Source organism: Schistocerca serialis, chromosome 8 (genome assembly GCF_023864345.2).
Source record: "Schistocerca serialis cubense isolate TAMUIC-IGC-003099 chromosome 8, iqSchSeri2.2, whole genome shotgun sequence".
NCBI lineage: Eukaryota > Metazoa > Arthropoda > Insecta > Orthoptera > Acrididae > Schistocerca > Schistocerca serialis.
In genome coordinates, this window is record NC_064645.1 from 547,298,042 (window position 1) to 547,442,220 (window position 144,179).

A 144,179-nucleotide genomic window follows, 5' to 3' on the forward strand; every position below is an offset into this window, starting at 1 on the left:
AAATCGAACCAAAATAGTCTGTAACTCGTAAGCTATACTTAATAAACAGTAATAATAAGGAACAGGATAAGATGCAATTGTGGGAAATACATACTGCCTATAGTGCAAGTTTAAATTTGTTGAATGTCATTATATCACTGTACGATAAGTCTTAATATCCGGAGAGTTTTGACTGTAAACCAGGGGCTGAAACAACGGTGTGCTCTCACGCCAGTTATTCTTGATGTATACATCAACAAAGTTTTTGAAGAATGGTACTCTAAAAATCCCAGAAGGACTGGTCTGGGAAAGAACAAAATTATTAATGAAATTTTATTTGTAGTAGACCATGTTTTCCTAGCAGAAATTCACAATACTTTTTACAAGAGCGTGTTATTAAATTAAATAACGTTTTAGAAAATTATCAAATGATTACACCCATACGTATTACGTGTGTACATATCTTACACATCTCCTCGTAAACCACAGACCCGATTTGAACCCAACTTGGTACTCACATTACTTACCTACAAACAACTACGATTGGGATGATAACGTGGAGAGGGAACGGGGGGAGGAGGAGAGAGAGAGAGAGAGTTGGAGAACGAGTAGGTGGACACAAATATGGGGAAGGAGAAGATGGTTGCAGAGTGGGGAGGCGGAAATGAACAGAGAAAGGGAACAAGAGGAGATTGACAGAGAGAGGGGAAAGGAGTAGATGGATCGAGGAAGGAAAGAGGAGAAAATCGACAGAGAGGGGAGGAGGTGACGAACAGAGAGAGGGGTAATAATTGGGATAAATACCTATCTGGGAAACGCCGGTAACTAATCTAGCCTGCAAATGAAGCGAAAGTAATGGCAATGGAAGAAAAACACGGAAGAAGAGCAAAAATAGTAATAAACAATAAGTTAACAGGATAGGTAAATTCGTTTAAATTTCTCAGGGCAGATATATCAATATGAATTCAAAGGTGGTTCAAAATATACAGACATATAATGCTATAAATAGACGTGTGACGAGATACAGTACCTTGGTTCAACAATGACGAAAGAGATAACACTAAGACTGTAAAACGTGGTGGCTAAGCCTGCACTTACGTATGGCAGAGAAAAATAGATTTTAAGAAACGGAGACGAAAAATAATTAGAGCAGCTGAGATTAGATTTCTGGGGGCACTTCTTGGACTAATATTAAGAGAGAGAGAGTGCGAAGTGAAGACATAAGGGGGAAACTAGACCTCATAACAGCAATGCCAGTAGAAATTAGGCACTATAGAAAAAGAAGTTACGACCATGTAAAAAGGATACCACCTGATCCCATTTCACGGCCAGCATTGAAATTCTTAAGGGGACATTGCATGTGATATTCGTTGAAATTTGACATTTTCTGTTTTCTACTCCATAATGTACTTTGGACTTTCCTGGACATTTTGGTACATAGTACATTAAAATCAGGCAATTGTGAGACCTTCAAATAATATTTTGAATGTTGACGCGTGACTGTCATATTTCACGGCTATGCATATACTGACATAGTCGAGCAGTCATATCTTAGGAAGTACAGAGTCTAGAAGTCTGTGAATTGCTTTGTTTTGTTCCTACTGCTACTCTCAGAAGTTAGCATTACGAATAAACAAATCAGTCCTTTGTTTCTGATACTAGTTTTCGTTGAAATTAGTGTGATTATCGGCTATTTTTGTAGTAAGATAACTTCTATTGTGGGTAACAAATATGTGAGACCTGCATTTTCTTCTGAAGTACTTGAAAACACGTGCGCTAGCAGTGAAGGAAACCATGTCATGCTTTGTGTCCACCTCCACCAAACACTTGGTGTAAATATAGGCAAGCTAAATTTTCTGACACCCTTCTTGAAATTACATGTAAACATTCTCTTCCTTTGGCAGTAATGGAGGCAATCAAACCTATTTACAGAGATTTGTCAAATCCTGAGCTATTAAAGAAGTGTTTACATGGGGAGACCTAGAATGTGAATGAGTTCTTCAATAATGTTGTGTGGTGCCGTCTGACTAAAAATGTATTTGTTGGCCTTATGGCTCTAAAGTTAGCAGTGTCTGTTGCTGCAATAACTTTTAATGGTGGGAACTATGAAATGCTTAAGATTCTCAGGAAGTTAGGGTTAAGATTTGGACAGAAGACAGCTAAAGGAGTGCGGGAACTGGATGAGCTTCGTGTACGTGAAGGATAGTTAGCTGCTCAGCAAACGACAAAAGAAACAAGAAAGAAAAGGAGGAGGCAATCACTGGGCTGTTGTGACACTGAAGAATACACAGACCATGGGCTACGACCATTCTAGTGTATAAAAGACGCAGAAGTGCATGTCTGTATAAGAATTTGTAATAAAAATGTTTTAAACCTCAATATCTCTGAACTACATTTCTTGCAATAAATGACCCGTTCTCTAAACAAAGTACAGATGGTAGAAACATGAAATTTTCACAGCATGCCAAGTGTGAGATTCAACACATATGGAACAAGAATAATTAAAATATCCTGAGTTTTTCGTTTTTATGTTCATTTATTTACAAAATTCTGTCAAAAAATTGACTGTTAAAAAGAAAAAGAAAAAAGAAAAAAGATAACGTGTCCAGGAATTCAATTTTAGTAATATTTCTAGTTCAGTGTAACTAGAAAGATGCATTCCATAATAAAGGAAAATTGTAAGTTGGTGTCTTAAAATGTTTCCGAGATAATGGGTTACAAAATTCGATAATTTAATATTGGTGGCATAGGACATACAGTGTCCCCTTAATGTCTCTCGTATGGCTCACACTGGGGGTTGTCATATAGTTTGATATCAACATGGGTAAACAAGCTGCGTCCATGTTACTTTATGTTAACCTGTTTCTGCTTATTTAACTAGATATACGAGACAAGTTCCCCAGCGACAGATCCGAGGGAGATGGCGCAGTGGTTGGCACATATGCATTCGGGAGGACGACGGTTCAGACTTGCGTTCGACCATGCAGAAGTATGTTTTACCTGACTCGCTCCAGGCAAATGCCAGCATGCTACCATTGAAAGGGCACAAACGTTTTCCTTTCCCATCCCAGCTTGGGCTGCGTCTCTTATGACCCTGATATCGACGTGACGTTAAACGCTATCCTACCCTACCCTACCCTTCCCTTCCTTTCTTCCTTCTCAATGATGGAGGACGTATCGGCGACCGTAGCTGTAGAAATCTACAGTTTTTCCGTTCAGGAAACGTTCGTCCTCGTGAACCACCTCGTCGTTATTTTGGAAATGGTTTTTTAATCCATATTAGGAAGACAAGAAGGAGGAGGAAAAATTTGTTAGACCAGAGAAGTTGCACGTGTGACTGTTTCCAGTGCAGAAAGAACTGGGACGTCGTAGTGGTAAAACCGCTTCGTCCCACCTGTAACCTCGTAAGGGATTTCGCTATTACGTTCCCGTAAAGGTTTCCCTCTCACGAGCATAATCTGTTCGCCGTATTCCATGGAAGTCTCAAAATGTGCACAGCATCACCTTGCCCGATGTTGATTGAGTCCTCCCCTATTTCGGCGCTGGTGAATCCCCATTTTTCCACTGCTTCCTTTGCTCTTTGGTCTCGAAGCTATATTAACACAACCAGCGCTCATACATGTTGATTAGGTTCGCAAAGAAGTCATAAGAATTGTCCTGACACATTGTTCAACATTTTCGCTGCTCGTTCCGTTCGGCGGGCCTTTCAACAGCTCTGAGTAAAGTTGCGTTCTACCAGAACTACGGTTCGGTAGTTCTGGCACGCTACATAAATGACGTAGTAAATGATAGCATTATCGGTAGTACTGATAGCACTGGCACAGAAAGAAACAAAAATGTGTAAGAGAAACTGGGAGCTGGTGAAACGTCCCCTTTGAACAATTACACATGACTGTGCTTAAACTGACACACAATATTTTTAGCGCAACGCAATCTGACTTTCAGAAATCCCTACAAAAGAATGGCCCTGACTAACATTAACCTATACGTTTCACAAATCACTTACCTCACAAAAATCTTCGTTACTCGAACTACTGCAATACAGCGAGCGCCACTACTGCCAGCTAAATAAAAGATTCAAACTACTGAAGGCACTAACTACCGATAGGCATAGTTAGCAAATGAAAGATATTGATAGAGAACAAACAATGTATTTACCTTAATAGTGTTCAAAAGTCATAATATATATAGCAGTTCATGACATCGATTCTTACAAATGCACTGTTTCTGATGGACACACGTCCAGATCATCCGCTCTCAAAATTCCAACATCTCTCTCCCCACATCCACCACTGCTGGCGGCTCACCTCCAACTGCGCAACGCTACGCGCTGCTAACATCCAGCTGCCCAACGCTACAATGACAGACAACAATGCAAACTAGCCACAGACTGCACACAGCACAGCCAGTGATTTTCATACAGAGCGCTACGTGGCGTTACCAATAAAAAAACCTAAACAGCCTACTTACACTGGTCTCTTTGCTTTTTTGTTTGTTTTGCACATATTTGTTATTCAGACGTCAAAGCTCCTAGGAAGTAAACCTTTTGGAACTGATAATAGATAAATGTCGTTTATAGGAGACTATTCTGCTTCACAAGGTACATTTGTATAATCTGAAAGCCTGAAAGCTACTACTATAGATCTGAAAGTAATTCAAGCATATCGATGGGGTGCGTTTACGAAGTTCTATTGGGGCACATTTACGCACTATTTTGCCATCTATCTGATGTCACAGTAAGGAAATGTTAAAACAGCAGCTGGAAACGCAATGTGGAAAAAATGAAGGCACAGGATATTAACAGATAGAAATTGTTAAAAAGGTATTTGAACCTAATAAATCTAAAGCAGCCAGTATTAATTCTATGAGGGCAAGGAAGAAAGGAAGACGGGGTTTAACTTCCTATCTACATCGAGGTCATTAGAGACGGAGCACAAGCTCGGATTGTGTCAAGGATGGACAAGGAAATCGGCCGTACCCTTTCAAAGGAACCCTCCGGGCATTTGCCTGGAGCGATTTATGGGGCAGTCACGGAAAACTTAAATCGGGACGGGGTTGAACCGTCGTCTTCCCGAATGCGAGGCCAGTATGCTAACCAATGAGTCACATCGCTCGGTGGCAAGATCTGATAAGGGCAAGAAACTGCTAAAAGCTGAAACAAGGAAAAATATGGACAAGGCCTATTTCTGACGTCGTCATTGGTCTTCTGCACAAGGGCAGGTTTTCACATGGTAACTCTTCACGGTTTCCTGGCTTCTGCCATCCTCTTCAGGGACGCGTAATTTACGCATCATGTTTGTCTCCTCCTTACGTCTGTTAGCAAGTACACCCGTCTCAACGAATGTTCTTCTTCCTTTCTTTTATAACCTGCAGCAGTCTGATGAAGAGAATGAAAACTGCATTTGTATGTACTGCCTGAAATGACACAATATTCAAAAAGAAATCAAGAATGGACCCAGTGTCTAAGATATAAAAGGTGGACTCACGACAGCTGTGCGTAAATTACTACTCGGGCAATGATGATGAATAGGCCTTTAATTAACATTCAAACGCCTATGTAGGCCATATTATACGAAGAGGCGGAAGTTTGCCAAGCAATTGGTTTGCTGCCAGCAAAATTTTTGTATTTCACCTTTTTAATTGCTGTAACTAGGCCTGTAATATAGTTTACTCGCGTAAAACGTATTTTGAAGCTTTCAGTACTGTGTTTTGTTTCCACATTAGTGTGATCTATTGTATGCGTGAACGTGCACCAAAAGGTGCTTTAACCTGCCTCGACTTGAGCCTGTACAAAATTATTTTCCACTCTCGAATGAAACGTTTAATTGTAAGTAAATATATCGAGTTATACTTCAATAACCACTTTATAAGACTAAATAATTTCAAACATGATAAATCAAATCAAAAGATTGGAATAACTTCTAAAAGAAATCTACGTAAATGTGCCCCAGTTTCCCCTCATAACAAGCAGAATAATTTCGTTCTGGTATTAACAGCAGAAACAAAATATTTAGAAATTCCTTAAACCACTAATTGGTAAAAATTAGAAGAAAAAAGGTAAATGAACTGAAACAAGTAACTTCTGGTTTCTACAAATGAATCATTCTCTCATACTGAGAAAATTGCACCTACTGTTTTTTTTTCCTGAAAGGGAAGCATGTGACAGTAGCGTGGGATTCGAAAGAGATAGTCGAAACTGCGGAAACCCAGCCGGAATTCCTTTGATTGGTATCAGAAAGTATAACTTCAGGAACATACTGAGAAAGGAAACGTCAAACTAGTGAAGCTCTAAATTAGACAAAGCTGAGACGATCCTTGAGAGAAACGTTGAAACAGTTCCTGGAAAAAGTATTGGACAAATATTAGTGAGATGCAAATATGTAATGAATCGAAAATGGGAAGCCTTAATCAGATAGTTATTTGTTTTTTATTTCTATTTATTACTCTTTGGGTTCACCAATACAGCCAGTCCAAACATACAAGCTTGTATTTACTTGGAAGTCATTCATCCATCTTTTCTCATTTGAAGTCGTCTAACTTTTATGCAATTTTTGAGGAATATAAAACATAAAGTACATTAATATGGTTAATAACATGTAATAAAATCCCGTTGAAAATAAAGATCTTTATCTCTACAGGTAAAAGAACATCTTCTGACTGACTGACTCGTCATCGCCAAAACCTGTCAGGATATTAATTTGAAATCTTATACCATAGGCGTCGTTTAAGAGGGATTTTTCTCCGTCAGAAACAAAGAAATACGTGTTTCAACTTTTTTTTTTTTTAAATTTAGCCACTATTGGAGTGAAATAGTGGGTAAAATTCTTTTTTAAATAAATCATCATTTAAAAACTATTGAAGTATTTTTAAAGTGACATCTATGAAAACTGTTATTTGTCTTCTCGCTTACAAAAAAATATAAGTGTTTTAGCGTTCTTGGAAATTCAAACGATAAGGGGGAGAAATTGAGTATGAAACGTTTTATGGACACGTATCATTATGGAAGCATTTTAAAGCGTGATGTATGACAATTTGAAATTGGTTTCTCAGTTAGGAACAAAAAATTACATGTTTTTGGAAATTCAACCCATAAGGGGGTGAAATACATTCTGACTGATTCACTCACTCATCGTCTAGCCTGAACTGCTAATATTGAAATAGGAATTTTGGAGAGAGTGTTGATCTTGTACTGTAGACATCCTTTAGTGAGAGACTATTCAAAATCCCCCCCCCCCCCCCCCAATGCAGTGAATTAGGGGATGAAAGATTTTTCGAAAATATATCGGTATTAAGGCAGTGTTGAAGCTAGGACTACGAAAATTGGTTTTTGACTTCTCGGTTGGAAACAAACAAATACGTATCTCAGTGTTTCTAAAAATTTCACCCTTAAGGGGTTAAAATATGGGACGAATGTTTCTATGGAAGTATTTCAGTACGAAAGCATTTCTGAAACTAAAAAAAAAATGTATTTTGCTTCTCTCTTTCAATGTCTGTTTGAAATTCAACCCCTGAGTGGGTGAAATAAGGCATGACACTTATTATGAAAATATTTCGTTACATTAAAACATTTTAAAAGTCAAATCTACCGATAATTGTATTTGACTTTTACCCTTGGTATTAGTACGTTTGCTTCTATAAGTCCTTTTTCGTATATTGATATTCATGACATGCTCTGCAGATTAAAGTAATGACAGATGTAATGTCGTGGCTTAAACCATTTTAACCCTTATCCGTGAAGATGGTCCATGACTGAAACCGGTCGATATTTTGGTTTAAAATAAAAGCATCTGATGGTCAAATATGCATCTCATGCATTACTTGACGGCTGTTGATAGTTACCTTCCAAAAATGTTTACCTCAAGTTAAGACGCTGACACAGCCAAAGGACTAATACCGAAAATTTGCAGCTACACCTAAAATTCATGGAGTGCCAAAAATACACAAAGAAGACTATGCATTTGGGCCGGTAATAAATGAGATCAATTCGCCTATGTACAACTTGGCAAAGTATTTAACCTGAAAATTAAGACCGCCAGTTATCAAAACGGATTCTTAAGTGAAGAGCTTGATGCACTCTTACGATGAGGAAGGTGTGGCCTTCATGTACAGCTTCGGTCTAAACTCCCGATTCATAAATGTGCCAGTAGACGAAACTGTCCGCTTCCTGCAGGAACATGACCCGCCAGACATATACCACTCAGTGCAGCTACGTCCATCATCGACTTACTTGTAACCGCAGCAAAAGTACTACAAGAGGACAGGCGGTGTAACAATGGGTTCTCCGTTGCCCCTGTTACACATATTCATGGATGCCTTTTAACCCATTGCATTTAGTACGACTCTATTACGCCTACGTTGATGATTCATATACATGGACAACACGTTCGCTACTTGGCCGCATGGTGAGTCTCAGCTACAAAGAATCCACGAATAACTGGACAAATATATTTAGTTCATTCTCGAAGTGCAGCAACATGATGCAATTCCATTACTAGGCGTTAAGACGTACAGTACACTGGATGACAAACTAACTCGCAGAGTATACGGGAAGCGATTCCCACCCAACACAGAAAACTCAGATATCAGCTCATTCACCATTCACGCACAGCGTCTAAGTGATGCTCGCGACATAACACGAGACTTTAAAAGTCTGGAAACAACGTGCTAATGGATATAGACCCAAACGAAAGCATAGCCCAAACAATAAAAGAATGACATAGAGGTGGTTATTATAAACACCAACCAGAAATGCACTTACTTTGTGTGAAGAGTGTCATTGGCCAAAATGATAAATATCCTCATCGTTTAGGTATCCAACAGCCTTCTACAGCATCCATAAGATCCAGAGGATGTTGAGCTCCTCTGAAGACGAGATAAACTCTCCATCCACTGAGCCTTGTACAAAGCGGACAGTGAGTGTTATGAAGTATACACTGGCGAAATCACTAAGCCAGTAGCAAGAGGTAACCGAGAATATGAGTGTTACTTTCGACTCGGGCACCACAACAAATCAACAGTGGTCGAACGGTAGATATAAGTCAGATGATAAATTTCAGAGAAACTTGAGCTACTTCTTTACACAGTTTCCTCTCTAAGACATTTCTCATACCGTTGTACCAACTTTCCAATACTCTCATAAAGGAAGGAAGCCACTTGTCTCTCCCGCCAATTCCCTACAGTGGCCTGCAGCTCGTTTTCTGTGCAAAAATGTATCCCCATAGCAAGCGTTTGATGTGAGAAAAGAGGTGAAAATCACAGGGAGTCCAGTCTCGGATGTGTGGTGGGTGTTCAAATATTTCCCATCGAAACTGCTGTATAAGCATCTTCGTTGCACCAGCTGTGTGTGGCCAAGGATTGTCCTAAAGAGGGAAACGCATGACAGTCACGTTATGATGGGATACTCTCTTGTTCTATGCATATTTATGTGCTCTCTGTGCCCTCAGAAGTGAAAAGTGCGACGTGACATGGTCTACAGGTATGTATGTATGTATGTATGTATTGAACTGGGGACCTAGAAACGATGGAGAGACTTCGTCCCCGCCGTAGCCCTCAGCGGTACAGAACCCCACAACAGACTACAGCAGTCCACTCACCCCACCGTCGCCCACATCGAACCCAGGGTTATTGTGCGGTTCGGCCCCCAGTGGAGCCCCCCGGGACCATCTCATTCCAGACGAATGTAACCCCAATGTTTGCGTGGTACAGTAATTATGGTGTACGCGTACGTGGAGACAGTGTTTGCCCAGAAATCGCCGATATAGTGTAACTATAAGGGGAACCAGCCCGCATTCGCCGAGGCAGATGGAAAACCGCCTTAAAAACCATCCACAGGCTGGCCGGCACACCGGACCTCGACACTAATCCGCCGGGCGGATTCCTGCTGGGGACCGTCCCGCCTTCCTGCTCGGGAAGCAGTGCGTTAGACCGTTCGGCTACGACTACAGGTATACTACAGACACCGCAAAACACGTCTTCACGAAGATTTGCCAGATATTAATGTTTCAATTTCGCTGCCGATCAGAGCTCGGAAAATAAATAGCCCTTTTACAATATGACGCGGCATGATATCCAGCACACTTTTATGACCTTTAATGCATTGTTCGGTGCACTGCCCTAGAGCCCAAGTAGTACGAGAAACATGTACTTACGTTGTGAGGATGTATATAGGAAATTGCACCATACTGACGTCCTCAAACAGAAAGTGCAATATTTGAGCACACAACACAGAAAATTGTTGGAAAATATGAGAAGTTTCACTAGTTGTGGTGATTGCAATTAGGATACAACGGGCAAGTCAAATAGCACGATAATTTTTTAAGTAAACTTTTTAATGTGACAACAGCATTGCACACAACAGTAGTTTTCCGCTACCTTCATGCACTTGGTCCATCTCTTGACGAGCTTCTTAATTCCGTTCTGGCATCGTGCAAAGTAACGGGTACACAAGTTTCACAACCTCTTAATATTATAAAAATTGCGATTCCCCCAACGCTCCTTCGTAAACTCAAAATGGTACTAACCCCTATAGCTATGGGTACTCAAGCAGTTCGAAACCAAGATTGTTTCCCAGCAGCATTACAGCCAGCGTTATACTGAAGAAAAGTAATACCTTTTGAAAATGCTTTTGAAAATGTTCTCCTGATCTCGCAGTAGCTCAGTAGCTCACAATATCAATTAATAGTCTGTGTTTGGCCATTAGGAATGTAATGATTTAGAAGTGCACCTCTACTTTCCCAAAACACACCTTTCCTACAGACTCTTGTCCATAATTTTTTTTTCTCTTAGGAAGTTTCCACAATATATTCCGTCGCCAACACCGAGGTTCGTAGTGTTGGTCCAACGTCTCATTTACAGTTACTATGATACTTAAAATGTCTACTCCTTCCTCTTAGAAACGCCTTAAAAGTGTTTTCAACGTTTCCAAATATTGCTGTTCGTGTTTGCCTGTCAGTTGACGTGGTACCTAACGAATATAAACTTACACGTCGTATAGAGATTCGTGGACGACTGCAAACCCTGAAACGTTTCTAATGTTCAAACCATGTGTCATCAATTACGGTACGACGATCATCACGAAATATTTGCATAGCAGTCGCAATGTTCCTATCCACCTACACGAACTGACTGCGTTGACGGTAAATACACATCTGCCTTCAATGCGATTTGTCCACTCGTTCAGATAGGTACCGCATCACTGCAGCAGTATTTCGCAAAACTCCGCAGAGTAATTCCTATGGAGTACAGAAAACGAATCACTTCACTCATTTTCTTCCTTGGTGCACACGGAGATTGGAGGACACACAAAAAATGCTGTGAAATGCCAACGACCAGTGTGGCGAGGCACATGATTGTTGAGTAATTGCTCGATGGAGCAGGGAAAAATTATATTTATTTACTGACGCATACTACATCTACATCTACATCCATACTCCGCAAGCCACCTGATGGTGTGTGGCGGAGGGTACCTTGAGTACCTCTATCGGTTCTCCCTTCTATTCCAGTCTCGTATTGTTCGTGGAAAGAAGGATTCTCGGTATGCCTCTGTGTGGGCTCTAATCTCTGTGATTTTATCCTCATGGTCTCTTCGCGAGATATACGTAGGAGGGAGCAATATACTGCTTGACTCCTCGGTGAAGGTATGTTCTCGAAACTTCAAAAAAAGCCCATACCTAGCTACTGAGCGTCTCTCCTGCAGAGTCTTCCACTAGAGTTTATCTGTCATCTCCGTAACGCTTTCGCGATTACTAAATGATCCTGTAACGAAGCGCGCTGCTCTCCGTTGGATCCTCTCTCTCTCTTCTATCAACCCTATCTGGCACGGATCCCACACTGCTGAGCAGTATTCAAGCAGTGGGCGAACAAGCGTACTGTAACCTACTTCCTTTTGTATTCGGAATGCATTTCCCTGGGATTCTTCCAATGAATTTGTCTGGCATCTGCTTTACCGATGATCAACTTTATATGATCATTCCATTTTAAATCACTCCTAATGCCTACTCCCAGATAATTTATGGAGTTAACTGCTTCCAGTTGCTGACCTGCTATATTGTAGCTAAATGATAAGGGATCTTTATTTCTATGTATTCGCAGCACATTACACTTGTCTACATTGAGATTCAATTGCCATTCCCTGCACCATGCGTCAATTCGCTACAGATCCTCCTGCATTTCAGTGCAATTTTCCATTGTTACAACCTCTCGATATACCACAGCATCATCTGCAAAAAGTCTCAGTGAACTTCCGATCTCATCCACAAGGTCATTTATGTATATTGTGAATAGCAACGGTCCTGCGGCACACCTGAAATCACTCTTACTTCGGAAGACTTCTCTCCATTGAGAATGACATACTGCGTTCTGTTATTTAGGAACTGTTCAATCCTATCACACAATTGGTCTGATAGTCCTTATGCTCTTACTTTGTTCATTAAACGACTGTGGGGAACTGTATCGAACGCCTTGCGGAAGTCAAGAAACACGGCATCTACCTGGGAACCCGTGTCTATGGCCCTCTGAGTCTCGTGGACGAATAGCGCTAGCTGGGTTTCACACGATCGTCTTTTTCGAAACCCATGCTTATTCCTACAGAGTAGATCCAGAATAGTCATTATACTCGAACATAATACGTGTTCCAAAGTTCTACAACGGATAGACGTTAGAGATATAGGTCTGTAGTTCTGCACATCTGTTCGACGTCCCTTCTTGAAAACGGGGATGACCTGTGCCCTTTTCCAATCCTTTGGAACGCTACGCTCTTCTAGAGACCGACGGTACTCCGCTGCAAGAAGGGGGGGAGGGGGGGGGGGGGCAAGTTCCTTCGCGTACTCTGTGTAAAATCGAACTGGTATCCAATCAGGTCCAGCGGCCTTTCCTCTTTTGAGCGATTTTAATTGTTTCTCTATCCCTCTGTCGTCTATTTCGATATCTGCCATTTTGTCATCTGTGCGACAATCTAGAGAAGGAACTACAGTGCAGTCTTCCTCAGTGAAACAGCTTTGGAAAAAGTCATTTAGTATTCCGGCCTTTAGTCTGTCATCCTCTGTTTCAGTACCATTTTGGTCACAGAGTGTCTGGACATTTTGTTTTGATCCACCTACCGCTTTGACATAAGACCAAAATTTCTTAGGATTTTCTGCCAAGTCAGTGCATAGAACTTTACTTTCGAATTCATTGAACGCCTCTCGCATAGCCCTCCTCACACTACATTTCGCTTCGCGTAATTTTTGTTTGTTTGTTGTCTCGTACCTTTATGGTGAGGTTAAGACATGTCGTTGTTGGGTCATTGCTATAAACGTTTGGAGCAGAAAAAATTGTATTTACTTATTGATGTGCACCCGTATCTTTATGGTAAATAGGGAAACCAGTGGTTGGAAGTTATCATGAAGATCGAATGTATATAATAGTGACGAAAAATATGGGACAGTACTGACAGGAGTTGACAGACCAAGCGGAGGAATAAATGATAAGGATTTTTACGCAGACACATAACATTTCTTCCGCAGTCGTTCTGTTAGATCTGATTACCAAGATAGGACTATATAAACTATTGTTCGAGAGGTCTTGAACCATGCAGAATGGCAGACAACAGCGTTACAGACAGATTATGAATCATCAACTCTAAAATATCTTTATATGAAGTGATATAGTAAATACAACTTATTTTACCGCCGGAACACCTGAAGTAAATATAAAAATATGCTTAGCATGGGCGAAATATCTGCCGCGAATGGGCAATCTTTCATGTTCTCGTCTCGTAAGCGGCAAGGAGAGGTAGCACAGACTTAACCAAGAATAAATATTTCCCAGCGTGGAAACCATTTCACTTTCAGACTTAAAGCTGGACAGTCTAATCATTCCCAAAACCAAGGTGAAGTTAAAAATTTTACATTCATAAAGGGATTTAGCAGATATGATGTGTGAATGAATAAAGGTTGTGCAAAACAGGTGCAAATAAATGATTAATGCAGGACACTTATGCTGTGTGCAATTTCGAGGCAGATCTTTTCCTCACTTGTGAACAAATGAACTATACGTAGTTCGTCCTAAGCCACTGTTCCTGCCCCCCCCCCCCCCCCCCCACTCTCCCATTCAATTAAAAGTAGCATTCGAAACTCAAAATTCTTTCTGCATTAAGTTTGTTGGTGAACAACATGTAAAAACTGCTCTAAGAGCTAAACATTGCATGCTATAAAATTTCTTAGGTCACCAAATTTAATCGGCAGGCTGTATTGAATCGTCTCGATAACTACTTAGCATCGCTACGGCTACACATATGGTGGTGGCATCGATATCTGTTAGTGTCAACAATCTCTCCGTGAGTGCTGAAGTGGAGCCATACAAATTAAGGTCGTGCTGCAATCAATATTTACATATTTGCAACTTCGATAGTAATTTGGTTGTGTACATAAGCTACTTACAACACAACTCTCGTTTAATTCATTTACTAGATCCAATTCGTTAAAGAAAGTGCGTATATCTTATGCCGTGGTCGGACGAAATAGAAAGAGTTGTGTACTAACGAAAAACCAGTAAGGAATTCACCAAGTGTATAATCCCCTAGTAAAGGACGAGACGTATTGTTCTCGGTAACTGAAGCTACTTAGGGGAATTAAGCGTTGTGTTCACTGAACCTTCTTTACAAATCAACTTTAAAGTAAATTAAATTCCAGTTGCTGTAGTAGACGAAGGGTGACAACAGCGTAAATTTCAAAGAACGATGGGACGATAAGACGATTATTCTTCCTTTCGTATTTCAGCACCTGAAAAAGTAGTACAAACTATTCAAAATCCCCACTAAATGCAAGATTTTTTAACAGCGCTTCTCGGCGGCTAATCTTAATATAATATACTTCTTTTTCTCTCGCACAAACAGTGTCTGGTACAATATCTCTTAATATAATAAGGAAGTCCGTACACCGAGCGTACATAATACAGCGATTAATCTCGGCTGCTGCTTTTATTGTAGGAGGAAGGCGCTGGAAATAATGGACTAAGTCTGCCCTTTCCGAACTTCCGCCCGCTCTCCTTTCATAGAGACCAAAGTCTTAAATCAAATTTCCATTATACTCTCTGAAAAGTCCTTTGTTACTCCGATCTGAAATATTTATCTACCTTAATATCCCGCCGCACTCGCTCCTCTCCTCGCTTAAAGGGAATGAGTCGAGAGGACCCCACGCCCTGCGCTGAACTTCGCGGCAGCCCCTGGGAGCACACAATCAAATTGCCTGCTACGGAGTATCTCGCGCTGACACCGCTGCTGTAATTTCGTCCGCAGAACTATTAGAGTCGGTACACTGTTTACGGCACTCTATATTGCAGCCGTTGTTTGCTTACCAGTGATTAATCTGTGCACATAATAATAACCTCAGCGAGGAACGCAACGTATGAACGTATGCAATTAGCTTTAGTATGTGTATCGTTTGTAATTTAGGATGTCGACCGTCTAGTAACTGATTTATGTGGGCACACATCAACTAAGGCACAAATCTGTAAAGGCAAATAACTACTGCTGTAGTAATATTAACGAATTTAAATAAACGATGCTGAAATTGCAGACTTTTAGAAATCCTGTTTCCACACGTTCGTTGATACAAAGGAAAGGTTAACTGAGTCATGACCCCCTTAAAAAAATTTATTATAATCATTCATATTTTTGTATATTTATTTCCATTCTTCGTAACCAGTTTATGGAAAATAACAATGATCATCATCTTTTTCCTCTTCAGGTATTAGGCCTTTTGTCCTGTTTCGCCTCGTAGTTGTCACACCATCTCTTTAAGGGACGTCCAACGTTCCTCTTGCCGCTTGGGTTATATTGTATTGACGTTTCACTTATTCTGTCATTAGACATACGGTGGTCTTTCTACTTCAGTCGATATTTTTAATTATATTTGGTTTAAATATTTGGTTCAACATTTAGTTCTTATCTAATGTCGGTATTTCTTTCATGGTCCAACAATGAATATACCGTTACAAAGCGGAGAAACTTCATCTCTGATGATTCGGCTCATTGCAGCTGATCAGATGTTAGGGTCTAACATCCGCTACCATACAGCAGCAATGTAACGCTGTTACTTTGTAGAGTTTAATTAATGCTTCTTTCCGTACGTTATGTTTTATGTATGTTGTATAGTTCCATAGAAATATCTAAATCCGGCCAGTTTTAGCTCTAAATCATCTGACTTGGGAAATTTAAAAATCACAACGTAAATATTTAAATTATCTTACTTGTTCAGTTATTTGTCTATCTATAGCAACTTTGGCTCTTATGGGTTCCAATCCCTCAATTGCCATCACTTTTGTTGCATCTGTTTAGTCTCACTCTGTACTTAGAGGCAATTTGTCTCAATTTGTGTACAGAAATTAGAACCTCTTCTTCAGATTCTCTTATTATAATTTGATTATCATCAAATTGAAATTATCACTTCTTAATGTGCCACTTAATAAAATCAACCATTTACGAATGATACCGTCAATGTAAACATTAAAAATGGCGGGGGACAATGGGCAGTATTGTCTGAGTCATTGACTGATATCAGCAATTCTCCCATTCCTAAGAGTATGGATGCTTAGTTTATTATTTTTTGTATTTTACCTCTAACATATGTGTGTGTCGGCTATTGGTACTTGTGTACATAGTTCCGCGTAGTCAGCGTATACACAACTTTCCCAATAGAGCGCGCCCTGCTAAGCACAACAGCGCAGGCGCAGCACTCATCCGTCTCCGCACTACGAGATGGCGCTGTCTTAGAGACGGACCAAATCCTCCTTCCGCCGATCCGCGTATTAATATGTAATGCAGCCAATGAGATTGCTGCTTACTTAGAACTTTTCTCCTCGCAGATCACACTTGCACAGTGATACCTGAACGCGCGAGGTATTATAACGAGTGTACAGACCTCCGATTAGTCTGCATTAGTCTGCATTTGTCTGCGCCAGTCAGTACCAGTCTGCATTAGTCTGTACCAGTCTATTGTAAAGTTTCAGTCTGCGCCTAATAAGATTATAATATTCCTGTACATAGCCATGAAGAGAAATGCATAGACACTGTGTCAAGTATCAGATATATGTGAGAAAAAGATTAACGTACCAAGGCCAAAACAACTTCAGATTGTCAATTGTAAACAGCATCCAGAATCAAGTTAAGTAATTTCTATGCTTTTTATTATTTTAATAAATATGTGTGAAAATTAAGCAAGTTCTGTTTAAAGTTGGTCACCGTCAATTTGCTACTCTAAGTGTGCAAGTGGAATTTCTATCATCCGACCTAATGGCAGAAGATAAACACACCACGATAAGACCACGAGACATATTGCTGACACTCGCCTACTTCGTTAGAGCGACAAGTCAAATAATCTGATGGTGTGTCTACCAAAGGTCTTACAGTACACACACCACAGTACTAATCCCTTGTTTATAGTTTTGGCACATATTTGGTAGCAGGAATTTAGTAGACTTATTCCTCGGTAATTTGCGCGTTGTGATTTATCGTCTTTCTTATAAACAGGTCAATCTAAAGTGTCATTTGAAACGTCTGGCACATGTCCCCTCAACCAACAAACATTCATAAAATTTAAGATTCTTTGCTTTCGTTGATGAGATTCACATTTAACCTGCTCCATTTTTATATTATCAGTGACAGGTGACTTTTTGTTTTGTTTTCTTTGGTCACATTTTCTAGCTCTTTCATTATTATGAAACATACAGAGCCTCAGGTACTCTTGTTTATTTTTGGTTCCTCTTCATTATCTGTCCACAGACATTTGAAGTATTTTCCCCATTCTTTTTCCGATATTACCTTTAATTCTGAAGTATCTCACTCTCGTTTTTCAAATGCTTTATTATCTTGTGTGCTTTGTTTTGTCTTTCATGAATATCATATTAAATGTCACTTCAATATCGCTTCCAACTTTCCCATTTAATGTTTCCTGTTTCTTTGTTTACTAATGCAGATTTACTTTAATGATCCTCTCTGTGATTCACAGTATTAGGTGATAACAGAGTTTTAAGACAGCCCTCTCTTTGTCTTTTATTAACTTGTCAATATGGTCGTTCAAACTCGTTAGTTCCCTTTTAGAGTATTTCTTACTGGTTTTGTTTGACATTCCTCATTTAGTCTCTTTTGTTATAATAGTCTGACACAAAGTTGTTGGCGTAGGTGCACTTTGTAAATCCTTATATCTGACTTGGATTTCACAGGTCTTTTCAAAAAATTTTATTTCACTTCAGACTAAGAAGTAATCTGATGCTACATCAAATCGTTTGTAATCTCATGTGTCTTTTATTCTACCCATGACTTTTTATTTGCAAGAATATAGTCTTCTATTGACACTGTACCTCGATCTGCCTATGTAAATTTATGAATATAACGATGTTTAAAAAAGGTGTTTGTTATTTGTAATTCATTGTTTGTGACAAACGGTATTAGCTTCTTTTCCTTTTTAGTCAGTGTATTTTCACTCTTTTGCTACTATATAGTTAATGGGTAGTTAATGGATCTCTTTCCCACTCGGGTGTTTAATTCTTCCATGAGAAGTATGTGATTACTTTTATTTATTTTTCAATACTGTCCCGTAATACGTCATAAATTTCACGGAATTTTGAGTTGTTCCTTCTTCTGACGCACACAAAGACAATATGGAGACATATCCTCTCTCGACTTCTGCTTATAAATTTGTAGAAATGTGTTCTGTTCTTTGACGCTTTTCGCATACAGATAGTGACTCTATCAGCTGTTCTTTGTTCCTGCTATACTACGCAGTAGATCATGGCATCTTTATAAATTCGGTCATTCGCCGTAATTTCTCTTCTGTTTCAATTATGGCAGCAATATTGCCGTTAGCATTGCTTAGTTCTTCTTCCAGTTCTGTTTCTTTCTGTCACACCTCTAACGTTCGATGTTGCTACCTTAAGCGTTTCTGATAAGTTATTACCCCTCCCCCCCCTCTCCTCTCTTTCTCCCCCCCCCCCTCTCTCTCTCTCTCTCTCTCTCTCTCTCTCTCTCTCCCTACGACTATGATGCGGCTGCCACATTTAAGCTTCCGTTCCAGCTGATTTTGTTTCAAACTTTATCTGTGCTAGACAGATGACAGATTGCCTTCTCTACGGTTTCGAGATCTGTCGTCCCGTAGTTCTAGTTTTCGGTCCATCCCGGATATTTTATTTCCCCAGTGTCCGCCATATCTATCAGAACTCTTTATCCGCCACTTGGGGGGGGGGGGGGGCGCCCGTGGGAGCCTCTCCAACTCCAAACAGGAGAATAATGGCTCATGGAAATCAAGGATTTTGATAATGGCAAGGATTTTTACGTCTGAAGTGTTCGCCTGGATGCATGGATACAACTGCTGCCTGGCTGCCTGCAGGACACTTTTCAGCCAGCTAAAGGAGCTTATCCTTCGCAGTCCTAAGCCTAGATTTTATTAATGAAATGGTCTTATTGATCGTTAATGCGCCGTTATGCAGCAAAATAAGATTAAAATAAGCAAATTTAAAAAATTGGTGTGATCTACCAAAATTTTAGAACAAATTTATTTTGAATACTATTTATGTTAAAAAATAAATGAAATAGGTGCAGTCCTCAGGAAACTCAATACTTAAGACCGAAATATTATGAAACCAGTGCCAGTGGAAAGTGAAAGTATAGATGTTGCCGAAAGCAGTCCCAGCACTACATCGAAGAACATAAATAGCTGTATTTTTCGATGGAATGAACAATAACTTTCTCTATAGTGTAGGATACATTAGCATATTGCATCATGTTCTAAACACATTCCCACCCAAAATAACTAAAAACAGATATTACCTTAATTTCTCGAACATGTACTGACTCTGCTGTAAACAGCCTTTTTCTTAAAATAATGCTGACACCTACGGCGAACATGCAGAAACGAAAGCAAGTGATACATCGATAGTGCATAGTGTAAATTATATGCTACAATCTGTCATAGAAAGTTTTTTTTATTCTCTGAGCTAAAAAAAAATAATAATAATAAAATTCGGATATAACGTATACACATGCACGCTTCAGAAGGACAGATATCCACAGCTAAGCATACGTGCTGCCAAAAGAAATTCTACTTGTTCGTGCGTTCAAGATGATCAGTAATAAAAGACAGAAAACTACTGAAACAAACAACATACCCCTTCCCATAGCCAAACTCTGCAAGATCTGTGTTCACAATCGTTGTACTAATTGAAATACTGATTGTTATGACCGCTTTCTTCGATAGTGTAAATTAAGACGTTCTCAAGTTAGTCAAGCTACGAGAGTTTGTCGCTATTAGAGCCCTTAATTCCGTGACACAGATTTCTCAACTCTTGGGCAAGTACTTTCCAAACAAAATATTCCTCTGAAGTTTTTTGGACTTCTGGCAGGGCGATGCGCTAAGCACTGAAACTTCAGAAACGTTGTAGCCTGAATGCTGGGCGGCTCTAATGTTTGCGATGATGTTCGTTTTTGACTGGTAAGTGTCGACAAAAGCTTCTTGTTTAATTTTCTTTTGTTTATTCAAATTTTTTGCCTGGCTGTTTTTGGGCACATACAACACCCTCATTTGCACTGTAGCGAGAAGGAAGTGCTTCTCTGGACGGTATCACTAACCTAGTGTCTTGCTGCTTCGGTAAATCCCTCGTCGCACAGTTGTAGCGCCCAGTCGCCAGGTTCCATGTAGGTGGTGATCCTGCTGAAGTGGAGTGTTTAGGGATGCCAGTTGTTAACTGTTAACAACGTTTGTACTTAATTGTTTTAATACAGAAATTTCTTTGTTACACATGTCACAGAATCATTGTCTGCAATATGGCGGCTCTGGACTACGCCGTTATTCGACCCTTTACACACATTAACACAGTTTTCTGACTTTACAAAATGAGATACAGTGTCCTTATAACTAATAACTTCACTTTATATCTTATTTAACGTCTGAAATATTCACTCGCGACCGTTCTTTTACAGCCGCCCCGGTTACTCGACCGTGCGTTTTGAGTGACTCCTCGCGACTAACTCTCCCTGTCTTCCCGAAGGACGAGAGAGACCACTCCACCTTCCTCTCTCAGCCAATAAGGACACTTCTCTCGTTCCCTATATATATATCCAAACCTTCAGCCAATGGGCGTTCAGATCGCTGTTGCTAGGCCGATCTGACGTCACGTTTGCGGATATTGTGACGGAAGTTTGTCTCGGAACACTGTCTCAGATTGTAAGATCCTACTCCCAAATAGTCGGATCTTGTCCCTACTAAGGTTGCACAACGTTGCCTCCTATGGTTTCATCACTAATGCTCTTGCTGACGCTTAATTGTTAAATGTACATGTAGCCTGGCTGCTACTGAGCATTCCCGATCGCATAAATGTGCGTGATACTTGGCTTAAACACGTGATGGGAATGCATATATGCATTACACACAACGCCATAAACCTTCGGGTAGATCATATACAGGCTGTATCATAGTTAATCGCGTAACCTCATACAGTACACGATACCAGAAGCAAAAATAGTCTCGGACCATATGCGAGATAACTGAGACTTTGTGGTTACCAGCCACTGTTGACGTGATTCTCCGTAAACGCAGCATCCCAGGCTGTGGTGTGGCCCCCGTTTCATTTTCGATACGTTGTGTAAACAGAATGGATATGACAGCACAGCCACTCACGTCAGTCCTTTGTGGAGCGTCAGTTGTGTCGTACGAGAGTAGGTGGTAACATGGATCATTTCAGTAATGACGAGGTGGTGGATATGCATTTCATGTATAGTAGGGCTAAAGGCAATGCACGGGGCGCTGCACGCTTTACCAAAAAGCATGCCCTGCCCGAAGTCCCCCGAGACCCGAACGTTTACAAGCGTGCATCAGTGCCTCCCTACAAACTGCGGCCTTTGTACACGCTTGAACAAGTGGTGCTGGAAACAGTCGAACACTGTCCAAGAATCTTAACAGTGAAACATGCCAAATAAATTCCTGGAATGACCCACAGCAGTGTTTGAAGAATAATGCAACACAGTGGAATGTACCGTACAACCTCCAACGAGTGCAATGTCTAAGTGAGACGGACTTTGGTCCTAGACTGATGTTCTGTCTGCGGATGCATGAACAAGCTGTAAGCAACCCTATGTTTGAGAAAAACATTTCATTTACAGATGACGCAGGGTTCATGCGTGACGGTGTGTTTAATGATCAAGATGGCATTCAGTACTATTTATTTCCGATAACCGGTTCAAAAAATGGCTCTGAGCACTATGGGACTTAACATCTGTGGTCATTAGTCCCCTAGAACTTACAACACTTAAACCTAACTAACCTAAGGACATGACACACATTCATGCCCGAGACAGGATTCGAACCTGCGACCGTAGTGGTCGCGTGGTTCGAGTGAACCGCTCGGCCACCAGCGGCCGGCCCGATAACCGGTTGAATAGTGCAGACTCTCAGTTTCTGATCTGTAAAGTGATCAATTTACATATATTACATGGGCAATCAATATTTATATTTGCCATTACGAATGAGGAAACTCTACCTTTCCATACCTTTTCAATGTGGTTGTTATACGTCCTGTTCCATTATAACTGTATTGCAAATGCCGAATGTACACTGTTACGCAGTTCAACATATAACAGGCATCAGTAGAACATTATGTGTGGACATTCCTAGTTACACAAAGTGCTTTTTGACTGTATTGCTTTTTAGCTGCGACAAACCTGTTTTTATTTTTAACAACCCCTTGTGGAATGTGGGACGTATAAAGTAAACATGGCATGTGTGGTACAGTCATAATGTAACAGGACATCTAAACAACAACTTCTTTAAAGATATGAAAAGGAAGAATTTTCAGCCCGCATCTCGTGGTCGTGCGGTAGCGTTCTCGCTTCCCACGCCCGGGTTCCCGGGTTCGATTCCCGGCGGGGTCAGGGATTTTCTCTGCCTCGTGATGGCTGGGTGTTGTGTGCTGTCCTTAGGTTAGTTAGGTTTAAGTAGTTCTAAGTTCTAGGGGACTTATGACCACAGCAGTTGAGTCCCATAGTGCTCAGAGCCATTTGACCATTTTTTTTTTGAAGAATTTTCATTTCCTCATTTGTAATGGCAAATATAAATGTTGATTGTCCATGTACTCTATGTTAATGGATCGCTGTATACACATCAGAAGATGACAGTCTTAACACAGGAATAAATAGTACTGAATGCCATTTCGGCTACTAACTTTTATTCAAAGCAATTACATATCACTTTTTCTTATCTCCAATTACGAGAAACTTCAGTTTCATTATCACAATTCTAGCGTTTGGAGTCATCTAGGCTCAAGTCCATGCATTCTGCATGTGTCTCCAAGTGCGTGATTTTCTCGTTGAATATGTGGCTGCGGGTAATGGGTGATCGTCCTATTGGGCCGTACATGTTACTAAACAAAGTTAGTGGACGGAATTACCTTCTGTTTCTGTGGCATAATCTAGCAGCATTTCTTGGGGAATTTCCCTTAGAGCAACGTCAGATGATGTGGTACATTCATGACGGAGCTCCGGGAAATTTTTCTGCTATGGTGCGACGACATCTAACGCGCCCATTTTGCCAAAGATGGATTGGGCGAGGATGATCCACACCGCAGGGTCCATAGTCACCAGATATGTACACCAGGGAATTTTGTTCAAAATCGTTCAAATGGCTTTGAGCACTATGGGACTTAACTGCTGAGGTCATCAGTCCCCTATAGCTTACAACTACTTAAACCTAACTAACCTAAGGACATCACACACATCCATGCCCGAGGCAGGATTCGAACCTGCGATCGTAGCGGTCGCGTGGTTCCAGACTGTAGCGCCTAGAACCGCTAGGTCACTACGGCAGGCTGGAATTTTGTGTTTGGAGTCACCACTCCGATTAACACGGTTGAAGAACTGGAGCAGTGACTTGTGAATACTTGTCAAAGCTCTCAATATGATCCAGGCGTGCATCTGGGAACAAGGACGGCCCTTTTAACACCTGTTTTAACTATGAGTACAGTCATGTAATTGATTTTGTGTTTATTCAGAACACTTGCTCATCTACCACAGTGTCTCTAATACCGTTTCTTAATGTTGTGCAGTATTAACTTTTCTTAACTGGGATGACATTTACACAGAAACAAGTGTGTGGTGGCTCGTATCTATAAATTCGCAATTATCTCGCAAACGGTTTACTGAGACTTCTTTTGCTTCTAGTGCCGTGTAATTTCAATGGTATGTATTGATGGGGTTATGTATGATATACACCATATATAGCCAAGGGTATTAAAATTACTCACCTACGTAATCCTTTAAAATAACTTCTTACGCATAACTTCTTAAGTGAAACTTCCCAGCAGATTAAAACTGTGTACCGGGCTGAGACTCGAAGTCGGAGCCTTTGCCTTTCGCCGGCAGGTGCTCTGGCGACTGAGCTGCCCAAGCACGACTTACGACCTCTCCTCACAGCTTCATTTCCGTCAGTACCTCGCCTTCTACCATCCAAACTGAAGCTGTGAGGAAGGGTCGTTAGTCGTGCTTGGGTAGCTCATCTGTAGAACACACCCACCAAAGGCAAACGTTGTGAATTCGAGTCTCGGTCAGGCACACGGTTTTAATCTACCAGGAAGTTTCATATCATCCCATACTCCGCTGCAGAGTGACAGTTTCATTCCGAGAATTTATTAGATGTTGGTATAAGAAACAGCATGTAACAAATTGTTCGGGTGTGCATGTTACGGCCCGTATGTAGCTTAGTTAACATTGTGCTGTGAAGGCGTCCATCACTGCAAATACACTGCCTAGCAAAAAAACGTGAAGCACCCAGAAGACGTGATCGGATGGCAATGTAATTTCGTACACGTACATACAATAGTCGGCAATATAAATGATTAAAGTTGTAACACTCTGTTACAGGTAGGTTGGCCACAAGAGTGCACCAGTGTTGTTCGCCTTTAATGTTTTTGCCAGGGCTAGTATGGTATACAAGGGGCGTGAACAACATCAGATTTGAAATAGATCTACTGCGAGTTTGTTATTTGCATTTCTGGAATTTGTACATACTCTGGATGTCTCAAACGCTAAGCGACAGTTCTGAATTTATTATCAATCGCGCGCAGTCTTTGGTCAGAGTAGCTGTGTCGCTGGAAGCTGCTTGGCAGCGAGGAGCGCGGGATTTCTATCGTGGCAATATAGAAGTTAAGCTAAGTGCATCTGCAAATAAAATGATTTGTATCTGAATATTGTGAAAAGAGGAGAGACATTCGATTAGTGATTTACAATGAAATGAGATATAATGAGATTAGAAAGCATATGAAGAGGAATGAAGGTAACATTTTTTATTTAGTTGCATTGCAGTCGTGCATAGTTTGGAACCATTGTTGAATGAGACATCCGTATCATGGAACTGGAGATTCTTCATTAAAGATTAATTTTCACAGAAAGAAATTGTTGATGCTTATTAATTATTTGGCTGACATTTGTAAGAGTAAGATTTTGATATCATTGTTGTCCTTTGTCAATATTAGGGAGTGTTGCAACATGAATTTCATACAAGTAATAATACAGGGTGTCCATAAAGGCCCTTTAAAACTTCAAAATATCATTACAGCGGCAGTTGTTGAAATATTTTAACAATTTTTCTTTTATTTTAATCACTGTTTACTTAAGTTTTTATATACAATAAAACTTTGTGTTTCAGATACTCTGTTGTTGGAAGGAATTGAACCTCTACAAAATGGCAACTCCTCAAGAGAAGACACAATGTGTGTCCCGGCTAATTGAGACATATTCGGATGTTCAGACTCAACGAAACTTCAAAACGAAGTATGGAAGAGATCCACCATCACGCCCTTCAGTCCGTGCATGGCACAAAACATTTATGGAGACAGTGATGGATAAAGGGAGGAGCGGGCGACCAAGAACATCCGAGGAAAACATCGATCGCGTTTTAAACGTCTTCACTCGTTCACCTACGAAGTCAATCTGCACTGCTGCCAGACAGTTGCATCTACCACATTCAACTGTGCATAAGGTCCTCCACAAGAACTTACGGTTGTACGCTTACAAAGTGCAACTGTTACAGACACTTGAGCCAAATGAAAAGGCAAAAGGGACAGAGTTGCACTCAACATGCTGGAACGCCTTTCGGAGGATGAAGCATACCTCAAGCGAGTTTGTTTCAGTGACGAGGCAACTTGTCATGTTTCTGGAACATTAAACAGACGCAATGTAAGAATTTGGGGATCTGAACACCCGCATGTGACTAGAAAGCTTCATCGGGATAGTCCAAAAGTGAATGTGTGGTGTGGAATCATGTGCAACCGAATAATTGGTCCATTTTTCTTCAACGAGTCACCAATTACTGCAGATGTTTACCTCGACCTCCTGATCGAATATGTAGCACCACAATTGATTGACTTAAACCAGCTATCATTTTCCAGCATGATGGTGCACCACCACATTGCGGACTGCATGTTCGTCGGTTCCTCAATGAAACATTTCCAGGCAGATGGATTGCGAGGGATGGCCCAATTCCTTGGCCACAGCCAGATATCACTCCCTTGGACTTTTTTTATAGGGGTATGTAAAAGACATCGTGTATCAGACACAGATACGGGACATTGCTGACTTGAAGCAAAGGATTCGTAATGCCATTGCCACCATTGATGACGCTATGCTACAGCGAACACGACAAGAAATCGAGTACCGTCTTGATGTGCTTCGTGCAACTAAAGGCGCCCATATAGAGATCTATTAAACACTGTCAAACAAACTTTTGTAAACACTGATTACAGCAAAAGAAATGATGTTAAAATAGTTCAACAACTGCCGTTATAATAAAAATTTTGAAGTTTTAAAGGGACTTTATGGACACACTGTATATCAGATAATTTAAAAACACTGTGTTAAGGAAATATTTCGCCTAAGAACATTTTCCACATCCTCGATCAAAGTCATTTTTATTTAAAGAGTGTCTCACTCAGTGATGTGTTTAAAATAGTTTACTTGTTGTCTGGAGCATTGCTAAGCTCTCAGCAACTGTAGTTAGAGATTTGCAGCTGGTGCACAGAGCACCACGTTTCCAAGCAATGACATTACGAGGAAAGATATTTTCATTTCAGGATCAGATTGCTACGAAAATTGTCAACGCACCGGGACCATTTCATGGGTAGCGTTATTAGGCAGATGATTAACGGACAGGGACCACTTTGTTTTATTAAAGAGATTAATAGGAAAGTTCAGGATTTAATCAACTTTCCCATTTTTGGAAAACTAATAATACAGGGGCAAATTCATGTTGTATTCTCTCAGGCACATATGTTTGATTTCTCTCGCAGCTGGAAATGCACAAAGCCACCCAAAGCTAAACAACTGCAAAGTTACAACCAACTAACCACGCCAGTACGAGTTCAAAAAAACGTAAATAATTTTTAAAGGAAAATTCCAGATGTTAAGAGGTCAGTAAGAAGCGAACGAAGATGCCTCGAAGTCGTTTGAAGACAGCGTCTCCAGCACCTGAAAGTGTGTGAAAGGGGGCGCGTTGTGAGTCTCCACACGGTCAGCTGGTCGAAACGTGCAACAGCCAGATTGTGTGTTATCCAGATCTGTCAGTGGCCAGAAGTTGGACTGCATGGTAATGTGAGGCCGACAGACTCATCGTTAGGGTTCCTATCGACCTGATCTGATCACTATAGGTAAAGGGTCGCTGTGTTGTGTACCAAGAACATTCTGTGCAGTCCTGCCCTATTGTTCAGAGACTAGCAGCAGGTGGTGTCTACCGTTAACACTACATCACAGTTGGCTGAGTCTGGAGTGGTACCGTGTACAGGAAGATAGACTGCTGATAAAAAGAGTCGCATTGTGTTCAACGATGACTCGCATTTCTGACCTACCCCAGATGACCATCCTCGGTTAGTATGGCGCCGATCTGGCGAGAGTCCCCACTTTTTTAATACATGTGACTTCACTTCAGTCAACGGCCTTGCCGCAGTTGGTAATACCGGTTCCAGTCCGATCACCGAAGTTAAGCGCTGTCGGGCTGGGCTAGCTCTTGGATGGGTGACCATCCAGTCTGTCGAGCACTGTTGGCAAGTGGGGTGCACTCAGCCCTTGTGAGACGAACTGAGGAGCTACTTGATTGAGAAGTAGCGGCTCCGGTCTCGGAAACTGAAATACGGCCGGGAGAGCGGTGTGCTGACCTTATGCTCCTCCATATCCGCATCCAGTGACGGCTGTGGGCTGAGGACGACAAGGAGGCCGATCGGTACCGTTGGGCCTTCATGGCCTATTCGGGAGGAGTTTAGTTTAGTTTAATGACTTCAGGTCACAGTTGGTAGTGACTGAGGGAGTTTTGCCGGAGAAACGTTACGTCACGGACATCCTGAGTCTTCTTGTGTTGCCTTTCATGTGACAGTATTTTGGTGCAATTTTTAGCAGGACCATGCTCGTCCGAGCATGGAAACCGTGTCTATGAACTATATGGGCGATGCTGAGGTATCCCTTTGGCCAGCAGGGTCCCCAGATCTGTCCTCCACAGAACATTTGTGAGACCAGCTCGGACGTCAAATTTGCTCCATTGTCACTATCAAAAAATGGCTCTAAGCACTATTGGACTTAGCAACTGGGGTCATCAATCCCCTAGACTTAGAACTACTTAAACCTAACTAACCTAAGGGCATCACACACATCCATGCCCGAGGCAGGATCCGAATCTACGACCGTAGCCGCAGCGCGGTTCCGGACTGGAGCACCTAGAACCGCTCGGCCACGGCGGCCAGCAGTGCCACTATTCCAGGATTTGAAACATCAGCTCCAAACATCGGGGGCCAACTAGCCTCAGGAAAGGATACAACGGCCCTTCCCCACCGAATCAGTGAATGCGCATGGCTAAAGAGGATGCGACGCCGTTGTGATCATTGGGCACATACTGCCAAGTTCTTTCTAAATGTGATTTTGTAATCATTGAAGTAATATTACATGGCCTCTATATCCGTGAAGTTTCATTTTGTTTCCTTCTCCCCTACTGCGTGCCTCACATTTTTGTTTATCAGTGTATGTAAGCACAAACAACTATGACATCGCGTGAAAAGTAGGTAACGTCTTGAGAGGGCCTGAATAAATTATACAAATACTGGTGTGACGACTGGCAAGGAATATGTTTCAACCAACATCCGCTCTCGCCACCGATCAACATGAGGAAATGATGTGAGATGGTTGATAGTGCTTACTAATATGCAGCAGTGGATACCAAGGTGTGTTCATCGCACGCTGTTTAGTGTGCTACATACGGTTCTATAACAATCACAATCTGATTATGTTGTAACAGTTTATTTCCAGTACCAAAATACCGGAAATTAGAAGAAAGAGGTTAATATAACAGAACACATGACTCATTTTAATACTACCCGCAATGGTAGCAGGTGTACCCAAAGCTGATCCGGAACAAATTTGGAATAAATAAAATCAAATCAACAATGTTGTTTTTTGTGGGTACTTACGTGACAAAAATGAACTTCACCACAGACAAATTACTAATTTATTATTATTATTATTATTATGTTAAAATACTGTATGTATTTTATTGCTACTATTATTAGAGAATTTATCATCTGTGGCATGTTGTGATGGTTCAGATGCATCCGTTTCTTTTTAATCGCACTGAAGTATTAACCCAAGTTTAAAAATGGAATAATGTATTAAAACGTTTGCTGAATGTGGCGAGAAGAGAGGAAAGTAAAAATTTGGAAATTTGTGATAAGATCTTATGGGACCAAACAGCTGAGGTCATCGGTCCCTAAGCTTACGCACTACTTAATCTAACTTTAACTAACCCTGAGGACAACACACAAACCCATGCCAGAGGGAGGACTCGAACCTCCGACGGGGGTAGCCGGCCAGACCGTGACAAGACGACTTAAACCGCGCGGCTACCTAACCCGCGCGGTGAGGAAAGTACGAAAAAAAAAATCTTTTCACTAATAATTTCGTGAAAATCTGCTTCATAACCTTGTCAAAGAGATTCTGAGAAACTACGCAACATCGAGCTCCCGAGGAAAGTAGTAGCCTGATAACTGACTCAAAGCCGGTGGTGGAGCCACAAAACAATCACTTATCGGCACGGAATCCACAACTAGGAAATGCAGTGCCCAAAACACGAAGAGTGATATGTAATGCATTCCTTAGTCTTGGCTTTATATTCAATCCTGATTAACGCCTTTATAATTTTTGCGTCAAACCAGGTCCATAGCAGTTAATATTAACTGATTTATTTAAAAAGGAAGTTTTCACACGATTATTACGTGGCGTAGTGATTGCATCGTTCTTGACAGTATATATGCTGTTTGTTTTCCGTAGTTCATCGTTTTCTTTAAAGCAGGATGAAGTGAAAGATTTTTTTTTTGTTTCAATTGATTACTATGTGCACTTTTTTATCGGTAACTGCTACGTGAAGCTGTTTATTTTTAGCTTAAATAATGAGTACTCTCTAGAACTGAATCAAGCCCGGAGCAGCGGAACATACACTACACAGCCAGATTTGTATCGTAGGTTCCCAGTTTGATTTTCTTCTGCTGGAAAATAAGTATTTACAATAGGTCTTTATTTTAGACCTGAAGTAGTGCTGCTTCACACAAGATAAACTAGTTTTTGCTATATGCTCGGCTCCATCTTTCATATAATAAAAGAATCATCACAATGTTAAAATTCGGGGCAATGGGAAGTAACATTCTTAACATTTTTTTTTGGGTGGAGGGGGGGGGAGGGGAATCACTGTGATCATGAATAATTTAGAAGTCTACAAAGTCCTGTCGGGGTGGCCGAGCGGTTCTAGGCGCTACAGTCTGGAACCGCGCGACCGCTACGGTCGCAGGTTCGAATCCTGCCTCGGGCATGGATGTGTGTGATGTCCCTAGGGTTAGTTAGGTTTAAGTAGTTCTAAGTTCTAGGGGACTGATGACCTCAGAAGTTAGGTCCCATAGCGCTCAGAGCCATTTTTTTTTCTGCGTACAAAGTAACAGAAAACTTTAGAGAGGCAGTAAGCACCAATCTCTTACCCCTTCGCCTTCACTCCATCCCCTGGATCTATTGCTGTCTCCGGGTGTGAATCTATCAAAAATCGTCAGGAAACTTTGCTTACGTCCATCTCTGGTGAGTTGTTTTATCACAGTTGATAAACCAAGACCTACAAAATAGAATAATAAGGGCTAATCACAATTTTGCATTGTTCCTCAGTACAACCACCAACATTTTGTGATATAATAAACCATTCACTAGAATGAAAATAATATGCGGTGTGAGTAAGGACACCTATGATAGTGAATGTATCCACACAAATATAAAACTAAGGCTGCAGACTACAGTCAGTAGTTCTGAATGTTTACACGTGCGTGAATGTTCAACAGTGAATTATAAATTCGATAGACTACAGACATGAATTTCTACAAAAGTAGTAAGTGCAAAACTAACAACAACGTGGCTGCAAACTGTGAACGGAAATTTTCGTCCGAAATAACAAAGTGAAACTTTGGCTTTTGTGAACTTATTTACAGAATGAGCAATGACACTTAGCACAATATATAACCCCCCAATGTTTGTAGAAAGGTGTATTGACAACTTGCATCTTATAAATTTACAAAGAGTATTCATGGATGGAAGAGAAACACAGAAAATTATTGTAAAAATGAATTCATTAAATTCAGCGGGATAAGTAAGTAGAACTAAGAAACCAAAGGTCCGCAGCTCGTGGTCGTGCGGTAGCGTTCTCGCTTCCCACGCCCGGGTTCCCGGGTTCGATTACCGGCGGGGTCAGGGATTTTCTCTGCCTCGTGATGACTGGCTGTTGTGTGCTGTCCTTAGGTTAGTTAGGTTTAACTAGTTCTAAGTTCTATTGGACTGATGACCATAGATGTTAAGTCCCATAGTGCTCAGAGCCATGAAACCAAAAGTGGCAAAAAAATAAATATTCAAGATGGAGGGCAATAGAGAGCGTACTAGAAACGCAAGCAAGAGCAAAGTAAGAAGCATAATTGAGGTTGAAATATGATCCATAATGATAAAAATGGAAGTTAAAAAGAAATTTATCGGAAGTAACTTAACGTAATCGCATTTTTTCTTTAAATAATACTTATGAGTTTAATAATGGAATATATCACGTGTTATAAAGCAGTGAAAACTGTCTGTAATCAATCCCAAATTAGGGATATTAAATATATGCTAGAAGAATGCAAAATAATACGCTGGCAGGTACGCTATAATGAAGCTCACTCTACGATGTGGTGATGTCAGTTTTAATGCTACGGGAATGCTACTAGTTAGATACCATTAAATAGTCCTATGGAAGAAGGACGCGAGTGGTTCGAACAATTCAAAGACGCTGTGATCTGCTAACTTGAAGATGTACACCATTTTTCAGCTCTAGTAAGGAAATATCATTCGACGTTCATTTAGTTTTGTAAAGGGAAATCAGCTAGTTTCTGTTTCTTGTCACGTGTGAAACAGACAATATCTGTGTTCGAAGTAATTTGTCAGTGTATTTGTTATCTGATCTTTCTACATTATCATACCCCTTTTCCATGTTTTTTAGCAAGAATCTTATTTTTGTGATATCTTTGCAATATCTTGATTCATGTTTTCGTGTCACTTAGCTGGTCCAAACCGGGAACATGCCTCGTTGAGCTTCACATTTTACGCCGGTTTTGTTGGGTACGACGAAGCTACAGTGTCCTCTTTGTGACGTTAATGTAACAGGCAACACGAAACCAGCTAAGCGCAAAATTCGTGCAACGCGCACATTTATTCAGTTTTAATTACGTGCGTAATCCGACTTCCGGTATTTATTTTGCATCCGAGTAAAATCACGTGTGTCGGACAAAATCGCCTCAAACCTGGCTCCAAAACTAGACATAAAATTTAATCGTGTTTCTCGTGCTGATTTTGTCAAGACTCTTAATATGTGCCGTGTTTTATAGTGTATTGTCGTACATTGTATGCCACGAAGAACGTGTTTTGTGTTACAGCATCATTCGTAATCAACATCTGTGGTTTATACAACTTTAGCAGTAGTATCCTCCTGCAAAGAATCTTTCACCTCTGGAATCAGTGTATATTAATGCGAATAAACGTACAATTCTGCGAAGTTTCGAAAGCTGCTATTGTTGTTTTCGGACTCTTGCAGACGTAATTTTCGAGAATCTTCGTAAGTTACCAGTATTTTGCAAACCTATGTCGTAATTAATTGGCGTTTACCATTTACAGTTACTGTAAATAATTAACATATTATGCCACATTAGTTTAGCCTTCTAATGGGAGTGTACGTTGTCTGCGTTCATGTTAACTTAACCCTATGTGGAATTTCTCAGTGACCATAAACCGAAAAACGTTTCAGAGTAACATTAAATTTGGTGCAAAGTTTATGTTGTAATAGATATCTCGTTCTGGCCGTAAATCAATTCAGTTGTAAAAGGCTACTGTAAACACTTGTAGCATATCAGACGCGAAAGTTAAAAAACAATCAATAAACTTAGTTTAAAGTTACCAGTATTTAATACGTGAAAAGCACCAATTTTCTTTTGTTCTACAATATTGCTTGTACTGTGTTAACCGGTTTTCGGCTTACAAGGCCATCTTCAGACATTTACTGAGTATTGTTACCAAAGAAGTTACAATGTTTGCAAACAACATTGAAAGAGAAGTAACACGTCTAGACTCAAGCAGAAACATACAGTAAGTAAAATCTTTGACAGTGTGATGGTAATGCGATGAAAAAGTAAAAAATTGAACAGTAAATAAATAAAAATGGAGTAGACAGGAAAAACTTTAACACAAAATAGGAACAGCATGCCTACATAAGTTCCTATTAATAAACAAAACTAATAAAATAAAATAAAATTAGTACTTGACAACGCTACATCAGGAGGTTTTAGACATGGAGGTGATACACAAACCAATTAAAAGAAGAAACAATTGTCAACAGACTACAGAATACATAAGGAACTTCAGCAATATCAATAATATAAACAGGAATAAATAAATGCAGGAAAATGGAGGAGTTTGAGGGAACATACAGTAAATGCAGTGAGAGTCTGGTGGTACTGATTTTTAACATCAACGTTATATTCAAACCAGTGGCAATGTAAAACAAACAATCCTGTTGGCAGAACATCCGCAGCTGAGCATTATAGCAGAAGCTGAAAATACCGCTTCAGTTGTAAACTACTTTATTTCCACACGACCGGTTTCGGACTGTTATAAGCCCATCCTCAGGTGTCGTAGCTGTGCTGTGATCCCCGAGCGCCGCATGTACCAGGCGCGGTGTGCTGCCTATGAGCACAGAAAACTGAAGCGGTATTTTCAACCTCGGCTATGTAACAGTTTGCATTAAATAAATGAACAAAGTAAAATATGAACAATATTTGATGAGACAACTAGAAGAGGTGTTAAACATGGACAGTAATACGAGTACCAATTAAAACAAAGCCTTAACTACTGAAACTGCAGTCTATATGGAATACATAGACAGCTTTGATAAAACAAAAGAACTTAATGAATACAGGAAAATGGGAATATATAGGAACAGACAGTGTGGAAAGTAATGAACAAAAGAGATGATTATATAAAGTTTAGGAGATGGAAATATTGAGCTGTGTCTGATATTTGTTTAGTGTTCTATAAAATATTGCACCATGTACAATGCAGCCCACTTTGTATGCTGTTCTGAGGCTCGGGGTGATTTAGTTGCTGCTCATAAGCAGTTGGAAACAGCCCTGATTATCGTCAAGCGACTGGAAGCTGCTGCGAACGGGTACACTGAAAGGGCTACCAGAAGTCGTATGCCAGAGATACCAAAGGTATGATAAGTACTATCTTCCCTGCGGATCCTTAAGGTGAATGCCGAGATGGTTCCTTCGAAACGGCAAAGCCTCTTTCCTTCCCCACCCTTCCTTAATCCAAGATTCTGCTCCGCTTCCAATGACTTCGCTGTTGATAGGATGTTAAGCACTCTTTCTGCTCCTCCTCCCAAGAAGTACAGCACCTATCACTACTCGTCCACTTGACTGTGAGCGGAGTAGCAGACAGGTGTAGGCGTCCTATAGAGGGACCAGGGAGAACTCATGTCTTTATATCCATCCCACTAACAAACAAGTCTGAAATGTTGTTTTCTACTGAAACCGAAACTAAGCCAGTGAGACTCACTTCACCTGTTTGTAAACTCTGTGCCCTGTGTCAAGTGGAGGCAAAAAAGTGTAAGGGTCTATTAATCATCGGCAGTTCAAACGTATGGTGAATAATGGTACCCATTAGGAAACAGCAGCAGTGGAGAAGATCAGCCTTGCTCACACAGAGTTTCAACGAAGTTCACCATCTGCAGCATTGTCTCCAGAACTGATCGAGACCCACTGATTCTGAGTCTAGTGGAAAGATTGAATCAGAGACTTGGAAGGTTCTGTGACTAGATAGTCTGCGTCTTTTTGGACTTACGCCATAGAATTGAGAATTGGTCAGCTGTGCACTAGAAATCATTATCTGCTATCTAGACAGCTGATTGTGTGTGGGATTCGCATAAGCGTTTCTTACATTAGGCTACTCTCCATCCAGATAATGATAGTTGTAGGAGAACCGGAAGTATCGGTATAAGATCCAAAGAAATGCCCCCCCCCCCCCCCCCTATAGGCGAGAGTATTAAAATCCCAGTGGTTACCTGCCGAAGAATTCACAACAAAGTTACAGCTTTTGAAGCACTCCTAAAACGCAGAGAAGCACATGTAATAGTAAATACAGAAAGCTGGTTAACACTTGATGTTGACAGTAGTAAGTTTTCTGGAGCAAATTTAAAAACATATCGACAGAATACACTAATGGAAAATGGAAGTGGTACATTTGTCGCTCTATATAAGAAATTCAAATCCACAGGGATAGAAACTGCAGCTTCATGCGAGAGTTCCTGAGCAAGACTCGGTGTCAGGGACGGACATCTGTTACTGGATCCTTTTATAACCTGCCATAATTACTCCTGACGCAACCAAAAACTTTAGAGGAAACATCAGTTCGCTTGTAAGTAAGTCCACCAGTCATAGCGTAATCATCGGAAGAGACTTCAATTACACAACAATCTATTGGGATGATTACAGGTTCGTCAGTGGTGGATGTGACAATACTGTCCGTAAAACATTGCTAACTGGCTCCTTTAAAAATTACCTAGGAGAGAGAGTAGGAAACACCGCTGTTGATGGAAACATATTAGGTATAAAGGCAACAAACACACCTGACCTTCTGACGATGTTCACAGGGAAACGTATCGATGACCATGAGGTAGTGATAAGAACAATGATTATAGAAGCAGGAAGGTCAGATAAACTAGTAGAAGGATTTATATGGTAAGATAACTAGATAAAGAAGCATGAGTGTCATGTCACAATGAGGAACTTCAAAATTCTAGCTCAGGACAGGAGCATGTAGAGGAAATATGGCTCAAGTTTAGAACAGTTGACCACCCACCTGATAGATATTTCTTCAGTAGAATAGTGTATGATGGAAGTGGCCATCCATGGGAGACACTCGTTGTAAAGAAACTTCTAAAGAAACAGAGAGTACTGCATAATGGGTGTAAAACAAGGCATAAGGCTGTAAATAGAGAGATGCTAACTGAAACATGTTTGGCTCTCAAGAGGGCACCGTGTGAAGCCTTCAGTGACTACCGTAGCAGAATATTGTCTAAACCTAAAAGAAACCTAAAAGAAATCCACTCGTGCATAAAGACTGCGAGTGACACCAAAGTCAGTGTTCGGTCACCCGCGGAAGAGACAAGAACTGAAACTGAGGGTTTAAAGCAAAATCAGTTTTGAAATTTTCGTGTATAAGGGAAAACCCAGGAGCAATGCCACAATTTAATCCCCTTACCACAGAAAAGATGAGTGAACAGGTACTAGTCTCAGTGGTGTCAAGAAACAGGAAAACATGCGGAATTAAAATAAAGCTGTGCACCACACAAGCGGCTTGTTGTGAAATTGCGTGCTTATGGAATACCGTCTCAGTTATGTGACTGGATTCGTGATTTCCTGTCAGAGATGTTACAGTTCGTAGTTATCTAGTAAAACCGAAGTGATTTCTGGCGTTTCCCAAGGTAGTGTTACAGGCCCTTTGCTGTTCCTTATCTTTATAAACGATTTGGGAGACAATCTGACCAGCTGTCTTAGGTTGTTTGCAGATGATGCTGTCTTTTATCGACTAGTAAAGTCATCAGAAGATCAAAACAAATAGCATAACGATTTAGAAAAGGTATCTGTATGGTGGAAAAGTTGGCAATTGACCCTAAATATCGAAAACTCTGAAGTCACCCACATGAGTGTTATAAGGAATCCGTTAAACTTCGGTTACACGACAAATCAGTCAAATCTAAAGGCCATAAATTCAACTAAATATATAGAAATTACCATTACGAACATTGCAGGGAACATACAGAAAATGTTGTGGGAAAGGCTAACCAAAGACTGCGTTTTCTTGGCAGGACACTAAGAAAATGTAACAGGTCTGCTAAAGAGACTGCCTACACTACGCTTGTCGATTCTTTTTTAGAATACTGCTGTGCGGAGTAGGACCCTTACCAGATAGGATTGACGGACTACATCGAGAAAGTTCAAAGAAGGGCAGCCCGTTTAGCATTATTGCCAAATAGGGGAGAGAGTGTAACTGAAATGACACAGGATTTGGGGTTGACATCATTAAGACAAAGGCGTTTTTCATTGCGGCAGAACCTTCTAACGAAATTTCAATCACCAGTTTTCTCATCCCAATGAGCATATCAGAGCTACATCTACATCTACATTTATACTCCGCAAGCCACCCAACGGTGTGTGGCGGAGGGCACTTTACGTGCCACTGTCATTACCTCCCTTTCCTGTTCCAGTCGCGTATGGTTCGCGGGTAGAACGACTGTCTGAAAGCCTCCGTGCGCGCTCTAATCTCTCTAATTTTACATTCGTGATTTCCTCGGGAGGTACAAGTAGGTGGAAGCAATATATTCGATACCTCATCCAGAAACGCATCCTCTCGAAACCTGGCGAGCAAGCTACACCGCGATGCAGAGCGCCTCTCTTGCAGAGTCTGCCACTTGAGTTTGTTAAACACCTCCGTAACGCTATCACGGTTACCAAATAACCCTGTGACGAAACGCGCCGCTCTTCTTTGGATCTTCTCTATCTCCTCCGTCAACCCGATCTGGTACGGATCCCACACTGATGAGCAATACTCAAGTATAGGTCGAACGAGTGTTTTGTAAGCCACCTCCTTTGTTGATGGACTACATTTTCTAAGGACTCTCCCAATGAATCCCAACCTGGTACCCGCCTTACCAACAATTAATTTTATATAATCATTCCACTTCAAATCGTTCCGCACGCATACTGCCAGATATTTTACAGAAGTAACTGCTACCAGTGTTTGTCCCGCTATCATATAATCATGCAATAACGGATCCTTCTTTCTATGTATTTGCAATACATTACATTTGTCTATGTTAAGGGTCAGTTGCCACTCCCTGCACCAAGTGCCTATCCGCTGCAGATCTTCCTGCATTTCGCTACAATTTTCTAATGCTGCAACTTCTCTGTATACTACAGCATCATCCGCCAAAAGCCGCATGGAACTTCCGACACTATCTCGCACGGAAAGATATAGGTGTTCGTTTTTTCCGCGCGCTGTACGAGATTGGAATAACGGATAATTATGGTGAAGATGGTTCGATGAACCCACTGCAGGAACTTGAATAATTTTCAGAGTATCCATGTGGATGTAGACGAAATAAAGCTCCTTGGCCCGATGGAATACTATTCAGATTACATACTGAATTTGAGCTCAGTTAGCTCCTCTTTTAGCTGTAATCTACACTACTGGATTTAACATTGCTACACCACGAAGATGACGTGCTACAGAAGCGAAATTTAACCGACAGGAAGAAGGTACTGCAATACGCAAATGATTAGCTTTTCAGAGCACTCACACAAGGTTGGCGCCGGTGGCGAAGCCTACAACGTGCTAACATAAGGAACGTTTCCAACTGATTTCTCATACACAAACAGCAGTTGACCGGCGTTGCCTGGTGAAACGTTGTTGTGATGCCTCGTGTAAGGAGGAGAAATGCGTACCATCACGGTTCCGACTTTGATAAAGGTCGGATTGTAGCCTATCGCGATTGCGGTTCATCGTATCGCGACATTGCTGCTCGCGTTGGTCGGGATCCAACGACTGTTAGCAGATTATGGAATCGGTGCGTTCAGGTGGGTAATATGGAACGTCGTGCTGGATCCCAACGGCCTCGTATCACTAGCAGTCGAGATGACAGGCATCTTATCCCATGGCTGTAACGGGTCGTGCAGCCACGTCTCGATCCCTTAGTCAACAGATGGGGACGTTTGCAAGACAACAACCATCTGCACGAACAGTTCGAGAACGTTTGCAACAGCATGGACTGTCAGCTCGGAGACCATGACTGCGGTTACCCTTGACGCTGCATCACAGACAGGAGCGCCTGCGATGCTGTACTCAACGATGAACCTTGGTGCACGAATGGCAAAACGTCATTTTTTCGGATGAATCCAGGTTCTGTTTACTGCATCATGATGGTCGCATCCGTGTTTGGCGACATCGCGGTGAACGCGCACTGGAAGCGTGTGTTCGTCATCGCCATACCGACGTATCACCAGGCGTGATGGTATGGGGTGCCTATGGTTACACGTCTCGGTCACCTCTTGTTCACATTGACGGCACTTTGAACAGTGGACGTTACATTTCAGATGTGTTATGAACCGTGGCTCTACCCTTCATTCGATCCCTGCGAAACCCCACATTTCAGCAGGATAATGCACGGCCGCATGTTGCAGGTCCTGTACGGCCCTTTCTGGATACAGGAAATGCTCGACTGCTGCCCTGGACAGCACATTCTCCAGATCTCTCACCAATTGAAAACGTCTGGTAAACGGTGGCCGAGCAACTGGCTCGTCACAATACGCCAGTCACTACTCTTGATGAACTGTGGTATCGTGTTGAAGCTGCATAGGGAGCTGTACCTGTACATGCCATCCAAGCTCTATTTGACTCAATGCCCAGGCGTATCGAGGCCGTTATTACGGCCAGAGGTGGTTGTTCTGGGTGCTGATTTCTCAGGATCTATGCACCCAAATTCCGTGAAAATGTAAGCACATGTCAGTTCTAGTATAATATATTTGTCCAATGAATATACGTTAATATTTCTTCTTGGTGTAACAATTTTAGTGGCCAGTAGTGTATATGCTTCAGATACCTACGGCAAATCGACGTTAGTGATATGGGCCTATAATTCAGCCGATTGCTGCTATTTCATTGCTCGTGTATCGGTGTGACTTGTCAACCTCCCATTCTTTGGGTACGGATATTTCTGCGAGTGAAAGGTTGTATATCATTGCTAAGTATGGAGTTATAGTATCAGCATACTGTGAAAGGAACCTGACTGGTATACAGTCTTGTCCGGAGGTCTTGTCTTTCTTAAGTGCTTTTAAGCTGCTTCGCTACAGAGAGGATATCTACTTCTAAGTTACTCATGTTGGCGTTTGTTGTTTGTTCACGTTCTGGATTATTTACTTCATCTTCTTTTGCAACTCTGCTTTAGTGATACTGTCATCATAGAATCATCATTGTTATCGTGCGGAGAAGGTATTGATTGTGTTGTGGCGTAACAAGACAGCCACGCCACTCTGAAGTAGCCGAAAGGCACGCGCTAAGCTCACGCAGATGGACGTGAGGTCTGAAACAGGATACGTAATAAATGCTATAAAGAAAAGTACGTAGCTTCTGGAATACTTAACTTTAATCCAGCTTTTGTATACATCGTTCTTGATGAGACATGCTTCATACGATAACTATCAATTGCTATGGCGCCTTGCTAGGTCGTAGCCATTTACTTAGCTGAAATGAGCGAGGCTTCGTCAGTGTGCATCGCTAGCTACGTCGTCCGTACAACTGGGGCGAGTGCTAGTACGTCTCTCTAGACCTGCCGTGTGGTGGCGCTCGGTATGCTATCACTGAAAATGGCGACACGCGGGTCCGACATGTACTAATGGACCGCGGCCGATTTAAAGCTACCACCTAGCAAGTGTGGTGTCTGGCGGTGACACCACAGATTGCGTCTTGCCAGTGGTGTGCTTTACATAACCTCTTTGGGTTTTATGCCATACTTGGAGACAGATTTTCATTATGGAAACTATCAAAGGCATCTCGTCTTGAAGTTCGCATAAAATTTTGTGCTTCGGTACCGCTTCGCAAATCTTAATGATTTTGCGCTCTTTTAATTTTTGCCTACTTTTTCGTTGATTGTGCAATAGTGTTCTGACCTGTTTTGGCTACCATGGGGGATCAATATCCTATGTTATTAATTTATTTGGTATATATCTCTCATTTGCCGTCGATGTCGTTTCTTTGAATTTAAAGTACATCTTGTCTACACTTACAGTTAGACTGGAAGGAGTGGAGAATGTCTTTTATAAAGGTGTCAAGCGAATTTTCATCTGCTTTTCTAAATAGATGTATTATGCGTTTATTTTTGGTGGGTTTCACTCTAGCTACAACAACCTTGTGGTCACTAATCCCTGTATCTGTTATGATGCTCCTTATTTGGTCGGAATTGTTTGTTGCTTAGGGGTCCAGATTGTTTTCGCAACCATTTACAATTCGTGTGAGTTCCTGAACTAGTCGTTCTAAATAATTTTCTGAGAAGGCGTTCAGCACGGTTTCGGACGACGTTTTATATCTACCGGCGGCTTTAAACACACATGTTTGCCAAAAAACCGAGGGTAGATTAAAGTCACCATCAACTAAAACTGTATGAGTGGAGTACCTATTTGAAATGACTCTTAAATTTTCTTCTGTTCAGCAACTATATCATATGAGTCTGCAGTCGATAAAAGGGACACATTATTAATTAATTCATCGACATCTCTTGGTACTAAACTAACGATTGAGAGGCAAAATATATAATAAATACTTCGTAAGTTATGTAGAAAAACGTTGTACACTACTGGCCATTAAAATTGCTAAACCAAGAAGAATGCAGATGGTAAACGGGTATTCATTGGACAAACACATTATACTAGAACTGACATGTGATTACATTTTCACGCAATTTCGGTGCATAGATTCTGAGAAATTAGTATCCAGAACAACCACCTCTGGCCGTAATAACGGCCTCGATACGCCTGGGCAGTGAGTCAAACAGAGCTTGGATGGCGTGTACAGGTACAGCTACCCATGCAGCTTCAACACGATACCACATTTCATCAAGAGTAGTGACTGGCATATTGTGACGAGCCAGTTGCTCGGCCACCATTGACCAGACGTTTTCAATTGGTGAGAGATCTGGAGAATGTGCTAGCCAGGGCAGCAGTCGAACATTTTCTGTATCCAGAAAGGCCCGTACAGGACCTGCAACATACGGCCGTGCATTATCCTGCTGAAATGTAGGGTTTCGCAGGGATCGAAAGAAGGGTAGAGCCACGGGTCGTAACACATCTGAAATGTAACGTCCACTGTTCAAAGTGTCGTCAATGCGAACAAGAGGTGACCGAGACGTGTAACCAATGGCACCCCATACCATCACGCCTGGTGATACGTCGGTATGGCGATGACGAACACACGCTTCCAATGTGCGTTGACCGCGATGTCGCCAAACACGGATGCGACCATCATGATGCTGTAAACAGAACCTGGATTCATCCGAAAAAGTGACGTTTGTCATTCGTGCACCCAGATTCGTCGTTGAGTACAGCATCGCAGGCGCTCCTGTCTGTGATGCAGCGTCAAGGGTAACCGCAGCCATGGTCTCCGAGCTGATAGTCCATCCTGCTACAAACGTCGTCGAACTGTTCGTGCAGATGGTTGTTGTCTTGCAAACGTCCCCATCTGTTGACTCAGGAATCGAGACGTGGCTGCACGATCCGTTACAGCCATGCGAATAAAATGCCTATCATCTCGACTACTAGTGATACGAGGACGTTGGGATCCAGCACGGCGTTCTGTATTACCCTCCTGAACGCACCGATTCCATAATCTGCTAACAGTCATTGGATCTCGATCAACGCGAGCAGCAATGTCGCGATACGATGAACCGCAATCGCGATAGGCTACAGTCCAACCTTTATCAAAGTCGGAAACGTGATGGTAAGCATTTCTCCATCTTACACGAGGCATCACAACAACGTTTCACCAGGCAACGCCGATGAACTGCTGTTTGTGTATGAGAAATCAGTTGGAAACTTTCCTCATGTCAGCACGTTGTAGGTGTCGCCACCGGCGCTAACCTTGTGTGATTGCTCTGAAAAGCTAATCATTTGCATATCACAGCATCTTCTTCCTGTCGGTTAAATTTCGCTTCTGTAGCACGTCATCTTCGTGGTGTAGTAATTTTAATGGCCAGTAGTGTACACAACGTTAGCAGACGATCTTCCGTTTTACCACTTGCAGCTGTAGTGCTCTCCGTCTATCAATACCAACTTTCAGAACAGTGAATGTCTTGAATTTTTATATTGGACAGTGGCGCAATTGTATTTCGGACTGGGAGCCGAACTGTCTTTCACAGGCAACGCCTGAGGAAACAATTAACCGTTCGAACATCAGTGACATCTTGGACCTGGTATTCTGTTCGGATTTGGTGCTCCATTGTTAGATCACTTATAGCACTCCATCGGTGGAGTGCTATAAGTGATCTACAAAAATTTCAGTTCGGCCAGAATCCAGCACGCAGGTTTTAGCAGGCGAGTCAGTCAGTCTACATGGAATCATTTCATGAGTTACGTGAATAGGGTAACATACAGATAGAATAGAACAGCGGCTGTTAAGTGTGTTTTTAGTCTGCCACAGCCGCGCCAACCGCTGTGAATAAATTTGCGGTGCACTAGCGCACGGTGCGCGTTAAAAGTCAGGTGGGGCGTGGCGGGAGATAAATTTGGAGACGTTGGCGGCCTCGTGGGCTTTGCTTGCGAGCCCGGCCGGATATGTTTGAAGAAGACAAAGTGCCGAACGAGAGCAGTAAATTCCGGAACAATGGCCCAGGCTTGCATAAAGCCTGGCCGCCTCGGCACACCACAGCCGCCGCCGCCCCCGCCGCCCAGGTTTCCGGCGATACCAGCCACCACCGCCTCCACCACCCACAACTCCCCACCGCCCCGTGTCTCACAGACGTGACAGGCCTGCAGCCGTGACCGGCCTGTCTCCCCAAGAAACTCAACGGGGCCTGCCTCCTGCTCTCTGTTACCACATTCTTCACTTACCTCGTGTGGCGCTCGAACGTTTTAGCATTCGCTGCACAAATCCTGCGAGTTCCAGGCCTTAACCTCGCCTTCTGATGATTTGGCTTTCATCGATAAGGCACTAACAAGACAGCAACCTCTCTAACAGCCAGTTCTTAGTCTGTGTCCTATATCAACCTGTTTTTAATCTGTATCGGAGTCATGAAATCATGCGTTACAGAACAGAGTAGTGCTGGGCAGAAATTTTATTTGAACTCATTCGCATTGGTACAGGTGAACTCAGGTCATGCCAGAGACAGAGGTGGAAACGGTAAGCGAACCAGGACGTGGCAAGACAATCAGGACGTCGACACATTACGGCACTGTCTGACGTGTGAGAATACGCATCCAGTAGAAAAGAGACAGCGACAGAAAACCAAAAAAAGCAGGACAAGCACTTTCGTTAGCTCATAAGACATGTTGCAGGAAAGAGCATTTAGTAAGGAAATGACACAGCAATTAACAGCCTGTTAAGAGAATATAGCAGAATGAGCACATGCGAGTCTTGCATCATAACTTCACTCCAGCTCCCTTTAAGGGAACCACACCGCGGTTCAGGTCAAAAAACATCGATTTTCTGTTTTCATCATATTTAGATAGATTAAGGTTTTGTTTAAGTATTCTGAAAAGGATTTTGCTGAAAAAAAATTTTTTCGGACATTTAAAGAGCTTTTTCCTACCACGTGTGTTTATGTGCCACGCCCACTTTTCTGTCACCCACTTTTCTGCATATATTTTAGATCTTTATATCCCCTACATTGCACGTTAGGGATTTTTTTTTACTCCCAAGTGTGTTGGATATTCTTGGAATGCAACGGTCGGTATTCCTTTGTTTCTGCTGTTTGTAAAAAAACACGCTTTCAAACACGCGGTTAGTTTTGTTCAAGTGTGACTGCGAGTAGTTGTTATACTTCGTTTGCAGTGCTTGTTTACGTGTGTTTTGTTGTGTTTATTGAAGATGACGAAACGTAAACGCATTTTCAAGAAACGACAATTTAGAGGAAACAAGTTTAGAAAGCTTTCTGTACGAGAGGTTATGTCATGGATGGTGTCCATCAGGAGAAAATTCGTGGTGCAAGTACAACTGGGCCCAGGCAACTGGAGAATGTTATTCTCACCAGCATTCTCTTCCTGCTGCTGTTATTACAGCAATTAAACCTATTTTCAGAGACTTGGCTGCGCGGGATTAGACTAGCGGTCTCAGGCGGTGCAGTCATAGACTGTGCGGCTGGTCCCGGCGGAGGTTCGAGTCCTCCCTCAGGCATGGGTGTGTGTGTTTGTCCTTAAGATAATTTAGGTTAAGTAGTGTGTAAGCTTAGGGACTGATGACTTTAGCAGTTAATCCTCATAAGATTTCACACACATTTGAACATTTCAGAGGGTTGGCTCATCCTGACCTTCTAAAGAAATGTCTGCATGGGCAGACACAGAACCCAAATGTATGTTTCAGCACAAGCGCCCTCTTAAACTGTATTTGTAAGCATGCATAGAATGAAACTAGGAGTTCATGATGCTGTTATTACATTCAGTTGTGGTAATATTGTAAAGTGTTGGGCATTGAAAAAGCTGGGAATCAACCCTGGCGAAAATATGATTACTGGGCTGCAACATTGCGATAAAATGAGGATAGCCGATGCAGACAGGTCTGTATCTAATATCGCCAAGAAAGCGAGACAAACATCTAAAAAGTTGAAAAATAAGCTGGAAGACCTGCTAGAGGCCAAAGAAGGGCCATCATATGCAGCAGGACAGTTTTAATTAACTGCAAGTAACAAATTTCAAAAGGTTTTTCTTTAAAGTCAATTTCCCGCAAACTAAAATTTTCAGTACATATGCTCCATTATATCAGAAACTATCATAGATAAATAAATGAAATTTTTAGAGACTCTGCATAACACAAAAATCCACCTGTGGTAGTACATTCATAAATACTCCCCCATTAGGAAGTTCACAAAAAATATTTTCTGCAGAAAAAACTTACTATTTTTTGTTAATAAAATTAAAAAAGTGTTTCTTAAAAACTATAATATGAATAAAGTAGGTTTTAGTACAGTTGATTCTATTAGCATCATGTAACATACGGTAAAAATATTAAGGTCCTGAATCAAATAGTTTTTCAGAAATGGGTCAGATACTTGCCAAAATTAACGTGGGTTAGATAGGCAGAGTGTGGTACCCTTAAACACCCCAGTCTCCAGTTCTCGTCATGAGTTTATTATTAGGATTGATGGCGTTCACTGTAATAGCATTTGAATCCATGATTACGATACTATAGTGAATATATGTCCTAGATGCTCCAGCGCAGTGTGAACTACCTGAAGATGTACTCGAGATGATGACCTTCACCCGCTGAACTTCATGCTGATCCCCGCCAATCGTCTAATGATGAAGTAAATGACTGTCTTCCAACAACATAACATCGCAGGGTGCTGCCGGCACTGAACTTCAACGCTGAAGCCAACAGCAGTTCCTCTTGTGGCCCACACTCCTGTACAACACTCGGCGTGTCCAGGTGCTGAAACCTACCAGGGGTAGGGAGGAGAGGAGATCAACCGACCGCACGATTACACCAGTTACATCGTGTATAGGTCATTAAGGGTCATCATAGTATTCGGTATGGGACCTAGGACACTCGAGCAGTCAGCCCGAGACCACCTCGCGATGGGGCAATGGGCGCGCCTGATTGCCGGCAACCCGCAATGCTAACGAGGTCAGTAAACGTCGCCTGGGCTTGCAGCCGCTGGGCTGACTCGTCGGACGTCACCCAGACTCCAACACGCAGCTGAATGAGCAACAACGAAGGATGGTGCAGAAGAACGACTTGTAAACTAAAATTAAAGCAATAACAGCCCTCGTTCGCAAAAATGATTTGTGACATAGGTTTCGGCAACTACTAAGAGTGACTTCATCAGAAGTAAAACATTCAAACTGGCATGTCACGTATCAAATAAATATCAAGCGATAAGATGTGTGAGCAGCCCATAGTGGCTTGCCTTCTGTGTTTTCTATTTTAAAATTTTATGAGTAAAACTTTATCGCTTGATATTTATTTTGTACGTGACATTCTAGTTTGAATTTTTGCTTCTAATGAAAGCACTCTTAGTAGTTGCCGAAACCTAGGTCAAAATACTTCATTTTTGCGAACAGGGGCTGTTATTGCTTTAATTTTACTTTGTAAACGGTCGCTGACAACGCAGCTATGTTCAAAACTTTACGATTTGTAAACATTGCAAATAAATTATTGAACTATAATAATGTTTTACTAGCATCGTTTATGCTTCACAAAGCCCAAAAGCTATCCTGAGTTCACACAGAGGTGTCTCCTCTCGAACCTCTGAACAAGCGTCAAACAGGAATTACGGTAAAACGACTGATGTGAATGTAAAGAAGAATTTTTAACAGTGTGAGGTTGAAGAACTTATTCAGAATTTTCTCTTAAGTGTCATCTTATTTTGTACAACATTTTCTGTAACTACGGAATTTCACCTGTGTGTTGATATACATTTTGTTACGCGATCTCTAAAAACCTATGTAATTTTATGTAAATCATTATCTTGCTGGGTCATGAAAGTAGGAAATGCCAGGGAAAGTTGAAAAATGTATCAGAAAGTGAAATGTGATGGTAGCAACACGTTTGGGCGTTTCCTTGTTACGTCAGAATGTTCACGCACACTACTCCATTACCAGCCACGATTTGGAGAGTGTGTTTGTCTATTTCCTGCAAGATGAGAGGTTGGTTAATATCAGGCCAAATGGTGTTTCATGTGACACAGTGTGAGTGACAGTTGAATGAAGCTATAAACAACATGAACAACCCGTCCTAAAATCGTCTGCATTTAACCAATGTATTCTCAGTGACTGGAGCTTACCGAGTATTGTCGCACCACTGTCTCAGCAACATCAATAACTGTAATACTATTTGACCCATGCGCAGTTTCGATATGTAATCGAAAGTGCGATATAACCTCTTTTGATTGTAGCTAAGCAATTGTTCCTTCCCATCTCGCCAGGGTGCATAGGGATGGCGGTCATCGCTAAAGCAGACGGTTTTGCTATACCATTTGTCTTCAGTTTAGACTGACTGTTAAAACCGCTCAGAATAACTGGCTTCTGAAATAACCGATTTGCGGTCTTTTATTGTTATTTTAAATAACAAACGTAGAATTGGAACAAAAATTGAAAAATTCTAATGAAATAATAGAACTCTGTTGAAAGAGGTGGTTGAGGCTGTGGCAGAATTTGGTCTCATCGTGTCCAACAAAGACGGCGAAGATGAAGGAGACAGGCGTTGCGACGGTGTGAGCGAAAGGTCTCAAGTTGATGGCTTCTCTGCATCGTCATTTTCGGATGGTATCAATTTTTCACCCTGAAGTAACCACAAAATTAAGAGATCGTTTATTATCCCACGTTTACAGCCTGTCAGTAAAATTCGTGTAACAATCAAATTTACCTTCTTTTCCAAGGACCATTGTCGATGTTTTTTTCCCTATATTACGTTGCAAGGCCGTTGTAGCTCCTCCCGTTTCTAATCTATTACAGCAAATTGGAACATTGTACTTCGATGCTACTGCACTTCGTAAAGTGCTTCCAACTAGGGACGTGCCATTCTGCAATGCAACCGATGGTCGAGGGTGACAGTGAAAAAAGATACAGAATCAGGTGGGGACAAGTCTTGCATACTCCACGTACGTGCGTACCGCAGATAGGCCAAGCCACATGGCAAGAGCTTACGTCACGTGTCCGAGGCACGCATTTCTTTCCTGATTCCATCACAGGTATGCTCAGTATGACTGAAGTACAGTTCCTGTAGTGTTTCGCAAACCATTCCGACGTTATTCTGGACTGACGCGATGATGCATTACCTATTTGAATGTACAGATCGCATACATGGTGCGGTGTCGTCGAGTATCGAGAGCGGCACGAGAAGTATCGACCAACCCAGAAATATTGCACAGCAAAGCGTTATCACGAGGCGCCAGTGAGATGCTGGGAAGAAGCCATACCTCCCGTAGTTCCGAGGTGCCACTGCCACGCCTCTGCTATGAAACAGGGTCGCCATGGTCCAGGAGGGCAATTCTGGTCGAGGTATGGTACTGCCCACTTCCAGGAAGTTTCTGTCGGAGAACGTCGCTGTGCTGCCAACTCGCCATGACACAGTCCTTGTCAGCTGTCGGAGAGTGAAGAGACTTTCGTCTCCTGTGAACTGTGCCTACACGCCAGTGCTGTCAGAGCTGTATCAACAAGTTTCTACAAACTTATGTTTTCTAATGACTCGTAAAGCCACGATACGGCCATTCTGAACTTTTATCAATTCGCCACTCAGTAATCGTGGCTCATTTAGTATGTTCTGAACTTCAAGACCAAGTGTGGCGTTTCACAGCTACAGCCGAGCCTGGGAAGCAAAGAGAAGTTCTGTTTAAATTTAAAAAAATATTTCTTAGTCAGAGTGTTCTAATTAACCGTATTATGACCACCCACCTCCGTGTCCAAGAAGTCTCATACAACACATGGTTCTGTAGACGGGCAAACGGATGAAGATCTCCTGTCAGGTAGTTTACATATCGATTTTCAGTGACAGACGATTTAAGACATTACCTCGTTTCATCCTAAGTAAACTTTCATCCACACGTGCCTGAAGTATGCCTTGTTCACAAGTTAGATGCATCGTCTCATGTGCCTTACGAAGTACTTGTATGCGATCTGTGGCGTATACCAGGCTGCACCATGACTCGTTACTGAATTATTCCAGCTTCCAATAGAGCATTCTGTACTCGAGCATATATTTGTGCTATTCGACAAGTACCTGGGAGGTCTTTGTGGCTTCACTTTGAATTTAGGAGCGATTTGCTGCACTGAAGTCCGGCTGTTCATTGTTATCAAGTGAGTGTGGCATGGTGTTCGTAGAAAGAACAAGCTCCCTAGTGGACAAGTAACACCTTATGCTTTATTAGGTACAGCGTAAGTACAGACACTTTAATAGCCAACTGGGCTGTCATTGAGTTGGACTTATGGAAAGTACAAGAAATTCTGTATGTTCACTGCTACTGTCGGATGCTTATTCGTTGAAACTTAGGTATCCATGGTGGAAACACCAGAAGTCATAGTGTAGCGTCCGTCTGTGTTCAGACAGGCCACAGACTGGACTACTGGCATAGTTGATAATACACACACATCAAAAAAAGGTTTGCATCACCCCAGTTCCCAGAACACCTGAATATAGACGTTGACTGTGGATGTTGTATCACATACACAGTCCCTTTCACTGTTCAGAGATGTCACTAAACCCGCCCAAAGATGTAAACAATCGTGGATACCTATTAGGCGGAGGGGGTCCGAGAGCAGATCAATTCCAGTCATTCCACCAGGAAGGAGGTACACGGCTCGTGGTGTCTGTTGTTCAACCATACCTAGACGGTCAATACCGAGGTTCTATCGCGTCCTCATTGTTACTTTGTGCCAAGAAGGGCTCTCAACAAGGGAAGAGTCCAGGCGTCTCGAGTGAACCACAGCGATGTTGTTCCAACATGGAGGAAATACACAGAGACAGGAACTATCGATGAATCCCTCGCTCAGGCCACCCAAGGGCTACTACTGCAGTGGATGACCGCTACCTATGGATTATGGCTCGGAGGAACGCCGACAGCAACGCCACTATGTTGAATAATGCTTTTCGTGCAGCCACAGGACGTCATGTTACGACTCAAACTGCGCGCAATAGGCTGCATGATGCGCAACTTCACTCCCCACGTCCATGGCGAGGTCCACCTATGTATCTTTGCATCTGGATCACCACTTCTGATGATGTCGCTGTATGGTGGTACAACATGCAATGTGTGGTTTTCATGAGCAATGAAAAGAGCGGAAATGATGTTTATGTTGATCTCTATTCCAATTTTCTGCATAGTTTTTGGAACTCTCGGAACCGAGGTGATGCAAAACTTTTTTTTGATGTGTTGTTGTTGTGGTCTTCAGTCATGAGACTGGTTTGATGCAGCTCTCCATGCTACTCTATCCTGTGCAAGTTTCTTCATCTCCAAGTACCTACTGCGACCTACATCCTTCTGAATCTGCTTAGTGTATTCATCTCTTAGTCTCCCTCTACGATTTTTATCGTCCACGCTGCCCTCCAATACTAAATTGGTGATCCCTAGATGTCTCAGAACATGTCCTACCAACCGATCCCTTCTTCTACTCAAGTTGTGCCACAAGCTCCTCTTCACCCCAATTCTATTCAATACCTCATCATTAGTTATGTGATTTACCCATCTAATCTTCAGCATTCTTCTGTAGCACCTCATTTCGAAAGCTTCTATTCACTTCTTGTCTAAGCTATTTATCGTCCATGTTTCACTTCCATACATGGCTACACTCCATACAAATACTTTCAGAAACAACTTCCTGACATTTAAATCTATATTCGATGTTAACAAATTTTTCTTCTTCAGAAACGCTTTCCTTGCCATTGCCAATCTACATTTTATATCCTCTCTACTTCGACCATCATCAGTTATTTTGCTCCCCAAATAGCAAAACTCCTTTACTACTTTTAAGTGTCTCGTTTCCTAATCTAATTCCCTCAGCATCACCCGACTTAATTCGACTATATTCCATTATTCTTGTTTTGTTTTTCAAGACACTGTCCATTCCGTTCAACTGCTCTTCCAAGTCCTTTGCTGTCTCTGACAGAATTACAATGTCATCGGCGAACCTCAAAATTTTTCTTTCTTCTCCATGGATTTTAATACCTACTCCGAAATTTTCTTTTGTTTCCTTTATTGCTTGCTCAATATACAGATTGAATAACATAGGGGAGAGGCTACAACCCTGTCTCACTCCCTTCCCAACCACTGCTTCCCTTTCATACCACTCGACTCTTATAACTGCCATCTGCTTTCTGAACAAATTGTAAATAGCCTTTCGCTCCCTCTATTTTACCCCTGCCACCTTCAGAATTTGAAAGAGAGTAATCCAATCAACATTGTCAAAATCTTTCTCTAAGTCTACAAATGCTAGAAATGTAGGTTTGCCTTTCCTTAATCTTTCTCCTAAGATAAGTCGTAGGGTCAGTATTGCCTCACGTGTTCCAACATTTCTACGGAATCCCATCTTCCCCGAGGTCGGCTTCTACCAGTTTTTCTATTCGTCTGTTAAGAATTCGCGTTTGTATTTTTTAGCTGTGGCTTATTAAACTGATAGTTCGGTAATTTTAACATCTGTCAACACCTGCTTTCTTTGGGATTGGAATTATTATATTCTTTTTGAAGACTGAGGTTATTTCGCGTGTCTCATACATCTTGCTCACCAGATGGTAGAGTTTTGTCAGGACTGGCGCTTCCAAGGTTGTCAGTAGTTCTAATGGAATTTTGTCTACTCTGGGGGCTTGTTTCGACTCAGGTCTTTCAGTGCTCTGTCAAACTCTTCACGCAGTATCGTATCTCCCATTTCATCTTCATCTACATCCTCTTCCATTCCCATAATATTGTCCTCAAGTACATCGCCCTTGTATAGACCCTCTATATACTCCTTCCACCTTTCTGCTTTCCCTTCTTTGCTTAGAACTGGGTTTCCATCAAAGCTCTTGATATTCATGCAAGTGGTTCTCCTTTCTCCAAAGGTCTCTTTAATTTTCCTGTAGGCAGTATCTATGTTACCCCTAGTGAGATAAGCCTCTACATCCTTACATTTGTCCTCTAGCCATCCCTGCTTAGCCATTTTTCACTTCCTGTCGTTCTCATTTTGGAGACGTTTGTATTCCTTTTTGCCTTCTTCATTTACTGCATTTTTATATTTTCTCCTTTCATCAATTAAATTCAATATTTCTTCTGTTACCCAAGGGTTTCTACCAGCCCTCGTCTTTTTACTATTTGATGCTCTGCTGCCTTCACTATTTCATCCCTCAAAGCTACCCATTCTTCTTCTACTGTATTTCTTTCTCCCATTCCTGTCAATTGCTCCCTTATGCTCTCCCTGAAACTCCGTACAACCTCTGGTTCTTTCAGTTTATCCAGGTCCCATCTTTTAAAATTCCCACCTTTCTGCAGTTTCTTTAGTTTTAATCTACTGTTCATAACCAATAGATTATGGTCAGAGTCCACATCTGCGTTGCCTGATACAGAGCAAAGAGCTCTGCTGTAAATACCGAGCAGTTTTTTTGAAGCCAGTACCGAGAAGCGTCGGCGCCAATGACGAAAGCACGCCCGACGCCACAGTCTGTCCGAGAAATCAGTGTACACAAAGGTGCTATCGCGTAGGCGACAGAGCGAGGGTGGAGAAGTGTTCTTAGGAAGCGACTGATGGCCAAGGGGGTGAAGAATGGCCGCCGCACGAAGCCAAGGTGGTGAAAGGTTCACACTCATCGAGAAAGTGGCAGACAGCGTGAAGTTAGGCTGCTGGTGCAAGAGCTGAAAGCGAACTCCAGGATGTAACAGAAAAAAAGGTCGCTCCCCATACTGGCGATCAAAGGAGTCACCGAAGAAGAAGGCATAGAACGGGTGGCCACACATGGCAGACAAAAAGCATGCATATCTGCTGAGGGGAAAGTCACTGCGGCAGGACAGCGGTCGTTCGGCAGCTTCGGCCACTGCTCTGGCCGCTCGGCAAGGCGCGGCTCGTTAGCAAACACGTTATGGCGCACAACGGCCGGACCACGTGATCCATCGAGCACATGGCTGGGAATTCCGTGATGACGCTGTGCGCCGGGAGGGCCTTAATGGCAGACATTTCGCAGTTCGTATAGAAATTAACGATAGCCGGATGACTCATGATACCTTTAAAAAGAAACATGTACATTACTATTATTTGCACGACGATTCTGATGGTGTAATCAGATTTTCAATATCTTTATTAGTTTAGAGTTTAGTATCTGATGGTAAATTATACAAGTAACACCCAGCAACGAATTTCCAAAATATAAACGCTTCATGCGATTTTGTCAATCGCCATATGTTTAGGAAGTTATTAGTGTAGACCTAAATTGGTAAGAATTACAGGCAAGTAACTTGAACAGTATATGAGTAATTGGAGGTCAAAGTGGTCGATTACTATCGATCGCGTCAGGCCAAAAGTACTCCACAGTTACACGAAAAACGGTAGGAGCATGCTTATAAATATATTTATTCGTCTATGTCTTTGTTCATATCCGATATATACTATTCATGAAGAAATTGGTCAAATATTTACTGTCTTTTAGAAAGCACAGAGACATTAGGCTACTGGCCTACTTTTGCTTGCTGTTCCTTTGATATATGTTTATTTAATTTATTTATGTATTTAATAATGTATGTTAGAGCGTGTTTATGGTCCAGCCATAGGAATATTTATTTAATTTCAAGTTATTTAAATGTAACTCCAGTATTTCGTATGTGTTTAAATATGTGTGTGGGTGTACGTTGGCTTAGAGACGTGGAGGGAGTGCTCCAGCGAATCACAGCGCTCGTTAATGGTGATACTGCATGGAAGTGAGGAAGGAGGATCGTTTCGAGAGAGGGCAGGGCAGTTTGGAACAGTGCAGGAGTTCTGGACATTACGGCACAGGACACGGGAAGTGCTGGACGCGACGGCGCGACGGACGCGGAGTCGGCGGAAAGACTTGGACAGTGGAGCAGTTTGCGCGTGGTCGCGGAGGATGGAAATATTTCGTAGTGCCGACCTGTGCAGTTGTGTGATTTCCACGGCTTCTGCAGTGAAGTCGTAGTATGCGTTCAGAAGTGAATATCTCGCGAGCTATGTTGTTGTTCATAACTAATTACGTGAAGTAGGAATCTATTGTTTCCCTGCTATTCAACTTATATTTTATTTAATTGCTGGACTATCGACACCAATAAGTGTTTTGCAGAAATATACCGCATTCTCAAAAGTACTTCTACTATCGCACTCATCATTTAAAGTCGTTAAGATAGTACCTGCAGATTTTATTTAATTGCAATCTTTAATTTATAAATTTACATGTTACTTTCATAATTCGCAATTTCCGAGTGATAGAAACCTTCGACCATTCGATTCATGTGTGTATTCTTATCGTATACTGTAGACTCAGCAGTATTTGGCCTATAATGCGGCAATTACGTATCCCAGCCCCTAGACAACGAAACCAGCCAAAACTTTCAATATTGCAACGTTGAGTCGGAGGGTACGTAGTTAAGGGCCACACCCCACCAAGAACATTTCATTTCATCATTGTATTGTAAGCCCGCAACCTAGACCGGGTGTTATGGTGTGGAGAGGCATAATGTTGCATGGGCCTCCAACTCCTTGAACACGGAAGACTCACTGGTCGACGTTATTGTGAGACAGTAATCCTTCCCCACGTTCGTCTTTTCAGGAGTGCATTCAGCCCTGACTTCATATTGCATGGATGACAATGGAAAATCGCATCGAACTGCGCAGGCAGAGCAGCTCTTGGAACGAGAGGGTATTCGGCGAGTAGACTGGCCTGTCCGTTCTCCCCGACTGAAATCCCACTGAGCAAGTGTAGGATGCGTCCAGATGCAGCAACGACCATCGAGCTATTTTCAACCGTGCTAGTGTAGGACTAGAACACTGTAATAACACAGCCACATTCGCCAAGTCGCCGCGAGCGGCCGAACTCCCTGGGGCGAGCCCCCGGGTGCAGTCATTCTGCAAGCACACAACGGGAACCCGGGCCGACGACCTCACCTCACTCAAGAAGGGACACGATGCGAAGGGAACGTCTGACAACGAGAAGCGTGCCGAGAGCTGACGGACACCTGCAGCCATTAGGACGGAACGCCAAGAATGTACGCGCGATAGCATCTGAGTACTTCTGGCCTTGCGGCAGTCGTTTTACCTGCCTTAGAAAACAGGGATGTGTCGACAATCCCAGCACCCCACGGGCACAGGGAGGAGGGTGCAAAAAGCACGGGGAATCGGCGCAGGGAGGCGTGTGAAAGAAGCTGGGCTTCTTAAGATGTTTTCCTCAACGGTGATGATATTCCTTGTAAATGACGGACGCCGGCAGATTTTGAGACAGAGCCCAAACATGAGTGTGTCCAGGGCTCACGCAGAGAGAGCGTTTATAAAGAAGTGTTGTGTAGCTGCTCTCCCAACAGCCTCGGAATGCAGGGAAACATCTGAAGAATGTGAAATCGTGAGAAAGATGCCAATTCACGAGGCATACACCAGACCACGACAGATAGAAAATTTCCACCCTGCACGGAGAGACATGGCGATGAAACGGCGATCTGTCATTGGGCTACATTGAAAATTTGATCCTCCAGAGACAACGCCGAAAGGAATAATGTTTCTAAAAGGAGCTGGGAGATGGATGAGAAGGGAAAAGGGGGAGTCGTGGAAACACCGCCGAAGCGAGAGGACATGGGCGCTCATACACCCAGCGCGAACATCCGCATTCCGATGCCGTGATAGCCACGCAACCGACAACTGTCAGACAACGCGGGGATCGTACCTGGTCCCCGCCGCAACGCCGCGATTGCTGAAGAGGGCAGCCAACCCGTGCAGCACAGCTCAGAGGCGACGCGCCACACTGACGCAGCGCCTGCCTCCGACACCACTACACGGAGAACGATAATTAATAGTGAGTCGTGTCCACGCCCCGTCAAATCGGCTCTGAGATTAATAATTTTGTTTTGGTTTGTATAGACAGTACAAAAAATAAATACATTTCTTCCATGTTTCGAACATATCTTTTACATGCATTCATGAACCCCTTAATTACGAACCATTTGCGTTTTATTTCATTTAAGTTCTCGAGTTTACTACAAATTTGGCACCCAATGTGGGGCCACCTGATTGGTAATTTTCATGTAATGTGACGGCACAAAATAATTTTTCGAGTTCACCACAACACCTCACCACAAGAACTCCTTTCTCACCTTGAGGCCAGCATGGGAGTACGTTACAGAGCATTGTCGTCCGTAACGATCACTCACCCTGTAAAGAACCATGCCTCGCCTTGTTTAATGGCCAGGTGACCATCATAAATCGCTGTGACTTCAGTCAAATTATTGTCTTTCAATGAAATTGTTATTTCTGTTCATCTCATTGCGCATTTCTTTCGGTTACTTTCTGTGCTATACTGCAGCAGCTCTTTGTATGTATGGTCCAAGTTTCATCGAACTACGCTACTTGGCAGTGACACAATATTGGAAAGTTACTTTCATCCTTAAATTAATTGTAGTTTAAGGAGGAAATTATGTTGTTGTTGTTGTGGTCTTCAGTCCTGAGACTGGTTTGTTGCAGCTCTCCATGCTACTCTATCCTGTGCAAGTTTCTTCATCTCCCAGTACCTACCGCAACCTACATCCTTCTGAATCTGCTTAGTGTATTCATCTCTTGGTCTCCCTCTACGATTTTTATCCTCCACGCTGCCCTCCAATACTAAATTGGTGATCCCTCAATGTCTCAGAACATGTCCTACCAACCGATCCCTTCTTCTAGTCAAGTTGTGCCACAAGCTCCTCTTCTCTCCAATTCTATTCAATACCTCATCATTAGTTACGTGATCTACCCATCTAATTTTCAGCATTCTTCTGTAGCACCTCATTTCGAAAGCTTTTATTCATTTCTTGTCTAAGCTATTTATCGGCCACGTTTCACTTCCATACATGGCTACACTCCATACAAACACTTTCAGAAACAACTTCCTGACATTTAAATCTATATTCGATGTTAACAAATTTTTCTTCTTCAGAAACGCTTTCCTTGCCATTGCCAATCTACATTTTACATCCTTCTCTACTTCGACCATCATCAGTTATTTTGCTCCCCAAATAGCAAAACTCCTTTACTACTTTAAGTGTCTCATTTTCTAATCTAATTCCCTCAGCATCACCCGACTTAATTCGACTATATTCCATTATTCTAGTTTTGCTTTTCAAGACACTGTCCATTCCGTTCAACTGCTCTTCCAAGTCCTTTGCTGTCTCTGACAGAATTACAATGTCATCGGCGAACCTCAAAGTTTTTATTTCTTCTCCATGGATTTTAATACCTACTCCGAAATTTTCTTTTGTTTCCTTTATTGCTTGCTCAATATACAGATTGAATAACATAGGGGAGAGGCTACAACCCTGTCTCACTCCCTTCCCAACCACTGCTTCCCTTTCATACCACTCGACTCTTATAACTCCCATCTGCTTTCTGAACAAATTGTAAATAGCCTTTCGCTCCCTGTATTTTACCCCTGCCACCTTCACAATTTGAAAGAGAGTAATCCAATCAACATTGTCAAAAACATTTTTACCCTCCACGCTGCCCTCCAGTACTAAATTGGTGACCCCTTGATGCCTCAGAACATGTCCTACCAACCGATCCCTTTTTCTAGTCAAGTTGTGCCACAAACTCCTCTTCTCCCCAATTCTATTCAATACCTCCTCATTAGTTATGTGATCTACCCATCTAATCTTCAGCATTCTTCTGTAGCACCACATTTCGAATGGTTCTATTATCTTCTTGCCTAAACCATTTATCGGCCATGTTTCACTTCCATACATGCCTACGCTCCATACAAATACACTCCTGGAAATGGAAAAAAGAACACATTGACACCGGTGTGTCAGACCCACCATACTTGCTCCGGACACTGCGAGAGGGCTGTACAAGCAATGATCACACGCACGGCACAGCGGACACACCAGGAACCGCGGTGTTGGCCGTCGAATGGCGCTAGCTGCGCAGCATTTGTGCACCGCCGCCGTCAGTGTCAGCCAGTTTGCCGTGGCATACGGAGCTCCATCGCAGTCTTTAACACTGGTAGCATGCCGCGACAGCGTGGACGTGAACCGTATGTGCAGTTGACGGACTTTGAGCGAGGGCGTATAGTGGGCATGCGGGAGGCCGGGTAGACGTACCGCCGAATTGCTCAACACGTGGGGCGTGAGGTCTCCACAGTACATCGATGTTGTCGCCAGTGGTCGGCGGAAGGAGCACGTGCCCGTCGACCTGGGACCGGACCGCAGCGACGCACGGATGCACGCCAAGACCGTAGGATCCTACGCAGTGCCGTAGGGGACCGCACCGCCACTTCCCAGCAAATTAGGGACACTGTTGCTCCTGGGGTATCGGCGAGGACCATTCGCAACCGTCTCCATGAAGCTGGGCTACGGTCCCGCACACCATTAGGCCGTCTTCCGCTCATGCCCCAACATCGTGCAGCCCGCCTCCAGTGGTGTCGCGACAGGCGTGAATGGAGGTACGAATGGAGTCGTGTCGTCTTCAGCGATGAGAGTCGCTTCTGTCTTGGTGCCAATGATGGTCGTATGCGTGTTTGGCGCCGTGCAGGTGAGCGCCACAATCAGGACTGCATACGACCGAGGCACACAGGGCCAACACCCGGCATCATGGTGTGGGGAGCGATCTCCTACACTGGCCGTACACCACTGGTGATCGTCGAGGGGACACTGAATAGTGCACGGTACATCCAAACCGTCATCGAAACCATTGTTCTACCATTCCTAGACCGGCAAGGGAACTTGCTGTTCCAACAGGACAATGCACGTCCGCATGTATCCCGTGCCACCCAACGTGCTGTAGAAGGTGTAAGTCAACTACCCTGGCCAGCAAGATCTCCGGATCTGTCCCCCATTGAGCATGTTTGGGACTGGATGAAGCGGCGTCTCACGCGGTCTGCACGTCCAGCACGAACGCTGGTCCAACTGAGGCGCCAGGTGGAAATGGCATGGCAAGCCGTTCCACAGGACTACATCCAGCATCTCTACGATCGTCTCCATGGGAGAATAGCAGCCTGCATTGCTGCGAAAAGTGGATATACACTGTACTAGTGCCGACATTGTGCGTGCTCTGTTGCCTGTGTCTATGTGCCTGTGGTTCTGTCAGTGTGATCATGTGATGTATCTGACCCCAGGAATGTGTCAATAAAGTTTCCCCTTTCTGGAACAATGAATTCACGGTGTTCTTATTTCAATTTCCAGGAGTGTACTTTCAGAAACCACTTCCTGACTCTTAAATCAATACTCGATGTTAACAAATTTCCCTTCTTCAGAAACGCTTTCCTTGCCATTGCTAGTCTACTTTTTATATCCTCTCTCTTCGAGCATCATCAGTTATTTTGCTCCCCAAATAGCAAAACTCCTTTACTACCTTAAGTGTCTCATTTCCTAATCCACTTCCCTCAGCATCATCCGACTTAATTCGACTACATTGCATTATCCTCGTTTTGCTTTTGTTGATGTTGAGGAAATTATATCCCGTAAAAATTGCGGTCGCATCCAGTTAGATTGGTTCACGGATTGGCAACTAGCTTTTAATGTAGAAAAATACAAATTTGTGGAGTTCAACAAGAAAAATAAAGGCATACTAGCCCGTGTGTAATGAAATCATGAGTTTCAAATAGAATCAGTCACGTAATACAGATATCTGGGAGTAAATATGTGGTGGGATATTAATTGCAACGACCACATAGGCTCGATTTTAGGTGGAGAAATCTCAGTTTACGATTCATTGATAGAAAAATGAGAAACAGCAATTTGTCTACAGTGATGAGATCGCACAGAAATCAGTTGAACAGTCCGTTTTCGAATATTCTTCAAGTATACTGGAACCCTATCAGGTGGAAACAACAACGAACACTGTGTATATAAAAAGAAGGTTTGTACGAATAGTCGCAGGCCTGTTCGATTCGACATAGAGTCTGAATTCTCGGCGAATCTTAACTAGCTGACACTCCAAGCAATACTCTGTACCTCTCGTGAATACAGGCGTAGAAAATTTCAAGAACCGTTCTTCAGTGCAGAGACTGTAACGTTACGTGTACGTAGGCGAGCGATTCGGCCGCCTAGATTGGTACGGTGTTTGGTGAATGTGTTGTTCGTGAACCCGCGCGGCCCCATGGCCGAGGGCGAGCTGCGGCATATTCAGCTAGGCGACTGGTATGGTTGGGTCCAGGCGCAAAAGCGTCAGCGTGGCGGGATGAGGGTAAATTCTGGTACGGGCAGTTTTGACGACGGTCGGTCGTTTAAGAGGACAGACCATGCTCCAGCAATGGCAAACTGTCAGAAATGTAGAAAGATAGCCGCTTACAGCTTAGAGCTCAATATATCACTGTCAAATATTGAAGCAAATCTGAACACAGCTGCGATCTCAAGAAAACTAAGGTGCATTCAATGCATAACAATATTCTTTAAAAATGCACAAGTTTATGTTTACAGTGACTAAAGATTTTCGCAATGAACCTCTAAATTAATATTTTTACATGCTTCTGCAATTTCGGCAAACAATATCTCAGATGACAGCGTTGCTCTATACCTATCATCCCTGAGAGCCACTCATCTGTATCTATTTTATTTATGCGCTTGTGACGCATTTTATATACACTTCTTAATTACGTAAATGTCTGTCACAACATCTTATTCTCCACAATAGCACAGTAAACATCTGAATTTTTTAATGAATATGTTACTAATTTTGGCAGATATTTGTTTAATGATTAATTAAAATTGCTAGCATCAAAACATGGCAATTCTGTAGTCAATCGTATGTGTTAGCTGAACCCACTATTGTAAATAGAACCAAAGGTAGCAGGTAGAAATAGTCATTTAAACAATATATAACAATAATTCGTTGTCATTTAAGAGAGCACTTGCACAAGAATACTGACCTGCATTTATAATATATTGTAAATAGCCCCAGATATGTGATATTTCTGAACTGGGGCTAAAAACATTATAGTGAGCTTATTTGGCTCACGTCGTATAGCTCAACGCCTTTTGTCTGTGGGAAAGTTTCTTATATCTAGGTGTGACGGGGATTCCCGTAACAGAGACGTCACGTACACCATGCACGCATTCAAACATCAATTTATGATTCGTTCAGAAATTCACTTAGTTTGTGTTCAAAAAGCAACAGAGGTGCGTTTCAGAATCATATTAGTAATCAATAGATCAACACGCACTGGATGCTAGGTGCTTTGTGAAATAATGCTTTTTCCCTCAAGAATATGAATTTGGCGCCTCCTGGTATTGCTGCACAGGGCAGATACTCCGGTTTGCGCCCCCCGCCCCCTATATGGGTCTCATTGTAAATTATCTGAATGGACTGCATCTTTACAAAATTTCCTTTATTTAAGTATTACTGCACTGTGTTTAGTCTGCAAGTGGTCATGCTGAGTTAAATCATCTCTGTAGAACTTAAGAACGATGTATTTTTGGTGGGGATGGCTTCAGGCAATGGAAAAACCGGAAGTGGCGGAACACCAGTGAAGCCAATTGGAAACAAACACTTCTTCGGGCGAAGACATGAAGGGAGTGATTCCCACACTACTACGCAAGACCTCAAAGGAGGTCACTTCAGGTTGAAATCTGGTAGAAGGCAGACCTGCCTCTGGTAACATGCGATATTCGGTCATATTGGTGATAGACTGTGGGCAGCGAATAGCCGCCATAATACCCATTTTCCGATTGCAGTACGGAACTGAGGATAGATAGAGTATGAGTTTTTATTCGTTATCTTACGTATGTTAATTTGTAAATCATTGTGTTGAATTCTGAACTATTTTTTCTGGTGAATATTTCGCGTGTTTTGATCACTAAAAATGGTTCAAATGGCTCTGAGCACTACGTGACTTAACATCTGAAGTCATCAGTCCCCTAGAACTTAGAACTACTTAAACCTAACTAACCTAAGGACATCAGACACATCCATGCCCAAGGCAGGATTCGAACCTGCGACCGTAGCAGCAGCGCAGTTCCCGACTGAAGCGCCTAGGACCGCTCGGCCACTCCGGTCGGCTTTGATCACTAAATGGACTTAGTTTTCGCATATCTTCGATGACTGTCGCGTTTGGGGATTTTTCTACCGTTCTTGTAACGCTCTCAACATAACTTTACTGCAATTGATAAGGGTATTGATAAGGGTACTTTAACTGGACACAGTAGAGCGACTTTCTACCTGTTTGAGATGCTCTTTCTTGAACAAACATTATTGAACATAATTCTCTGTCGTCTACATTAATTACAAATGTTAGAATACAAACATTTTACTAACTATTCACTTATCTTTTATTTAATATCTCTGTGTATTTTATTAATTCGTAGTCCTAGCCAATGCACAGACTATTTGACTGCCGGATCACAGCTACGGATTGTTATCTGCAGCGAGTTGGCTGCCGCACATGAAGGCAGACAAGCGTGGTACGATCCTATGACTACACCGAGCTATTGTTTTTTTTAAACACAGCCATGCGTAGCCCAACCAGAGGTGAAGTCGCAACCAGTTTGCTCCTATCGACTGCTGATTAGAGAGATCAGCAGCAGAAAATCGTTAGGTAGCGTCTCAAGACTAAGAGCGTTCACTCATATCGCGCAGAGCTCATGCAGAAGGAAATAACATATCGCACGGAACCGTACATGGAGTTACTTTTATTATACTTCATGAATTAATGGTCGTAAAGTTTCAAAATATGTAACAACAAGTATGTGACCACTGCCACTCACTTCACAACTAGCAGTGGACAGATGTAGAAAACGTATATAAATTGGAATGAACTGTTAGAAGTTGAGTGTGAATATAAAGTGCCTTAAAACATTAGAGTCTCGGCTGATAATATTCAGCTGGGAAATGTTTTATTACGCTGGAGTAAGCAATAAGTTATTTCTTTGTTTATTCAGAGCGTCACATACCACCACACACTAAATAAAGGACCGGTGAGTACCTACGGTACCGCCTCAGCCATTCCGGCAGTGGCGGGCCGCCCCGCGAGAGGAGCGACAGCGCTGAAATGTTTTCTCTCTGGTAAGCGCATTAAAATGCTTGACCGAACAAAAACCGTGCCGCTGCGGACGTTATTCATGGGAAGTCTATTAAGCAAAATGGAGGGCCGCAACCACTAATGTAACGCGATTTACCGTCCGCAGACCGCAGTGGCGCGTGTCGGATTCAACGTAAAATAATTTCCCGATAGCCGCAGAACTGGTCCCTGGGGAGATGCGGTATGCAAGCAGCCCCCCTCCCCCCCCCTCCCCCCGCCACGCCCCCTGTATCGGCGCTCGCCGTCAGCTTAATCGCGAGCCTGTTATCCCCCCCGGCCTTGGTCAATACATTCCGCACGCTGCAGATGCGCTCCCGAGTTGGTCTCAAACAATCAGCGCTGATACGCCTTTCTCGATTCGAGGCTGATGCATTTCAATTAGCCCTTTAAAAACGAGGGTGATTACATTTAGAATTCAGCTCTCGCTGAACAAAACTAGCAACAGGCAAAAGATTACTGCTGCTCCAACGACGCTTTTACTGCCCGTTCACTGCATGTGCAAATTAGTGTACGGTGCGTTGTAAATTGTAAAGTTCTCGTACTGCTGTCACACACATAAGATACCGTTCTGCACCGCTGTATTCGCTCTTTCTCCATAATTCCCTATTCACTATGCAAATGAAAACAAATCTAGCATCACGTGAATTTCTGTTCAAAGGGAATGTATCTACTGACACATATTATAAAAGAACTTAAAGTTACGAGAAGAGCAATACTCACGCTACTTCGTTCGTGTACGAATCACATTTCCTTAAAATTCTTCAATCACTGTCAGGTCTACATGTACAGTAGAGGAAATCAGTATAAAGGTAGGGTTCCAGGAAAGTAATAGTCCAATGTCTCAAACATACATATATCGAATTTGCTGTGAAAGTACTTAATACATGTAAAACAAACAATCACATCAGAATTACATAGTTTCTCTCGTGGCAAGAGTAACAAAATAAGGCCTTTGCATTTCCTGAATGGAAATTAGTATAAACGACTCTCTGTTCTGTTATTTTATTGCATTCTTAGTACTTAGCCAACCTCCGTTCTTCCTAAATACATCCCAAATTCTCTTCGGCATAGAATTTGTTAGGCTGTGTAGTTGTTGAAGTGAAATTGACGCCCCGTTTTCTTGTAGTGTTCTTTTTTTTCACTTTCGGCCTCAAATTGCGTGTCATTGTGATAAACACGCCCTACGTCGTCCTCACACATTCTAATCAGTCAGTGGACATGCTAGAATTCATTCTGGTGTTCACCCAAGCAATGTGTGTCTAACATTTAGCGCAGAAGGCTGTCTACATCACAACACTTTCACCATCAAAATTTCTCCTCTGTTTCCTGCTGCTCTGTTCTCAGATCACGCCATTAATATTGAAACCCATCCTTCCCATCTAAACTAAATTTCTTCTCATCGTTGAAGACGCTTTATCCCATTCTGAGCGACACACATTTTTCAGCAAATTCCAATCTAGCCTGTTTATGTATTGGTGTTAGAGCGGATTTCTGCAGTCGTTTCTTGAATGTACGGCGTTTGTCGCACACGTCTAGCTGTTACTGGCAGCTGTAAATCAGCAACAAAGCGAGAATAATAATGGTTTGTGGCCCTTGCTTTGCCCAAAAGTAGCCCTGTCTAAGCGTCAGACAATTTTATACTTTCCCCATATTTTTCGTTCTGCCCATATACAGTTCAACTTCAGAGAATTTGACGATCAGCGAGCCCATTTTCTTGTACGTATCGATTTTTGCTTTATCGTCACATGATAACTGTCTTCCAAGTGGCAACGTCACAGTCTTCATTTATGTACACAACAGGAACTGCCACTGATGTTGTCTGTATCCCACCTGTAGTTAAGCCACGTGCGCAAACAGTAACACCGCACAGGGCCGACTGCTTTTATATAGAGTCCCGCGACCAACTGAATCGTTGATGCCTTGTTATATACTGTATTAATGACATCAAATGCGATACCGTCTGACTGCATGTGTCAGAATACTGGATATCGGTGTACTGCGTGTACATTATGCGCAACTATTCCAGGTGATAATGTTAATTTTACTGCAGATATCCATGTCTTTAGATTGATTTCCACTACCGTATACTCTGCAAGCCATCTCGTAATATGGTACCATTACCAGCTTCTCCCTTTCGTGTTTCTAGGCGCTCAGTCCGGAACCGCGCGACTGCTACGGTCGCAGGTTCGAATCCTGCCTCGGGCATGGATGTGTGTGATGTCCTTAGGTTAGTTAGGTTTAAGTAGTTCTAAGTTCTAGGGGACTGATGACCACAGATGTTAAGTCCCATAGTGCTCAGAGCCATTTGAACCATTTTTGAACCTTTCGTGTTCCGTTCGCAAAAGCTGTGTATGAAGAAACAGTGCCCTTAAGTCTTCCTATTTATGTTATTTTAATTTAGCGCAATGTAATCTCAAAACGCCAAGGGTGCTGAGCTTCGTGTATTCAGTCGCTAAGTTACAGCTTAATATGACAATGCAGCATTAACAATGAGTTATTTCTCGTATACATGAAATACTTCACGAGGTCTAATTACTGGTCAAGATTTATTATTTATATATGGCTGAATAGTTCTTCCTTCACTGGTCGTTGTTCAAATGGCTCTGAGCACTATGGGACTTAACATCTGAGGTCATCAGTCCCCTAGAACTTGGAACTACTTAAACCTAACTAACCTAAGGACAGCACTCACATCCATGCACGAGGCAGGATTCGAACTTGCGACCGTAGCAGTCACGCGCTTCCGAACTGAAGCGCCTAGAACCGCTCGGCCACCGCAGCCGGCACTGGTCGTTGTATGATTAGTTCGTCTGCTGAAAACAACATTTTTAAATCGTAGTGCTCTTATTATATCAGTTTCACTTCGGCAAATATCTTTAACTTTACTTTTATATATGTAACTGAATACAAAACAAAAAGAGAACTAAATCCTCTGTGCCTGAATATTACTAATCTGATTATTATTTTCATTAATTGCTTACGGACCCTTGAATGAATTTGATTTTACTCCCAGAACCTGGCGAATATCAGGAGCTTTTTACCAAAGACTGTCTTCATAACGAACATTTGACTCAAATGTAATTAACCAAGCCTTTCGCATTTAAAAGTCAACCAGGGACATTCAAACTTTACTTTTGTCTTTAGAATAAAGAATAATTTGGTGGACGAACAATTTCTTTTCTTTAATACTTCGTTACTATACTGGCTTGAAATTACAAATCATCTGAGATATTCTTTAGTTTTCATTTAAGTAACTATATGTATGAGTCAAAAACAATATTAACTATCAGTCCAACTCGTTTTAAAATTAGATTATAGGTACATACGGTTGTTAAATATTTATTAAAAACTCCTTCTCTTAGTCGTAAACACAAAATAACAAATTTATCATTTTCAGAGGTGTGAGGGAAACGCACCCTGCCAGCCTGCCAGGACGCCTAGTTCGTATCAATGACTGTGATGTCCAAACGATGAGTGTTGGTCGCGCATTCTATTGTTCCTCTTCACTGACTCCTTCGAGACTCTGAATGTTTTATTGTTCGTATATTCAGTATGTTCAATTTATCTAAAGTCACTGAAATATCTCGAAAACTACACGTCGGATCCGAACAACTTATAATTGAAATTGGTTCATCTGCAAGGGGGACATCCAATGACACCAAACGGGATTCCCCAACGCACCCCTTGCATGTGTGTGAGCAGGCGGAGGGGGGGGGGCGGGGCAAGAGGGAGTAGATGGGGGAACTTTGAAGTCTTAAATGGCAATCGCAGATTCGGATTCTTTGGAAAAAAATACATAAATTTCATCTGAAACTTTTTTTTCGTGCAGCAGCAGATGGTGCTGTAACCGGAAAAATCAAAATTGGTAGAAAATCGTGTGTTTCAAAATGCTATCCAATGACATTTGAATTAAGCCCCACCTCCACGCTGAGAGGGTATTACAGGCAATTATTCCATAACTTTTAATGGGAAACTCCATTCTCAACGCTGTATTCCTCTGACGAAAGAAAAGGGGACTGCTCGAAGCGCCACTGTGCCCGTGTAGCGAACTACGACTTGCCATAAAAGGCAGTGCAGCGCAACCAGAGCTCAGTTTTCTTTCAGAAGCAGAACTGATAGCATCTCTAAGGATTTCATTACGTGAGTAGTTTTTACTGCCTGCACATCTGCCTTTCATTTCTAGAACTGAATCGCAAGTGGATAATGACTGTTGTAATGAAGAACCCAAAAAATATTTTGCATCTATTATGTACATAGTCTGATCAACCACAATATAACATGGAAGCTATGAAAACTAGCGAAGAAATTACTTTGTATCACAGCTAGGAGATTTGATTAAAGATATTATTCTGAATGACATATTATATATATATACAGTGTGGCGTTGAGCAGACTACCAGCCATTTCCTTCAGTGTTTCTTATCACCAACCACCTGCACCATGCAAGACCTTATTAGAGCTATATATATATATAAAGTGTTGACATTTTACACAAAAGAAGACCAAAAACTGGACACTTCAAGAACATTTGGTGTAGCTCTAATAAGGTCTTGCATGGTGCAGGTGGTTGGTGATAAGAAACACTGAAGGAAATGGCTGGTAGTCTGCTCAACGCCACACTGGCAAAGAACTGAGTCCACAGAGAAACCTCAAGTCCGCAGACTGGTCTTGCATCTCGTTGTGTTTGATCGTAATCTATTGAGAGACCTCCATATTGACCACTTCTCCAAAAAACAATTAATTATTTTAATGTGTGTATATTATATAAATTTCAAATTACCATGAAAAAGTTATTACCGATACATGATCTGGATACAAAGAGGTGGACTTTACAAGCGAGAGATGATGGTATTTAATTACAACATTTGCCCAACGCCTCCTCAAAACGAATTCGTAATTTTAAAGTGAGACTCATGATTGTTTCAGGGAAAATCAATAAATTCGTCACTCAAGCACAAATAGCGAATAACGAAGAATTGAGGGGAAAAGCTTAAGAATTTGTGGTGACTGTGAATTCGAAAGTTGTATTGACTGGCGAGGCCAGTGTGTTCTAATTCTGACCACACAGGTTTTGATTTGGAAATGCATGAAGGATGAACATTGCCCTTTAGAGGAACACTAAAAGTGGAAATTTTACCAAAACCCCTGAATCCCTTAACATGTAATTATATGTTACAGCCAATTATATCTGAAAACGAAAATTTAACAGGCGTATTCTGAAAATAACGTCCCATCAGTCGCAAAATGGAAACCACTGCGAGAGTCAAAAATGTTTTATTTGCAACAGCTACTTCTCAGCATAGTTGCCGCTCTGATTTAGATATTTGTCATAGCGTTGTTCCAACTTTCCAATACCCTCGTCATAGAAGGAATCTGCCTGTGCTTCCTGCCAATTCTCTACGCTGGTCTACAGCCTGTTGTCTGTGCCAGAACATTGTCTTCATAGCCGGCGGCTCATGCGAACAGAGATGAAACTCAGGGGCTCAGTTGTGGGTGATCAATCACTTCCAATCGAAAACACTGCAGGAGGATCTTCATTGCCCCTGCACAGTGCGGCCGAGAATGGTAATGCAGAAGGAAACGCATGAAAGCTATGTTATGCTTGCTGCATGACGTCAGGTGAAATCTCACACCAGGTCCTTATACTTTGCACAAAACGTTATTGTTCTAAGCATCTTTACGTCCTCACTGTGTGCTCAGAACTGAAAAGAGCGACGTGATTAGAGGCACTGCCCAACGCATCTGTGCAAAGCTTCATCGGATTTTCACGGTGGTTTCCATCTCGTACCCCATCGGACCTTACTTTCCGAATAGCCCGTGTAATGTCCCCCTTCCCCAATAATTTGGAAAGGAAAAGACGGCAAGTTCGTATCAAAAGTTGAAAAACGTTTATACAAAGCGAATAATATCCTTGTGTCTGCTTCTATGTAGGGTAAATTGACATCGGATCTTGCAAGGAAATGGCTTGAACAGGCTTATATAATACGAATGAAAAATCTGTCTCGTGTATAGATTTATGAACCGGATAAAACGAAAAACATTCAACACCATTAATAAACATGGAAAAGAGGTTAATGTTTTAACGATTCCTGCCAGAACGACCGGTATGAATTAGCCATTAGTCGTATACGCATTTTTCCAGACGTAATTACATTATGTGATTACGCTGCTAACTTGCGTTTAACAAATAATATTCTAAAAATTCAATCCCTCATGCACAATTAACTTCCTTCTCCCATCTTCTTCAACGTTTTAAATAGGGCCTATGCATGGTACGAGAGTGACTACTGTGAACAGATATCACCTAACGTGAGACACATGTTCGCTTTTGTTTTCAAAACTGTGATCTTTTTGTCCACAGCTCGTGGTCGTGCGGTAGCGTTCTCGCTTCCCACGCCCGGGTTTCCGGGTTCGATTCCCGGCGGGGTTAGGGATTTTCTCTGCCTCGTGATGACTGGGTGTTGAGTGCTGTCCTTAGGTTAGTTAGGTTTAAGTAGTTCTAAGTTCTAGGGGACTGATGACCATAGATGTTAAGTCCCATAGTGCTCAGAGCCATTTTTTTGTGATCTTTTTTGTGCCTCCTATCATGAAATTGCTATTGTACGATGTGTTTGGTGTGCAAAATGTATTCAGAATTTCAGGATTTTTTTGATCCAAACATTTCTGCGCTTCCTCATTATTGTCCAGATTTACAATAATGTTGCAACAATAATGTACAGATAATTTCAAACATAATTAAATCTGGAAAGGTTTCAACTCGAAAACAAAATATACTCCAAACATAGATATTACAATTAAACACAAATAAATAGGGTGATTTTAGACTGATTTTCTTCCACCGTTTACAAACTCTAGGGATTGATCGAGGAGAGGATACGCAATAAAAAAGGTGTAATGAACTGATGTCCGGAAATGCATGGTTTCCTTACTAGAGACCATGTATTCACTCATACACTGTTACAGAGACTGCGGTCTAATAGGTGCTGTACCATGCAGTGACAGTTACAGTAAGCATTGGTTCCTCCTAGAGAGTGGTACTGTTCCTCATACGTCATACTCTACCACCCTCTCCTGCCATTGTAATTGGTAATGCTGCGTCCGATTCATTTCTCTAGCTGGCTCACTTTATAGTGGATGCGATTCAGCGTTGTACACAAAGATCCCGTTTTCGAATCGACAGCTTGACGACATGGTGTTTACTTACGTAAAGGCAAAAGACAACGGGCGGGCAGCAAGAGTGTATCAGGAGCCTTGCGTAATACCAACTTCTCGGTCATTTTCTTGAAAGAAAAACATCTGTTTTTTTTCCCCAGATCTGAGAGGGAGACGGGGGGGGGGGGGGGGGGGGAGCTGGGTTGGGGACAGGTGCAGCCAGCCTCGCCCTCAGGTATGGCCGTCCTTGCTCGTGGCAGAACATGTGTTGCTTGTCTGAGGGCCTCTGCACGTTCCCTAATAATAGCAGCAGCATTCATGATTCGACCAAGCAGCTCATCTCGCGTATTGATCTCTCTTTTGTGCACGTCAGACTTCAGCAGATGTAAAAATAAAGTGGATTTGCGCCTTTGGTCTAGAGGTAGAGTCTCTTACGAGTAATCAAAACGTCTTTGGTCCCGGGTTCGAACGTCTCCACTGTATTCAGTATTTAATATTGAATAAGAAACATAAACAAATGTTGGCCGAATACTTCCGGAAGAAGAAGTCACCCTCGTTCCGCCAACGGCCTTGTCGAAGGGAAAGGTGGAGCGGGCAGGTGTGAGGACAGCCTCTTGCCCTTGGGGAGGGAAACTTCTCATAAATGCGGAAGAATCAGCAATGATCAACGGTATGAGGATGCAGAAGACAGTGGAAACCACTGCGTTAGAGACACATCATGTGTATCCACAGAACATGTGGCCTGTAATTAAGAAGTGTTATAATGATCTATCCGCTGGCAATAGATTCCGGCCTTGTCGCCCTTTCGCATTTCCGAGAGAGGACTGACAGTTTGTGCGTGTGTGTGTGTGTGTTGGGGGGGGGGGGGGGTGGTTGACCACGAGAAAAACATTGACTAACCGACGAAAGGGTAACGTTCTACGAATCGGAGCTTTGAATGTCAGAAGTTTGAACCTGGTAGGGAATATGAGAAAACCTGAAAGAACAAATGCTAAACCTGCACCTACATATAGTGGGTGAAGTCAAATGGAGAGAAGACAAGGATTTCTGATCGACGAGTATAGGGTAATATCAACAGCAGCAGAAAATATTATAACTGGAGAAGGATTCGTTGTGAACAGGAAGTTTTGACAAAGAATGTATTGCTGTGAACATTTCAACGATAGGGCTGTTCTCATCAGAATTGATAGCAAACCAACACCGACAACAATAGTTCAGTATACATGCCACCATCACAAGCAGCAGTTGAAGAGATAGAAAAAGTTTATGACGATATTTAAAGGGTAATTCAGTACGTAAAGGACGATGAAAATCTAATAGTCATGGAGGATTGGAATGTGGCTGCAGCGAAAAGAGTAGACGAACGAGTTACGGGAGAATATAGGCTTTATAGTAGTTATGAGTGAGGAGAAACACTGAGTTCTCCAATAAATTTCAGCTAGTAATAGCGGTTACGCTGTTCAAGGAACACAAGACGATGAGGTACAATTGGAAAAGACCGTGAGATACGGGAAAATTTCAGGTAGATTATATCATGGTTTGGCAAAGGTTCCGAAATCAGATATTGGATTGAAAGGCATACCCAAGAGCACAAACAGACTATGACCACAATTTAGTAATGATGAAGAGTAGGCTGTACTGCAAGAAACTAGTGAGGAAGAATCAATGGGCAAAGAAGTGGGATATGGAAGTACTAAGGAATGAAGAGGTATGCTCGAAGTTCTCTGAGGCTATGGATACTGCGATAATGAACAGCTGAACAGCCAGTTCCTTTGAAGAGGGCTGGAAATCTCTAAAAAGGGTAGTCGTAGAAGTCGATGAAAGAAGCAAGTACAAAAATGTTCAGGGAAAATCAGGAATATGGAATTCCAAGTCACTTAGGAATTAATTAAATTGGAAAATCTTGGAAGCTAAGGTGAAATGGCTGCATAAAAACAGTGAAGAAATCGTATGAGATATGATTGTCGGAAGGACTGACTCAGCATACAGTAAACTCAAAACAATCTCCGATGAAATTAAAAGAAGGACGGTAACATTAAAAATGCAAAGGGAATTCCACTGTCAAATACGCAGGAGTGATCGTATTCGTGGAAAAACTACATTGAAGGCTTCTATGAGGAGGAAGATTTCTCTGATATGTGAGAGGAAGAAAGACGAATAGGTTCGGAAGGGACAGGATATCCAATATTATAATCTGAGTTTAAAAGAGCTTTGGACAACTTAAAATCAAATAAGGAAGAAGGGATACGTAACATTCCATCATAGTTTCTAAAATCATTGGGGGAAGCGGCAACATAAAGAATATTCACGTTGGTGTGAAGAATGCATGAGACTGGTGATATACCATCAAACTTTCAGAAAACATCACCCTCACAACTCCGAAGATTGTATACAGAAGAAAGGAAAATGAAACTGAGGATGAGTTCGATGACTCTCAATTTGGCTTTAGGAAAGGTAAAGACATCAGAGAGGCAGTTGCGGTTGATAATGGAAATAAAACTGAACAAAGTAAAGCCTAAAAAAAAGGGTTTTCCAATGTAAAAGCGGAGTAACATGTTCGAAATTCTGAGAAACATAGAGCTAAGTTAAACAAATTTACAATTTGTACAAGAACCACGAGCGAAAACTTGAAGACCAAGAACGAAGTGCTCTGATTAAAAAATGTGTAAGACAGAACTTTAGTCTTTCTCCTCTACTGTTCAATGACGCAACGAAGCAATGACGGAAATAAAAGGAAGGTTCAAGAGTGAGATTAAAATTCAAGGTGAAAGGATGACGTTGCTATCTTCAGCGAAGGTGAAGATTAATTAGAGGATTTGTTAAATGGACTGAACAGTCTGATAAATACAGAATATGGGTTGAGAGTACATTGAAGAAAGACGCACTTAATGAGAAGTAGCAAAAATGAGTACAGCGAAAGTCTTAACACCATAACCGTCGATCACGAAGTAGACGAAGAAATTCTGCTATCTAGGCAGCAAAATAATCCATGATGGACGGAGCAAGAAGAACATAAATGTAGACTAGCGCTGAGAAAAAGGGCATTCCTGGCTAAGAGAAGTATGCTAATATTAAATATAAGCCTTAGTTTGGAGGAGTTAAGTGGACTGACTAGGTAAGGAATAAGGATGTTCTCCGCAGAACTGATGAGCAAATGAATGTATGGAAGAAACTGACAAGAAGGACGGGATGACAGGACATCTATTAAGACATCAGGGAATAGCTTGCATGGTACTACAGAATAGACATCACACACACTCACACACACACATGCACACACACACACACACACACACACACACACACATACACATACACATACACTCGCGCGCGCGTACACAGACGCGCTGTGCGCGCGCTCTCGTGTTTATGCAGGCGCTCGCGCTTGTGTGCTGTGTGTGTGTGTGTGTGTGTGTGTGTGTGTGTGTGTGTGTGTGTGTGTGTGTTTGTGTTTTTCTGGATGGCTGAAGCGGTTACAACAACCGTTCTTGGGCAGCGGTAAAACTGGGTTGGAATCCGTAACCTGCGGAGATTTTAAACTTTCGCCACTGTATTACCACAGTATCCTGTGCGGCTGGAAGTCACGAATTTACACCCATCCGTTTTCTTCCTTTCCGCATTCTCTACTGCATATAAAAGTTCTGAGTAGCTGAAGTGCGTAAATTTACATGTCCAGGTTGCAATAAAGATACACAGGACAAACTGGTAGATCCTTCGTCTTTCTTTTCAAGAAACATACTTACAAAAGCAACAAATCGGGATCCTGTCCCTGAGTACAGAATAACGTAGTACTATTAACAAGAATGAAAATTTAAAAATACTGCTTAGTCTGGTGGAGCAAGACTTTTAGACATCCTTCAGCAATTAGAAATTTATTTTGCTGGAGAAGAAAACCAAGATCTCTTGCGAGTTGGCAAGGGATACACGTTTCGATATTTCTGACGACATGTTACAAACACATCACTCTACCTATCTGGAGCTGTGTGTAAACACCGCTAGTTCATCAAGGGGCGAAATCACCCTCTGCCTGTCATCTGCCGACGTGCGATCTAAGGGACTGTCTGCAGGGAAATGAGCACGCGCGTAGCAAGCGTGACGTAAGGCATTGGTGTCCTGTCCTTGTCAGAAGTGGAATCATTTACATTACATGCATCCCTGATTATATCCAATGTTTCTTGTTAACAACAATGTTGGGTGTAAAATTCTTCTACATGTACATGTACATCTGTACTCCGGTAGCCACATTGCAGTGTCTGGCGAAGTGTATTTTGTGCTCCACTGTCAGTACCACCTTCCCAGTTCCAGCAACGAAAAGTTCGCGGGAACAACGATTCCCTCCGGTAAGCGTCCAAGTACTTTGGAATCTCTCTAATTGTACGGTATATTCATAGTCTTTCACACGATATACGTAGGAGGAAGTACACTACTGGCCATTAAAATTCCTACACCAAGAAGAAATGCAGACGATAAACGGGGGTATTCATTGGAAAAATATATTATACTAGAAATGACATGTGAATACATTTTAACGCAATTTGGGTGCATAGATCCTGAGAAATCAGTACCCAGAACAACCACCTCTGGCCTTAATAACGGCCTTGAGACGCCTGGGCATTGAGTAAGAGCTTGGATGGCGTATACAGGTACAGCTGCCCACGCAGCTTCAACACGATACCACAGTTCATCAAGAGTAGTGACTGGCGTATTGTGAAGAGCCAGTTGCTCGGCCACCATTGACCAGACGTTTTCAGTTGGTGAGAGATCTGGAGAGTGTGCTGGCCAGGGCAGCAGTCGAACATTTTCTGCATCCAGGCAGGTCCGTACAGGACCTGCAACATGCGGTCGTGTATTATCCTGCTGAAATGTAGGGTTTCGCAGGGATCGAATGAAGGGTAGACCCACGGGTCGTAACACATCTGAAATGTAACGTCCACTGTTCAAATGTCATTTCGAACAAGAGGTGACTTAGACGTTTAACCAATGGCACCCCATACCATCACGCCGGGTGATATGCCAGTATGGCGATGACGAATACACGCTTCCAACGTGCGTTCCCCGCATTGTCGCCATACACGGTTGCGACCATCATGATGCCGTAAACAGAACCTGGATTCATCCGAAAAAAATGACGTTTTCCCATTCGTGCACCCAGGATCGTCGTTCAGTACACCATCGCAGGCGCTCCTGCCTGTGATGCAGCGTCAAGGGTAACCGCAGCCATGGTCTCCGAGCTGATAGTCCATGCTGCTGCAAACGTCGTCGAACTGTTCGTGCAGATGGTTGTTGTCTTTCAAACGTCCCCATCTGTTGACTCATGGATCGAGACGTGGCTGTACGATCCGTTATAGCCATACATATAAGATGCCTGTCATCTCGACTGCTAGTGATACAAGGCCGTTGGGATCCAGCACGGCGTTCCGTATTACTCTCCTGAACCCACCGATTCCATATTCTGCTAACAGTCACTGGATCTCGACCAACGCCAGCAGCAATGTCGCGATTTGATAAACCGCAATCGCGATAGGCTACAATCCGACCTTTATCAAAGCCGGAAACGTGATGGAACACATTTCTCCTCCTTACACGAGGCATCACAACAACGTTTCACCAAGCAACGCCGGTCAACTGCTGTTTGTCTGTGAGAAATCGGTTGGCAACTTTCCTCATGTCAGCACGTTGTAAGTGTCGCCACCGGCGCCAACCTTGTGTGAATGCTCTGAAAAGCTTATCATTTGCATATCACAGCTTCTTCTTCCTGTCGATTAAATTTCGCGTCTGTAGCACGTCATCTTCGTGGTGTAGCAGTTTTAATGGCCAGTAGCGTAATATATTTATTGTCTCTTCTAGGAACTTACGCCCTCGGAACTTTGGCCGGCCGAAGTGGCCGCGCGGTTCTGGCGCTGCAGTCTGGAACCGCGAGACCGCTACGGTCGCAGGTTCGAATCCTGCCTCGGGCATGGATGTGTGTGATGTCCTTAGGTTGGTTAGGTTTAACTAGTTCTAAGTTCTAGGGGACTAATGACCTCAGCAGTTGAGTCCCATAGTGCTCAGAGCCATTTGAACCTCGGAACTTTAACAGTGAAACACATCGTATGTAGAACTCCACCGTTGCAGCGTCTGCCACTGGAGTTCCCTGATCATTTCGTGACGCATTAGCTCTTAATAAATGAAATTATAATGAAATGCACTGTTCTTCTGTGAGTTTTCTCTATTTTCTCTATCAATCCTGTTTGGTACCAATCCCAGACGGACGAGCGCCATTCAAGTATCCGTCGAACGAGGGTTTTGTAAGCAACCTCGATTGTTGATGGACTGCATTTCCTGAAGATCGCTCCAATGAACCTCACTCTGGCATCTGCCTTCCCTGTGATTAGTTTTATGTGTTCGTTCAACTTTAAACCGCTCTGTATGCAAACTCCTAAATCTTTTATGTAAGTAACTGCTTTCACTGACTGTTCTGCAGTTGTCTAATCTCACAATAAGTGATCTTCCTGTCAATGTACACCCTTCTTATCTGAAACAACAAGCTGAACTGACACTTTTTGCTGATGATACAAGTATCATTATTAATCCAGTAAAAGAAACTCCAGTTGAAAATGATACAAATAAGGTCTTTGGAAAAGTCATTATTTGGTTTCCTCCAAATGGGCTTGCTCTAAACTTTGAAAAAAAAAAAAAAACACAATACATCATACTTTCTGCTGCAAAATCCACAGTTCCTTCAATAAATATAACACATCAACAGGAGTCAATAGACATGGTAGAACATACTAAGTTTTTTGGTGTAGATGTAGATGAGAATCTTAATTGGAAAATTCATATTTTGGATCTTCTAAAGCGACTAGGTTCACCAACTTTTGAAATCAGAATAATTGTCAATTTTGAGGATATATGAATTAGTAAGCCAACATACATTGCGTACTTTCACTCTCTGATGTCATACGGAATAATATTTTGGAGTAACTCAACATTAGACTAAAAGTATTCACTGTTCAAAAGAAAGTGGTTAGAATAATGTGTGGGGTCCATAGTCGCACGTCTTGTAGGCATCTTTTTAAAAGATGAGGAATTCTGACAACAGCCTCACAGTACATTTACTCACTAATGAAATTAGTTCTCAACAACATGGACCAGTGACATTAATGATTATAATACCAGTAAAAAGAAAGACACTATCCTTTACTCAACCTATCTTTGGCACAGAAAGGAGTAAAATATGCTGCTATAAAATTTTTTTGACAAGTTACCAGATGAAATAAAATGTCTGACATACAGAACAATAGCTTCAAAAATAAATTGAAATCATATCTCCTTGACAACTCTTTCTATACCATAGATGAATTCTTGAATAGGAATAAACAAATCTACTAATACAGTATATGCATGTTGTGCCATTAAAGGGAAATATTAATCTTTAATGCTGTACTACATTAAAACATTTTGTATTATATGTGTATTTCTTTTACACTTGACACGTTCCACATCATAACGGCTTCCGTACCGTGCGACTGATCAACGGAACACGCAACCAACTAACTAGCAGTGCACTACATTTGTTTAATTTAATTGTCACTCCCACATCCCCGTCGATCTTTACATGTCTTCCTGCATTTCGCTAAAATTTTGTAGCTTTGTGACTCCTCTGTATACACGGAGTGCCCCGGTTTCGTTAAGACTGGTTGTGTGAAATTCCAAACTGCAATGCTATTTCGTGGCAAAGTGCGGCGTTGCAATCCTCTAAGTTTCAAAAACAGTTGTGTAGAGAGTCAAAGGGCTAGCATTGCTGCAGCAGGCATCCTGGTCCTGAATGTAACTGTATTTGCCTGACACTCGGCGGAAAATGGCAATGGAGCAGTGAGATACCCTCAAATTTTTTTAGTCCTCCAGCGTTTTGGGTCGAGAATTCGTCGAATTCGACCCAAATACCGAGAGCCAGTTTCCTGGTTGCTTCTTATAACTCACAAAGCGAACATTGTGCGTGATTTTTTGGGCAGCAAATGTATCACAGTCATGGATCCCTCACAGTGTTTGCCAGATTTGGCCCCAGCACAATTCTGGTTGGCTCCCAAATTCAAGTTGGCACTGGAAGGACGCCGTTATGACGCAATGAAGGACATCCAAGAAAATTTTACTGCTACTCCAAACAAAAAGGACTACACTGGCTGTTTCAAAACACTTTTAAAACGATTTCAGCTGTGTTTTAATTCAGGAGGATACTATTTCGAATATGACTTTTATTTACTTACTCTTAACGGAATGGGGACACATTTTACAACAGCATCCTTCGGGAAAAGCCTCATGGACCTTCCGGTGTCTACTATGTCATTTATATAGGCCTATATTGTAAAAAATATTGGACCTGTAACGCCCCCACGGCATATGTGCGAAGTCACTTTTACACCCGAATGAAAATGACATGCTGTGTTCTTTTGCTAGAAAATACTCAATCCAACCACATAGTTAGTCTGTTATTCCCTACGCTCGTATTTTCGTCATTTGGTGGAGACGCGAAACTGTATCGGAAGCCCTATGGCAGTCAAGGAACACTGAATCTAACTGGGTGCCGTTATCTATGCCCATTTGGTCTATTGAACGAACAAGGTGAGCTGTGTTTCACACGAGCTTTGTTTTAGGAACCCGTGCTTATTCCTAGAGACATTTTCGGTTTGAAAAATGTTGTAATATGGAAGCATAAAACTTGTTCTAAGATTCTCTGACCGATGTCAGAAATGTAGGAATCTAGTCTTGGGCGTCTGGTCGACACCCCTTCTTCAAAACTGGAATGATAGTAGTGGAACAAAGCTTTGCCTGGGATAAATAATTTATTCAAAATGGCGGCTGGGTTTTCCCCACCCGCTATGGCGTCACACCCCATTCACACCCAGGAAATGGGGGGAAATTTTGGCGGAAAAAGGTCAATTGGCCTATCGTCACTAATTTAACTTTGTCCACCCCCTCCCCCCTCCCATTCCTATGATGTCACAGCTGGAAATGGCATGAAAATATCAACTGGGCTAAACTAACTCATAGGAATGACGGGAAACGGTGATTATGCTGGAGAGGAAAGCAGGGTGATTATTTATTTATAACTGGGCCACATCCAGTAACCTAACTTAGAGTTGTGTAAGTTTACATCGACATACAGGAACCAACAGAGCTGGTTCATCCACCAGAGGGAGCTGTTAACCGCTTTCCCTCATCCCGCACTCCCTGAATTCGTCATCTGTGATGAGCTCTTGGATAGTGAAACGTAAGTATCTGAAATGCGTTCAATGGAGGAGATTTTGTTGGTGTCAGTCAAGCAGGAAATTAATGATTACATCACCTGTAATCGCACAGCAGAGGACTGTGTCCATAGCTCTCTACATTTTGGTTGGAAGGTGAAGATCATGGTGGAGTGTAGGAAGAGTAATTTTTTTTGACTGGTTTGATGCGGCCCACCACGAATTCCTTTCCTGTGCTAACCTCTTCATCTCAGAGTAGCACTTGCAACCTATGTCCTCAATTATTTGCTTGACGTATTCCAATCTCTGTCTTCCTCTACAGTTTTTGCCCTCTACAGCTCCCTCTAGTACCATGGAAGTCATTCCCTCATGTCTTAGCAGATGTCCTATCATCCTGTCCCTTTTCCTTATCAGTATTTTCCACATATTCCTTTCCTCTCCGATTCTGTGTAGAACCTCCTCATTCCTTACCTTATCAGTCCACCTAATTTTCAACATTCGTCTATAGCACCACATCTCAAATGCTTCGATTCTCATCTGTTCCGGTTTTCCCACAGTCCATGTTTCACTACCATACAATGCTGTACTCCAGACGTACATCCTCAGAAATTTCTTCCTCAAATTACGGCCGGTATTTGATATTAGTAGACTTCTCTTGGCCAGAAATGCCTTTTTCGCCATAGCGAGTCTGATTTTGATGTCCTCCTTGCTCCGTCCGTCATTGGTTATTTTATAGCCTAGGTAGCAGAATTCCTTAACTTCATTGACTTCGTGACCATCAATCCTGATGTTAAGTTTCTCGCTGTTCTCATTTCTACTACTTATCATTACCTTCGTCTTTCTCCGATTTACTCTCAAACCATACTGTGTACTCATTAGATTGTTCATTCCGTTTAGCAGATCATTTAATTCTTCTTCACTTTCACCCAGGATAGCAATGTCATCAGCGAATCTTATCATTGATATCCTTTCACCTTGTATTTTAATTCCACTCCTGAACCTTTCTTTTATTTCCATCATTGCTACCTCGATGTACAGATTGAAGAGTAGGGGCGAAAGGCTACAGCCTTGTCTTACACCCTTCTTAAAGCGAGCACTTCGTTCTTGATCGTCCACTCTTATTATTCCCTCTTGGTTGTTGTACATATTGTATATGACCCGTCTCTCCCTATAGCTTACCCCTACTTTTTTCAGAATCTCGAACAGCTTGCACCATTTTATATTGTCGAACGCTTTTTCCAGGTCGACAAATCCTATGAAAGTGTCTTTATTTTTCTTTAGCCTTGCTTCCATTATTAGCCGTAACGTCAGAATTGCCTCTCTCGTCCCTTTACTTTTCCTAAAACCAAACTGATCGTCACCTAGCGCATTATCAATTTTCTTTTCCATTCTTCTGTATATTATTCCTGTAAGCAGCTTCGATGCATGAGCTGTTAAGCTGATTGTGCGATAATTCTCGCACTTCTCAGCTCTTGCCGTCTTCGGAATTGTGTGGATGATGCTTTTCCGAAAGTCAGATGGTATATCGCCAGACTCATATATTCTACACACCAACGTGAATAGTCGTTTTGTTGCCACTTCCCCTAATGATTTTAGAAATTCTGATAAAATGTTATCTATCCCTTCTGCCTTATTTGACCGTAAGTCCTCCAAAGCTCTTTTAAATTCCGATTCTAATACTGGATCCCCTATCTCTTCTAAATCGACTCCTGTTTCTTCTTCTATCACATCAGACAAATCTTCACCCTCATAGAGGCTTTCAATGTATTCTTTCCATCTATCTGCTCTCTCATCTGCGTTCAACAGTGAAATTTCCGTTGCACTCTTAATGTTACCACCGTTGCTTTTAATATCACCAAAGGTTGTTTTGACTTTCCTGTATGCTGAGTCTGTCCTTCCGACGATCATATCTTTTTCGATGTCTTCACATTTTTCCTGCAGCCATTTCGTCTTAGCTTCCCTGCACTTCCTATTTATTTCATTCCTCAGCGACTTGTATTTCTGTATTCCTGATTTTCCCGGAACATGTTTGTACTTCCTCCTTTCATCAAACACCTGAAGTATTTCTTCTGTTACCCATGGTTTGTTTGCAGCTACCTTCTTTGTACCTATGTTTTCCTTCCCAACTTCTGTGATGGCCCTTTTTAGAGATGTCCGTTCCTCTTCAACTGTACTGCCTACTGCGCTGTTCCTTATTGCTGTATCTATAGCGTTAGAGAACTTCAAACGTATCTCGTCATTCATTAGTACTTCCGTATCCCACTTCTTTGCGTATTGATTCTTCCTGACTAATGTCTTGAACTTCAGCCTACTCTTCATCACTACTAAGTTGTGATCTTAGTCTATATCTGCTCCTGGGTACGCCTTACAATCCAGTATCTGATTTCGGAATCTCTGTCTGACCATGATGTAATCTAATTGAAATCTTCCCGTATCTCCCGGCCTTTTCCAAGTATACCTCCTCGTGATTCTTGAACAGGGTATTCGCTATTACTAGCTGAAACTTGTTACAGAACTCAGTTAGTCTTTCTCCTCTTTCATTCCTTGTCCCAAGTCTATATTCTTCTGTAAGCTTTTCTTCTTCTCCTTCCCCTACAACTGCATTCCAGTCGCCCATGACTATTAGATTTTCGTCCCCCTTTACATACTGCATTACCTTTTCAATATCCTCATACACTTTCTCTATCTGTTCATCTTCAGCTTGCGACGTCGGCATGTATACCTGAACTATCGTTGTCGGTGTTGGTCTTTTTCTCATGGTAACCTCCCCCTTGGCAGTCCCCTCCCGGAGATCCGAATGGGGGACTATTCCGGAATCTTTTGCCAATGGAGAGATCATCATGACACTTCTTCAATTACAGGCCACATGTCCTGTGGATACACGTTACGTGTCTTTAATGCAGTGGTTTCCATTGCCTTCTGCATCCTCATGGCGTTGATCATTGCCGATTCTTCCGCCTTTAGGGGCAATTTCCCACCCCTAGGACAAGAGAGTGCCCTGAACCTCTATCCGCTCCTCCGTCAAGGCCGTTGGCAGAATGAGGCTGAATTCTTATGCCGGAATAATCAGCCAATGCTGATTATTTATCAAAATTTAGGCAGTGGCGGGGATCGAACCCGGGACCGAATACGTTTTGATTATGAATCAAAGACGCTACCCCTAGACCACGGGTACAGGTCAAAGTAATACAATCTAAGAATAGACGGGAGAACGATAGTAGTTACGAATCTAAGCATATTTCAGAACCCACATCACATCATGAAAAAGAACACAGCAGATCAGATGTCTAAAAGACTCTCCTATAATCTGAAGCACATTCCTAAGGACGAGAAAAATGGTTAGAATTTTCGTTGAATTTTCGATGTCTTACGAACTGCTCGTCTGTAAGTGCTCTCAAGCTAAAATGGCAGAGGGGGGACAGCATCCCACCAGTCTAAATAAGAGGAAGCCCGTCTGCCTGGACTTAACACCCTAAGGAACAAGACACCATATGACTCTCTGACATCATGGAACGTCCTATAGATCTCTCTTTCTGCACCTGTCTTGTTAGGACGAGTCTGCACAGAGTCCTATGCTCTCTATATAAGATGTCTTGTGACTCTACGATGTTATGGAGCTTCCTGTGAATGTAGCATGCTGGTTGGTTCTTACTGAATTTACCTGTCAAAATGCTGCTGCCTGTGTGGAAGCCCTATCACTTTCTACAGACGGACAAATTACGAGAATTTCAGAGGTAAACTACTTTTGTAGAGATCGAAAAACAAAAAAAAATTACAGCAGTCATACCGCACTGACAGTTAAATCCCGCAAAAATAGTCTACTGATCATAAAATGTAGGAACTCTTGTCAAAGAACCTTAGTCAATTACATTGTTCTGCCTATTGCCGAGGAAAGCTTGAAATTTTCGGCGTTAAACCGACCTCAGACCAGGCTATTTCATTACAAACGATTGTACCGCCATGCCATATCGCTACGGTGCTGCTGTAAACAATTCATATCCTGCATTATACAAAACCATGACTTACGCACATTGCTTATAGCTATCGAACGCCGAACACTTCCGCACATACTGCAAGGACTCGCAGATCCCAAAAACAGAAACACATCAGCCGTATATGGAGGTTAGAAAGCTGTACCTAAGGAAGAACTTTGTCTGTCTGTGAAGATTATTGACAGAGTTCGTTATTTATGAGGAACGCTGGCAGCATACAACACACACACAGCTGCTGCAAATGTGTACTACCAAGCGAGGTGGCGCAGTGGTTAGACACTGGACTCGCATTCGGGAGGACGAAGGTTCAATCCCGCGTCCGGCCATCCTGATTTAGGTTTTCCGTGATTTCCCTAAATCGCTCCAGGCAAATGCCGGGATGGTTCCTTTGAAAGGGCACGGCCGACTTCCTTCCCCGTCCTTCCCCAATCCGATGAGACCGATGACCTCGCTGTCTGGTCTCCTTCCCCGAAACAACCAACCAACCAACCAAATGTATACTAATGGTTCTAGACCAGTGACAGCTTCCGTTACGCACTCATTCATCTATACACGTCAGGCTGCCTGTATAGTTGTGTTTGCATCCTGCATAGTGGAACACGTCACTCTAGCGAAATCAAAACAGGACTCCATGTTGTCTCACTCAGCAGCTGAGGCCATGAACCCCGGCCAGCGCCGCAGACTCAGGGAAGGCAACTCTGCGTGTGTTCGCTGAGTAATCTTTGCGCGCGATCTGTAAGCGCCAGATTCATGTGGACTGTTTTATACAACAATGCAGCATTCCTGTCACTTTTTTCGAATGTGGTTTTGTAAAGAACTACTTTACGAAGTCATCTAAGATTTCAGTACTCATACTGAATGCGTTTCTTATGTCTAGAGAACCAGCAAATGTCTCTTCTACAGGTGTTCTCTCAACCAAAAGAATACGGGAAACGTGTAGAATGGTAGTATACCTCACAGGTGGTCCGGTCTGCTCAAATCAGTCACAGATGGACAAAGGAGTCAAAAACAGAACGCTCGTTCAAGCTGTTAAACGTATTTCTCCGAAAAACTGGTCTCCCTGGAAAAGTAGCGAAATGGACGACTATCGTCACAGATGAAGTACTAAAGAGTCAACAGCGGTGTGCCTTCAAACGTTCTGGATGTGCCGACACTGTCTGGAAGTGGTCCTCGCCCAAGTAAAATAAGGCTCATGTAGGAAAAACATATGGTTGAATAAAGGTACCCTTTGACGCTTTTCACTGATGATACCTCCATACCTACACCTGCTGGAAAGTTTTATAGTCTGTCGCTCGTTGGATTTACTATCACGTGAGAGACATTCACAAAACCACTTTCGAAAAAACTGACAGAAACGCTGCATTGTTGTATAACACAGTTCACATGAATCTGACGACGGGTATACTCAAAAATCCTTCCCAAACGCGCTTACAGATCGTCGCAAAGATGACGTAGAATCTGTTACGCCATTCCCATCGGTATTTCTTTAAAAAAAAAGTTTCCTCTATTTCTCAAGTTTTCAATGTTTGTCTTCAGAATTATACTGTGCAGGCGATTGGTAGCATACCGCTATGTGATGGATATCGAGAGCAGGCACGTAAACAGTGCCATATTCTGGCAAATCATGTGGAAATATGCTCTGTGATGATTTCAGCATAAAAATGTCACAAATATCATGGTTTTTGATGTGTCAAATTGGATACTGTAGTTGATGCCGATTTCGAGACAGGTACACTAATTTATTGACGAAACATTTCTCATCGACTGGGCTCTGAAACGAAATATTCATTTAACCCCAGAGTCTGGAGATGGTCGCAGTTGCCGAGCAGTCGATAGCTATATGCAGGATATGAAAGTTATGATTTTGTTCGGTGCACGATGTGAACGATGTTCACTACAGTGCGTTTAGCGATATGGCATTGTCGTGCAGCCGTTTGTGGTGTTATAGCCCGGCTCGAAATCGTTTTCAAGCCGAAAAATTCAAGCTTTCCTCGACAGTAGCAGAGCAATGTAATTCAGTAGGTGTCTTTGGCAATTGTTTCCGTATTTCATGATCAGTACATCACTTTTGCAGGTTTTAACTGTCAGTGCAATGTGACTGGGGCTTTTTCTCTAGCTGCACAAAAATAGTTTTTCTCTCAAATTCTCATATTTTGTCCATCTGTAGAAAGTGATGGCCAGTGTTCTCGCCCCAGCAGCAACATTTTGATGGGTAAATTCAACAAGAACCAGTCAGGATGCGCCATTCACAGGAAGCTCCATGACATGAGAGAGTCACAAGACATCCATTGTGAGGGGCTAAAGAGACTCTACAGACTGGTTCGAAAATACAGGGGCAGAAGAAGGCATCTATGGAAAGTTCCATGACGTCGGGAAGTCACGTGGTGTCTTCCTTGTTCGAGCGTTCAGAGACAAGTCCAGGCAGACCATCTTCCTCCGGTTTGGACAGCTGGGATGCTGTACCCCACCAGACATTTTAGCTTTAGAGCATCTTCAGTTCAGCGGTCATAAGACATCGAAAATTTACCGAAAATTTCAGCCATTTTCCCGTCTATAGGACAGTGCTTCCAATTCTAGGAGAATGTTTTAGACATCTGATCTGCTGTGTGTCTGTGTTTTTTGTTTGTTTTTTTTCACGATTTGTTGTTAGTTTTCAAATATGTCACGAACTTTCAGATACGAAGTTTTCTGTCTGTGCTTGGACTGCATTCTTCTTCTTCTTACACTCCACCATTATATTCGCCATCCAACCCATAAATGGAGTTATGGACACAGTCCTTGGCTGCATAATTACAGATGATGTAACAATTAAACTACTCCTTGTCAATCAACATTTTTTTTATACATTGCAGTTACTTGTGTCGTCCTGTCCAAGAGCTCAGAACGGACTGAAGCTTCAGCACAAGTGGCGGAGTGGGGAAATTGGGAGGCAGACCAGAAAGGAGAGGCTAACAGCATCGCGACAGAAAACTTTCGGCATAAGAAGTCATCCACATTCTCTGAACGGCTTTGCCAAAGAGGGCGGAGGAACAGACAAAGGTTCAATGCACTCTCTTGTCCTAGGGGTGGGAAACTGCCCCTAAAAGTGGAAGGATCAGTAGTGATAAACGGCATGACGATGCAGAAGGCAATGGAAACCACTGCATTAAAGACATGTGGCCTGTAATTGAAGAAGTTCAAACGTGTGTGAATTCCTAAGGGACTGCTGCGGTCATCGCTTCTTAGACTTACACACTACTTAAACTAACTTAAACTAACTTATGCTAAGAACAACACACACACACATGCCCGAGGGAGGACACGAACCTCCGGCGGGAGGGAACTGAAGAAGTGTCATGATGATCTCTCCACTGGTAAAAGATTCCGGAGTAGTCCCCCATTCGGATCTCCGGGAGGGGACTGCCAAGGAGGAGACTACCAAGAGAAAAAGATTGAATAATCAAAGAAAGGATAACGAGTCGAGGCGTGCAATGTCAGAAACTTGAAAGTGGTAGGGAAACTAGAAAATCTGAAAATGGGAAATGCAAAGGCTGAATCCAGATACAATAGGGATCAGTGAAGTGAAGTGGAAAGAAGCAGCAGCAGAAAATGGTATAACAGGAGTAGGATTCGTTATGAATAGGAAGGTAGGGCAGAGAGAGTGTTACTGTGAACAGTTCGGTGGCCAGGTTGTTCTTATCAGAATCGACAGCAAACCAACAACGACAGTTCAGGTACGCATGCCGACGTCGCAAGCTGAAAATGAAGAGATAGAGAAAGTGTATGAGGATATTGAATGGGTAATACAGTATGTAAAGGGGGATGAAAATCTAATAGTCATGGGGGACTGGAATGCAGTTGTAGGGGATGGAGTAAAAGAAAAGTTTACAGGAGAATATGTGCTTGGGACAAGGAATGAGAGACGAGAAACACTGAGTTCTGTAACAAGTTTTAGCTAGTAATAACGAATACCCTGTTCAAGAATCACAAAAGGAGGAGATATAATTGGAAAAGGTCGGGTGATACGGGAAGATTTCAGTTAGATTACATCATAGTCAGACAGTGATTCCGAACTCAAGTGCTGGATAGTAAGGCGTACCAAGGAGGGGATACAGACTCAGATCACAATATAGTAGTGATGAAGAGTAGGCTGAAGTTCAAGACATTAGTCAGGAAGAATCATTTCGCAAAGAAGTGGGGTACGGAAGCACTAAGGAATGAGGAGATACACTTGAAGTTCTCTAAGATTATAAATACAGCAATAAGGAATAGCTCAGTAGGCAGTACAGTTGAAGAGGAATGGACATCACAGAAGTTGGAAAGAAAAACATAGGTACAAAGAAGGTAACTGCGAAGAAACCATGGGTAACAGAGGATATACTTCATTTGATTGATGAAACGAGGAAGTACGAAAATGTTCCACGAAACTCAGGAACACAGAAATACAAGTCGTTGAGGAATGAAATAAACAGGAAGTACAGGGAAGCTAAGACGAAATGTCTGCACGAGAAATGTGAAGACATTGAAAAAGAAATTATTATCGGAAGGACAGACTCAGCATAAAGGAAAGTCAAAACAACCTTCGGTGACATTAAAAGCAAGGGTAGTAACATTAAGAGTGCAACGGGAATTCCACTGTTAAATGCAGAGAAGAGAGGAGATACGTGGAAAGAATCCATTGAAAGCCTCTATGAGGGGCAAGATCTGTCTGATGTGACAGAAGAAGAAACAAGAGTCCATTTAGAAGAGATAGGAGATCCAATATTAGAATCAGAATTTAAGAAAGCTGTGGAGGACTTAAGGTTAAATAAGGCAGGAAGAATAGATAACATTCCATCAGAATTTCTAAATTCATTGGAGGAAGTGGCAACAAAACGGCTACTCACATCGGTGTGTAGAATAAATGAGTCCCCGGAGTCGGCAAGAGCTGACAATTGCGAGAATTATCGCACAATCAGCTTAACATCTCATGCATGCAAGTTGCTTACAAGAATAATTTACAGAAGATTAGAAAAGAAAATTGGGGATGCGCTAGATGACGATCAGTTTGTTTTAGGAAAAGTAAGGGCACGAGGGAGGTAATTCTGACGTTGCGGTTAATAATGGAAGCAGGACTATAGAGAAATCAAGACACGTTCATAGGATTTGTCGACCTCGGAAACGCGTTCGAAATTCTGAAAAAAAGTAGGTGTATGCTATAGGGAGAGACGGGTCATATACAATATGTACAACAACCAAGAGGGAATAATAAGAGTGGGCGACCGAGAACGAAGAGCTCTTATTAAAAAGGGTGTAAGACAAGGATGTAGCCTTTCGCCCCTACTGTTCAATCTGTACAGCGAGGAAGCAATGATGTAAATAAAAAAAAGAGGTTCAGGAGTGGAATTAAAATTCGCTGATGACATTGCTATCCTGAGTAAGAGTGACAAAGAATTACATTATCTGCTGAATGGAGTGAACAGTCTCATGAGCACACAGTATGGACTGTGAGTAAATCTAAGGAAAACGAAGGTAATGAGTAGTACAAATGCGAACAGCGAGAAACTTAATGTCAGGATTGATGGTCACGAAGTCGATGAAGTTAAGGAATTCTGCTACCTAGGCAGTAAAATAACAAATGATGGTCGGAACAAGGACAACATCAAAAGCAGACTAGCTATGGCAAAAAAAGGCATTCCTGGCCAAGAGAAGACTAGAAATATCAAATATCGGCCTTAATTTGAGCCGGCCGCTGTGGTAGAGCGGTTCTAGGCGCTTCAGTCTGGAACCACGCGACCGCTACGGTCGCAGGTTCGAATACTGCCTGGGGCATGGATGTGTGTGGTGTCTTTAGGTTAGTTAGGTTTAAGTAGTTCTAAGTTCTAGGGGACTGAAGACCTCAAATGTTAAGTCCCATCAGAGCCATTTGAACTATTTGAACGTTAATTTGAGGAAGAAATTTCTGAGAATGTACATCTGGAGTAGAGATTTTTATGGTAGTGAAACATGGACTGTGGGAAAACCGGAACAGAAGAGAATCGAAGCATTTGAGATGTGGTGCTACAAACGAATGTTGAAAATTAGGTGGACTGGTAAGATAAGGAATGAGGAGGTTCTGCGCAGAATCGGAAAGGAAAGGAATATGTGGAAAACACTGATAAGGAGGAGGGACAGGATGAGAGGACATCTGTTAAGGCATCAGGGAATGACTTCCGTGGTAGTAGAGGGAGCTGTAGAAGGCAAAAAAGGTAGAGGAAGACAGAGATTGGAATACATCCAGCAAATAATTGAGGAAGTACGTTGCAAGTGCTACTCTGCGATTAAGAGATTAGCACAGGAGAGGAATTCGTCGCGGGCCGCATCAAACCACTCAGAAGGCAGATGACTCAAAAAAAAGTGGAGCTATAAAGAAACAAACTCAGTTTCCAGCCTTCCTCCAGCACAGAATTGCATTTTCCCATGTTTCCCTCCCCCTTCGTCTGCTGTGTGTTTTACGTACATTTTAAATTTGAATTACTTAATGATTCACAAATACACAAGAACTATTTTGTGCTAATATCTTGCAAAACCAGTAGTATTAAGTCTTCACGCGACACATGTCACATAGAGGGCGTTCCAAGCCCTGTCACACCGAGGTCTGCTGAACAGGTGCATGTAAACAGCGGCCTCAGTTTATGTGATCGCTCTAAGCATCTTGATACCAGTGCCTACCAATTTTAATTGTATATTACAGGTATGTTCCTACCAACTGTTACGTTCATACGCAGGTGTAGTTGTGATTTTCTGTTTTATACTCTCTGATCGTTATGTGAAATTTTTAACTTCTAGCACCGAGGATGGTCACTAAGTGACCGAAAATCGATTTTGCGGACAATAAAACAAAAAAATACGACCAATGCTGATTCACCTTCCAATTATGTCCATTATCTGGTCGTGGTGCACAGAACACTCCATGGAGTCGCCAATCAATAAACTATAAGAGGAGAAGGAGCTCCCCAAAATACTGATACAGGAACTTTACTGTCCCATGATCACTTATTCGATATGAGCCATTGTGTGACTTTTGCGATGATTTATTGGAGTGTCATCTTTTCATGTGTATGAAATTTTAAAGGATGTTTGTAAGAAAAATTAAAATTTAAATGTTGTAAACTTACTAGCTTACTGTTATTTTACATACTGCACCTCCTTGTTACAGATGAACCTGTGTGATAGAATGACTGAAGTACTTATGTACACTTTTAAAATTTTTATTGAGAAGCTTTTTATTGAAACATCTCTAGTGTATGAGTAGTCAGTAGCGAATCATCGCATTAGTTTTATATATGGATTGCTCCTCGTCTATAATTATTGACAATGTATTTCTCACAGTGGCAGGATTGAACTGCAGTTTGTGTTCTATGGTATGACATCACTTTATTTTACTATCTTTTAATATGAAAATTTCCTGTTATATAGAGGCTTTCAGTATTAATTTTGTTATTTTTATCTCACGTGTATCTTAAAATTACTTATTGCTGGAGTGATGCAAAGATGATTATGTACGTGGTGCTGACTGTTGACTTTGGTATCTTTGGAACTTTAGTCTGTAAGGGTTCAAGGAAGGATACTCTGGCCGCTTCCGATAGTTTGGGCCAATGGTAGCGCTGCCTGCTCACAAAGCGCGCTGGACCTTTATTTGCTGGTGTGTTTGGCGTCGTAGACAAGGCGGGTTTGGTGTTGTGGTACTCGATGCGATGCGACGCCGAGCTGCTGGTTGGTGAGATGCTTTCACGTAAACAGGCTATGCGTGGGTAATGCATATATGGAAATACTATTCTGCTAATCAGTATTTCATAATTAAATTTTCATACTTCACATTGCCAGCTTGTTATAGGTAGCGCGAATGGACTTGAATTGTACATTTCGGTACCGACTCCTCCTTCTTTGTCACTGTAGAGGCTTCGAGATTTGGTACAGAATCCGTTTATAGTCAATGAATCCGAATAGTTTTTTTGTGATCCCATTCACTCTCCCCTTCAACTTAGCTTTCTAAATGATTCGTGATTTGCATGGAATTGCTGTTTTTATAGAGAGCATGTATTTGAACTTTTACTGTCATGTGTCGTATGCGTAGTGATAGGACTGTATTACCATGTTCATTTGGTTGTACGGAGACAATTATATCAAGTATTAACTAAAAGTCTTCTCTCATTTTAAATCTCTTTCTTACTTATTTCTCATTTAAAGGCTCTGGCGTGACTTCCGTTCCACAGACATTAGACGATAACGTGTTGCAAAAGGCAAACTTTTTCCCCATTAACTGATACATTTGACGATTTTTGTCACATATTTCATATTAAAGCTGGCGTCCATTAATCCGAATCCATGAATCCCGTTGTCTGCACCCATTTTTCAGCAGATTAAGTGAATTGTGTAACTTATAGAGTCTGCATTTGGTATACGTGTTTGCTGCGTCATTTGTGACATATAGTTCTAGAATGCGGCTCACATCGCCGTCCAACAGCAGTGGACTATAAGCCACGTTGCCCAACACATTCATTATTGCAGGGACATGAAAACTATTCAGAAACAAGATTACGCTTTGGTATGTATACTGCTGGGCGAAAACATTATGACCACCTGCTTAATAGCTTGTTTGTCCGTCTTTGGAACTAAATACATAACTGATTCTGTGTATCAGGGATCCGACAGTCTGTTGGTAGGTTTGTGGAGGTACTTGGCGTTACATGTCTACGCATAGGTCAAGTAAATAGCGTAAATAACAGGCCGCTGATACGCGTACTCGGTCTTGGCGCCCGATAGCGACCCAGATGGGTTCCATAGCATCTACATCAGGCGAATTTGGTCGCCGAGACCATCAGCGTGAGTTCACTATAATACTCCTGAAACCACCATAGCGCGGCTCTGGCTCCGAGACACGGGTAGTTACTACTGAAAGATGACATCAAGCATGATGAGATGGAGGCGATTCGCAGCTGTTAGCATGTCTTCGATTAGTACCACAGTGCCGTCCGTTGTGGCCGAGCGATTCTAGGCGCTTCAGTCTGGAACCGCGCGACCGCTACGGTCGCAGGTTCGAATCCTGCCTCGGGCATGGATGTGTGTGATGTCCTTAGGTTAGTTAGGTTTAAGTAGTTCTAAGTTCTAGTGGACTGATAACCTCTGATGTTAAGTCCCATAGCGCTCAGAGCCATTTGAAACAATACCACAGGTCCCATGCAATCTCAAGAGAATGCCTCTCATAGCATAATACTGCTCCAAGCATTCTGTGGCTTGTTTCCAACCACCATTCGCCTCGATGACGGCGTTTGTGAAGACGACCATCGACCTAGTGGAGCAAAAATGTGATTCACACGAAGAGCCAACACGTATTCACTGATCGATGGACGAATCTCGACGGTCCCGTGATCACTGCAGTCGTAAATGACGATGTCACTGGGTCAACATAGGAACACAATTGGTGGTCTGCTGCGGAGCTCCCTGTTCAACAATGTTCGATGAATAGTGTACTCCGAAACACTTGTTCGTGCACCAGCTTGAGTTGCCACGGATCACCATCTGTCCTACTTTACAGGGCAGACAAGCCTCCAAACCACACGTTCTGTGGAGAGTCGTAGCCGTCCAGCCATTTAGCGTCTAGTGGTAGTTTCACTGTCCTTCCACCTCTTTCTGTAGATACTCACGACAGTAGCACGTCAGCATTCGACTAGCTTCGCCGTTTCTGAGACACGTTCACAGGCTCTTCGTAATAATAATCTGCCCTTTGTCAAACAAACTCGCTTATCTCAATGGATTTCCCTATTTGCAGCCCATATCTACGCTAGAGTGATCCCTCGTCCGTGTCTGCTTACATGCTTCTGTTACCGCGTCACGTCCCCGAAACGCCACCGGGCGGCATCCAACATCGCGGCGGGCACAGATCACAATGATCTGGCTTATCAGTGTATGTAAAATAGCGTAAGAAAAGAATATTTCATTGATGTATCTAAAGCGACTCTTCAATACTACACTTCTAGGTAATCTCCACACAAATTTAGGCACTTACCACAGCGGCTAACTTGCTTTGAAATTCCATTGTCATAAAACTCTGCCATCTGACTCTACAAGAAGTTAGTCACTCTTTCCAGCAATTACCGTGCCGTCGTCATAGACCTGTGCTGCGAGCCAGGTCGCCATTGTTGGAGACAGATGGCAGTCACTGGGTGCAAGATCCGGACTGTACGACGGATGAGGAAAGGCCTCCCACTTGAAAGCATGGTGTACTTCTAGAGTGCCAGATGTGGCCGAGTGTTGTCGTGTGGGAACAAAACTTTAGATATCAACTTTCATTTATTCTTATTCTTCAATGCTCTTCTTAAGTTTTCGGAGTTTGAAAATATTTCGCACGCTCAAGAAAATCGACAAGAAGCACACCATTCCTGCCCCCCCAAAAAACTGTAGCCATAATCTTTCTTGTGACAACATTTGCAAGCATTATTTTCCTTGTTTGGGTGAATTTGTATGCCATCCACTCCATACATTGCAGTCTTTCCTCGTAGTTGATATGTCTGACCCAAGTCTCGTCTCCACTTACGAGTCACCATCCCTTTCGTAAGAATACAGAAATGTCAATGATGCAACATATGCTGGTTCTTGTGGGTTTCTAACAGGCTTATTGGTACCCATACTGAACAAAAGTTGTGATAATCTAGCTTCTGTGCAAGATTTGTTGCAGTAAACTTGGTGAAATCCGTGGAAAACTACACGAGCGATTCTTCGTCGTGAATCGGCGTTTTTCTTGAATCTTCTCAGACTTTTGCGACCATTTCATCAGTAACAACGCTTAGTCGTCCACCTCGCTTTCAATCGTGAACATTAGTCTGTTTATACCTGAAGCACCATGGGTGCACTCCACCGTCAATTATTACGTAGTTTCTGTACAGCTCGCCCAGTCGCTGATAAATTTCAGTCAGTTGAAAGGCTTCCGTTTATTTGAATACATCTTTCATTAGACTACAGCCTATCAACTATATATACGGTACTTTATCATCTTCTACTCGGACCAGTGCCTGTGAGAAGTGATGAGTGGGTTATGTGTTTTATTTTAATCCTGTCTTTCCCTTTATGATCAGCAGCTTCTGTTTCGTGAACAATCCCTGTCTTGCATGAAACCCATTCTGTTAGTTTAGCTGTGGGCTAAGCACTGTTCAAGTGTAGTCGTGGAGGGATGAACCGTTGGAATACACAGGGGTCGGAATGATGGCGGGAAGGGGGAGAGGGGATCTGAATCTCAGAACAAGGAGAGATATGGTGGCAGAGGACATTAGCTTTCTCTGTCTTGGCGTACGTGACTTGGGGCACGTAGGTGAAATGATCTTTCCCCTGAATTCGTTGGCGTGTGTTTCCGTTGGCTGCTGAAAATTTCGAGATCTTTCGAGAGAGGCTGTCCATTAAAACGGGAGAACAGGAAATCCATAGGGCGAGCCTATTGGGACCGGAAACTAGAGCTGTGACTGGTAGAAAGGTGCGCCAAAAGGTGCGTCCTGTCGCGGGGATAGTGAACAAGCGAGTTGAAGCAGCACCCCCTTAATAAACAAAGCCTGCTCACGTTGTTCGTGACGACACAACATGGCGACAGCAGTAGTCTGTGAAGCTTGTAAACATAGCGCTGCACGTTATTGTATCGCAATTTAGCTCGTTCGTGAGTGATGTTACCGTGTGTTAGACGTGGACGCTTTTTGGTTCCTTGGTGTACACTGGACTGGTCGTTCTGTGTGTTCTGTGAAGTCTCACTATTGATATAATGTCGTTTCGTTGTTGTGTGCCGAACTGTAGAGGCAACTACGATGGAAGCCCTAAAGTTTCTGTTATTAAATTTCCGAAGGATGAAGCAATGAGGAAGAAATTGTTATTAATAATTCACAGGAATACTCTTTCTGCAAGTTCAAGGATGAGTCTTTTGTGTAAGTTTTTAAGAGCGTTTAATTATAACGAGGAAGAGTACTGTTTATCGTGATTCATTTTCTTTAAATCACGGCCACTTCGGAGATTAGCTTCCTTACATAACTTAAAGTGGGACATTTGAATGGAGGCGTGTTTTTGTAGTGGAAGCTATACGAACTGTGGAGAACAATAACTTCAGTGTCTGCAATTCTTCTTTTCGCTGCCTTAAGATTATTGGAATGTAAAAGAAGTTTCTCACCAGATGTGTTTTGCTTGGATGTAAAAAGCATCGTCTGTGTTCACTGCTGTTTCCTCTTCTTTACATGTTTTGAAGTTCACTGCTTCTTTCTACGTTGATAGCGGAAGATAGATTCGGAAAAAAACCGTGGTTGCGCATTTAGCTTTAGCGATTTCTCGGCTTTCACAAACTCCCTTTTTATTTTGTGATGATTTTTTGCACTTTCGTTAATTCCACAAAAGAAATGGAAATGTAGTTTCACTTGTTCTACACTCAGCGTTTGTGCAACTACATTTCTTTAAAATTCCAACCTCCGCTATGAACGAAAGAAAAAAAAAGTGCACTATAAAACATGTGGACCAGAGTAAGAGGCACCAGTGACCACAAGAAGATGCTTTATAGATAAATGCTAAACTTTCCTGCCGAAAAACTTCTTTCTAACTGCAATAAACTTAAGATGGGAAACTTTGCAAGCGAGTGTGATGAAAACCTTCTCTTAAATTGCGATAAGCTTAAGACGAGAAAAAAACGATAATTTGTACATAATATCTGCTGCTTAAGATTCCCATGCAAATAAACATACTACATCTTTTCGAAGCCATACAGACCTACTGAGCAATAAGTCACAACGCTGGCTGGCCTCGGAGCTCGGACTGCCTTGGACTACGTGCGTGACGTCACAGACGGGCGCACAGGCTTTCTTTCTTCAGGGGGTGCTGGTTGAAGACGGGCCGAGCTACACGCTGGACGCGTTGTCAGCTGTTAAGGACACGCAGTGCACCTGCACCATGAGCCAATGATCGTGAGACAGAGTGCAACGGCTTGCCGGGGTAACGTTAATTTGTTAGTGATCAGAGCTGGTTAGTCGTCCTACTTCTTTGTAGCGAACACTTACTGAAGTCTATGCCAAAAGTGTTATAAACTAAATTCACTACACCGCCCTGTTTTAGGGTGAACATTGTATTCGTTCTTGTGTTTCAATGGCTGTAATTAGTATCCATCTTTTCTCTCGCCCTGCACTCGTCCCATGAAGTTTAAAGTTTATCACCACCACGAATTTCTGCAAATGAGTAACAACTTTCTCTCTTGTTCTTTGCCCTGAGCAATGCTTATCTCTGTTACAGCATCTTGGATCACGCACAATCATATAGAAGCCATTCCCTTGTTCCCGCAGAGATACTCCCCATGTTTATCACTTGATCTGTTAAGTTGTTGTCAATTCCGCATTTCGTTAGGGACAGTACCTTTTAAGAACATTATTTGTTATGCAATTAAACTTGCTCTACGTAAAAAGTAACTGTAATAAATCCAAAGGTTTAAATTCAGGCTTTTACTTCAAGCCTCTCAGGTCCATACTGTGCTGCTTGTTCCCGTTATGTGAAGGTAAAGAAATTGTTTCATTTGTTTTCAGGTTAGAAATTTTTCCTACTTCAATCAATCACGTTGTGGCCATTGCACTTACGAGGCACGACACCTTCATCAGTGGATGTGATAAAAAGAAAATCAGGCATTATATTAGATCAGTCGATACTGCCACACACTAAAACACATCTGGTACCGTACACAGTTTACAGTTTTTCGCCAACGAAAATCTTGTTACTGCCTTACTTCATAACTCGAGGGGTTTTCCACTGCACCACACATTTAAAACTTTCATAGTGAAATAATGGGAAACTGCCCATCCTGGCGCTGACACAGTGGGATGCCAACTGAACGGAGAAACTTTCAGATAGAAATATGGCCATGTTACCCCCACCCAATTTGCTATAGGCGCAAAGATAATCTATTTTTTGCATAGCCCTGGTATTGGAGATGATTATCCATATTCAGTTAAATGCACTTCCTAATTGGTGTTCCTGCTTTTAACTGCGGGGCTGTAAAGTTCACATCAAGTGCTCAGACAACTTTCTTTTATAGGCTGTAGTAAGATTGCGTTCATAAATTATTACCAAGGGACAAAACTTCGTGTATGAAAAGGTATAGCTTTCCGAAACAAGGCATTAAGGTTTACGTACACTAGTAATTCAACTTTAAACAGAACGAAACCCTTATAAATCTTGGCGTAATAACTACGATTTATCTTTCAATTTTTAAACTTTTTTGTTTTGTAGATCTGAGTGTGGTCACCTCCAATGCGTGGTTCCTCGTGTATAGCGACTAGTGGATAGAAAATCCACACGCTGGCTAGAGGGGCTCAACCATGGGAGATCCAACATCTTTTAAATGGGCAGCATTTCTGAGTTGTGGTTCAAATGGCTCTAACCACTATGGGACTTAACATCTGAGGTCATCAGTCTCCTAGACTTAGAACTACTTAAACCTAACCAACCTAAGAACGTCACACACATCCATGCCCGAGGCAGGATTCGAACCTGCGACAGTAACAGGCGTGCGGTTCTGAGTTGTGTCCTGGCGGTGTCTGTAGAAGCACATAGCGGATCGCTCTGAACAGATCCCTAAAGAAGTGCATATATTCTTGCAGGGTGGTCAACCCTAGTATATTACCGAGCGAGGTGTGCAGTGGACTCGCATTCGAAAAGACGACGGATCAAATCCCAGACCAGACCTCCAGATTTAGGCTTACCTTGGTTTCCCTAAATCGCTTCAGACAAATGCCACTACCTATTTCCTTTGCCATCCTTCCTGACCCGTGATCTACGGGTAGCATCTTTGAGTAATAATCAAAACGTCCTGGGTTCCAGTTTCGAACCTCGTCATTCCTTAAATTATGAATAAAAGTCATCACCAATGGCAGCCGAGAACTTCCAGTATAAGAAGTCATCCAACGGCCTTGCCAAAGGAGGTGGAAGAGCAGAAAGACATTCAGGGCATCCTCTTGCACTTTGGGTGGGAACTGCCCCTAAGAGCCGGCCGCGGTGGTCTAGCCAGAACTTCCAGTATAAGAAGTCATCCAACGGCCTTGCCAAAGGAGGTGGAAGAGCAGAAAGACATTCAGGGCATCCTCTTGCGCTTTGGGTGGGAACTGCCCCTAAGAGCCGGCCGCGGTGGTCTAGCCAGAACCGCGTGACTGCTACGGTCGCAGGTTCGAATCCTGCCTCGGGCATGTCCTTAGGTTAGTTAGTTTTAAGTAGTTCTAAGTTCTAGGGGACTGATGACCATAGATGTTAAGTCCCATAGTGCTCAGAGCCATTTGAACCATTTGAACCTGCCCCTAAGAAGCGGAATAATTATCGTGGCTGAGATGTTTCATGATTATCTCTCCATTGGCTACTCCTCCATTCGGCTCTCAGGGAGGTGACTGCCAGGCAGGAGGGGACCAGGGGAAAAAGACTGAAGAACAAGCGATGGGATACTATTTAACAAGTCGGAATCTGAATGTCAGAATTTTGAACGTCGTAGAGAAGCTAGAAAATCTGAAAAGGAACATGCGAAGGCTCAATTTAGATGTAGTCGGAGTCTATAAAGTGAAATGGAAAGAAGACAACGATCCCTGATCAGACGAGGTTAGGGTAACATCAACAGCAGGTAACATCAATAGTAGCAGGAAATGGAATAACTGGAGTAGGATTCGTTATAACGACGAAGATAGGACAGAAAATGAGGTGCTGTGAACGTTCAGTGACAGGATTTTTTTCTTCAGATATGATAGCAAATCAACGCCGACAACGATAGTTGAGATGTATTTGCCAACGTCACAGGCATAAGATGAAGAAATAGAAAAAGTATATGAGGATACTGAACGGCTAACTCAGTATGTAAAGGGAGATGAAATTCTAATAGTCAGGGCGATTAGAAAGCGGTGGTATGGAAAGGAGTAGAAGAAAGGTTTGTGGGAGAGTATGGTCTCGGCAGTAGAGAGGAGAAAGATTAATTCATTTTTGCAGCATGTTTTAGCTAGCAGTAGCGAATAATCTGTTCAAGAATCACGAGATAAGATACAAGTGAAAAAACCTCGGAGACACTTGACGGTTCGAGTTTGATTACGTCATTGACAGATATTTTGAAACATTCACCTTAAAGTAAGGAAGAAATTTCTGCAAATACACGTTTGGAGCACATAATTGTAAGTTAGTGAAACATGGACTGTGAGAAAACCGGAGCAGATGAGAATCGAAGTATCTGAGATGTGGTGCAACAGAAGAATAAAATTAGGTGGACTGACAAGGTAAGGAATGAAGAGCTTCTCCGCAGACAACAGAGAGGAAGAGAATATAAGGAAAACACTGTCGTCCTTGGATGTTAAGACGTCAGGGTCTAACTTGTATTTTACTAGAGGGAGCTGTAAAGGGTAGAAACTGTAGGAAAGACAGAACGGAGTACACCCAACAAATAATTATTGAGGTTGTCGGGTGCAGCTAAACTGGTGGCTGTCCGACCATTGCTTAACGTGATTTAGAAGAATAAAGATCTTCAGTTCAGCAACAATAACTTTATTGTGAGCGCGTATCTGACGACGCCCGCCATGGATGGACTGATCGGAGTTAAAAAAAATTTGCTTCCGGTCTTTACAGAAGGATCCTTAATCCTGGGAAAACTTCCGTAGTTATTGGAGAGAAAACAGTACTCGTCCACACAAGCCAGGAGGCACGGAATTACTAATTAACTCAAAAAACAAGGAACATTAATAATAAACAGAACGTATATAAAAGCTAGAAAACACAGCGCCCCTAGAGGTTGGGCGCGGAACTACAATGACGTCGTGTACAGTAATTACGACTGCACAGCACTGCACTGACACACGCGCACACTCCGCACACACACACACACACACACACACACACACCGGCGAGCTTGAATTAGCGCGCGGCAGCGTCGCTACAAAGTCATAGGGTGCAAGTGCTACTCTCAGATGAAGAGGTTGGTGCAGGAGAGGAATTTCTGGCCGACTACATCAAAACAGTGAGAAGACTGTTGAAAAGAATCCCTTCTCCGAGCTTGTGCTCCGTCGCCAATGGCCTTGTTGTCGACCGGACCTTGGACTCTAATCTTCCACCCCTTTGAATTGGTTAATTCATAACGTTTAGCATAGCGGTTACACAGATGTGACAAGGTCAGTTAGAGGCAGGATGAAATGGAACTCAACATGACATAAAAAGTTCTAGTTCGTGGCGCAAGCCTGTGGATGAACTATTGGCCTGATTTCATGTAGAATGCAGCGTTTCTCTTCCCCGAGCCACTAAGGAGGGTTAGGGGTCGCAGGCCCCTCGCCCCAGTTTCCTTTTCCTCTAGGTTAAGGCGCCCCGATACTCACTTTGATAAAAGGCTCAGTGCAACTGGGACCGTCCTGGAAGGACTGGAACGAGGAAAATCCTCGCCAGTATTGGCGATTGAAGCCCCGGATTCCAGTGCCAAAATCTAGAGCTCTACACACTACACCACCACGTCCACGATCAAATCGGCCTATTGATACCAAAAAATTGAAATAGGTCGTTGATGTAGGGGAATATTAAACTTTAATGTCCTGTCGCATTTACGAAAAAAAACTAAAATGTATGTGGATTAGAAAACGATTCAGTGCCCTGGTGTAAGGAGCAATGAAACTACTCACCTGAAGAAACTTTGGGAAATCAAAGCTACAGAAATATACAGGTAATTAATGTCGGTGTCACTAGTGATTCAAACGTAAATAATTCCTCAGAAAACTTTAAGTACTTAGCCTAATTTACCTAAAGCTAAAAAATCCAATCCACTATCCTTCTTTCTCCAGGAGATGGCACAAATAACACAAAACGCGTAAAAGTAAAGAGATAAATCGTGTCAAATAACAGATTGAAAGATTGTTTCAAATGCTGTATAATAAATCAATGAAATACCGTACATAATATTATCTTACACTGAGGTGACTAAAGTCATGAGATGGCGAAATACACATAAGCAGATGGTGGTTTTCTCACGTGCACAAGGTGAAAAAGGGCAATGCGTTTGTAGCGGCACCACCGTTTAGGATATGGAAAGTTACAGCCAGGTGCGGGCTGGATTGCAGTGAGTTACACTGACCAGCGGTTGCGAAGTGGAATGGAGGGCACAGGGCCGTCAAACTGTTGAAAAGAGTAAACGCAGAGGTTCGCATGGAGCAAGCTATAGGCAGAAGGGGCCCACTGGCGCAACCGGGGTGAGGGGCGTATGTGACTCGGAGCGATGCGATAGCGAAACTGAGGTGCCCAGCCGAGTATAAATAGATGTTGTTTTCTAACGAGATTCATTCAAGGGTGGCAGCTCTACTGGACACCAGGGCATGTCACTCCACCAGGCTACACGCAGCAACAGATGGGGCAACAGCATCCCAGTCCATGGCGGGTCATTGGTGCGACCCTCTGAAGCCGACGCAGGTCCGCAGCCAGCAAGGGTGGGCCACACTTCGTCTCGCTACTGTGGACAGTCGTTGTCTCGGCTCCCGACACACGCTGGAGACTTTCGTGGCGAGGGGCCCTGGTGTAGATTCCGATGCCAGATTGTGGGCAGTCGTTGCCGCCACGATCCCAGCTACACCAGCAGAGGAATAAGCAACAGCGGGGCTGGCCTACAGCTCCCGGCGGAGCAGAGCGGAATCAACAGGGATGGTGGTTGCTGAGTCGGCTGCAGGCGTAGCCATCCTGACGTAATCGGAACTCTACAGCTGGCGAACAAGGCCGGCATGACACAGCGTTGCGTTGCACAGGTCGCTGGGGCAGTGGCCTCAGCATTGTGGGGCCTGTGGTGCGGACCAAGGTCAACGGTGAACTGTAGTGGAAACGAATAAATCATTTGAAAAGATCGGCCGAGTTTTAATACGGCACCTCCTGGGACCCATCCACAACATTTGGTGTTAGAATAGCTGACGTCGTCTGTCCAGTAGGACGTTCGAGCCCACCGCCTGCAGTACTGTCACAAGATGTGGTGAGTGCTGACAAAATTGTTCTTTTGAGTGTTGGACATTTTCTTTCTTGTTGGTATTTTGAGTATGGCTTGCCAGAAGCCACATTTTAGATGTTTGCATGGGCATAGTATTTTTTGTTGTCAGAGTAAGTGTTAGTATGTTCAGGGAGTAACATTGTTTTGTGGTGTTTAATTACGTTTGCGTTAATTTGAGTATGATGTTACTGAGTATGATGATACGGAGTTGTAGGAAGTCAGTTTATTCTTGTACTTAATCCCGAAACAAAACGAATAACTGAGAAGGAAAGCAACACAATGGCAGAGTTTGTTGGAACCAGAAGCGGTGCGTATTTTGTTGGAAAGAGTAGCACGATTGACAGCAGACAATACGCAGTTGAGAAATGAATTAACATCTAGAGGGGAGGGGGAAACCGCATCTGATGAGTCGTTGTTGCCTAGGGTGCAGGGGATTGATCCAGCCGCCGCAAGCTTGATTATTCCGTTTTCTGGCAAGGCATCTGAGGATGTGCGTTCGTTTGTGGAGGACTTGGAGGTGTCAGCAGTGATGAATGGTTGATCTGATGAGCAGTTGTTACATGTAGCCAAGATTAGACTAACGGGTGAAGCGAAAACGTATGTATGGTGTTCTCGCCTTAAGGAGGGCAGGACAGTTTAATCAATTAAAGGAAGGGCTTTTACAAAGGTACAAGAAACCGAATAGCGCTCGGTACTTTTCGGAGAGGTTAAGTACAATGACAAAGAGACAGGGGGAGACGGTGGAAAAATTTGCGGACAGGATAAGGGAAATTAATGAGTACACTTACGAGTTGGGTCAAAGCGATGAAGCGAATAGTGTTCTGTTGCAGGAGGCCGAGCAAAGGGCACTTGTATTTTTGAGAGGACTACCAGCGCATATGTCACGGAAAGTGCGTGAAGGAACTGCGAAAGATTTGTATTCAGCCATTCAGCTGGCAGTTCAATGTGAGGAAATAGACGTGGCAACAGGAGTACGCGAGAGGCAAACAGTATTTGCAGTGGGTATAAAACGTTATGGGTGTGGTCGTACGGGACATGTGCAGAGGCAATGTACCCAGTCACCAAGGAATAGAGGAAGGGGTGGAAATCAGGAGCGTGGAGAATGGAGAAATGGAGATAGGAGAGGTGGACAAGCGTTAAACGACAGAAGGGGAGCCAAGACCCACCTAAAGGAGCTCCCGTTTAATTTCAATGCTACCAACACGTATGCAGAGGTGGAATGTTCAGTAGTAGGATCCATAGGAACTAAAAAGTTTAAGATTTTTTTTATTAGACACAGGGCCGCAAGTGTCAGTGGATACTAAGACTATAATGGGACGAAGGACTTTAGACCCATCACGTTATAGTTTGTGTGGAGTGGGGGATAAGGAGGTCACGCCTTTGGGGTCAGTGACAGTTGACTTTCGCATAGAGAAAGTCCGATTTAATTAATGCATGGAGGTAGTACCATGGTTGATCCTGGGAGTAGATTTCTTGCATCAACATCATGCCAAAATTGGCCTTGGACAACGAACTGTGGAACTTGGTGGAATGTTATTTCCGCTAGAGGAAGCTGTTGCCAATGCAGAGTGTCGCGAGGGCCGTTCAACGTAATGAACAAACCAATTGAACCGCGTACATTAGCATTAAAGCTTAATTCGCATGAGTGTGTATCTAATGGCACTGGGAAGTCGCTTTGGGTAAGTGTGGAGTCGAATCTACCTGTGGATGCAGTATGTGTTATTGAACCATTGGAGGGTAATGAAGATTTGGGCTCATTTGGTTGTTTTGTGAAACGTAGTGTTGTACGCGTACAGGAGGGGAAAGACGGGCGAGTAGTTCCCGTGAACGTGGATAATTTTAGCGCTGTAGACGCGAATTTGAGGAAAGGAGTTTCAGTAGCGAATTTGGATGTGCCAGATGATGAAGACTGGTGTTCGAGAGGTAGGCGAAGCGACCAACCACTAAATGCCGATAGAATTCCATTTCGTGACAAAATTAAGCATTTGAAAGGAGAAGAAAAGGAACAGATGGAAGAATTATTGTGGGAATTTAAGGATTTGTTTTTTCCACAAGGGCCGTTACCGGCAACTCCATTATTTCAAAATAGGATACCAACAGGGAATGAAGCACGTGTTTTCCGTAAAACATAAGGAATACCGAGGTATTTTCAGCCGATTGTGGAGGATTTCATTGATCAGCAGCTTGCGGACGGTATTACAGAGCATAGTAATAGTTCCTGGGGAGCAGGCACTGTCGTTGTGCCTAAAAAACTTGCGGATGGAACTAAGAAATACAGGTTCTGTTGTGACTACCGATACCTCAATAATAAGACAGTAACGGACGCGTACACCATTCCAAACACATCGGAGAATTTGGATCACTTAGGACAGTGCCAGTACTTTCCTACGATGGATTTGACAAGTGGCTATCATCAGTTAGAGGTGGCTCCGGAGGATCGTTCAAAAACTGCTTTCTCTACACCTGGAGGCCATTACCAGTACATTAGAATGCCATTCGGTTTGAAAAACGCTCCGGCAACGTTCAGAGGCTGCTAGACAGTGTCTTGAGGGGTTTGAAACCACGGCAATGTCTTGTCTATTTAAATGACATTACAGTGTTTTCAAATAGTATGGAGCAACATAGACAGCGGTTAAGGGAAGTCTTTATGAGGTTAAGAACAGCTCGTTTGACGTTGTGCCTGGAGAAGCGTCATTTCGCATTAGAAGAAGTAAAATATTCGGGTCATATTATCAGTAAGGTCGGAGTGCGAACAGGCTATAAGGGATTTTCGGGAACCGAAAACAGTTAAGGAAGTGCAGTCATTCATCTGAATTTGCAATTTCTACCGAAAATTCGTGAAGGGCTCTGCAGGTTTAGCACAGCCGTTGACGCGATTGTTACGGAAGGGTGTGAAATTTGAGTGGACAGAAGAGTGTCAGAGTTTGACAAACTGAAAGAAGTTTTAACATCAAGTCCGGTTCTTGTGTTTCCAGATTTTGAAAAGGAGTTAATACTAGCATGCGATGCATAGAATCAAGCATTCGGGTGTGTGCCGGCCGGGGTGGCCGCGCGGTTCTAGGCGCTACAGTCTGGAACCGCGCGACCGCTACGGTCGCAGGTTCGAATCTTGCCTCGGGCATGGATGTGTGTGATGTCCTTAGGTTAGTCAGGTTTAAGTAGTTCTAAGTTCTAGGCGACTGATGACCTCAGAAGTTAAGTCCCATAGTGCTCAGAGCTATTTGAACCATTAGGGTGTGTTCTTAGTCAGGAAATTGATGGGAAGGAACATCCTATGCGTCTAGGCAGTTGACTGCAGCAGAGAAGAATTACTCAACAACAGAGAGGGAGATGCTTAGCGTAATCTTTGGAATCACATATTTTAAATGTTATTTATATTGGAGAAGATTTCGCGTAGTGACAGATCATGCAGCGTTGAAATGGGTGTTGGAGTTGTAGGATCCGTCTACTAGACTCGCGCAATGGGCTGTGACGCTTAGTGAATTCGACTACGAAGTGGTACACAAGCTTGGGAAGGAGTGCGGTAATGCGGAAATAGGAAGGTGGCAAAAGTAGAAGTCATAGGTTATGACATAGCAGTATGGAAAAAATTACAGGACGCGGACAATGATTGTAAATTGTATCGGACGCAGCCACAGTTCAATGCGTGCGGCGGTCTTCTGTGCAGGGAAACGAAGTTAGGGCCAAGGGTAGTAGTGCCAGCGAAACTGAGGGACGAAGTTTTAAAAGAAGCACATGATCACGTGTTATCCGGTCGTGGAGGATGTAGAGCGACGAACAGGAGAGTGGCGGAGAGGTATTGGTGGAGAGGTAGGAAAGGAGATGTGGATCAGTATGTCAAGAATTGCATACCATGTGCGCAGAGGCAAATTTGAGTCGGAAACAGATACAGCTACAACGATTACCGTAAGCAACATGTATATTCTCTTTCTTGGAGATTGATGTCTTAGGACCTTTTAGGCTAACAGATTCGTTCTGACAATAATAGACCATTTTTCAACGTATGTGGAGATGGTGGCTTTGCCAAATCAACAGGCAGCAATGGTTGCGCAAGAGTTAGTAAGTAACTGGATTTTGAATTTTGGTGCACCAGAGACAATAATTACTGACCAAGGGACCAACTTCATGTCGGATTTAATGAAGGAGCTGTGTAAATCGTTGAACGTAAAGAAGTTGAGGACAAGTTCGTTGCATCCACAAGCCAACGGAAGGACAGAACGGATACACAGAACAATCGGGAAGATGCTGAGTTTTTATGTGGATTCTCATCACCATCAGTGGGACGAGTATTTGAAGCATGTTGTATGCGCCGTGGCCGGCGACAGCACTTTAGTATCTTTTTCATTCTGTTGGTTTTTTGTTGAGGTAACAATACGTTACACACGTCAACAAGTTTTTTTGTTTTTATACGTACTTGTGCCCTTTCATCATGGCAGACGAAAGAAACGATACGTTTATTTACGATGAATGCACGAAGCAAAACATGGAGGTTGCCACTACATCGTATACGTCTCATCATGATCCGAATCACAGACTTTCCGGTCACGTAAAGCATCACCAATTAATAGGCCTACGTACACTACTGGACATTAAAATTGCTACACCACGAAGAAGATGTGCTACAGACGCGAAATTTTACCGACAGGAAGAAGATGCTGTGATATGCAAATGATTAGCTTTTCTTAGAGCATTCACACAAGGTTGCCCTCAGTGGCGACACCTACAACGTGCTGACGTCAGAAAAGTTTCCAACCGATTTCTCATACACAAACAGCAGTTGACCGGCTTTACCTGGTGGAACGTTGTTGCGATGCCTAGTGTAAGGAGGAGAAATGCGTACCATCACCTTTCCGACTTTGATAGAGGTCGGATTGCAGCCTATCGCGATTGCGGTTTATCGTATCGTGACATTGCTGCTCGCGTTGGCCGAGATCCAATGACTGTAGCAGAATATGGAATCGGTGGGTTCAGGCGGGTAATACAGAACGCCGTGCTGGATCCTAACGGCCTCGTATCACTAGCAGTCGAGAAGACAGGCATCTTATCCGCATGGCTGTAACGGATCGTGCAGCCACGTCTCGATCTCTGAGTCAACAGATGGGGACGTTTGCAAGACAACAACCATCTGCACGAACAGTTCGGCGACGTTTGCAGCAGCATGGACTATTAGCTCGGAGAACATGGCTGCGGTTACACTTGACGCTGCATCACAGACAGGAGCGCCTGCTATGGTGTGCTTAATGACGAACCTGGGTGCACGAATGGCAAAACGTCATTTTTTCGGATGAATCCAGGTTCTGTGGCCGGCCGATGTGGCCGAGCGGTTCTAGGCGCTTCAGTCTGGAGCCGCGCAACTGCTACGGTCGCAGGTTCGAATCCTACTTCGGGCATGGGTGTGTGTGATGTCCTTAGGTTAGTTAGGTTTAAGTGGTTCTAAGTTCTATGGTACTGATGACCTCAGAAATTAAATCCCATAGTGCTCAGAGCCATTTGAACCAACCAGGTTCTGTTTACAGCATCATGATGGTCGCATTCGTGTTTGGCGACATCGCGGTGAACGTACATTGAAAGCGTGTATTCGTCATCGCCATACTGGCGTATCACCGGGCGTGATGGTATGGGGTTACACGTCTCGGTCACCTCTTGTTCGCATTGACGGCACTTTGAACAGTGGACGTTATATTTCAGATGTGTTACGACCCGTGACTCTACCCTTCATTCGATACCTGCGAAACCCTAAATTTCAGCAGGATAATGCACGACTGCATGTTTGCAGGTCCTGTACGGGCCTTTCTGGATACAGAAAATATTTGACTGCTGCCCTGGCTAGCACATTCTCCTGATCTCTCACCAATTGAAAATGTCTGGTCAATGGTGGCCGAGCAACTGGCTCATCACAACACGCCATTCACTACTGTGAACTGTGATATCGTGTTGAAGCTGCATGGCAGCTGTACCTGTACACACCATCCAAGCTCTGTTTGACTCAATGCCAAGGCGTATCAAGGCTGTTATTACGGCCAGATGTGGTTGTTCTGGGTACTGATTTCTCAGGATCTATGCACCCAAATTGCGTGAAAATGTAATCACATGTCAGTTCTAGTATAATATATTTGTCCATTGAATACCCGTTTATCATCTGCATTTCTCCTTGGTGTAGCAATTTTAATGGCCAGTAGTGTTTTTCCGAAACCAATAAACGAGAACGAAGAAACTGCCATGTATGTTACAAAAACAAAAAAAGAACAATTAACTTTACTTGCAAGTCTTGTGGAGTTGCGTTACATCTTGGAGACTTTTTTGCTGCATATCATATGAAAGAGAAATATTAAGTACCAAAGACATTGCAAATAAACGAATATATGAAACATACGAATTTTGCATTTGTTTGCATATGTATATCTTCGAAATTTCATGAAAGTAGGGGAACAGGGTTGAGAATTTAAGAGAACTAACGATGAGATTAGTAAAACGTAACAATTTATAATCTCGCGATAATGTCAAGAACGACCGCCGAGAAGCCAAGTAATCCGAATTAGCGCTGCCAGCGCTAAGCGAATAAATTTGTACGAGACGTGCGGACGGAAAAGTGTTAATGTAATCGTGAGTGAGCTTTCACGTATCACGTTTCCTGTCGGCATAAACACGTTGAAACGGCACGGTCATAATTTTTTCCTTATATGAATGTAAAGTAATCACCCGCTGCTGCAGATAGTTTGAGGTTCAATGTCGTGTTTCTAGGAAACTCAGACAAGTGAGTAAAGTTCCAATACGCGTACGTCTCCGCGCTGCGGTGGAGATTTAAACCATCGTCTTCCGGGAACGACTGCAGCGTCTTATCATTGCAACACCACGCTCAGTAGCAACCTTATGGCGATGATGGGAAAGGGTAATGCAAAAATACTTGAAAGTGATCAATAACTACGTTGTATCAGTCGTTAGGCAGACTGGCAATAGTTCTAGTTATAACCAAGCTCAAAGTAACTCTCTGTAGAACCCTGAGGAAATTTTAAAGGAAGAAATTATTTTAAGGAAGAAATTTCTAAGGAATAATGCCACTACGTACTACTTTCTGTAGGGAATCTACGGCTTAAGAAGTCACTTTCCAATACCTTTTATGTTCCCAAAGTGTTTTCATTTTCCTATTTTCGTACCGACTATTGTAAGTTGGTGCTTCAGGTACCAGGAGAAATATCGTTTTTGGGAGAGTGTTAACAAATAAGAAAACTGGCAATGCTGGTACTCTGCTAGCATCTTCACAATAAACTTGAATTGTCAGAAAAGTAATTCTTACGGTACACGAAAAGAATCGTTTGCATTCCCATGTAGCAGACTAACCGCTGTAAAGGACAGACATCTCGGAATAATTCAATAGAAAGATGAAGTAGTATGAAGAAAAGTTAAGCAACTGATCTCATCAATGCATACATTTATCTGCTAAGCATGCGCTTCTCACTCCCAGTTCTGATGGTTCAAATGGCTCTGAGCACTATGGGACTTAACATCTATGGTCATCAGTCCCCTAGAACTTAGAACTACTTAAACCTAACCAACCTAAGGACGGCACACAACACCCAGCCATCACGAGGCAGAGAAAATCCCTGACCCCGCCGGTAATCGAACCCGGGAGCCCGGGCGTGGGAAGCGAGAACGCTACCGCACGACCACGAGATGCGGGCTCCCAGTTCTGATAATGAGAGATAGGAAGTTCTGAAAGAAGTGGACTTGTATACTGCAAGAACTACTTTCATCACACTTTAATTATCTACATCTACTGGAACATCAGATTGTGTCATAAAAATAGGTCATAAATGGAGTTAGCATGAATCTTGGTAGATTTTTTAAAAAGAGAATTCACACTCGTCCACAAACTAACAGAAACAGAGACAAAAGGTACATGCCATGAAGGAAGAAGTAATCGTTTCTGTGTGTGTAGCCAAATTTTATGGTGAATCATATCATGAGCAAATGTCAACGGCTTATTTGAACATAGCACTGAAAATAAACAGACTAAACCCACTAGTAGGTGGCTTTTATGACACTGCAGAAGCCCTATGTACTTTTATAAATGCCGACAGGCTCAAAACGATGTAAAAATATACAAATTTCTCTAAACATGGCTTCTTTCAGTAACTTTCCCATACATCAGTTAACAACTCAATAAACATTCACAGTCTGGAACTGCGCGACCGCTACGGTCGCAGGTTCGAATCCTGCCTCGGGCAAGGGCGTGTGTGATGTCCTCAGGTTAGTTAGGTTTAAGTAGTTCTAAGTTCTAGGGGACTGATGACCTCAGAAGTTAAGTCCCATAGTGCTCAGAGCCATTTGAACCAATAAACATTCGAATGGGGAAATTTACCGACGTTTGGCGCTCACATGGATACTGTCAACTGACGAAAAAAACACATCAAGTGCCACAACCCGTTTTCCAGAAACTTCGCTCGACGGAAGAGGGGCCAAAATAACTAAGCACGTGTCTCGGCTTAGATATCCATAGATATACGACTGTTTCGGAGAAAACAAAGTCAAAGGTTTCGAGGTTATTTACATGCCTTTTACAGAGAAAACTGTCCAACCGAAGCGTGGGCACAATGGCTAGCGTCGTGGCTTTGTACTTTTGCGCCCTGTGTTTGAAACCAGATTATTATTTTCATTTCTGTTTTTGTTTTTCCTTTATGTATTCATGTCCGTAGAGGATTAATACACGAGCGTTTTCCAGTGTGTATTGAAATGACTGTCATTATTCGTCAATTAACCGTATGTCTGGTGAAACAGTAAAAGAACAATAAGTGAATGGAAAAATTGGTTGCAGTTGCTTTCGGTGAAATTCCTGTGATGTATCTTAATTCATAATCAGTTGTAACCATCTATTTTCGGAAAATTGGTGGGTTAAGCGTGGTTTCTCGCGAAATTTTTCTAACGCGGTAAGTCTTTAACAGTGTTTTCGATGTTTCTTTTCTAAGTGAGATTCATACGAAGAAATGTCGTTGTGGCAGATTTGCCTTCGCACAGTGCTCTTGTTCTGCGAAATTTATGCGCTACGAATGTTCCTGCGATCGGTATAATCCAAGGGTATGCATCAAATCTTCATGAAGAATAAACAAACTGATATAAGAATAAAATAGAAGAATATGAGAATTAAAAAGGATTGTAACCCCTGAAAATACCATAAACAACCATATAATAAATGCTTGATACATATTGTGATACCCATTTGTGATTTTACAATTAATGTAAAGCTCTTGTGACACCCTACTTGGTAAGAAACATCAGTCTAGTAACTTTCTACGGACATGGATAGATAAATGAAAAAATAAAATAAAAGCAATCGGGTTTCGAAAACAGATGTGAAAGGCCGCAACGCTAGCCACTTTCCCACCCCTTGGGCAGGGCTTATAGCGCGCTAAAGGACTCTAAATTACATAGAAAAATTTTGACAGTCGTTTTCGCAGTAAACGGTCGAGTATCTTTTCTGATAAGCCGAGACACGTGGCGTTTATTTTTACTCCTGTTCCACTGAGCGAAGTTTCTGGGAAACCTGGTTGTAGCATTTGCGTGTTCTCCTCGTGAGATTAAAATTACGCATGAACAAGGGAAGCTTAACATGTAAATAAAAATTCCCTACATAAGTACAACTTTTTGCTTTTTATATATTACTAACAAAATATACTGTGACATCAGGCATCGTTTTCAAGTAAGAAAAGACACTTCGTTTTTGTGCAGTAAGTGTTTGTCTCAGTTTTATAACAGAATGTGATGATGGTGTTCTGCCTACAACCGTAATTTAAAATGATGTGAATAGATTATGCCTATCATGTCAACAGTATCTGTGGCAGCATTGTCGACACGTCTGTCTTGCGCCTCACTACAACTACATTCGCGTGAATTCATCTGTAAATTTTATTTGCGCAATATGTATTCGGGCACATTGTGTAAAAATGTTCAGAATATTATTTTCCCGAGTCATTGTTCTGTTTCTTCTGTTGTTGCTGTAAGAATCAATAATCCTTATCATTGCCGATATTATGCGTAATACGTAATACTGTATATGCTGTAAATTATTAGTGTTTATGGAAAGTGCCGTTCTGATATATTCTAATTTTATGAACTTGAATTTGTATGTGAAATGTGTATGCTCCTATGAATCTGTGAGAGTGTGATTCAGACCATTTCAGTATGACGAGGGGGAGGGACAGAATGGTGTGGAAACTACCAGGAATATCGCATAATATTTTATTGATAATTTTAAAGACACAGTTACAAACATTTTAGTCAACAGATCAGTACATAACCTTTTTTAAAATTACTGAAGAAATTCAAAAAAACGATGACAGAATATGCACAGAACAATCAAAGGAACCAGAAGGCCGTACAGTTTATATAACGATCACTATTTGGCAAGACAGGTCAGAAGGCGACTTACTGCGTTTATAGAATAACATACTTATAAAAGCTTTTAATCGAGGTAAGTTCATAACAACAAAACAGTTTAGCAAGACGCAAGCAAATTAAAAGAAAACAAAAGGACTGTTAAGATGTAGGCTATTAATTATCTGGAAGGCAATTCTTCAATTACGGTTGTGCAAGGAATGCTGTATAAAAAAGAAAACTAAACATACAAGACAACTTCACTGATATTCGGGATTACTTTTGAGAAACCAACTTAGTGCTTTTTAAAAAAATGATATGAACATAAGTAATAAAACAGAAACCTGCTCACTGGATTGTGTTTCATCTTTGGCAAAATGTCTTAAACGCCTTAAGTAACAAGAAAAAACAGTAAAATTAATTTTATATTCAACTGCAAGGACCTTCAGAATTCATTCACCACAGACTGCTTCCGCCTATAGGCGACAAATCAAAATTTACAGCAAAATACGTGACTCCCAGACAGTAATACGAGCTTATCCGCTCTGGGTAACATCGAATAACTGGGATTGAATAGCTGTTCAACAAAATCCTCAAAACAACAGTAGTTACAGACCAAACAACAGTGACCAGAACTACAACAGGTAAAAACCACAAGTAAACGTAAGCTTAAAATATTTCAGCTGTATAGAATTAGCCGGCCGGTGTGACTGAGCGGTTCTAGGCGCTTCAGTCTGGAACCGCGCGACCGCTACTGTCGCAGGTTCGAATCCTGCCTCGGGCATGGATGTGTGTGATGTACTTAGGTTAGTTAGGTTTAAGTAGTTCTAAGTTCTAGGGGACTGATGACCTCAGAAGTTAAGTACCATAGTGCTCAGAGCCATTTTTTTTTTTTTTTTTTTGTATAGAATTAAGAGGGCAAATTCGGGGAAGCAAATACATCCAGTCTTATTAACTTGGCCCAGAAGAAGATAGTCTTATCAGGAAAGCCGAACTCCACTATTAATTTTGCTTTAGCCAATTATCTACCCGTTATTGAAGATGAATTAACTATTCTTTCGGTGACGGCAATTACAAATGTCTGGCATGCCATACATTTTAGATCAGCCTCATTAACCACATTCGACACCACAGGCCGGCAAGAGTGGCCGAGCGGTTCTAGGCGCTACAGTCTGGAACCGCGCAACCGCTACGGTCGCAGGTTCGAATCGTGCCTCGGGCATTTATGTGTGTGACGTCCTTAGGTTAGTTAGGTTTAAGTAGTTCTAAGTTCTAGGGGACTGATGACCTCAGCAGTTAAGTCCCATAGTGCTCAGAGCCATTTTTCGACACCACAGGCAGTATAAAGTTCACAAACTTCTCACCATGCAGTCTTTTCTCGGCGACGACCAGTCCACGTTTCCTACAGAAGTTGACCAACATTAGTAAGTCCAGGCTGCCTTCCTTCCTGAGATACAGTTCCATATAACCAGTGCCGCTTGAAAATCAACATCAGTGTAGATCCAAGTCCATCGCACCCTTAACACACAATCACTGGTGAAGCCTTCCCCGGTGTTGTGACCAGGAAGCCAGCACGAGATAAATTATCCATAGTCACTGCAGTCGGCAACTTCCCTCTCCACGCCGGCGAAGCCGCGTAACTCCCCCTCGCCCCCCCCCCCCCCTCACCCTCTCACCGGCCAGATGAGTAGAATTCTCTGTGCAAAGGTATGCGAGCGTAACAACCATCAATACGCGTACTCGCACGGGTCACAGTGCTTACGTTATTGGCTAAGCTACGTCATTTTCAAGTCGAGTTTCTTTGACACTGGTGAGGAATAATGATACTATGTTGTCACTGTAGGTAAATTATATTTGCCATAATTAATTTAAGAGGGAAATTGTCTAAAATTTCTACTGTTACATCGATACAAAAGCACTCTTAGATTTAATTACTATCAGTTTCATCTTTATTGGTCCGAGGGGTTTCAACTAATAGATTAGGCATACCATTATGGCGATACTACGCTTTATAGCTATGTCTACAGTTTTCAGTTCAGTAATGTTTCCTCTATGTATAACTGTTAAATTTATGAAAGCTTCACAGAGTTGATTAAAAAATATAGCTTTCATAAACATAGAACAAGGAACAAAAATAGCCTTCAGTATCAACAGCTTAAACTTACTCATGCCCAATAGTGAAAAAGTATTCAGACATAAAAAGTGTTTGGCAATCTCCCTTCCGGATTAAATGTACTGGCGAGAAACAATTTTAAAAACTAATTGTAGTTAGCTGTGCTTCACTGTCTTTTCACTCCATACATTAATATTTGAATAGATAAGAACAGTGTCTAGATATGTTACATATTTTAATCAAGATAAAAGTCCACGTCAGTTATGTTTATGACCATAACGTAGCCACACTCCACAGAGAAAAAAATACTGTATGTGCTTTGTAAACGTACTGACACATGCCACATCACGGAGAGTAACAACAAATGTGCCCCATGGAACAGCAAGAATTATTACGATACTGATACGTCAGGCTGTTAAGGTCGCTGGATCACAGCAGTGTCAGCATTTCGTGTGTGAATAAAGTATCACTATCTTTATAGTAGTCGACTGACTGGACTCACTACTGCCAATGAGCCTAAAATGTTACAACATGACTGGTCGCGTTTGCTAAAGCTCAGCTTGCCGCCTTCTTACGTAGAACGACAAAAGTGATATTTCTGACAGCAAGAGGCTGCGACTTGGGCATTAAAGAGGAGTGGGGGGGAATTTCAATTTAGCTATCAGATCTCATCAGCGAATTTTAATTGAATAAAGCTGTAGATCAATTTATTGGATTGTAAAAGGCAACGCCAAGTACAGCCTGCGGCTAAATTAACTAATAAAACAATTAGCCTGCCGCCGAGTTACTGTGGCGGAAAGCTTTTCAAGAAAGTTTTTCATGAATAAAATTAAGCGCAATTAACTTGAAATTCTAGTGTTGTATTCTTGTTGCTACGTTGACTCGATTGCGGAAAACTGACTATAAACGAGAGGAAATGAAAAAAAAAGAAACGCTATGCTGAAATGCCAGCAAGTTTCTTCTTGCCTGTAATTCAGTTTAATGCGTGCTAGACGGTCCAGAAGTGACACGATCTTACTTACGTGTGGCAATATTTTTCGCCATGATAATGGCCTCATAAAGCCGAATTGCACATGCCAAAGGAAATGCTTGGCTCAACGTGACTCACTCATTATAGAGTAGTGGCTACAGTATAGTAGCCTGAAGCAAGCGCCGGCCGCTGTGGCCGAGCGGGTTCTAGACGCTTCAGTCCGGAACCACGCGACTGCTGCGGTTGCGGGTACGAATCCTGCCTCGGGCGTGGATGTGTGTGATGTCCTTAGGTTAGTTCGGTTGAAGCAGTTCTAAGTTCTAGGGGACTGATGACCTCAGCTGTTAAGTCCCACCTGACGCAAGCTAGTTATGTCCCTGCCGTGAACCATACAACGTACAGAAAGCAGATCTATGCTAATTTGATGGCCGAAAACGTTCTGCGGGGCTAATTTAATAAAAAAAAAGGGCTCTGAGCACTATGGGACTTAACATCTGAGGTCTTCAGTCCCCTAGAACTTATAACTACTTAAACTTAACACACATCAATACCCGAGGCAGGATTCGAACCTGCGACCGTAGCGGTCGCGCTGTTCCAGACTGTAGCGCCCAGAACCGCTTGGCCACACCGGCCGACTGCTAATTTAACACTTCAAGTTACAGTCTTCCAAATCATTACCGACGCGTGCAGAGGCTGCTACAACAAGATGCGAACTACTTGTCATGTGTAGGGCACAGTATTTACGAGCATTATCAGTAAGAGAACAAGAGAGAAACAGTGATAGTGAGAAGAGACTGTAGTAGTAGGACAGAGTGAAGGCGACTGTGGCTGCGACACAGGAGACAATGACAGAGAGACACAAACAAATAATGACAATGAGTTGGGCTGAACGAGTGAGTCAGAAAGGGCAACTGGGAGTGCATGGATATGAGAGACTGCGATGTACTGCTGGTTATGAGTGAGTAGTTGGGAGAGATTGTGGGAGTCTCAGGTGAGCTGCATTTTAAAAGAAGCAGAAATATGTTTGCATGCCAAAATTTTTGGAAAAATTTTTAAAGGTGGTGGGAAAGGTAAAATAAGGTAGCTGATACTCCACTTGGCAGTCAGAGTCTTTTAAACAAGAGCATATTCGCCTTTTGTGTGTTCTGACAGGAGCATTTCTCCTTTGGTTACTAAATTTTTTATAATATTGTACAGTAAATGCAACTTACGCTTATCGTAATAAATATAATGCAAAATATGTAGAATTCCAGTTTACATATACTAGAGAACCTGATGGACCTAATACGGCTAGGTAAAATAAATAATCAAATACCATTACATCATACCTTTCTTCCTACTGTTACTATCTCTCGTCACTGTTACTAACGCTCTTCTTCGTTGTCATTATCATATGCGCTATCTGTCATTATCACTGGCACTCACACATTCCACATTCTCTTTCTCTCTATCTCCCCCCCCCCCCCCCCCCCCCTCCCCGGTCCACCTGTCTCTGTCTGCTTCACTCTTCACCTAGTACTGTGTTCTGTCACTGGTGGCTATGTTCCACTCCACTGTGTCTCTCTCTATCTCTCACAATGCCATTGTCTCCTCCGCTCCATCTATATAACACAATCACTATCTATTCTCTTCCAGTATTTATTACACTTCTGTTTCTCTTCTCTCTCAGCACAAAAAAGTGCGAATATGTTCGCATGCCAAAATTTTTGGAACAAGTTTTAAAGGTGCTCAGGAAGACAGGACGAGACAATTGGTACACCACTTGTCAGAGTCTTTTAACTAAACGAGAAAGTATTCGCTGTTTTCATGCTTCGACAGCAAATTTTTCCACTGGTTTTCTTCTTTTCATAGCTGCAATAGGTCATGTAACTCAAATGAAAAAAGGGTATTGGTGAGTAAAATTCAGATACTTTCCTGTATGAAACTGAAATAGCGCAAAACTAATTTTACACCTCAAATCTGATTTTACTTGCAAAAAAGTTTTGCTTGTGCTTCAGTACTACAACATGGGGTCCGCAGATGCCAACGGAGACACTTTACGGCATATTTCTCCGTTCTATGTTACTTTACAAACTACGTATTTGCCTCACATCGAATTTTAACAGCTAAGATAACTTCGACCCCCTGTATCTCTAAAACGGGTAAGCGTATGATGGACATTTTCAATGTTATTCGAGATAGGGATCTTGGAAATACGTCGTAAGACTTACAGTCATTTGCTGTGCATAACCGTCGCGGAATCCGCGGAAGGCTTTTGGTACCCAAATAACAAGTTATTGTGGTGTTTCTCGCTGATGGATAAAGATTTTTGAAAAGGTCTAACATTCTGCGTGGTGTCTGTTTGTTCTATATCGTGTCTCCCTACCACTTTCACGCAACGACGCTCTGAGCGTGTTTTTTAGGGAATTGACTAGTTTGAACCTGGGACCTGTTGCTGGTAAGGAGACGCCAGACCACACATGACATGTATAGTTCAGAAAAGTTCAGCGAGACTAGCGATGATGTAACCAAATACTTAATGATTTCAGCGTCAGCTCCACTGCACTCCCTGTAAAAGAATCTTAATACTAACTAAATTTAGTGGAAGGGGTTCAAGGGTTTCCTATTTTTAGTTAGCTGGTAAAATAACGTCGAAAAAGCAGTTAAGTTTACCATTGGAAATTTTATTCTACTCATAAAACATTGTTTATAAATTACACTATTGTTAAAAGGAAATGTTTTAATACAGGATGATAAAAACCAACTGCGTTCAACAAAAATGTGAACGAATATTCCCTGAGTGGGTTTCCAAATTCTACAATGGATCGAAGGATGACCTATGCCATATCACATCCATAATCTAGGTTTAAATTAAGTTTCACAAGAGAGAAAACTATCAAAATGGTCTACAGTGACCCTCAATTATCTTCAATTACTTGTCTAAATTGTGGTAAATTACAGTGACTGATGTGGCTTCTCAATAACTATATAACAGAAAAATCATCGCGTTTCAGATTTTTACTTCAAGTGGCAAAAAGAGTTAACCTTGTTTGTCTCGTAACTTCCGCAGCATTGTTTCTAATAGGACCTCTTACTTTAATCTTACGTGTTTTCAGAACTGGCAATTCCTCATTGGCATTACACTGCATGAATAAATTTTCTGAGCTCGCAGTCAGTTCACTTCCGCTATCAATTACAATATTGACTGGGATATGCTTTACCATGGCCTTCACAATTGGTTGAATTTGAAAGGGTTGGTTCTGTTCTTCTTCTTCTTCTTGCATCAACGAATCCTCCACTGAATCATACATGAGTCTTTTTAGGAATTTCCCTCGTCAATTCGAACTTTCTGTAGGATAAGCTTCGACTGCTAGTTCTCTCTCTTTTATTTCCTCTTCTGTATTTCTTCCTTCATTTACGCTTTCTTCAGCATCCTCTACTTTTTCCTCATCCTCGTCTATCTTCTCCTTCTTCGTCGCTATTTCCACATAATCGCATCTAAATGCTCTAATTATCGCTTCATAACTTCGTTCATTATATACGTTGGGTTGTGTGCCCACACGTAACTTATTTTCAACTTCTGTCGACTGCGCATTATCCTCATTGAAATCGCTTTCCCTGGTTTCCATCTCAAATAGCTCTGCAATACTCATTACTTCGTCCTTTCCTCCTACATTGGTTGTGCATGTCTCTGGTAATTCATCTTCCTCGTCAGTATTCTCCCAACTAATTTCGTCCCAACACGATATTGTTATTTTCTTGTCTTCGTTTTCATCTGGTCCCTGCGGATTTGTTTCTTCCTTCTTCTTTTCTCTTGATAAGATTTTTACTTCTCTGTTCAAGGTGCTGCAATTGTCCTGGGTGGGTGCGTCATTCTCTTTGTCATGGGCGCTTAGCTGTCAATTCGAACGTTTATCGGGGTTTGGTGGTCTTACCTCCACCTCTTCTATGTGTATTCTCTTTTCTTGTTCAGCTTGTTGATAGTGGTTTCTTTGTTGATAATTTGTCGGTCTATTGGTTCTCCAGTACCCGTTCCAGTTGTCGTTATTCCCTCTGTAACAGTTGTTGCCGTTCCTGGGTGAATTATAGTTATTGTCATATTCTCTTCTAAATCCATAACCGGTTCTTTGTTGAAATCTATTGTCGTCTCTTGGTGCGAAGTTATCACATGGTTCGTAATTATTGTTTCTTCGTACTGTGTCTTGTGGATTCCACTGCTTTTTGCTTTCGTTTTCACGTGCGCTTCGTCTTTTTCTTGCGTCATCTTCCGAAAATATGAACTCTAGTTCCCTTAGAATACCTTTAAATGCTTCGGCGTCATTTGCCTCCGCGACCTACTAATGATTGCTGGTATTTCAATGGTAGCTTCATCGCGCATAATTTAATCAACTTTCCGTCACCGTATGGTACATCTAAGCATTGATTTTTCTTTGCCATTAATTCGAAAAATTTCACGGGACTCTTCTCTGCTGAATTTTCAAAATATGGGTTCTGTAATAATTCGTACTTCACTCTGTTCTGTGCTTCGCTGGACCAATATCGTGAGAGAAACTTCTCTCTGAAATCTTCGTACGATCGGCATGTCGCTGCAACATTCTGCATGGTTTCTGCGACTGTTCCTGACATGTGTGCACATATAAAGTCTAATTTGTGTGCTAGCGTCCAGTGTTCTGGTAATCCTACTCGGAATTGATCAATAAATGATCGTGGATGTAATGGGTTACCCTATCGAAAGTGTTGAAATTTTCTGACTGTGAGGAAATGATCGTTGTCGTACTTCGTCACAGTTCCGTATGAAATTCGCGATTCTTCGCCACTTTTGTTTCTGATCATTTCTCCCGTCGTTCTTTCCGGTTGTGGTAGAACCATTGGATATTGTCCACTGTAACTTTTGCCTACCCTTGCGTAGTATCGTTGGAGTGGTACGCAATAATTTTCTTCCACCGGTTGTGAACGTGTAGCTGAATGCATTGCACTGTACTCTTCGCGACCTGGCTTTCCATTGTCAGGTATTGGTTCGGTATCTTGTCTGGCTAACCTTGCTGCTTCATTGCACGATCCAAACTGTCTTGAAACATACATTTGTGGTTCCGCATGTGTTTGTGATGACGTTTGTACATCAAGAATTTCGAAACGTGTTTGTTGCTGTGCAGGCTGTCTGATTTCACGTATGTTACTTTCCCCCTGTGATTGGAATCGCAAATGCGTAATATCTTCGTTAATTGCTTGTTTTTCCGGTGCTGTTACAGATACGGATGTGGTTGCAGACTCTGTGCTTATTCCATCCTGTTCACTACGCTCTTCAATGGTTTGCAACAACTCTGTTCGCAATTTCTGAAATTGACGCTTCGTTTGCGCTTTTATTTTGACTATGCGGTTATCATATCTTTTCAGCGCTGCTTTTGTGATACGTTTGTGTAACACACTGTTTTCAACAACTTCACGCCCTGTACCTGCTGCTTGTCTAGTAATTTCATTTATCTGTTCCTCTAGTTTCTTGACTTCTCCCTGGGTGTTGTTACGTAATGTTTTGATCTCGTCCTGAATGTCATTACGCAATGTTTGTACGTCCACTTGTACCTTGTCAATATCTGTTCTCAATTGATTGTGACCTGTTATTAAGTTTCCTATCACTTCTCAAAATTCTTTTGCCTCGTCTTCAATATGACTTAGGTGTAATTGAAATTTTTTGTTTTTGTTCTTTAATCTCACGCATTTGTCTCGTGGTTTCTGCATTCTGAATTTGCATTTGGTTCGCTATTTCATTATTTTGCCTTGTCATGGTTTCCGTAATTTGTTGTAATAATTCTGCCAGATTGGTGGGTCCTGTTGCGTTTTCTTCGGACGTCCTGCGCTCTGTGTTTTCGCCCAAGTGTTGGTTCGCAACCGATTGCATTGTGCTGTGACACGTTTCTGCTCGCATTCCTTGTACTCTCTTACGAGGGAGCTCTGATTACTTGTACTATGCGTTCTACGTATTCAAGACGCAAGTTAGAATCCTCATCGACTGTCTCTCTACTTTCCTGCTCCTCTGTCGTATGCTGACTTACGTTTTATAAGTCTTGACGTACATTATGCTCGTTATGGTGCGTTATATGCCCTATTTCTCGCGATACTGCATCGTCTGTTCTACTGTCCTCTATTCTCTGTCCATTTTCATGCTGGGTCTCTACCTCAATTCGGTCAAGGTCTCGATCTGCCATTGCTAATCTTTCCAAATCCCTTATTTTCTGTTTTAAAAGCAATTCACGCGCCCTACTTCGAGTCAACATGCGCTCATACGATCTCACGCGTTTCATAAACTTTTTGTTCACACGACTTGACACTTATTATACCCAAGACTGACAATCCATTCACTTACTTGTTGGGTCAGAACCAACTTGTCAACGATGTATCCGCTACCTGTGCGCTTGCATTGAGGAGAAAACTTAATTCTAACAATTCTTAAAATTCATAACTTAATTATGCTATTGTCTCTGCTTGAATGTCTCACTATCTATCGCTGCAGCTACTGTTTTCAACCATTTATGCCTTTCAAAAAAAACTTTTTTATTACGAAAATTTTTCAACAGGATATTTTTCTGACCTAGTTAGGCATGTGGTCGACCTTCAATCATGGTATTTTTCCATCCTGGCAGGGTCGCCATTTTCTAACATTCTGTGTGGTGTCTGTTTGTTGTATATAGTGTCTCCCTACCACTCTCACGCAACGACGCTCTGAGCGTATTTTTTAGGGAATTGACTAGTTTGAACCTGGGACCTGTTGCTGGTAAGGAGACGCCAGACCACACATGACATGTGGAGTTCAGAAGAGTTCAGTGAGACTAGCGATGATATAACCAAAAACTTAATGATTTCAGCGTCAGCTGCACTGCACTCCCTGTAAAAGAATCTTAATACTAACTAAATTTAGTGGAAGGGGTTCAAGGGTTTCCTATTTTTAGTTAGCTGGTAAAGTAACGTCGAAAAAGCAGTTAAGTTTACCATTGGAAATTTTATTCTACTCACAAAACATTGTTTATAAATTGTGCTATTGATAAAAGGAAATGTTTTAATACAGGATGATAAAAACCAACTGCGTTCAACAAAAATGTGAACGAATATTCCCTGAGTGGGTTTCCAAGTTCTACAATGGATCGAAGGATGACCTATACCATATCACATCTATAATCTAGGTTTAAATTAAGTTTCCCAAGACGGAAAACTATCAAAATGGTCTACAGTGATCCTCAATTATCTTTAATTACTTATCTAACTTGTCGTAAATTACAGTGGCTGATGTGGCTTCTCAATAACTTTATAACAGAAAAATCATCACGTTTCAGATTTTTACTTCAAGTGGCAAATGTGAACACCATGAGCTTTAATTGACGATCGACACTAGTATTACGCAAAAAGGGGGTGTAACAGATGAGACTTCTGCAATTCTGAGTGAAGCTTTATGCGCTGCTATGCGGCATCGCGTGCATTCATTACCTTGGCGGTGTTTGCCAGGGGGTGGCGGACAGCACAGCACAGCTCCGCTCACCTCGCCGTCTTGGAAGCAACTCTCTCCTAACTTCTCCTTACTACAATTTACGAAGTTGGTTTTAAAAAACTATCTGGCTGTGTTTTCATCTGACCAATCAGGTTCTCAATGTTAACCTTAAGCTCCGCCTACAAAAATTCTGTCAATCCAATGAGAAACGTTATACTTTTCATGGTGGGGCAATGTTTTTAAAGTTTGCAACGTAGCAGAGACGCGAAAAAGTCTCACGCTAAAACTTGCAGCTGGTGTGGTCCTTTTAGTCTTATCGTAAGATCTATACTGTTTTTCTGGAGGGCTCTATCTTTTAACATGGGCTGGGGGCGGTCCTGACATAACAGAGACGCTAAAAAGTCTCACACTAAAACTTGCGGCTGGGGTGGCCCTTTTAGTGTTATCGTAAGATCTATACTGTTCTTCTGGAGGGCCCTAGCTTTTAACATGGGCTGGGGGGTGGTCCTAGCGGTTAGCTGGCGACGTGGGTGTCTGTCCCTTATCGTAGGGCCTTCTAGCTTAACACAGTTCTGCTCTCGGCTTCTGTTCTCGTTTCTCCCCTCGGAACTGCGTCTGTCTCACGGTGGGAAGGTATGACATGCATTTAGGCATTCTTGTGTTAGTCTGTGGTATTCCATTTGCTCACTCGTTACTCGTAATACTTTGGTTAATTTAATGTCACGATTTATTCGGAGCTATGTGACATTCTACTGGATTTGCTTATCATGTCAGGGTTTTCATGGTAGCTGTTGGATTTGCCTGACACCTTACAAAGGGGGAGATGACTCTTCTAGGTAAACGCCTAGGAAAAATACCGTTAAAATTTGAGCAATTTGGTACGATTATTTATTATTTACATTTCACCTGATACCGAGTTTTACGTGTAGAAGTAACGTAACTTGTAAATGGATAAAAATATAATGAAATTTTTCAAGATCGGGACCTCAGTATTGTCTCTCAAAAATTTCAGCTGCATAGCCGTCGTGTAATCTTCGACAGGGCTTTAATTTGCTGGTGACGGTGAAAGAATAGTAAAAAATTCCTTTTTTGCGGTTTTCAGAGGAACCGTCTAAGAAATAACGGTGCCTCCATAATTCCAATCAAACGCAAAAAGAATCAACCGATTTGCTCCATTTGCCTAAGCAGGAGAAAGTGTGTAATATTCTTACTTTGACCCTATATTGTAGAGCAGTGACACTAAGACGACCCTTGTGTTCGGTATACAAATGTTCCCCAGACCAAGCGCTATCCAAAACACATGAGCCTATATTTCTGTCACAACGAAACCCGTGTTACCAGCACCAGAAAATCTCGATTTCATGGACGGCGTTTCGGAACTTTTAGGTAGCGCATGCTGTCCCACACGTGCCGATTACTATAGAGCCGAAAGACAAAAAAATAAGTGCGGTTTACGTTATTTCATGAGTACAACCTCAGAGATAAATTAAAGAAAAGTAATTTCAAACTATGGAGGGCAGCAGCAATGGACATGACAAAAGGGGCGGGAAAGAGAATCATGATAAAACACAATTTTATGAAGATAGGAGAAAAGGAAAGTGATGTGACTTAATGAGAAATGAAAAGAGCGAGAAGAGTAAATGGGAGAAGGTGGGAGTATTTACTTTACTGTCTAACAGGACAGGGAGGAAACTAACCGTGCGCTCTAACTTTTTGGGAATCGTTAAGAAAATTATGGCGGGTAGGGAGGAGGAAGTGCTTCCGAATCTTCTTTAATTGGGGTTATGGGAGGAAGTACTTCACCATCCTCTTTAACTAAATCCTCGTAAAATTTATGATTGCATTTGGTGACAATTTGCGGTTCCCGCCAATCTGTTATTTTCAACACTGGATATGTAAGAAGAAATTTTATATGTGACATACCACTGGAGACCATACACATTGAGGTAGCTATAGTAGTCATGGGATAGCGTTGTGCGCTTAAACAGATGGCTATAGTATCACGTAGACATGGTATAAAAGGATAGTGCATTGCTGGAGCTGTCATTTGTATTCAGGTGATTCATGTGAAAGGCTTCCGACGTGATTATGGCCGCATGACGGAATTTAACAGACTGTGAATGCGTAACGAAGGAAATCAAAAATCAAGGGAGATAGATCAGCTATGTTTGAATTAAATAAAGATTTTCAGAAATTAGCTAGAAGAGATAAAAATATATTCTTTAATGAACAGTCCAAGGAAGTTGAAGATAGTAACGGAATGGGGAAGCCAAGAGATCTTTATAAGAAAATTAGAGAAATTAAAGGAAAATTCCAGGCAAAAATTGGAATGATAAAAGATAGAAATGGTAAAGATCTGAGTGAAGCAGAGGATGTTAAGGAAAGATGGGCAGAATATGTAGAAGACCTATACAAGAAAGAACTGCATAATGATGGGGCTCCTACTGCTGATGTTAATGTTAATTTAGAACTAGAGCCAGATATTTTGGAGAGCGAAATCCAGTGGCCCTTGAAAATATGGCTGATAACAAAACTAGTGGACATGATGAAATACCAGCAGAATTGTTTAAAGTCACTGGAAAGGATGCAGTGAAAGTGCTGCACTGCACTCAATATGTCAAAAAATATGGATCACGCAGCAGTGGCCAGAAGACTGGAAAAGATCAGTATTCATCCCCATTCCAAAGAAGCGAAGTTCTAAAGAATGCTCAGATTACCGAACAATCGCACTTATTTCACATGCTAGCAAAGTTATGTTGAAAATCTTACAAAATAGACTTCGCCAATATCTAGATCGAGAGCTACCAGAAGAACAAGCTGGATTCAGGAAAGGAAGAGGAACTAGAGATCAAATTGCTAACATTCGGTGGATTATAGAAAAAGCGAGAGTATTCCAGAAAGATGTGTACCTCTGCTTTATTGACTACGCCAAAGCCTTTGACTGTGTCGATCATAACAAATTATGAAACGTACTGAAAAACATGGGTGTACCAGATCACCTCATTCATCTGATACAGAGTTTATACCTTGACCAAGAAGCCACGCTGAGAACTATGTATGGAACAACGAAATGGATAAAGATTCAGAAAGGGGTCCGGCAAGGCTGCATACTGTCACCGTACTTATTCAATCTGTTTGCAGAACATGTTACGAGGAATGCGAGGCTAGATGAAGGAGAAACAGGAATTAAAATAGCTGGAATAAATGTAAACAACCTCAGGTACGCGGATGATACGATCCTGTTGGCAGAAAGTGAAGAAGAATTGAGAACACTCTTACTGAAGGTGAAAGACGAAAGTGAAAAGGCCGGTCTTATGCTGAATGCGAAGAAAACGAAAATTATGGCAACTACACCTACCAATTCGTGGGATATAGCAGGAGAAACCATGGAGGTAGTAACCACATTCAGTTATCTCGGTTCCCAGATCTCTGCTGATGGCGACTGCAGCCATGAAATCCGGAGACGCCTGTTGCTCGGTAGACAGGCGATGTCAAACCTTGACAAGGTTATAAGGTCCCAAGATATAACACTAGCAACAAAGATCCGTATTGTGAGGGCTATGGTCTTTCCAGTTGTGATGTATGGATGTGAGACCTGGACCATTAGAAAGGCTGAACGGCGTAGAATTGACTCCTTCGAATTGTGGTGTTGGAGGAAACTTCTTAGAGTTCCATAGACTGCAAAGAGAACCTGTGGTGTCACCGCCAGACACCACACTTGCTAGGTGGTAGCTTAAATCGGCCGCGGTCCATTTAGTACATGTCGGACCCGCGTGTCGCCACTGTGTGATCGCAGACCTAGCGCCACCACAAGGCAGGTCTCGATATACGATAGAGCACTCGCCCCAGTTGTACGACGACATTGCTAAAGACAATACGGACGAAGCCTTCCTCTCATTTTCCGAGAGACAGTTAGAATAGCCTTCTGCTAAGTCCATGGCTACGACCTAGCAAGGCGCCATTAGCCTTACCTAGTTTGAGAGTTATCGTATAAATGTCTCAAGAAGAACGCTGTATTCATCAAAGAATAAAAGTTAAGTATAAAGCAGCTACGTACTTTTCTTGCTACCATTCAATAGTTATCCTGTTCCAGACTTGACGCCAGTCGGCGTGTGTGTACGCGTGCCTTTCTTTCGGCTCCCTTCCCAGTGTGGCGTAGCAGGCTTGTTACGCCACAACAGAACCAACAGATCAATATTGGAGCAAATAAAACCAGATTTCTCCCTGGAAGGTCTAATGTTAAAACAAAAGCTGACCTACTTTGGACACACAACGCAAAGGCATGCCTCGCTGGAAAAAACATTAATGCTGGGGAAGATTGAAGGAACTAGAAGAAGAGGACGTCAGAGGATGAGATGGATCGATGGCATCACAGAAGCAATGTGTTCCAACCTGGAAGGTCTACGGGAGAAAGTGCAAGACAGGAAAAAGTGGCGTGATTTGGTTCATGGGGTCACGAAGAGTCGGAACCGACTAAACGAATAGAGAGAGAGAGAATGTGTAACGGTCGTCGAAACTAGACGCATGGAACATTCTAGTTCGGAAAATCAGTATCCACACTGTCACGAGTGTGCCGATAACACCACATCTGAGGTATCACCTCTCACTAAGGCCTCCACTTAACAACAGAGAACAGCTGCTTTTGCATCGAGTTGTCACTGCTGATCGCAATCAACGCTGTGTGTAATAACCACAGTAATCAATTTGGGACGTACGACGAACGCATCCGTTAGGACAGTACAGCGAAATTTGGTTTAAACGGGCTAAGGCACCAGACGATCGACGCGAGTGCATTTGCTTAAGAGCAAGACATCGCCTGCAGCCCCTATCCTGGGCTCGTGTCCGTATCGATTGGACTCTAGAAGACTGGAAAACCGTGGCCTGGTCAGATGAGTCCCGATTTCAGTTGGCGAGAGCTGACGGGTAGTGTTGGAGATAGGCGCGGACTCCACGAAGTCATGGATCCAAGTTGTCGACAAGGCACTGTGACTCCATTGTGGTGTTGGCTGTGTTTACTTGGAATGGTCCGGGTCCTCTGGTCCAACTGAACAGATCATTGGCTGATGACGATTATGTTCGGCTACACGAAGACCACCTGCGGCCTGTCATGGACTTCACGTTCCCAAAAAAACGATGGAATTTTTGTAGATGACAATGAGCCATGTCACCGGGCCACAATTATTTGCGATTTGTTTGAAGAAAATTTTGGGCAATTTGAGCGAATGGTTTGGCTGTCCAGATCAGCCGACATGAATCCCATCGAACATTTGCGGAACAAAATCGAGAGACCAGCTTGTGCACAAAATCCTGCACTGGTAGCACTTTCACAGTCTTGGAGGGATTCAGAGGGAAGATTTCTGCAGGGGCTTCCTATGATTTACTGATCCATGCCACGTCTAGACGCTGCACAACGCTGCGAAAAAGAATGTTAGATACGATATTAGGAGGTATCCCACGACTTTCTTCACCTCAGTGTCATTGCAGTTAACTATCGCATAAAATATAAATTATGACTTCCTTTGAATAAAATATGGCTAGTAAAATTTACCATCGTTTAGTAACTGAAACCCAGGTAACAGGTTCAGGATAGTGAAGTACCAACCAGCAAGACGTGGAAGGGAGATCCATCAGATAGTTCGTCGTTTTCCCCAAATTAACAGTTATTAAAGAAAAACATATTGATCCATTAAATTAAAGATTAATAATAACATGAAACCCATCAGAATGATAGTGACATAAAAGTGGCAAACTTCTGAAATTTACTAATGTAGGCAAAAGGAAACAGTATTCAATAAACACAAAGCATCTGAGTTTATAACAGTAACTTTACAATGTTCATGAGTTAATCCCGCCAAACTCCACAGCCTACAACCCTGACGGCAGTCGCTAAACCCAGGTATACCTCCAAGGAAAAAGACTACTCAGCTTTTACTAGGTATGACAGACGACGCGGCAAAGCGCTCCTGCGGCAGTAACTTAGACCTCAGGCGTTGGGCAGGATGCTACCAAGGTAGTGGGTGGCCCAGACGTCACGGCTGCAAACACCGAGGTGTTTCGCAATGAACTGTGAACATAAATCACACGCGAGGCAGCACCCTCAAACAATGACAGAATATACACTCACAAATGAGGAGACTCGCATTAGCAAGATAACCTTAGGTAAGACAAATAGTTAAAGTTAAACTTAAATAAATAAACTAATATATATTTCAAATTCATATCCAGTACCTGATACAGTAACATGACATTACCACCGGGTACACTGCCACTCATCGGAGTTAGCATTTCAGTTCCTAACATCGCACAAGCGGATGCACAAAAGCGGTTTACCACTTAACAGAATCACGTGGCTCCAAACAAGACGCACTAACAACCATTGGCCACTCTCAAGTCAAGGCACACTGCAGAAAAAACAAATGCATATTCCCAGAATGAGATTTTCACTCTGCAGTGGAGTGTACGCTGATGTGAAACTACCTGGCAGTTTGAAACTGTGTGCCGGACCGAGACTCGAACTCGGGAACTTTGCCTTTCGCAGGCACGTGCTCTACCATCTGAGCTACCCAAGCACGACTCAAGCCCGTCCTCAGAGCTTAACTTCTGCCAGGACCTCGTCTCCTACCTTCCAAACATCACAGAAGCTCCCCTGCGAACCTTGAAGAACTAAGTAATCACTTTAAAGAGGCCACCGTGAACCTAAATCAGTGAAACCTAATGGCGATTTGAAGTACCGTGTGGTAAACGCATAAGGAGAAAATAGTGGGTAAGCCATAACAAATACGAGAGTTGGAACTTTAATAATAGTGGCAACTATTTATTTACAGCTCGTACAAAATAAATACCGGTACGTGTTTCAAAGTTTTAATGACCTTCAAAGTAGTTATCAGAATTGTGTATAACTCGTTGCCAGCGATGTGGAAGTAATGGGATACTCTTAGCAGTGCCAGTTGTGTTGACAGTTTGAGCGGCGCGGTCTATTGCTCGACGAATTTGTAGCAGTTCTGAAGCTAATGCTGTGAAGTGTTTCCTTCAGTTTAGAAATCGAGTTGAACTCACGAGGGCTTAAGTCAGGGGAGTGCAGTAGGCGGCACAGCATTTAGCAGCCCCATCAGTCAAACAAATCAGTAACAGCTTGCACTGTACGTGCTTGAGCATTGTCCTGCAAAATGATAGTCAGGTCCTGCAGAAAGTTGAGCTGTGCATGGTTCGTGATCATGCCATTTGTTGTCATCTACTATTATTACGGTACTGCCGCCTCGTTTTCTTATTCTATTTATTGGCGTAACTAACTTCCTGCCTTACTTGCCCATGAGTGGCAGCAGCAGCGCGTAACGATAAGTACACTGTCGTACCATCTCTGGAGCGACCGATAGTATTTCCGGGTCGTCGTGTGTCTGGCAGTTCGGTTCGAGTCGGACCAGCAGTGCAGTCGGGACACATCAGGAGTGCAGTCGGGGATGGAGCCCCAGTGAAGTCCGCACAGCCAGTATCAGTGGGGACGACCGTTGGTTGGTCGTTTAGGTCGGTCGTCTCATCGACGACGTGTATTTGGGTCGGTTCCTTCCTGAGCAGAGATGTCGGTTGTATTACCTCTGCATGGTTGGGTCCGAGCCAGTGTCTCTGGGACGTCGTCCGTTCGAAGGAAGTCAGTGAGTTGGAGACGCACCAGCAGAGCAGCAGTCGCGGACGGACCAGCAGTCCAGTCGGTCGGTTGGCGTGGAGCAGCAAGCAAGCCCCCGTCGTGTAGAGTCGGGCTGGAGCCGCTGGCAGCGTGCACGCGCCTTTAGAGTGTGAGATGCTGCTTGGGAGTGCTACGAAGTTCGTCGCCCACCGATCTTGGACATGAAAGTTGAGTCCTAGCTTAACTTACTATCGAACCTCAACTGTTTACATTTTTTTCGTTTGATTCTGTGGGATTGAAACCTCGTGGTCGTCTTGCTGGTTGCGTCGAGCGAAACTGATTTGGTTTACTGGTCGATAAGCTGCCTGTTGGTTGGGTTGCCTTCCGATTAAGAGATTGTTGGTCAGACAGCCTGTCTCGCCTAAACGGGCGTTAGTGTTACAATTCCAGGCTGACCCTTGGAACTTCTGAACGCCGTTCCGTGTCTGTTACATAGTAGCTTCCCTGTTTGAGTTTGAGTTATTTGGTTGATGTGTGGCCCTCAGACGAGTTTTATATATCCTGAATTAATATTCTTGTCTTGCCCTTAAGACATGAGATTGTTGTTCTTATAGCGGCCTTCGGCCGAATTTTACATCAAATCTTTTAAGGCCTTTAGCCGTTAAATTATTGTGTTGATGTGTGGCCATCAGCTGAGTTTTAATATCTCTTAAATTAATGTTCTTGTCTTGCCCTTAAGGTATACGGTTGTGATGTTTTGGTATCGCGCCTTCAGCCGAATTTGTTTCAATTGTTTTAAGATTAGGCCTTCTGCCGTCGGATTGAAACACTTCTTATTGCTTAATATGCGGCCTCCAGCCGAGTTCCATTAAAAGTAAAGTTCTAAGACCTTCAGCCTGCTTAGATTGAAGATTTAGAAAATATTTTTGGGTGATACCTCGAGAAGAACCTAATAAAAGGAGATCTATTACAACATCGAGTGTTTTGCATTCTTGTGTAATATTGTGTGTGGACAAATAAAGCTTGTATGTTGAGTGCAACTGACAGCAACCTCTTTTTGACCCCTTTCCACAACCTAGTCCGCTCTGTCCTGCTAGCGTAGGCATTTCAAAAGTGTCATCACTTCTATCTCTAAGGTGCTCGGAAGTTGTGTTCCAAAAATGAAGAGCATAGAGACGAAGTGATGACACTTTCTGCAGAACCTGACCAACATTTTGCAGGACAATGCTCAAGCACATACAGTGAGGCGAACGGAGGACGTGTGCAGACATTGGCTGTGACGGCCCGGGTTGTGGACATTCGATAGCGATGCAGAGGATAAGGCAGAAAGACGTTGGAGTTAGTTGGACTGGAAAGTATCATTTCCTGTAGACAGTGTTCTACTCGCTTGGGATGAAATATTGTCTCTGTTGTAAGCACTCTGCCATGGGTACTAAATTTCTAACTGGGTCGGAACATGTTGTTTTAGGCGCTGAGGTTCTTGTGAAAATGATGTGTATTGACGAACTTGTCTGTTGCGGTAGTTCAAGTGATTTGTTGCACTAGTTCTGCACTTGTAGGACTCTCTTGACGCTGGCTTTGCGCGGTGCCTCTGATTTTATATGCATGGAAAAAGGAACCTTGCATTGTATTGAAGACAAAAGTGAAGCACCTACGTATCTTGTCAGTTGTGCCGAAACAGCACTTCATGGACGGAAATTGTCGACAAATGTGCTAACTGGTTACGTTGTTGTTCTAATTGAGCTTTCTAGCTAAGTTATCGAGCTCATGCCGTCATTTAATGTGTCGGTTTGTTTATTCCTTGGAGTATGGTACATAAAAAGTAATGCTTTCACATGTCTTTGAGTCCTTGCTGGTTGGATGAAGTTAAACACGTTAAGCTGGGTACTACTACTGTGGAGACGTCTGATCAAGGAAGTTACGATTTTGCGTGCTTCTTGCACATTACTTGTCTTGGGCGGTTAGGGTTTATTTGGTGTGTTTGTTGTTTGGCCGATCAGCCGTCAGGCTGTAATCAGAAACATTGGCTCAGGTCGCTGTGTTGGCGACGAAGGAAATTCGGGCCAAATCATTTTTGTCGGTTTGCCATTAGTACCTTTTCTTTCCTGCGAGTTTTGATAACTGCGCAAAAGTTGAAAATATGGACTGATAAACTATCTAATGTGTATTTGCAATAACCTTTTTCTTGGCTTTAATAGCCACTTGTAACGGGCTTCAAAAAAATGTGTAAAAATGAGCTTTCAAGGTATGCTGAAAATGTTCTAAGGAAAGCCGTTGGGTACCAAATAGTATGGTACATGTGGGGGCTGTGCTGTGTGACATGTATCGTAGCATTTTTGCAACTGATGTCTAATGTTGCTAGTGCCTGTTGGTTTCTAAGAATTGCTGTCCTGGATGTTCATTGAAGTTATGTTCAAATATTTCAAATGGCTCTGAGCACTATGGGACTCAACTGCTGAGGTCATTAGTCCCCTAGAACTTAGAACTAGTTAAACCTAACTAACCTAAGGACATCACACACATCCATGCCCGAGGCAGGATTCGAACCTGCGACCGTAGCGGTCTCGCGGTTCCAGACTGCAGCGCCAGAACCGCGCGGCCACTTCAGCCGGCGCTGATGTTATGTATTTTATTTCTTATTTTTAAATTATTGCAACTATTTCATGGTGTTAGTAGTAGAATATTCTTCCTGTGTCTAATGCCTTTTTGGAAGGCAAGGTTGTCAAACAAAAATAAATGAAAACTGCGTGGGCATGTATTCTCTTCTCAACACAACACCTGCCACACCCACTGAAAACCTGTCCTCGCCACAGTCAGAACCCCGATTTGTCTAAAATATACCGGATCTCATGAACAGAGAAGAAAGCAATAAATATTCTTTACCTAAAGAAATACTCTTAATGACTTTTAAGGAAAGTGAAGAACGTCAGCCGGGCGGAGAGGCCGCGCGGTTTGAGGCGTCATGTCACGGACAGCCCGGCCACTCCCGCCGGAGGTTCGAGTCCTCCCTCGGGCATGGATGTGTGTGATGTTATTAGCATAAGTTAGTTTAAGTAGCGTCTAAGCCTATGGACCGATGACCTAAGCACTTTGGTCCCTTAGGAATTCACACACATTTGAACATTTGAAGAACATCAGATTAAGCAAATTTGTTAACAGATTAGAAATTAACGATGCGAAATCCAGTTAATTGATTCGGGGAATAAAAAGCTATGGAGAAACGAAAGTTTCGGATAAAAATTTAAAAATTCTCTGGCTAGACAAAATTCCTGGTAGTGTCTAAAATTTTTTAATAATCTCCACAAACCAGTGCAAAACGCTGATCGGATCGTGGAAACGCGAAGCACTCATCAGCTTCGGTCATCCTCAATGGAAGTCTCCCCTGTAATGTGTGATTATTCTGTACCATTAAAAGATCTGGTAGGGATCGAAGAGCTGGAAACTTAACACCGAAAATTCAGATTGAAGGAGCGACAGTATCAATCGCGATGACGTTCTCGTAGCAGAGGCCGCAGGAAGCAGAGGTACAATAATTCCTGCAAGTACTGATATTTTCATTTTCATTTTCATTACGGCTTAAAATGCAGATCTGAAAAGTGCGTCCAACCCTACCAATGGAATAGTGAGGGGAAACTCCAGTCGGCAGACACAGTATCGGCTGAGGGTTCTGTCGCAGCGGCTGTACCAGGCCGCAAGTGTCAAGTGTTTGTGAGAAATACAACTTCAGGGATGCGCTTTCTGATTGACTGCTGTGCTGATGTTTCCGTTGTATAAGCATGTCCCAAGGATGAGGTTAAAGAAGCAGACTCCAACTATATGCTGCAAATGGTTTTGAGATTAAAAATTATCGATCAAAAGAATTGAATCTCGATTTATTTTCAAAACTCAGTTTTGGGAGGCCATGAAATGGCAGGTATAATCGGCGCAGACTTTCTTCAACAGTTTCGCTTATTGGTAGACCTGAGTTTGTCAGCTTCGTTCGTTGCGCTCCATGCTAACTGTAAAAACTCTTAAATACTTAAAAAATTCCCCGACCAGAGAAAACTGACCCTTACGCCGGGAGGAATTGAGCATGCTGTTATACATATTGCAACCAGCAGTGGTCCGCAGTGTACTCAAAAGCCCGCAGGCTAGATTTACACAGACTAAAGTTGGGTAAACAAGAATTCTAGTTCCTAATGAATCATAGCGGAATTCGCCCTTCTAAATCCGCTGCACCCGGATGGTCAGTGGTGTGTTTGTGGAGACTACCGATGTCTTAAGGATCTGACGATTTCTGACCGCTATCCAATTCCTCACGTCAGTTATGTAAATCCCATCCTTGTGGACAAGAAAATTTTTTCTAAATTCGAACTCCTCAAAGCATATTACCAAATCGCACTAGCTGAAAGTGATAAGAAAGAGAGTGCTATTCTCACATCTTTAGGACTTTGTGAATTCAGTTTCATGCCGTTTGGCCTCGGGAATGCACCCAGTACCTTTCAGAGATTTATTAATGACGGTTTTAGAGATTTATATTTCCGTTTTGCATATTTAGATGAAGTACTGACAGCTTCCAGCTCTCCAAAAGAACATACTCAACCTTTAATTATTCTGTTTGAACGATGGTACAAATATGAGTAGTCGATTAATGTTGAATAATACGTGTTTAGAGTTGAAATTAATGTTTTGGGTCGTGTGATTACTCAGTAAGGTACCAAACCAGACCCAAAACGAGTACAAGTGATAACTAATTTCCAATTTCCTGTAACTGTGTCAGAATTACGTCGTTTCCTTGGCATACTGAATTTTTACCGAAGGGATTTGGAACACGGCGCCAAACATCAAGCTATTCTAAACGATTGCTTGAAGAATACCAAGAAAAATGACAAAAGAAGCTTACAGTGGGCAGAAGATGCAATAAAACAGTTTGAGAAGTGCAAAATGAACCTTGCAAACGCATCGCTTTTAGCATTCCCGAAAGTAAGCAAATGATATTGCATCATTTGTAGACGTTTCAGATTTTGCATCCGCTGCAGTGCTGCAACAGAAAGAAGAAGAAATATGGAAACCAACTGGATTCTACTACGAAGAGTTCTCGCCATCCTAGAAGAAATATTCAGTATACGAGAGGGAACTTCTCAGCCTGTGGATGGCACTAAGGTATCTTAAGTAGCTCCTTGAAGGACGTTCATTTGCACTGCATACTGACCCTTCTCCTTTGATACATGCTGTTAAACAGCGAAACGATAAAGCAGCCCCTATGTAGTTGGAGCACCTACTATTCCTATCACAATTTACGACGGATACAGACACATTTGTGGAAAAGAAAATAATGTGGCTGACAACGTATCCGCACTGGAAGAAGTAGTACCATTTGATTACGAGAAGATAGCATTTGTTCAAGTGAGTCGTGAAGAACTAGTCTTCATACCTCACTGACATTTAAACAGCATGAAACCCCTGGTGGAGGATTATCATGATGTGATGTATCAACAAGTAACATTCGTCCTTATATTCCTTAACAATTTAGATATTCCATTTTTCAGAATTACCACACTATGACCCATCATGGTATTAAATCTTCTGTGAAATTACTCCGTGCAGATTTATTTGGTCAAACATAATACAAGACATCAAAAATTGCGCGAAATTGTGCATAGCACGCCAGAAGAACAAATTGACTACACATACCAGATCTGTAGATATCTTGATGGGTGTGGTTGTGTTGCCAAGTGTAGTGCACTACTGGAGTTCAGAAACTGACTTATGTCAGCCTTACATATCGAAACCTAAGATAAGTAAAAGTTTCAAAAAGATATGTCGCAAATAAATAAAGTACACTCGTTCTTCCTTCCATCAGCCTATGCACTGAGATTAATTCCGAAAATTAGCAGTTGTTTGGCTATTTGGCGGTAAATGTTTTGCATTATTTACGAGCAGTTCGCATGTCTGTAGGCTTTGCTGTGAGTTATTTTTAACTGTTTACAATTAGCAAGCGTGTGTCTAGAACATTATAAATGAGTTATATAGGAGTGTTTTGCAGGTCTGTATGATGTGGGACATGTCGGTGTGATACATATACTCCATTCCTAAATAAAATAAATTCGTTCCTCGGTCCATGGACCTAGTGCAGGGTGAGTCCGTTTACCAGAAACGTGTAGGAAGAGGTTGAGTGCTGATGGCTTAGTTTCAAACAATTTTCTTAGGTTGGTGGTGGAAGCGCAAGTGAGCTTCGTTTACTGGCAGATTTCAAACTTGGCGCTGGTTCCTAGGAGGAGCAGGAGATGGCTGTCTGGTCCTCGAAAACTAGTTGAAATTATGGAGTTGAACACGTTTGCACAAGCATATGAAATTGTAAATTCAATTATTTAATATATCGGGGTGGGGAGAGTGAATTAGGGAGCATTCTCACGACGAGCAAACGCGCTGTCATACGGTCATGGTGGATTCCCCTGTCGGTCAAACTCTGGCGCCAAACGTATCCTATGTCTGGCATGCGGTCGACAGGTTCCATCGTGTCCGGCGTAAAGTGCTCGAGGTCGCGGAAAGATGTTTACGCCCCCCGCGCTTGTGGCCGGCCACCTCACGTGACAGGCGTAGGCAGTGTCTCCACGCACTGGCCAGGGGGTGGCGAGGATTTTAACTAATTCAGTTGGAGCGCAGACGTCGTGGTGACTGCACTGCGATATCAAAGATGTGTGTGCTGACTGTGTTGGAGAACAAGTGATGACTGTATTGCTTGAAATAAAGTCTTCAGTCCCTTCCCCCCTGCAAAATCAAAGGACGTGAATTACATTACTGTAAGTGCAGTTTATTATTTGACGCGATTATGATGGGCTACCAGAGAAAAAAGGTAAGTGACGGAGAAAGCTCGTACATGTGATCAATTATGGTGTTGGGGATTTGAACTTGTGATAGACTTTCGTTATGGATGTAAGGAAAATGGCTTTCTCACCGAGAAAATCGGGCATCTTGAATAAATAATAAATGATAATAATACATAGAAGTACAGTTTTCGAAATACTATCGTGTTGGAATTTGAATTTGGCGCAATTTTCTAGTGGAGGTAGGCCTATAATAATAAATGATAATGAATGATAATAAATGACAATGAATGATAACGAATGTTAATAAGTAATAATGAATAATAATAAACAAAAGTAAGGTTTTGCAGCCATTATCGTGTTGGAATTTGAATTTGGAGGGAATTTTCCAGTGGTGGCAGGTCAATAATAATAAATAATAATAAATGATAATAAATAATAATAAATTATAATAAATAATAATAAATGATAATAAATAATAATAAATGATAATAAATAATAATAAATGATAATAAATAATAATGAATGTTAATGAATGGTAATCAATAATAAAAAAAGACAAGTACGGTCTTTGCATCCATTATCCTGTTGGAATTCAAACTTCCCACTATTTTTTCTTCTGGAGGCTTAGGTTAGTGGACGTAGCACAATTGGACTATTTTCCCGCCAAAATTCAAAATTCCCGCCATTTTTTCTTGAGGTTAGGTTAGTGGACATAGCACAATTGGACTATTCTCCCGCCAAAATCCGCCATCTTGGATGACGTCATGCAATGTTGCCAAGTCTACATGCCGCCATCTTGGATGACATCATCACCACCATCTTGAATAAATTTGGCAATAATGGAGAATAGGGTGACACTGTCCTTGTCCCCCTACTAAGATCTGTGTAAGACAACTCATGAAGCCGGCCGGTGTGGCCGAGCGGTTCTAGGCGCTTTAGTCTGGAACCGCGCGACCGCTACGGTCGCAGGTTCGAATCCTGCCTCGGACATGGATGTGTGTGATGTCCTTATGTTAGTTAGGTTTAAGTAGTTCTGAGTTCTAGGGGACTGTTAAATCCCACAGTGCTCAGAGCCATTTGAACCAACTCATGAATTTGTGAGGAATGACAAAGAGAAAGCCAAACTATTGCCTCTGTACGAAAGCCCCTATGAAGTGCTGGAGCGAAAAACAAAATATTTTTTCTCTAGAAGTTAAGGATGAGCCAACGAACATTTCACTTGACAGACTGAAACCCTTCTACATCCTTATGAACTCAAACACAAGTGGTCTACGGGAAAACCTACAGATCACTTCACCAGTGAATGAGCTACCCTCACCAAAGAAAGTGGCTTAATTTGGTCGAGTTGAGAAATTCCCCTAAAAGTTCAAGTAACTGACTTACAAACTAAGGGGGGATGATGTAGGGTTGGCCGGCCGAAGTGGCCGCGCGGTTCTGGCGCTGCAGTCTGGAACCGCGAGACCGCTACGGTCGCAGGTTCGAATCCTGCCTCGGGCATGGATGTGTGTGATGTCCTTAGGTTAGTTAGGTTTAACTAGTTCTAAGTTCTAGGGGACTAATGACCTCAGCAGTTGAGTCCCATAGTGCTCAGAGCCATTTGAACCATTTGATGTAGGGTTGTGTTTATGTTCATAATCTACAGTTCTGTAAATAATTGTGCTTTGTGTTAACTTCACTTTTCTCTGCAAAACAAATGACATTTTGAAACGCACACAGTAAGAGTCTAGACAGCGGTTTTTTTGTTAGAGTGTGATATCGGTCCTGTAACAAAAAGGATATTACCAAATAATAATTTTGAGTCTAAAATGCTGTGTTTTGTGATTAATTGTACAAGAAGACCAACAATCACCATAATGTTTAATGAATATCGGACTAATACTTTGTGGTGTAACACTTTCCATTTACATCAGAGTGTAGAACTACCCTCTAACTATATTGCTGTTTCACCACGAATATTTTGTGCAGCCGTCTAAAAATTCAGGCATCTTCCTTGGTATTGCAAGAAGCTAAATGAAGTGGATCAAGCGGAAACTGAAAAAGGGGGAGACCACCGATTTCACAGTATTACAGGCGCACCAAGATCCGATTACCTCACACAGCAGCCGAGCGGAGCACCCACGGTGCCTGACTATGCACGTAGGAAAAAAGAGAGGGCAGCTACGAAAGGAATGGTTTGATTTCACCATGTCCAAGCAGCAGCTACACTCCTGGAAATGGAAAAAAGAACCCATTGACACCGGTGTGTCAGACCCACCATACTTGCTCCGGACACTGCGAGAGGGCTGTACAAGCAATGATCACACGCACGGCACAGCGGACACACCAGGAACCGCGGTGTTGGCCGTCGAATGGCGCTAGCTGCGCAGCATTTGTGCACCGCCGCCGTCAGTGTCAGCCAGTTTGCCGTGGCATACGGAGCTCCATCGCAGTCTTTAACACTGGTAGCATGCCGCGACAGCGTGGACGTGAACCGTATGTGCAGTTGACGGACTTTGAGCGAGGGCGTATAGTGGGCATGCGGGAGGCCGGGTGGACGTACCGCCGAATTGCTCAACACGTGGGGCGTGAGGTCTCCACAGTACATCGATGTTGTCGCCAGTGGTCGGCGGAAGGTGCACGTGCCCGTCGACCTGGGACCGGACCGCAGCGACGCACGGATGCACGCCAAGACCGTAGGATCCTACGCAGTGCCGTAGGGGACCGCACCGCCACTTCCCAGCAAATTAGGGACACTGTTGCTCCTGGGGTATCGGCGAGGACCATTCGCAACCGTCTCCATGAAGCTGGGCTACGGTCCCGCACACCGTTAGGCCGTCTTCCGCTCACGCCCCAACATCGCGCAGCCCGCCTCCAGTGGTGTCGCGACAGGCGTGAATGGAGGGACGAATGGAGACGTGTCGTCTTCAGCGATGAGAGTCGCTTCTGCCTTGGTGCCAATGATGGTCGTATGCGTGTTTGGCGCCGTGCAGGTGAGCGCCACAATCAGGACTGCATACGACCGAGGCACACAGGGCCAACACCCGGCATCATGGTGTGGGGAGCGATCTACTACACTGGCCGTACACCACTGGTGATCGTCGAGGGGACACTGAATAGTGCACGGTACATCCAAACCGTCATCGAACCCATCGTTCTACCATTCCTAGACCGGCAAGGGAACTTGCTGTTCCAACAGGACAATGCACGTCCGCATGTATCCCGTGCCACCCAACGTGCTCTAGAAGGTGTAAGTCAACTACCCTGGCCAGCAAGATCTCCGGATCTGTCTCCCATTTAGCATGTTTGGGACTGGATGAAGCGTCGTCTCACGCGGTCTGCACGTCCAGCAGGAACGCTGGTCCAACTGAGGCGCCAGGTGGAAATGGCACGGCAAGCCGTTCCACAGGACTACTACATCCAGCATCTCTACGGTCGTCTCCATGGGAGAATAGCAGCCTGCATTGCTGCGAAAGGTGGATATACACTGTACTAGTGCCGACATTGTGCATGCTCTCTTGCCTGTGTCTATGTGCCTGTGGTTCTGTCAGTGTGATCATGTGATGTATCTGACCCCAGGAATGTGTCAATAAAGTTTCCCCTTCCTGGGACAATGAATTCACGGTGTTCTTATTTCAATTTCCAGGAGTGTATTTTATGAGTTGTAGTGAAGAAACCAGGCTGGTGGCGCAACAAGCAGGAGCGGATCCCGTATAAATATTCCTCATTTTTTCAATGGAGATGTTAGTCTGAAGGCGCTCATCCTAGACGAGGGACCTATACCGGTCCACCAACAGTTCCTCTAACTGTATACTAGCTTCTACAGAACAGCACGCCCCTCCTCTAGGACTTAGACGCTGCTGGCAGGGCCGTGCTCAGTGGGGAGAAAGCAGGCACCTGCAGTTAGTGGGCGAACTTGGGAGCCGTACTACAGCTGCTACCACCTTCCACCCTGGAGGTCTCTGGTTCCTGTCCAGAGACATGGAGCCACTCTTCCGTCACTGCGGAGACACGCAGCCTCCGCTGCTCACCAGCTTTTCTTGTGCGCATACTCTCCTGTTGCTAGCCCCTCTGCTGCCCTGTGGCCGCTGAACACTGATGTGACTAAAGTAGTCATGGGATAGCGATACGCACATATACAGATGGTGCTAGTATCGCGTACACAAGGTGTAAAATAGCAGTGCGTTGACGGAGCTGTCATTTGAACTCAGGTCACTCATGTGGAATGGTTTCATGTGAATGGACTTTGAATGCGGAGTAGCAGTTGGAGCTCGATGCTTGGGACATTCCATTTCGAAAATCGTGAGGTAATTCACTATTCCGAGATCCACGGTGTCAATAGTGTACTGCGAATACCAAATTCCAGGCATTACCCCTCACCACGGAAAACGCAATGGTCGTCGGCATTCACTTAACGACTGGGAGCAGTGGCGTTTGTGTAGAGTTGTCAGTGCTAACAGACACGCAACAATCAACGAAATGACAGCAGAAATCAATATGGGACATACGATGAAGATATCCTTTAGAACAGTGTGGCGAAATATGGAGCAGCAGATGACTGACAAGAATGCCTTTATTAACAGCACAATAACACCTGCAGCGACTCTCCTGGCCTCGCGACCATATGGCTTGGACCCTACACGACTGGGAAGCCGTGACCTGGTCAGATGAATCCCGACCTCAGTTTGTAAGACCTGATGGTAGATTTCGAATGTGGCGAAAACCCCAAGAAGCCATGGACCCAATTTGTCAACGAGTCACTGTGCAAAATGGTGGTGACTCCATTATGGTATGGGCTGTGTTTGCAAGGAATGCAGAACTCTTCTGAGTTCAGTTGGGCCGATCACTGATTGGAAAATGATGATATTCCGTCACTTGTTCCCAAGCAACAGTGGAATTCTTATGGACGACAATGTGCCATGTCATCAGGCCTTAATTGTTCGTGATTGGTTAGAAGAACATTCTGCTCAGTTCGAGCGAATCATTTGGCCACCCAGATCGCTTGACATTAATCCCATCTTCCGCATTTGTTGGCAGCTTTAGAGGCAGCATGGCTCAATATTTCTGCAGTGGACTTCCAACGACTTATTGAGTATATGCCACACCGAACTGCTGCACGACGCTGGGCAAAAGGAGATCCATCGCCATATTACGACGCACCCCACAAGTTTTGTCACCTCAGCTCAACTCTCCACACTACAACCATGACTGCTGGCCGCAGGTGCTGATAGCATAGCTGACGCTCGGAGCCACGTCGCTACCTCGGCAGTCTTGTACCGAACTGGTGGTCACATCAGCGACCCGTGGACCAGGCGCTGGTGACAGCGCAGTCGAGGCGGAACATGCAGTGATCCTGCTTTGCTGACTCAGGCAGCCTGAGGCCATCGAATCATCTATGTATAGTTGAGCAATAAATGTTTGGTTCTTTAACACTGTTTTACTAATACCCAACGGGCATCAGGTAGGCACCCACTCACCAAGACACTATACACCCACATTCTGCCGTTGCGGTCCACGGCGTCCTGACCTCGACC